Source organism: Nymphalis io, chromosome 17 (genome assembly GCF_905147045.1).
Source record: "Nymphalis io chromosome 17, ilAglIoxx1.1, whole genome shotgun sequence".
NCBI classification, from domain to species: domain Eukaryota; kingdom Metazoa; phylum Arthropoda; class Insecta; order Lepidoptera; family Nymphalidae; genus Nymphalis; species Nymphalis io.
In genome coordinates this window covers 608,661-720,862 of record NC_065904.1, presented here as the reverse complement: position 1 = coordinate 720,862, position 112,202 = coordinate 608,661, and the positions used below count along the sequence as shown (strand labels likewise).

The 112,202-nt window shown below is 35.8% G+C and overlaps 5 protein-coding genes across 6 annotated transcripts; 2 read left to right on the top strand and 3 right to left on the bottom strand.

Annotated features, from left to right (window-relative positions):
- The first annotated feature begins 1,819 nt into the window (after window positions 1-1,819).
- Window positions 1,820-13,773, top strand: LOC126774701 (nose resistant to fluoxetine protein 6-like). Its single transcript, XM_050496238.1, has 12 exons — window positions 1,820-1,951; window positions 7,345-7,494; window positions 8,040-8,196; window positions 8,738-8,855; window positions 9,170-9,257; window positions 10,084-10,250; window positions 10,678-10,863; window positions 11,247-11,426; window positions 11,735-11,885; window positions 12,441-12,624; window positions 12,944-13,086; window positions 13,234-13,773. The coding sequence occupies exons 1-12, from the start codon at window positions 1,820-1,822 to the stop codon at window positions 13,441-13,443; spliced, it is 1,866 nt and encodes a 621-aa protein (XP_050352195.1). The 3' UTR covers window positions 13,444-13,773.
- Window positions 13,774-15,121: 1,348 nt separating this feature from the next.
- On the bottom strand, window positions 15,122-24,270 carry LOC126774999 (uncharacterized). 2 transcript variants are annotated; one of them, XM_050496706.1, is made up of 4 exons: window positions 24,139-24,270; window positions 18,729-19,489; window positions 17,350-17,580; window positions 15,122-16,350 (listed from the first exon to the last, which is right to left on the bottom strand). In XM_050496706.1, the coding sequence occupies exons 2-4, from the start codon at window positions 19,479-19,481 to the stop codon at window positions 16,168-16,170; spliced, it is 1,167 nt and encodes a 388-aa protein (XP_050352663.1). In that variant the 5' UTR covers window positions 19,482-19,489; window positions 24,139-24,270; the 3' UTR covers window positions 15,122-16,167. The 2 variants fall into 2 exon arrangements, with proteins under 2 accessions (XP_050352663.1, XP_050352664.1); XM_050496707.1 differs by having other exon boundaries at window positions 15,122-15,875.
- A 4,242-nt stretch (window positions 24,271-28,512) lies between these two features.
- On the bottom strand, window positions 28,513-49,728 carry LOC126774972 (nose resistant to fluoxetine protein 6-like). The gene is made up of 13 exons (XM_050496662.1): window positions 49,512-49,728; window positions 42,169-42,308; window positions 41,743-42,061; window positions 41,317-41,434; window positions 41,147-41,231; window positions 40,699-40,862; window positions 40,030-40,108; window positions 39,232-39,335; window positions 38,507-38,680; window positions 36,954-37,104; window positions 36,220-36,406; window positions 30,323-30,465; window positions 28,513-28,993 (listed from the first exon to the last, which is right to left on the bottom strand). Exons 1-13 carry the CDS (start codon window positions 49,585-49,587, stop codon window positions 28,886-28,888), a joined length of 1,848 nt encoding a protein of 615 aa, XP_050352619.1. The 5' UTR covers window positions 49,588-49,728; the 3' UTR covers window positions 28,513-28,885.
- Window positions 49,729-50,458: 730 nt separating this feature from the next.
- On the bottom strand, window positions 50,459-67,178 carry LOC126774969 (nose resistant to fluoxetine protein 6-like). The gene is made up of 12 exons (XM_050496658.1): window positions 67,027-67,178; window positions 59,333-59,472; window positions 58,470-58,800; window positions 57,675-57,789; window positions 57,352-57,439; window positions 56,941-57,107; window positions 56,063-56,248; window positions 55,117-55,290; window positions 54,364-54,514; window positions 53,542-53,728; window positions 52,951-53,093; window positions 50,459-50,609 (listed from the first exon to the last, which is right to left on the bottom strand). Exons 1-12 carry the CDS (start codon window positions 67,103-67,105, stop codon window positions 50,493-50,495), a joined length of 1,878 nt encoding a protein of 625 aa, XP_050352615.1. The 5' UTR covers window positions 67,106-67,178; the 3' UTR covers window positions 50,459-50,492.
- Window positions 67,179-80,680: 13,502 nt separating this feature from the next.
- Window positions 80,681-111,448, top strand: LOC126774700 (nose resistant to fluoxetine protein 6-like). The gene is made up of 12 exons (XM_050496236.1): window positions 80,681-80,797; window positions 91,087-91,226; window positions 91,759-92,089; window positions 92,767-92,881; window positions 93,152-93,239; window positions 93,483-93,649; window positions 96,100-96,285; window positions 103,604-103,777; window positions 104,392-104,542; window positions 105,178-105,364; window positions 105,832-105,974; window positions 111,301-111,448. Exons 1-12 carry the CDS (start codon window positions 80,728-80,730, stop codon window positions 111,415-111,417), a joined length of 1,869 nt encoding a protein of 622 aa, XP_050352193.1. The 5' UTR covers window positions 80,681-80,727; the 3' UTR covers window positions 111,418-111,448.
- Window positions 111,449-112,202: the final 754 nt, after the last annotated feature.

Sequence of the window (112,202 nt, the reverse complement as noted above, 5' to 3'; positions counted from 1 at the left end):
TATAAAAGATATTCCGAAGATCATTACGGAAAATTTTGTAGATTCTATAAATGATAGATTAAATATAAATGATATAATAGTAGATTTTGTAGATTCTATAATTCTATAATTTTACTGGTGGTAGGGCTTTGTGCAAGCTCGTCTGGGTAGGTACCACCCACTCATCAGATATTCTACCGCAAAACAGCAATACTTGATATTGTTGTGTTCCGGTTTGAAGGGTGAGCGAGCCAGTGTAATTACAGGCACAAGGGACATAAAATCTTAGTTCCCAAGGTTGGTGGCGCATTGGCTATAAGCGATGGTTGACATTTCTTACAATGCCAATGTCTAAGGGCGTTTGGTGACCACTTATCATCAGGTGGCCCATATGCTCGTCCACCTTCCTATTCTATAAAAAAAATAAATGATTTTTTAGAATTTCACGGTAAACTGGATTGCAATATATAATATAGGTAACACCTGTATTATTATCATTATTGGTCTTTAGTCTTGTTTATCTATTAATTCACTATATACGTATTGATTACCACAGAGGTATACGGCATATACCGTACTCATACACAGCCTTTTGGTGTACGGTAATTATTATAAATATTCATTAAGGACATTAAGATTACCCCATAGAACATAGAATTTAAAACTTTTCATTGGTTTGACATATTCCTAACAATACCCACACTGGTAATCCTATTGTAGTTCATTTTTTTTTAAATAAAATCACATAAATTATAATATTATACATACAATAGAATTATTTTCCTCTATCCTGCTAAGGCATAGGCAGATAATATTTGACGGGTAAGTTTCTGCTTGATAAACAATACTTAAGTTTTTAATAAAAATACTTGATAATTATCTTTATAATATATATGATAATTTGATCTAAGCCGAGATGGCCTACCTAAGCCGAGATGGCCTAGTGGTAAGAACGCGTGAATCTTAACCGATGATCGTGGGTTCAAAACCCGGGCAAGCACCACTGAATTTTCATGTGCTTAATTTGTGATTATAATTCATCTCGTGCTTGACGGTGAAGGAAAACATCGTGAGGAAACCTGCATGTGTCTAATTACACTGAAATTCTGCCACATGTGTATTCCACCAACCCGCATTGGAGAAGCGTGGTGGAATAAGCTCCAAACCTTCTCCTCAAAAAGAGGTGCGGAGGCCTTTAGCCCAGCAGTGGGACATTCACAGGCTGTTACGGTACTTGATAATTATGCCTTGTAGAATTTTTTGTTATTCCTCTGAGGCACAGCCTTAAATCAGAACGATAATAAGTATTTGTTTTATAATTAAGTAATGCCATGTAATATTTGAAACTTGTACTTGTTTTAATTACATTCGCTACATTAAATTTATATTGCGTTAATCGAATAAACAGGCAGATTAAAAAGTATGCAAACATTCTTATGATTTCTAATGTAATTATTTTTAATGTGTCTGCTTTTTTTTCAACTTGAAACTAAACCTAGTAGGCACTGATTATTGTATTTACAATTATTGTCTACAAAATGCGTGAAAATCAACAGATTCATAAAAATATTAAAGAATTGTTCTATCATACTAGATGTTTAATTTACATAACAGGTTTTCGTTTTAACATTGACATAAATTCATTCATTACAGTACTTAGAAAACTTTACATAGATCATTTCATTCTTTTTAGTTTTATATTTTATATAATATAATATCATTAGCTTTTGGATTTATCCTAATCAGTCATATAAATAATTATGATTCGTTATACACGTTGTTTCGGGCATACATACATGACATTGAAATGAAATGTAATTTTCTATCGTTCACAGAAACAATGTATCTTGATATGCCGCCCCTGTATCACTTGGACGACTGGTTGCAATGTCAACGACCTAAGGACGTCTACTGCATAGTGGATGCAGCTTTGACATCGTCCAGCCCTTCGCCGTTATTTGACTATCTAAAGGTAATGTTATTCATTGTATTCTATTATCTTACTAGTTGCTCCATTAGGTTTCACCACGTAAAACTTTGACTTGCTGCTTCGTTTCCGTGGCCAGATAATATGTCCTTACTAATATTATAAATGTGAAAGCCAGTTTGTTTATTAGTTCGTTTGTTACGCTTTCGCGTGTTAACTGCTCAACCGATCATCATGAAATGTTGCACACACGTTGTCACGGGCGTTGTACAGAAAAGGGCGTAGAGTTTTAGACCTTCCTCCCGTGCGGGCGAAGCTGCAGCTGGAAATAAGTAGTCACATATTCACACGCGCACATAACAGAAAATTCAATTTTAATGTTTCTATTTTGATTGGTTGGGTTCTATATATTGAAGGTAGTGTCATTTTAATTTAAAAAGTAAAGTCAATTGCTTTTAAAACATTACTCATTGGGACAACCCTAGCATTGGGCTTAAAATTGCCTATACGTATTTAATACTCAAACTATTTACTTATTTACAGATAAAAAAAATATTTTAATTACGTAACAATATTATTAGATAGAAAATTAATTCGTTTCCAAGCAGCTTGCTTTCTGATTAGCGACATATCAAAATTAAATTTCTGTCGTCGCTCATAGGGGGGTTTTTGCCTTAGTCACCACGCTTGGCAGGCGGGTTGGTGACCGCAGTGGCTGGAAATCTTTCACTAATAGCGCTGCTGCCCGCTATCAGGATTTGCATTTTCGGATTCCAGCATTTGTGTGGTTATACCGCCACGATTTCGGTCGCCAGAGCCTCGTTCGTTGATTAGCAGGATGTACCACGAGCAGGTGAGGTTGACGGTAGAGAGCCTAGGTTGTTATAGGCTCCCCTTAAATCCCTATTAAAATAAGATCGGGATGATAATAAAATAAAATAATAAAATAAGATCTATTAAAATAAGATCGGGATGGTTGGCGAAGATCGGGATGGTTGGCGTTCTATGGGGGAGGCTTTCGTCCAGCAGTGGACGGCAAAAGGCTGAAAAAAAAAAAAAAATTAAATGATGTTTTGCAAGTAGAATTATGCGAATTAGGGTCAAAACACAAAATTGCAAATCGAGGCGAATACGCAACATGAAGAGCTGCGGCGTGAATTACCGCGATGTGATTTCGTGATTTCGGATAAACATATTTACATCACCTACGAATCAATTCGCAAGTTCTAACGATGTATCGCTCGCTAATTTCTTCGTCGCGACATCGCGGTCATAACGCATATTTGAGTTTCGGCACTAAGCCCCACTGTATCGTTTATAAGGCATATTGAATGTGAATTTTCCTGGCTACTCAGTTGTTACCCTTTATACTATACTAATCACAACAATATACAACAATAACAGCCTGTTAATGTCCCACTGCTGGACTAAGGCCTCCTCTCCCTTTTGAGGAGAAGGTTTGGTGCGCTGCTCCAATGCGGGTTGGTAGAATACACATGTGGCAGAATTTAAATGAAATTAGACACATGCAGGTTTCCTCACGATGTTTTCCTTCACCGTCAAACACGAGATGAATTAGAACCACAAATTAAGCACATAAAAATTGAACCCACGATTATCGGTTAAGATTCACGCGTTCTAACCACTAGGCCATCTCGGTTTATATACTAATATATACTAATCACAGTTCATGTTATATTATTGCTTAAAACTTATACTTTTTAATTTAGCCCTGTTAAGGTTAAGTTAAGGTTAGTTAAATAAACGCTTAGGTATTTCAAGTTTATTCGTGGAATATTCTGAATATAACTAATATAAAATATTCAACAACAGAATTAAAACTTAAGATAGTTTATTAGAAAAACCATACGAAATGTTAAATTAACTTTAAAAACAATTTAATTAAATTATTATATGACAAAAAAGTCTTGAATCTCGAAATATAAAATATTTTTTACATCTTTTTATTTTGTTTATGGATTTGCTTTCTGGAATTCCCATTAGTGGAAATGTAAAAGTGCTATTTACAGAATGTTTAATTTTGACTGCGAAAAATTTGAACTCACTGCAAGTGAGTCAGGGTCAGTAACATGTTGTTTGCAATACAAACGGGTTTTACGATACGCTAGATTTAGAAAGGAAAAAAATCACTTTCATAATTAAAAATATATTATAATTGTAAATTTATCGTAAACAGATCGTCTGCCTCATTAGCATAAGCGTCCTAAGGCTGGAGATATCAAGGACCGATACTTAGATGAGCCTGAACTCGATCCGGTCAAGTTAGACTGCCCTATGAGCACACTGCCATATGAGAATGATCACCTTGGCCGGAATTGAACAGATTGACGTCGTTTACTTCAATATAATTTTAGGGCTTTGTGCAAATATTGTTCGCGATCGCACTTTTCGATTTGTAGCTCCTACATAATATTATAAAGATAATCAGTCTTGTATATAGATACTGTTTATGTAAATTTTACTTATTATTGTAGCTTATATCATTGTTTTTAAAGCTAGGAATCTGTATAAGAAGTAGTATTGTCATATACAAAAATATAAATTTATACAGTTTTTTTTTAAATGAGTGTCATTCACAATTTTCTTTGCAGGATGCACAAATGACATACAATTTTAACAATTTATTATAATCGATAAGAAAAAGTAATATTATATAAACCACTGCGTGGTCTAACACCCGAGCGAAGCTGTAGGCGAAAACTAGTTAGTAATACACACGAATATACTTAGTTTCTAGGATTTAAACCCGCAATCTCCGATTAAGATTGTTTATAATCTACTCACTGCACTATCACGGCTCTTGTTAGCTTTATTTTTAATTTATTCTGTTAAATAATAATGCAAAGGGCTTGTCAGAATCTATCTTAAATAAAGCAGCATATTATAAGTGATGTTAGAGGTCGCAATATATCTGATGGTGAAATCGACACCATATAACCAAGTTCAAAAATCAGGGTTAACTGACTAAATAACTCATAGTATTATTATTAATTTAAGAACTTAAATTTTTGTGTCAATGTCAGTTATCGTCTTTATTATTTATACTTTATTATATAAAGGTATATAGTTTGTTTGTTTGAACGCGTTAATGTCAACGCGTCAGGATCTAATAGTACGATTTGAAAACACATTTTTCAATAAAAATTCGTTTATTGTGCCAGTTGTCGTTCATGAAGAATGGCTGGCCGGCCCATTTAATAAGAATGTACGGTTATATAGATTATTTATCATTACGTTATGACGGGCAAAACCACGCGGAGAAGCTGGTTATGTTAATATGTAGCTAATATTAAATATAGTAAATATTGAATATTGAAGCCATTAAATTACTTTGTTTGAAGCAATGTAAGGTCATGTTTTATAATGATATATATAAATAAGTTGAGAATTAACTTATTATTATTATCGACGCACCTACAGCGTCCTCGCTGTTTACGTAGTTTATGTTTAGTAACTATCAATAATGAATGGTGATTGATGTTTAATTTTTGTTAAACCTAGTGGCTAACTAGAACGGAAAATAAGCACATGCGTTATATTATTGTGCTCCATTCCTCTCTCATATCTAGTATCTAGCATATGGGCCACCTGATGGTAAATGGTCACCAACGCCCATAGACATTGGCATTGTTAGAAATGTTAACCATCGCTTACATCGTCAATGCGTCACCAACCTTGGGAACTAAGATGGTATGTCCCTTGTGCCAGTAATTACATTGGCTCACTCACCCTTCAAACCGGAACACAACAATATCAATTGCTGCTGTTTTGCGGTAGAATATCTGATGAGTGGTACTCATCCAGACGAGCTTACACAAAGCCCTACCACCAGTAAATGCGAGGGAAATTCATTACGTAGATAGCTTAGGAGCAATACCAACGTGTATATATTATAAAGTCTCCTGCGCTGATCCCTCTAGTTGACCGCCGTGGTCAATTTCGGTGACGCGGATTATTTCAAAATGTGTTTATTGAAATTAGGTTGCAAGACTAGCTAATGAGCCACCTGACAAACATTAACTATCCCTTACATTGCCATCGCGCCAGCAAGCTTGGTAATTACTACATGTTTTGTTCTTTGTGCCTGTTATACTGGCTTACCCTTCAAACTTAAACAATACAATATTAAGCTCTACCACCAAATGACGTCATCACATATATTACTTTAAAAAAATGTACAGACGAATTCAAATACATATTAAATTGATAAATATTGATTATAGGTCGAAACTTTACTTATCAACTACAACACATTCAACTTACCCTAGTTATAATGGAAAATGATGACATAGCACTCACATCATATTGGATTGGCTGGCCTTTCATAATGGAGTTGTTAGTCAGATTTAAATTTATGTTATGTTTATATGTACCTATTTAATTTATGTACGAATTCCGTAATATCATGGGAAGGTGAATGAAATAATACTAAGCTTATATAATCGGTTGCGCTATAAAGCAATAAAAATATATCGCGGCCACATGCTTAATGATGACACACTCATATGAACATAACCTTATTTACTATCGTGTTAAAATCAATAGTAATTTTGAGTGCTATTCTGTAAAAACTTCGCATCGCACATCGTAAAATGTGGTTAAATTGCGTACCACCGTAAGTCGACTTGTGGTGATACGCTATTTTGACTCTTGTAGAATACACGTTAAGTGTTATAATTATTTTATCAATGGCGAACCATCGTGTTCGGCGGTGACTTTCGAGACTGTTCGTTCAGAATTCTACTGATTCCACACATTATATTGTGTCCTTGTGTCTTGGTTTACTTTTAAATGGTAAATCGTATTTAAATGTCAGAATAAATTGTTCATTAAAACAAACATGAAATAATAGTACTGTACGAATAAACTCAAAACTCACCGCAGAAATCGATCGTGAAATGTCAGAAATTGATAAGCGAAATTAACCATGATAATTATAACAATTCAAGAATATATGCATCAAAATAGTATATCAGCATAAGTCGGTTGTCAAAATTTACAGAATGTAAGTACTCACTTCATTACTCACACTCTATCACTATTGCCGTAAATGAACTGAGTATAAATTAAAATATATCATTCTTATTTTTAAAGCAATAAAAAATTATAAATATTCACTTTTTAATATTTATATAAAGAGAGCAAAATTGTGATATAGCTACTTATCGTTTGCTTCGGAGAAAAAATAATAATGTAAAATATTTTTCTATAAAAAGTATTTCGTTCATGTTTATTTTTATAAAAATTGCAATAAAAATATTCCAAACTCGAAATCGATCTAAAAATATCTTTGAAAAATACCTATATACTATATAACTATTATCTGCTACTGTATATACTATATACTTGTAATAATAGGTTGCGTTAGCTTGCAGGAATTGTCAAGTTGCAATATAGCAATAATTTAATTTTTTTAGGCATATTCCTCAAAAACTCAAAAGCATTACAATCGGACGATGGTACATCGAGGCGTGTGCATCAGCAAGTGTGGTGCAGAGGGTCCGGAGACTTGGAATGATGCTGCTGAGCGCTGCCTTAACAACAGCTTGGCAGATTATGGATTACACGTATGGATTACCAGCTTATTACATAAAAATGAACAGGAAAACGGATAAGAGTTTATGTTGTACATTTTTTTTTATAAATTGATTAGGGATAATCGCCTTTTAAAAAAAAAAGTAAACTTGGGGCTTTTCTGTAGGACGTTATTTTACTTGCGTATAATAGAAAAGCCCTAGTGGTGAATGGACCGATTTACCCAAGGTCACTAGAATTGTGAGAAATATTAGCCAGCGAAAGGTATAACTGATACGGGACCATAGATAGTAGGTATCTCTGCAAGATATATCCCTCTTTACACTATGAATGTCCATCCACGGTATCATCATCGTATTATCATTTGAGATATTATGTTCTTATTCTCATAATTATACTGGTTCCCTTAAAACGGAAAATTAAATATTTTCAATTAGCAGTCAATTAGCTATTGACTTCAATAGATGCACAAATCCAACCACAAATAAAATCCGTTTCTTAATAGCCATTATTTCTGACAAAAAAATAATAATTTTGTTGTCTATTGTGTTATATTTTACTTTCTTTTCAATTTCAGGCTAAAGTATTGTCGATGCATTTTTGTAAAACTCCCGAAACGGTTTATAGAAGTCCGTCTACAAGAAGTTTTAACATCGTAGTTTTATCAGTGTTGGTGATAACGTTGTTGGCAACAGGAATACACATCTTTTGCGGACGCTGTGCACGGTTTGCGGGTATCTAGTAATGTTTATATTATTTAAAATATCAGTAATAGACCCTTATTTAAAAAAAAAACATAACAAACCTAGGACCTACCTAGGACCTAGGACTTCTCAGTTCTAAACTAGAAACAATGTAAAATATTTTCATTATATTTCTATTTCTCTCCTCTATTACGGCTGGGTGGAAATTATTGTGGCAGAATAACATCCGATACATCAATTTCCTCACGATGTTAACCTCCACAGGAGATTCTTAGCTAATTCTATGCGTGAAGCACTTGAAATAACTATCTCAGATTTAAATGTACGTGTTGCCATTTCGGTTCATTATATAAATATACAAGAACGTAAAATTAACGTTTGTCACGTCAATAGTCCAAATTTAAAAAGGACGGAATTTCGGAATGACGGAAGGAAGGATATTTATTTATATTGATTTAGTAGTGTTTTCAGTTAGTCTTTACAAAAAAAACTTTTTCGTTTCATTTATTGTATTTTGTACTTATGGAAACAACCAACAAGCTACTCAATTATTTAATGTAATTATTTTCAGAGAACAAATTTCTACTCGCTTTTTCATTGAAACAAAATTGGCAAATTTTAAAACGCATTAGGTCCGAAACGCAAACTGACGATCGAACAAAAGAACTCGCTTGTTTGGAAGGGCTCAGGTATTGTTTCATATCACGAATTTGTTTTCGTTATTATTTTAATTGTATATTTGTATATATTTTAAATAAATATTCTATTAACATAAGAATTATTTACATTAAAGCCTCAAATATTTTTAAATAAAAAAAAATAACTCCTACAATCGTGACCGCGTGGAATGGTGGCAAGAATGCTAGCAGCATTTCTCCTTTGGATCGCAATTCCGATCCTCTGGGCGATGAATATACCAGATCTCCAGTCACCAGAGGCAATAAGACGAGGTGTATGATTGTTTTTTTTTTATAAGTTTTATTAATGTTTGCAAATGTTACAGGTTTTTGGGAACGATCGGCGTTATATTCACACATGTTACCCTCATCTATGTGTTTTCGTACATTGACAATCCAGAATTCATTGAACATGTTAGTATAATTTATCGTGTTATTATATTATAAGTAATACTGTGTAAATTTCGGATTTCTGGGCTAATTCCTTGTCCTTTTGATAAGGTTTGGAACTTTTTACACCACGCTGTTCTAATGCAAGTTGGTGAAAACACGTGGCAGATTTGATCAGACACATGCAGGTTTCCTCATGATATTTTCTTTTACAGCCGAGTACGGGATAAGAATCGAGAATTTGACTTTGACAACAAGACTGTTTTTTAATGATTAATTGGAAGCCTAAAATCATATATATACCCCATACCAATAGAAGGAGTAGAGATAAACAAACCTTATATTTAAATATTCCATACGATTTTCTAATGCTATATTGTGCATTACAAACATTTCTTGTTGAATATATCTGTATTAACTATATTAATTACATTATATAACTACTTGTATTCACATTAATTTGAGTTCTATAGTTCCGATAACCATACAAGCGACGTTAAAAGAAATTCCGCGAATTCATTATAAATATGTACCACAGATTATTAATAGTAATAGTAATCGCATCAATTGAATGTCAAATTGTTTATTTGTGGGCCCCAACTATGCTTGAAATAGGCTATCGATAATACTGAATATTTAATATAGCATCGGTTTTATTTTAGCATATAAGAAATAAAACCTCTCTTTATATCAAAATAAATTAAAAACATCCGCGTAGTGATACAAAAGTAAAGAAAAAGACCCACAGACATTTTCGAATAAGATGAAATACAATATTTGTAAAGCAAGGCGCGGCTTAGAGTCCTTCCATGTTAACTTTGAATTTAATGAAAATATATCGTTTTTCCAGATGTTTGAACAACTCGGCGGTAAGGCGGCGTTTAACACTCCGCTGTGGATGCAGGTCTTCTTCTCCATCTCCGGCTTCCTCACAACATATTTTGTGCTGATTTCTTCAGAGTCCGGCTCGTTCACGCTTATCAAATGCCTGCTGTCATTTGTTAATCGTTATATAAGGTAATTTTAAATGAAAACATATATAGCCCTAGCTAATTGGCGACAAGCGTCGCGATGCCATTATGTTTATGTATCATCACCTGGTCCAACTCACGCACTGTCTGTAGGTATGGCAATGGAACTATGACATTATAACATATTGGGTTTTCTATTGAGAAATTCTTAATAACAGCCCGGAGTCTGGAAGTGATATCGTTGGTAATGCGTCTGACTCTTTCCGGTCGTGTTGGATCCCAGTGCATTTGTGTAACTACACATAACCTGTGCAGTCGGCTAGTGCCTCTTGGGAAAACCACCGTGGCCACAATCAGCATATCACGAGAACAACAAATTCTTAGACTTTTCTCCTTAATAAAATAAATTGTAGCTAAATAACATAGTATCTGTATAGGACATAGGTATTGAAGTTCTTTTATAATATCTCTAGGTTAACACCAGTTGCATTGTTTGCCCTGTGGTTCACCATTACGTGGTACCCGCATCTGGGATCGGGCCCCCAGTGGACGTGGCTCATCGAGCGCGAGGCGCAGGACTGCTCTGAGCGCTGGTGGTACCACGCTCTCTACATACACAACTACATACCGCTCGGCAAGTACTGCATGGGACACACCTGGTGAGTTTGCTTGCTAGTGTGGTAGTAGCCATAATATGTATTTTTTTCATTAAAAGCATTGCAACTAATACAAAAACAATATAAATAATTACGAAGGGATAAAAGTATTTCATTTTATTGATAATAGATTATCCCAAATCCCAATGTTGGACTAAGGTCACCTCTCCTCTCTAAGTTTAGAGCTTGATACACGAATGCTGGTTGATGGATATACTTGTCGTCGGTGGACAAGGAAATTATCGTCACGATAGTTTCCTTGTCCACCAAGTTCGTGATGATTTATAAATACAGATTAGACACAGGAAACCTCAGTAACTTTTCCCCTGGTTCGGGATCATTGGGCCATATATTAGGTGTAATATTCTCTAAATATTATATTTCAGGTACTTGGCAGCGGATATGCAGCTTCATGTCATCGGTTTATTGTTGCTTTTCGTCTTCGTTAAATGCAGACGCGCAGTAAAACCAGTTGTGTTCGTACTGATTGTTGGTTCCATCATTGCGACTGGTTTTACGGCTTACTTCTTAAATTTGACACCCATTATAACGGCGCAGTCACCCGAGTAAGTATTATCAAATTTATTCTATATATAAAAAATATCATAAATCAAAATATTTTATTTAAAAAAAAAAAAACAAATTTTCAAAAAGTTAAAATTCCAAAAAGAGTAAAAGTAACAGGCTCCCAATTTGCATTCGCGGGAATTCACATTGTTTCACTTCTCTACAGTGCTTTGTTCAACCCCTTGAAAAACTTACAGAATCGTTCTTCGATATCATATCCATAACCTGATCCTAAAAATAAGCGATAGGCAGCCTGTTTTCACATTTATATGTGTGCAATGAAGCATATTTGTATTTATATTTTCAGGATCGTCAGTATGATGTTTAAAGGTTCACGGATAATGAAGATATTATACTTACCCGTTTGGATGAATCTCTCCGGATATTTATTCGGTTTAGCAACGGCCTTCATTTATTACCATAACCAAACCATCGGTTACAAGCTCAGTGAAGCGAAGGTATTTTTTATTATTCATTATAAGTAGCCAAAAGATTGTTAGATGAATTGCAATGTCTATGTTTACTAGACTATGCCCACCTGGGTAGATGTCACTCATTATTACTATTAATATCTTAGTTCCCAAAGTTGGTGGCGCATTAATGATATAAGGAATGGTTACAATATCTGTCAATGGGTGGCGATGACCTCAGATGTCAAAGTCAAAAATATTTATTCAATATAGAAGCGTTACACTTGCTTATTGATTGTCATAAATCTACCACCGGTCCGGAAATAAGCATCTCAGACCTGAAAAGAACCGGCGAAAGAAACTCAGTGGGTTTTTTGGCTGGCTTTTTCGGATGGCTCGTCCGCCTACCTATATTATATAAAAAAGGGTCTTATATAAAATTCCCCTATTTTCACTGTATTATATTTCGTTTATTAGAAGTCGTAAAACTACCGAAAAGTAAACGTCCATTTTGATTTACCTAGGCTCGTATACGTCACTTGTGTATTCCATTTTCAAATCATCCATTACTCGTTACCTATGTTTATCATCTCTCTCTTTCAGTGGTTCAAGGTGTTGTTTCACGCATCGCTGTCGGTGGCGGGTGCGATGTCACTGGCGGGCGTAGTGTTCCTGGGAGAGACCGCAATCCCCAAATGGTTCGCCGCTCTATACAGCTCCCTCGACCGCGTGATCATCGCACTCTGTTTCAATGTCTTCCTGCTGGGATGTCTCAGTAATTGCAAATGTAAGTTATTCTTTTAATATTATAATAAAGGATATATATACCTGCGAAATTTAATTTCTGAAATATAGGAACTACAGAGTATCTTCTCAGTTTTTCTCTATATAACGTTCATTCCGAACTGGTAGTAGCTTTAAATTTATTTTATTCTTGTAAAATTACGACGTAAAAGTGGTTAAAAGAGCATACTTGAATAAATTATTTATTAAATTCAAATTAGTATTTTTATAAAATGATTGCTCGGAAATTGGAAAAAAATAATTATCCAGATTTAGTCCCAACTGATAATGAAGTTGATTTAATTTACGTTTTTGTGTTTTAGCTATTCTGAGAGATGCCCTTTCTTGGCGTGGTTTCCAAGTCGTGGGTCGTTTGACCTACGCCGTGTTCATCGTCCACTTCATCATCATGAGGGTTACTGTGGCCTGCAATACGCAGATTGGACACGTCTCCGTCTACTCCATGGTAATTAAGCTATTGTTTTACTCTTTCTTAATATTTGGCGAGTCGTGCAAAGTAAAACGTCGTTTTTATTATATTATGAGCTGAATGGAATGGCTGCTTAGTGACGTAAGACTTTTGTATTTATTTCAAATTATTTTGTTGTTACAGATCTCCTTATTTATAGTGGGAACAGTTCTATCTTACATAGTAGCCATACCGGTTTATCTTTTTATAGAATTACCCTTAATACAGCTCTGGAAGGCGCTCATTGGTTTGAATAGTGCCAAGAAGGCCGAACCTGAACCCAACCAAACAGCACCGTCTAAAATTGATTTAGTATCAAATATACAAAGAAATAGCACGCAAAGGTTTGCTTAAGTTTAAGAATGTTGAGTTAGGATTGACTAATTTATTTATAAAAGGACAAAGTTACAATTTATCTTGTGATTTTCGTTAAAGTTTAGTTAAGTAGTGTGTATCAAAATTTGCGTGTATACGAATGTGTGATAGGCGATTGATTAAGCCGCAGTGAATGTCCGAATTATTTTTTACGGTTAGAAACAACTGTATCTAACCTGGATATGGCCGTTAGTTTATTTGATATATTTTAAGACAGTAACAATGATGATATAATATTAGTAATAACGTGATTACGGCATCATCAAATTTCACCATTCATCATGTTTTTATCCATCCATCTTTAAATCTGTTACGATCATATTATGTATTTGCAAATTTAATTTATCTAGTCTTTAATACGATTAAACTATTACGCGCATAAATGAGTTTACTTAGGGCATAATTTATTTGAGTATACTAGCAATATTTGTGATAATTTTGTCACGATTATTTTTAAGTATATATTTGTGCGTGTCTTTGCTTATTCGTCGTTATTGTTAATTGTTTTCTTATATTCTGTATTATTTGCACCATAATATATTCTGTGTTTCATTTAGGATGGACTGAAAGAGAATGCCTTTTTGCATTATGGTTGACATAATTTGTGTGAATAAATAAATGAATATTGAATATTATGAATCACTTGTGCATATCCGTTCATAATCAGCTTTCTGCATATCCGTTTTTATATTAAGAAATTATTAATTATTCAGTAATGAGTTTGGACGTATTAATATTTCCGTGTCTCGGAAGGCACGTCAAGTCGTTAATCGTGCGCATGAATTCTCCCGTCGTGCCGGATTGCCAACCCATCGGATTATGAGTAAAATCCAGTACAGTACTATATATCCTGGGTATTGAATGGCTATAGAATGGCTATAGAATGGCCGCAGCTATAATATGAAATATATATTCGTGAGCGTAATCAATACAATGTATTGTATGTAATTTATGTTTTAAGCATAAGATATATTTTAATTTGTAATAATAAAATAAGTACAAACTTATAAAAACAACTGTCTATCTTTTATTTATTGGTGCACCTGATAGTGGTTTCTTTCGACCATAGACACTGGTACTAAAGCTCAAATGTTCAAATGCTCTTTACACCAATTAAAGCGTCGACAACCATTGGATCTAAGATGTTTTGTTACTTGTGCCTAACCTTGAGAGGCGGCTTGCGCATTGACGTTGAAAAGATCGTTAATATGTGTCTATTGGCGGTTGTAATAGATGATCCATTTATCAATCTGCATATCTATTTCAAATAATAAAAATATTTCACTGGCTTTGTACTAAGTATTGACGTTTAGCAATAGAATAACTGATCACCAGATGGCTCGTGATGATGGTGATAAAAATACAACAAAGATGAGTTACTGCTGAACAACGGCCTTCTGTCCACTTGAGTATAAGATTTGAGGCTTATTATTTTTAATTAGGCCACGCTGCTTCAATACGGGTGAACTTTCATTTGACAGAATTTTACCTGATACATGAATGAATTATAAAAACAACTAAGGCACATAAATACTCAGTAGTGCTGGTCCGTATTCGAACCCGAAATCTTCGTTTACGATTCACGTGTTTTATCTGCTGGGTAATCTCACTACTAACTCTTAATGAAGAAGGTGAGGGGTAATGAAAATAACAAACAAATGTTATACATATGTATATTAGCCTATATTAAAAATATTCATTAATTATTATTAATGATATTTTAAAATAATACAAGTTTATATATGTATATAAGTTGACCGGTAGGCGTGGATGGTAGATACTTAGACCAGGTCAACGCTCAGCATACGTTGGAGGCGTGCCCCGCGTGGAGTGCGGAGAGGGAGATCCTGGTCCGTGAAGTCGGACAAGACCTGTCCCTGCGAGCAATCGTGTCAGCGATGCTTCGCGAGGAATCGATGTGGAGGGCCGTAGCCTCCTTCTGTGAGACCGTCATGGTCCAGAAGGAGACGTCGGAGCGGGAACGAAACAGGGCTGATCTTGCTCGACGGAGACGACGACGGCGTCGTCTCGGCCGTCCCACAGCCCAGGTGCCGGGGGCTTAAAAGATAGGGCGTAAAACCCTGGGGCCATGGCTGTGTGAGGTAGGGGCCTCGCGTATCCTATTTCAGACGGCCCTGAGAAGGACGGAAGCCGGGATGGCCTCCGCTGCGGTACGCACTAGCGAGGAGTGTGGGGGGTTGAAATTACCTTCGCCCCCTGAGGAGAGCTCCTCCGCCAAGTCACGAGCGGAGCAAATAACGGGAGAGACCGCGGATGCGTTATATCAACACGATCCCGCAGCCTCTCCGATCCGTGCTGAAGACGGCCATCGCTGTGGTATTAGTGGGTAAGAATCCCACATAACCCGGTTCCACCCCCATGAGACCCGGGTACCTTTCTGAAGGTTTTCACTGCGAGAAAAAAAAGAATGGTAATAAAAATAATACTTGAAAAACACAATAAAAGTAAAGTACAGGTAATTTGAATGCATCCATTTTTTGTATTAATTTTGCAATTACGTCAATAAATCACATTTTTAACAGAAAATACATTAGAGCAGAGAAGAATAAAAGGATTTCCCTTCACAAAATACTTTAAGAAGTTACTGATGATTTTTCAAACACTATTTTATTATAATTTCTTGAGATTAATCTATATTTAAAATTAGATGTTTTGTAAAAGTGTAAATATTTTTAGACTATTTTAAAGCAATCCCATATCAATATAATCGTCAATGATGTCATTAAGCCTCTCTCTGTAGAGATCGTTCGGGCTGACGACGAAGTCGTTTATCTCAATGTCCTTGTTAACCTTGGGAGCATCCTCCTCTTGTACTGTTATGATAAGAAGACAGAACACACTAATCAGAAGACCGAAGGGCATCACCTAGAAAATAATCGCTATTTAGTTATTTGTAATTTTCAATTCTTTTAAAATAGATAATCTCCTAGTTTTATGCAAGAACAACTGACCGAGACATTTTTAAAAATATTTTACCTACGTGATATTCTTGGGCTAAGTAAATTCTGAATAATCACGGCTTTATTTTAGGGCTTTATGCACTCTAATCGATTATTATACTATTTATATAGTAATCACCTTATTATACTCGTTGGTATCGCATTTATATATAAATATATACAATTGATTCAGCATGTCGTAGTAAAGCGGTAAGGATTTTCCATATACAAAATGCTTTAACCGAAAAAGTTTAAAGAATTTTAAAAAATGAATTTTCATCGTATCTTAGAGTGCACGTGGTCGAGTAGGTGTGTAAATTGGCTGGATTGAACCTTTTTCGGAGGTTGTTATTGATTTTGTTGTTAATATTTTTATTTCAAAACGTCTGATAATTATGCACTAACTTATGTTAATACATTGTTCAATATTTAAATTAAGAAGTCGTTAATATTCAACTGCATACTGTGGACGCCTTCTGCGTAACAATGATTTACTATTTAAATATGTAGTACTATGCTATTACCATATATCTAATGTTGCAAAAGTGAAGGCATTATTGAAATATAATTATACTTGTCGTATTATTTTGTGTAGTAGGCTCCCAAGATAATGTGTAGTACTAGGCTCTAGGCTCGGCTGGTAACCTTCCATTACTATTATTACATTACTCATGGAAAACCGAACGAATTAGATTGCAATACATATGACGTGTAATAATAATTATTATTAAATATTACTGAAATATCAAGAGTTTGTTAGTTTCTTTGTTTGAACGCGCTATCTCTGAAACTACCAGTTGGATTGTATAAAATATATACTTGTATTTGCTAGCCCAATTCTTAAAAGGCTATTTAACATAATGCTACGGCTCTGATAGTATACCGCGCGTAACAGCTAGTGATAGATATATGTATATACAAATACCTTTTGTAATTCATAATCGAAGTCGTCCCTCGAGTAGATATCATCAGGAGTTAAATTGAGTCTCTCGAGAGCGGCGCGCAGTTCCGTATAGTAATGTTCTATGGTGTCTTTCAAGTGATGTTTCCTGAAGTTCTTGTCGGAACCGGTGTAAATGAAATACATCAAGTCTATGATGGGACTGCTCATCTGTAAGGTCTGGTAATCCACGGATATGACGTCGACTTCGCCATCCTGTTAAATCATTATTTATTTTATTTATTCATATGGGCATGTACTTATGTCGAAAGAATTTCAACCGAGACATGTTATGGTGGTTTCTGGTGGTGGTTTATTTAGAGATTCAGATATAATTGTCTGGAATTGATTCAATATAATTTTTTCTTCGGTTTTTTAAATTGTATTTAAAAAATAATAACAATATATTTTTAGCATTGTCTATGTCATTTCAAAGTTAAGAGTTTGAAAAAGGTGGCGATCTATTAGAATCATAGTTTATAATTAAATTAAGAAACAAAGATGGCGGATAGCCCTAACGAATAATAATAAAATTACGTGTAATAAGGTATACAAAAACAATTATTATTACTTTCGAGATCACCGTGAAGTTGAAATTGCATGTTTCTAATCAGTTTCATTATCCAGCGACGAACATGGAACAAGACGGATTCATTTGTTCTTTACATGCACTATGTTTGTTATAATTGAAATTAATTAATATTTGCAAGTAAGATTAACGTTTGACAGACTGATGCGCAATATAATGTATACATAATTACAACGTTGCTTATGGCTACTTCACCATATAAAGCATCAATCACGCAGTCCAATAACGTTTTTGAGATTTAAATTAATCGATACAGTCAGATATATATGTGGTACTAGCTACCCATCACCACTTAACACGGGTAAAATTTAATGTTCTATTATTTTATAACCAATGAGATATAAATCTATAATCATTCACCATCCGATGTATTCATTTGCACTTTGCTCAATAATTTAATCCTACACGCGTATTTTGTCACGCGTTTGAATATATACTGGTGGTAGAGCTTTTTGCCCACTCATCAGATATTCTACCGCAAAACAGCAGTACTTGGTATTGTTGTGTTCCGGTTTGAAGGGTGAGTGAGCCTGTGTAATTACAGGCACAAGGGACATATCATCTTAGTTCCCAAGGTTGGTGGCGCATTGACCACTTACCATCAGGTGGCCCATATGCTCGACCGCTTTCCTATTCTATATAAAAAAAAAAACTTTGTTAACATCCGAATAAACCGAAGAACATTTCAAAATAGAATCTCAAAACGCTAGTTAAAAAAAAATCTAAACATTTACTACTTTTCTAAAAACTTTACCACTTTAAGTTAAATACTCACATCATTTACCCTATGTAACAAGTTACTTGGCCTGTAGTCACCATGGGCCAGCACTGAACATCGTATAGGATTATAGAAATTTGCAAATTCATTCGGTACAGTCATTTTCTCTAAAAATTTCGACATTCGATCTTTGTTATCTGGTTTTGTCACTTCCAGAGCGCTGGTCGTTACGTTCTTTAAAAATTCTAAAATTATCTCGATATTGTTTTCAGACTTAAGACCCGCTGTCTTCTGGAACTCTTCTGGGTCATCTATCGACCATGCGATAGATAACGCGTGTAGTTTAGCCAAGTTCTCAACGCTTTTGAAAGCATACTTCTTATCTATTGACTTAAATCTGTCAAAGGCTTGAAAGCCTTTTGAAGTCATGTCTTCTAAAACTAGCGCTTCTTTGTAACATTCGTCGTTGCTCGCATAAAACTTTGGCGTGACAAGTCTGTGTTCTGCAGGGACCATTTGTCGTTCCTCCAATTCCTGGTAGGTTTTAAGCAAACTATTGTAAAAGAAACTTTCGATTTCGAATATTCTCATAGGTGCAAATGATCTCATCTTCTCGCCCATGGCTGCGACTTTCACAAAAAGTTTTAGATCTTCTTTTCCTGGTGCCGAGACCGTGGCAAGGTGCAGATAGCTGGTGTAGTTGGCCCCACCGCTAGATATGGATTTCACAGATATTTCACCGTCTTCATATTGATGTTCCTTAGCAACTTTGTCCAAGATTATGTTTAGTATTTCTCTATAATCGTCCATATTTAACTCTGTAAAAGAAGTTATGTTGACAGATTAGTTGTTTAATATTTACTGATTTTATATGAAGATGCAGTTCGTCGGCTATTTCCTTATTGAAAATATGTCTTAGAATACAAAGTATTTGAAACACAAAAACATAGCATATAGTGTTAAGTTTAATATCAATATACTACTACCATAGATGTTTATCATAAGAAATAAAAGTGTAAATAACCAAAATATAGTAATAAATCAGTATCAATGTTAAATTTTTCTAGCCGCGTTTGCTGCCGAGTAGAGTGTACGGGTAAGGGAAGATAAATGAAAAAAAATAATCGAAGTTTGATTTATTATATTAGCTCGACTTCCATTTTCCTTTTCACCTGAGCCTATTATTTTTTACCAAACAATTCTAATTATATACATATACTCAGTATTATATTAAATCAAACAAAACAATCACAAATCGTTTATTAGAAGTATTTATTACAATTATGGAATCTTGCTGAGTTTTTGACTTTGGTGAAGGCGGAAGTCCCTCCCGTGCCTCGGAAAGCATGTAAAGCCGTTGGTCTTGCGCCTGAACTATTTTCGGTCATGTCGAATTGCCACCCGATCGGATTATGAGAGTATGGAAATAGAGAGTGCACATGTGTACACACTTATGCACTTTAACATATCGTACGCATCTGCAAATTAGCTAATCTCTCTTGAGAGTGGCCGCCGTGGCCGAAACCGATTAGAAGAAGATCATTATTATTATAACGTCACAGGAACACCTAACGTATAAATAAATTCAAGCTTTTACAAGAGAGAACATCAGCATAATATATTATGCCAAAATAAATAGAGCTATAATCCCGTGGCATAGTATAAATACTACGTAGTTATGCTACAATATGATTGTTTTATTGTTTTTCATTTATCGAACAAATATTTAAATATGTCATTATCTTACTTACAAGATAACGCAGTTAAAATATGCATTGGCAAATTAAACACAGATTATATTTGATTCTGGGTAAGTGCTTATATATTTTTTGTTCAAGTGTGTGTCTACTGTTATATCGGAAGTTTATGTGTTGCAACGTTATCTAGCGACGATAGAATGGTTAAAAAGCTCTTTATTTGGTGGTTTTGTGCACACAGGAGAGACCACACTCATCTAATACTCGACCGAACTTAACAATACTTAGTATACTTAGTATCGTTGAGTTCGATTGTTCCGACTACATAGACAAGGGAAATAACGTCTTCGGACTGGGACACCTGGGTGTCATACGCTGGAGACGTACCCTACGTGGAGCGTGGAGAGGATGATCCTGGTCCGCGAGGTCGGACCTTTCCGTGCGAGCAATCGTGTCAGCGATGTTCTGCAGGGAATCAGTATGGAGTGTCGTAGTCTCCTTCTATGAGACCGTTATGGTCTAGAAGGAGATGGCAGAACGGAAAAGATAAAGGACCGATCCTGCTCGGCGGAGACGACGTAGGCGTCGTCTCAGCCCTCCCAACGGCAGGCGGGATAGCCTCGCGCTGCCGTACGCATTAGCGAGGAGTGCGAGATGCGACCCCTGAGGAGAGCTCCGCAGAGCCACTGGCTTATACTGCGTTAAAAAAATAAAAAAAGGAAAATAACATCTTAATTGCATAACTACATAAAGATGCCAGCTTTCACAGTGATCAAACTGTAAGCCGAGATGGCCCAGTGGTAAGAACGCGTGAATCTTAACCGATGATCGTGGGTTCAAGCCCGGGCAAGCACCACTGAATTTTCATGTGCTTAATTTGTGATTATAATTCATCTCGTGCTATACGAAGGAAAACATTGTGAGGAAATCTGCATGTGTCTAATTTCACTGAAATTCTGCTATACCAACCCGCACTAGAGCGTGGTGGAATAAGCTCCAAACCTCCTCCTCAAAAAAGGGAGAGGAAGCCTTTAGCCCAGCAGTGGGACATTCACAGGCTGTTACGGTACGGTACGGAAATTGTATCGAATTTATTAATTTCGAACAGATATACAAACACCCATTTTGATATATAAGGTACAATATTCACAACAATTAAATTGCCCTTTTCCTTATATCGGGGCCACTATACAAGTAATAGGCCAATTTAATCATTATTCAATGAACCGTTTTATATTTTTACCTTTCAGGGTCGGAAAAATAACGGATTTATATGCCTTATCTAACGTCGAGGATTCTATAAAAATACAATACTGTACTGTGGTGTGTAATTAGTGGACGTTGATTATAATGTATAAGATATACAAAGTCTGTATAACTTACTATATATATATATATAGATATAGTTGCTAGTAGAACTTTGTACAAGTTCGCCTTGGTGGGTACCACCCACTCAACCTATATTCTACCGCCAAGCAGAAATACTTAGTATTGTTGTGCTCTGGTGTGAAGATTAAGAGCGCCAGGGTAACTCGGCGTAACAGGGTAACTTTAGTAGGTTGCGCATTGGATGGCCAACGCAACCAGGTAAGGCATGGTTAATATTTCTTGAAATACTAATGTCTGTAGGTGCTGATGTACTTAACATCAGGCCCACTTATGAGTTCGAACTCCAGGTCTGGCTGATAATAACGTCTAACCAGGTACTAATTTTTTTGTTTGTTATTATTTTAAAATGAACATTTCAAACCTATGGTTACCTATTCATTTCGACGTACTTGCAGTTATAGTCTATTTGGTGATATATATTTTATCCACAAATATGATATATTTTATCCATAGAAATGACACGAGTCTGACTGATTGTTTGCATTAATAACATAGTTGAGTTGAGTTATATATATTTTATCACATATAAATAAATACAAATATTAGATGTCAGAAAGAGAGAACCATATTTATATTAAATAGAGATATAATTTAAGATAAAATCATTTCCTATTTGTAAATGGTTATTATCAACTAAACAACACACTAGACCTTTAATTGAGCAAGTTTATACTGAAAAAATCGTCTGTTTAATAATATTGAAAATACTTGAATACATTTCCTTATTAAATACAGATTATGATACATAAAATTAATAAATTTTATAAAAAAAAATCAAGATGGCTCAGTTGTAATAATAAAAGTCCTCCAGACCGATTTCGGCCAAGCCAATCTCAAGAGAGATTAGCCAATTGCGCAGGACATATTACAGTGCACAAGTGTTTGCGCAAACACAGGTGCACTCTTTATTCCCTAAATCTCATAACAGAGTTCAGGTGTAGGACCAACGAGACTGCTACTGAGAATTTTCGACCGAAAAATTCAATACTTTTTATTGGCCTGACCTGGGATTTGAACCCAGGACCGCCGAGTCCGCATTCATACATGTACGCTAGACCAACGAGGCAGTCGTAGTAATAATACGTGTTTTTTAACCGAAGATTGTGTATTTAAGACCAGGCAAGTACCCCCGCACCGAGTTTACATCTGGTTAATTTGTGGAAAATCATGATTGAGCCTGCTCGTGTCGAATTTCACTAAAATTCTGCCACATATTTATCCACCATCCCGCGTTGAAGCAATCAAAACACACTTGTTGGTTTCGCATACATAAACACACAACCAGTCTAAGCATTGCGAATATCCCGACATACAGGTTTTATAAAGCTTTATCCAGGAATCAATCTTATGCATTGAGTAGTAATAGTGACTGAAAGCTAAGAGTTTCCAATGAGGCAAACACTCAACAGCCTACTTAAGCTTAATAATAATGTCCTGAGACATTATTCACACATGGCCATATGATCCCAAATTAAGAAGAGCTTGTGCTATGGAAACCAGACAACTGATATACTACATATACTACTTTTCTTTTATAAATACATACTTATATAGATAATTACACCCAGACTCACGATATAATAATTAAATTATACTGTAATTAACTGAACTAGTCCCATTCATTTATTTAACGCTTTATTTTACGTCACATCACATAATTTAACAATAAGCCAATAGAAAGAAATACGTATGCACAGAAACAGTAGAAAAGGCGGCACTTATTGTTGTGTTCTGGTTTGAAGAGTGAGTGAGCCAGTGTAATTACAAACACAAGGGACATAACATTTTAGTCCCCAAGGTTGGTGGCGCATTGGCGAGGTTTTTCTTGTCTCGGATATTTTTCTATTGTCGTAATTAAGTTTAAGTTTATCTATATTTAGTGTTACATGAATTTTCTGTCGCTACTTTTTTCTTTTTATGTTTAATTACAAGCGGTGTTTACCTATAATTAGTTGTTACGCTATTCTATATATATATATATATATTTAAATGTATTAAGTATTATATTCAGTGTATACAACTCTTGATAAAGCTAAATAAATATATAAACGATGGTTAACATTTCTTACTATGTAAATGTCTATGGGCGTTGGTGACCACTTAACATCAGGTGGCCCATGTGCTCGTTCTATATTATAAAAATAAAAAACATACTAGTAATTTCTTCCGGACAACCTTTTATGATGGGTGATCTATTTATTTATGCCTACACATACGTACTAATATCTACATAATACTTAAACATTACACATATTATTTTAGAAAATATGATAAATACGGTAGAATATAATAATTTATTAATTATAAAATTATTATCGCAAAATTGAGTATTTAAGTGAATGGATGTTTGTAAAAGGAAATATGAAAATAATAATACTTACAAGATTAGAATCACAAAATCTTCTAATTATTTTGCAAGCGATGAAACGACTGCATGTGGCATCTAGCAGCCTTGAACTAAGTCTACACGTAGCGTTATTTAGATGATAGATACTCAATACACAGTATGTCTGTCTGATGTTTTACATAGCTTGCCGGTTTTATAAAGGACAATTCAATCGCGTTACAAATCTAAGCGTACAACAATTGAATCTAAGCGTACATTTTCTTTAAGGAATAGGTTATTTATTAACACGGTAACTTATTGTATGTTTTGATAACACCTGCGTATGTTTTAACATGCATTACTTGTTTCATAAGGATAGAGAAACAAAATTCATTGCCAGCATTCAATGGACATGGAATAGACATATAACATTTTAAAACAGTGAAATTTTCGTGAGCAAACAACGAATTACTTATCTAAAACGGGAAAATTAAAAGTATAACCTATGATAATGTATTATGAACATCATTATATAATTATAATATAAAGCATTACTTTATATAAAACTTTTGTCCGCAGCCGACTGGAGTACTGCAGCGTTGTATGGAATCCCTTCTATGATGTTTATTCCAAAAGATTAGAAAGTGTTCAGAAACGTATCTTGTGGCATCTATGTTATAAAAACGGGTTGGCTAAAAAAATACCAAACTATAAAGATAGGTTACATTTTAAAATGAAATCGCTTGCTGATCGAAAATGCTTGCTGGATAGCCTTTTTATGTGCAAGCTCGTCTGGGTAGGTACCACCCACTCATCAGATATTATATACTTCACAATTCTATGTAGTGAATGCTGGGGTCCCCCAGGGATCTGTGCTATCTTCCACACTCTTTCTTTTGCATATCAATGATATGCTCTCCCTTGGAACATACATTGCTATGCAGATGATAGTACAGTGCATGGTGGATACCACGGACGCGCAGTGGCTGGGCGGGCGGAAACTGAGGAGAGGCGGGAGAATCTTGTCATTGAACTCGATAGGACGTTAGAGCTCATCGCCAAATGGGGCTCTGATAATCTTGTTGAGTTTAATTCCAAGAAAACACAGGTATGCGCTCTCACGGCGAAAAAGTCAGCATTTTCCCCTCTTCCCTCCCTCTGTGGTACTCCGCTGGTGATGCAAAGCAAAATCGCTATGCTGGGGATTGACGTTCGCTGCGACCTTAGTCCAAGGGATTACATCGAGGCTGTTATAAAAACAGCTTCACGGAAACTCGGAGTTCTGAACAAGGTGCGGCGCTTTTTCACGCCACAACAACTGTGCCTGCTGTACAAAACACAGGTACGGTCTTGCGTGGAATATTGCTCGCTCCTTTGGGATGGCTCCGCTAAGTACCTACATGAGGCCTTGGACCGGTTGCAGCGACGTGCCGTACGCATTATTGGCGACGTTAAGGTCGCAAACACCCTTGAACCTTTACAATTGCGTCGTGAGATAGCAGCACTGAGCGCTTTCTATCGACTGTATCACGGCGAGTGCTCTGAGGAATTATTCTCTCTAATTCCTGCTTCCCCCTTCCTTCTTAAGTCCACGCGAGCTGGTTCTCGATGTCACCGCCTAACTGTGACATCAATTCCATCGCGAACAAAGAAATTTGGCAACTCCTTTCTTTGTCGCACTTCCAAAAAATGGAATTCCATACCAGCTCACGTGTTCCCCTCCTCTTACAACCCGGGTTCCTTCAAACGAGGCGTGAAGAGGCATCTTGCGGGCCGGCAAGGCGAAGGCGGCTAGTGCAGAACGTTTTTCCCGTCTGTACTGGCCGTCGTCGCGTTTGGACTCTACTACCACTTACCATCAGGTGGAGTAGAGTCATTTGCCCTCCCGGCGAATATAAAAAAAAAAAAAAAGAAAAAAAAAAAAAATTATACCGCAAAACAGCAGTATTTGGTATTGTTGTGTTCCGGTTTGAAGGGTGAGTGAGCCAGTGTAATTACAAGCACAAGGGACATAACATCTTAGTTCCCAAGATTGGTGGCGCATTGGTGATGTGGGCGATGGTTGACATTTCTTACAATGCCAATGCCTAAGGGCGTTTGGTGACCACTTACCATCAGGTGGCCCATATGCTCGTCCGCCTTCCTATTCTATAAAAAAAAACTCATTAATGGCATTTTGGACTGTCCAAAACTACTGTCACTTATTTGTATTTGCCGCCCACAAAATGCCGCCCACAAAATGCTTACGCTTGAACAGGCGTAAATTGTTTAAAACTAAAGCTTCAAAATCGTACATAGTTCACCTATAGAATTATAAAGACCTATAATTGCGTAGACATGGGCAACGATGTAAACATCTTTACCAACAATAAACTTAAATTTAGAAGGTCCATAATGCCATTGATAAGTAATACTTAATTATCCATATTAGTTTTCATTATTATTATTATTTTAGTTTATTAATTTTTTATTCATTGTTTTTTTTTGTGTTGTAACTTGAAATTTTGATTTGTCTTTTATTTGTTTTTTTTTTTGTGCTATAATGTATATGTTGCTTTATTGTTCATGCAGTTATCACTTATAATTGAGGTACCACTTCTTTTATTTTTTATTTAATGAACTGTCTATCATGTATCTGTGTGTACTTTGTTGGTGATCTAATAAATAAATATTATAATACTTTATAACATTTATTAAATTTCAAACACAAATAATAAAGGAGAGGAGGCCATAGCCCAGCAGTGGGATGTTCACATGCTGCTGGTAACAATTACAGAAAAAATCGTTTAAGAGTATAATGAAAGATATATTTCATAAATAAAAATGAAGGCCTCCTTGGTGCATTCTTGTTCAATATGCTGATGTCAGTAAAAAAATCTTGTGTTAGAAAGCTTAGGTGCAAAAAGTGAATATTTATGCAAACGAAAAGCATTTTATTTCTTTCTTTCTCTACTTTAACTGTTTCCAAAATATTTTGAAACTAAAAGAAACTGCTTTTGATGATGTTAATTATCATAATATACTATAGTCCGCATCAGCAGTGTAGCGTCAGTCAGAACTAACGATGTTATAAATACCTTTTTTTTAAATGGGTAGTTGTGTGGGGCTCGCCGGTGTCCAAGGCGCCGAGTGCGCCTCGAACATCGGAATACCCACTAAAAAACCAGCGGTACCCTTTCAGTCTTAACGAGGAGCGCCACGGGATCACTTGCGCATGCTACCATACGTTGCGCATCCTACGCTCTGACGATGAATGTACATCCTAAACAACGTACAATGCTAAAAATTAATGATCGTTCGAAACACGTAGCTATTAAATAATTGGTTTTAATTTTATGAATGTCATCGTATTTATTCATCAGGACAAAAATGACTAAAATATATAATTTTTAAATAGTAAGTAGTTATTTTACCTTTGACCTACTTTATAGAACAATAAGATAGATCATAGAAAAAATACAGGTATTACATACGTACAGCATGTAAATACGTCAGTAGCTGTAAATGTCCCACTTCTGGGTCTTCGCAGATCGCTTTGACATTATCATCGTCAACACCATTTGTGTTTAAGTTATTAGTTTAATATTTAACAAACCTTGTGTTCGGTGAAGTAAACCGGTATCATGTGTCGGTTCTGCTATTTGTGCCTGAAATGAAAGTAATACCTTTTTTTCTTCGACGTGACACTCTTGTCAGAGTGGTCGTGGTCGCCATGTAGTATTACGAACTGTTCGGCACAGGTGTTATTCGCCTCACGAACGTTCGCCATATATAACCTAATAGTAATATGAATATTACAGAAATAACGAAAATGTCTCTTGACCTATTTTGGCACCACCAGAGACGTGTCAACTACGCAAAATATATTATTATAGGTCTGACGTGTGTACAAGCAGTTTTGCTTTTTTAGATGTGCGCCTCGTATTATAAACTTAGCAAAGTTTTACAGGTCTATCTTTGCCTATCTATATATATTGATCTATATTTGCCTTAAAATTCAATTCTGACATTGGCAACACTTATATTTGACGCTATAATCGATCTATTATAAAACAAAAGAAACGGTGACGATGTTCAACTATTATGTATAAGTAAAATTAGAAATGTCACAACTTCAAACATACAAAATACTTAGACTTTCTCATAGATTTATTAATTAACGTTGCAAACGAGCAGTGCTACGGTGGGCTGCGGCTAAACCTATCTAAGTACGAATACTAGCGGGAATGAATAAAAAAGGGTGGTGTTAAAATGGTGTTCAAGGTGAATGATCTCTACTTGTTAATTTATTGCTTATTAATTTACCTAAATCATTTTTTTTTTCTTTTTTTTCTACAAACAGATTTCTACAGACAGAAAGTAAATAAAACCAGTTTATGGTATTTAATTATTTAATTACTATTATATCATAATATATTAAATTCAGCTAAATTATTTTACTTTACGTTTATTTATATAAACTAAAATATCCCTTGTGCCTTTAATCTTATTAGCTCACTCACCCTTCATACCGGAACAGCAACAGCGTTGATGTTTAACAGTAAAATATGTGATGCATGGTACACAAAAACAAGCAGCAGATGTTATTCAAAAAATCCATAGTATGTCTTTTTTCATGCTTATCCCACTCTTCTTAAATGTCACCTTATTAATGAAGCAAAGCTACATCAATAAAAGTAACTTAATGATGACACTGCGCCTTTATAAGGACTACAATGTACACACGGCTGAGCTTTTTATAAATTAGTGATTTCACTTTCATTGTCCTTACAGCCTTTGACGATCATAACGTCTTTTTTTGGTTATTCTTTTACCAGTTTCGTGAGTCCCGTAAAAGGTGCTTCTACAAGTAGAAACAGCGGAACCGCTGTTATGAGAGAAGCGAGGGTGATGCAGATGGATAGAACGAACTGAAATTAAATAAATATATATATATATAATAAATATATATATATATATTTATTTATTAAATATAAATTATATTTGATAGGAAAAAGAAATGAGGTTTTAAAAGAAAAAGCCGGGATGGCCCATTTGGTTAGAACGCGTGAATCTTAACCGATGATCGTGGGTTCAAACCCGGGCAAGCACCACTGAATTTTCATGTGCTTAATTTGTGTTTATAATTCATCTCATGCTTGAAGGTGAAGGAAAACATCGTGGAAACCTGCATGTGCCTAATTTCATTGAAATTCTGCCACATGTGTATTCTACCAACCCCCATTGGAGCAGCGTGGTGGAATAAGCTCCAAACCTTCTCCTCAAAAGGTAGAGGAGGCCTTAGCCCAGTAGTGGGACATTAACATGCTGTTACTGTTAGGATAGCTCGTCTATGGGAAACCCGATGTAACCACGCCCATTGATATTGGCATTGTAAGAAATATTTTAACTAAGTATAAGAAAAGGAACTAAGACACTACGTTCCTACGTTCCTTGTGTTACTTAAAAAAGTAAAATTGGGCTGGTTGGTGTTGGGCAAAGACCCACTCTCCTCTTCAGGAGAAGTTTTGAAGCTTATCCCACCACGCTGAAAAGACATTGAGCGGTGACACCCACAATGCTTGTTCTACCAATTAAAATATTTTCGTCACTACTTAAATATTATAATTCAAGAACATGAAATTCAGACTTATCACATCAATAATCTAAATTTAAAGAGAGCGAAAGTACGAAAAGCTTTTATTATTTATTTTTTCTGTAACTTTCAATTTTCGTAATACGTTAAACATGTAAATGTACTAAGCTGTATAATGTAAGCTCCTTATTAACTCCTTTTTCATTGCATATTCTCCTTAATAGATAATACATCTAGTTTCAAGCTACAAGTTGTTTTTGTTTTTTTTTTAATGTTGTATTGATGTAATTACTCTAGGAGTAATTAATGCTTCTATAGAGAAGCATAATAAATAAATAAACGCGTTGTACACTGAAACGTTCTCCGAAACGCGCAGCGCGTTCTGATATAGGTTTTATGTTTATTGATTTTTATTACAAAATAAACGTCTCCTCATTTATTAGTATAGACGTCACTGGATAATAGTAGGCAATGTGCCTAACGAATGAAAATAGCGCCATCTCGTGACAGTAATTCAAATTCCATACAGATGACAGTTAACGTAAGGTCTGTAGAATAACTAAGAAAACTCGCTAGGCACTCAGTTTTTATTATAAATCTAGTTATCGACTTTACAAATTAATGTAACTTTCTTTAAAACCTTAAGTAACTTGGATGTACTCACCATGTTAAATGTCGTCAGGTGTATTAGACTGGTCTGCATATTGGTGTATATTATAAGGTAGAAGTAGTGTAATAAATATACACAATACGTCAATTGACTTGGTATCGTCCAGATATTACATTCGAAAAATTTGCGATATACACCTGAAATAAAATATATATATATATATAATAATATTTGAAACCTTACACGCATATAGCTTATGATAAAAATTATTTTATTATAGTAAATATAAATACTTCGCAGTATATCTGTAAAGTAAAAAGTAACAGCCAGTTAATGTCCTACTGCTGGGTTAAGGCCTCCTCTCCCTTTTTGAGGAGGTTTGGAGCTTATTCCACCACGCTGATCCAATGCGGGTTGGTGGAATACACATTTGGCATAATTTCAATGAAATTAGACACATGCAGGTTTCCTCACGATGTTTTAAGCACATGAAAATTTAGTGGTGCTTGCCCGGGTTTGAACCGTGGGTTCAATCATCTGTTAAGATTCACGCGTTCTAACCACTGGGCCATCTCGGCTATATACTGTATATATTGTAAGAAATTATTATTTTTATTTATTTATTATTTATTTAATCGATACACCACAGTATTTGAAATATGGCACTTAAAACAAGAATACGATAAAATGACAGATACAATTTCAAACACTTAATAGGTATATACAGCATTAATAGTTACGTTAGCCTCCAATAACAATTTTTTAACAATACTCTATTTAATAAATACTACAGACTGCAATATAACACGCTTATTAATTATTTGACATTCAAACAATTAGCAAAAAAATAAAAAAAAATGAAGTAAAAAAATAAAAATAACTAACAATAATTACAAACAATGATAATATAAGATTTTTAGAGATAATACTGTAATTTACAAAGTTCTAATATTAAGTAGAATATAACAAACTAAATATAACAGTAAAGATATCACAATCACAATAAAGCTCCCAGCGTTAATTTTTTGCGAAAAAGAGGTAGTGAGTCGTGAAAAATGTCAATGCCATCACTGTTGACTTTATTATATAAGTTTATGAGGTGGTTGAGTGGAGAGTATTTACCTATATTTGATTTGGAAGTTCGAGAGGAGAAAATTTTTTTAGAGGTTGTCTAGGTGCAGTACGTGGCACTGCTATGTTAATATTTTGTAGTAGATCTGTTGCATCCAAGTGGTTATTCAATAATTTATAGAAAGTAATTAGAGAGGCAATTTCGCGGCGTTTTTCTAGAGTGCACAGTCCAAAATATTTTAAACGTGATTCATAGTCGGCCTTATAAGGGCAACTGTTACTTCCACTAGCCAGTAATTTTGTAAATTTGTGTTGTATGCGTTCTAACCTTTCAATGTAAATCTTATAATGCGGATTCCATACTACAACCGCATATTCTAAAGCGCTACGTATAAACGAATTGTACAAAGTTATGATAGTTGCCGGTCTCTTAAAATCATTGCAGTTACGTCTGACAAAACCGAAGCTTTTCCAGGCCTTCGTGGCAATATGATTTATGTGAGTGTTAAATTTAAGTTTGGCGTCGATCATAACACCTAAATCACGAACAACCGAAACTTCCCCGAGCGGTTTGCCCTGTAAGCTATACTGATGTCTTATTATGTTTTTATTTCGCGTAAACTTAATAAACTGGCACTTATCGACATTTAGTTCCATTCCATTCAAATCACACCATTTTTGTATGGAGTTTAGATCGTCTTGGAGCAATTTGCAATCATTCATGGACGTTATAGAGCGGTAAATTTTTAAATCATCAGCAAAGATAGAACATTTGCTGTTCTTGATACAGTGTGCAATGTCATTGATAAAGATGATAAATAATATTGGGCCTAGGTGTGATCCCTGTGGAACACCAGAGGTCGCAATAAACTCGTGAGATTTGTAATCACCGAGTGTAACTCTCTGTACTCGATCAGATAAGTACGATCGGAACCAAGATAGCAGGGGGTCATGAATGCCGTATAACCTAAGCTTGTAGATTAAGATTTTATGATTAACTTTGTCGAACGCGCTACTGAAGTCGGTATAGATCGAGTCAACCTGTTGTTTATTGTCTATGCACCCAGAAATGTAATGTATGTAAGTTGTGAGATTTGTAGTGGTTGACTTACGCTGGCAAAATCCATGCTGATCACTTGTAATCATGGTATTGATATATTGGGACAAAATTGGGGTAATTATACTTTCAAAGGTTTTGGATAATACGTTTAACATTGAAATCGGTCGGTAGTTTCTTACATCGCTCTTTGATTTCTTTTTATGAATTGGTAAAATATTAGCTTCCTTCCACTTCGTAGGAAAAGTTGAAGTCTGAAGAGATGTGTTATAAATAATTTTTAATGGGAGTGCGAGTAATTTACACGTTTTTCTGAAAAAAAGAGGAGGAATGCCATCAGGACCAGCTGACTTGCTTGGATTTATTGAACGTAATGCTTTCGATATAGTACGTTCATTTAGTGTGACGTGAGCGAGAGACATTTGAGAATAAAAGTCCGGACTTTCCTCTACGAATTCTACACAAGGCTGCAAAGAAGAATATGAGGACGCAAAGTTCTGTGCGAAAAGATTACAAATCGCTTGACCAGAATGGGCTGTGGTGTTACCTAGTGACATTTCAGATGGGACCTCGGATTTAGCTCCACGCCGTTTTTTAACAAAACGCCAAAATTTTAAGGGATCGCGAAAGATTGAATCCTCGACTCCGGAAATGTAACGGCCGTAACATAATTCAAGTAGATTCTCGACGCGCCTACGGCTTCTTGCTAACTCTAATATATCTCTAGGATTCTTATAACGTTTGCACAGTTTCCTAACTTTCTCCTTTTCGTTAATTAATTTTATCAGGGAAGATGTGAACCAGACAGGATATTTAAATGCTTTTGGCTTGATTTTTGGAACACGAGAATCAATTATAGCGTACAAGATATTATACAATTTTTCTACCATAGCATCGACATTCCCGCAACTCCCTAATTCGGAGTACCAATCAAACTCTCCTAAACATCTGTTTACCGCGTCGTAGTCTGCCTTTCTAAATAAATATGTAGCAAATATTTTATTGTATAAAAATTTATCGGCATTAATTCGCAAAGATATTTCTAGTGCTGGATGGTGAGGATCAACATTACTTAATAATTCGCAAGCTTCAATTACTGTTAAATTGTTAAAATTATTCATGACCAAATCTAGTATACGTTGATTGTGATTCTTAATTTTGTTGTATTGTGTTAGTGAATTGAGTGACAAAAAATCCCAAAATATTATCGGTATGGTCGGGTTTTAACAGATCCTCGATTTCGTCCAGCCGCCAATTTAAAGAACCCAAATTAAAATCCCTCAAAACTACAACTTTACCAGGGTTAGATTGCATTACAACACTTATATTGTCCAAAATGAGGTTTAAACTTTCCAACGAGACAGGCGGAGGAATATACACTGCGCAAAATAAAATGTTCGTAGAAACTCCATTTTCGGATACTTTTACAGAAATCCATAGATCTTCACCGTTACTTTCCAAATGTTCAATTCGTCTAGATTCTATAGATTTAGATACTGCAATAAGTACTCCACCACCAGTCTTGCGTTGAGAGGAGGTTGACTGACGATCTCTTCTGTAGATGGTGTATTTATCCGTGAACAATTCCCCGTCCGCAACAGTGTCATCCAGCCATGTTTCGGTTGCAACAATCATCTCATAGGTAGTTAGTAATGTTGCCATTTGTATTTTATGCAATTTAGTTTTCATTCCACGAAAATTCTGATAGTAAACCTTGAATTTTGTTAATTATCTACGGACTAATAGTAAATAAGAGATTCTCATTTTAAAGATTGTTCAAAGAATTGTAGCTTTTGATTTGTTTAGCAGGTGACTGATCATTTTTCCTAACGAATATCCGACCATTGCGAATCCATACGTATCTTATTCCTTTTTCTTTTGCAACGATCCTGGTGCGTGCATGTAATGCTTTGTAAAAGGGGGAAAGATGTTCAGAGACATATATATTCGACTTGTTACCGCCGTACCCCAGATCGCCTGAATTCAATCTTTCGGTTTGTCTCTTCTTATTGAACTTGGATACTGCAGCGATGATACTGTCTCTGACTTTTGTATTATGCAGTTTGACAATTACCGACCGGGGTCTGTTATTGGTTTCATCCATTTTCCGTACCCTTGTGAGACGGTATTTCCGAGTTGATTAATAACTGAGTATAAATTTTCAGATCGATTCTCTGGAATACCGCTGATTTCCAGGTTGTTTTCACGCGAATGTTGTTCAATAAGATTTAGTCGAGCAGATAAAGATTCAACAGTTTGATTTAGGGTACTGTTGTCTTTTGCAAGAAACTTAATTTTTTCCTCGGAAACTGCCAAATCGGCCTTAACTCGGTCGTATTCGAAACTCAGATACTCTACAGATTCTTTTAGTTCATTTAGTCTTTTCAGTTCATTTTTTATAAGCTCGAATTCTTTGGAAAAGAAAGTGGAAACAGCTGATTCAACAGACTCTTTTACTGTATTTTGGATGATGCGTTTAATTTGTAACATGTCTGGGTACTCCTTAGTTGGAGAATTCGATTGTAATAAAGTATCTTTACTTTTTTTTCGCATTGTGACGTTATTACTCTGTTCATTGTCTGTTTCCTTGTTGTCTTCGAAGTGAATGTTTGATGATTGTGGTACCGAACCCGTTGGTCGAATAGGTGTATTTGTGTTGTCACTTTTAGGTTGTTTACAACGACATCCGTGGCACATACAGGAGCTCTTGTTTTCTTTTGACATTGAAGTAAATTTGTGATCGGATACGTTAGCACACAGTAAGTCGAAGTATTGCTTGCACTTTGAGCAAACGAGGTAATCTCGACCTTTGATATTGTTGGGACAAGCTGCGCAGATGATAGTATTTTTATTATTTGACATTTTGGATCCGAAGTTTACTTTCTTAAAAACTTAGTTAAAAATTATTTGAATATTTTATTTCAGTTTTAGCGAGGTTCGAACTCAGAACTACCAGTGATTTTGCATTTGTTTCTTCCAGTGTATCCACTAGACCAAATGTTCAATTAACTATGCAGGTGAAAATAAGGTACCATACTTTAGTGGTAGAAATCGTTGATACAATTTGAATTTGTTGTGGTAGCTTATTGTCACATTAAAGGTTATAAAAATTTAGCACTTAAAACGTGTTGTTTTCCGTGTATATAATAAGTTTCACTTGATTCCTTTGTAAATGTAATATAACACTGTGTTTTTTAATACGATTTTACGTTGTATTTAATGAATTAAAGCGATTATTAACACTGATTATTTTTGTTCCAATAACTGTAAATTCACTTAGTTATTTCAGTGTATAACACTTGTACTTAGTTATTGACTTATAACACACAGTTCACCGCGGTTTATATACGGGATTAATAACAAATACTTTTTTAAGAAATAAATTGTTACGGAGACTATGTTTACTGTTTGGCTGACATCTGTCATCTCATAAAAATAATAATTTCCTTTTCATCGATTTAATTAGTCCAGGAAATTAACTTTAGCAACTTAATTAAAGTGAACAAGTACTGCGCAAGCACAAGTGCACATTCCTTTAATTTTATTATTTTATTGAACCGCAAACGGTCCAAAGGTTTTACAGGCGTTTCGTTCGGGAATATAAATACAGTCAACTCTGACTATGGACTTTGTTACTGAGAGTTTTTCGATTGACAAGCCTAAATCGAACTGGTAACTTTACATTTGATATAATTCTCTTATATGACGTTTCGAAAGTGCTTGTATAAAGTTTATATAAGTAGTTATTTCAAGATTAACGAGGCGAATTATAAATAAGTACATTATAGTTTTATTAGGAGTTATAAAGCAGTCAAAAACTTACTCTCCAACTTAAAGATCATTCCAGCGATCAGTATTGCAGCGAATATTGCGATCGTTGGTTTAGCTAATGCGGCGTAAATCACTCTTATATACAGGGGTTCCTTCTCAGCCTGTCTGTAGAAAACAGCGCCAGACATAACTAAAGCAATGATCAATGGACCCATGGTCCAGTAAATATATCTAAAGTTCTGAAAAAAAAGTATACAATTTTATGATGAATTATTTTTAGATGTTTCCAGTATTATCCAAATATTTAAGAATGTTTTTTTATTTCTACACGGCTATTACGAGTATTAATATTAGTAATTATTCTTATTTTGTTCCAACTTACAGACTCCGGGCTCATATTGAGAATCTTTGACAGAAAAACTCGATTACTTTTAATGGCCTGACTTGGCATTTGAGCCCAGAACCTCGGGATTGCGGCCTTTGAGCCACTAGACCAACGAGGCAGTCATTACTCTCACAACCCAATGGCACGGTAATTCGACACAACCGAAGAGAATTTAGGCGTCACCAAATGTGCTACTACCCTCTTTTACGGGGTACGGAAGTACATTTTGCCATTGCCAATATTTAAATTCCAGCTACTTTTAAAACTTGCCCGATTGAAAAAATATACTCTTTGTCTAACCAGGGATTTGGAACTATCCAATAAATCTCGAATTTTAAAGTGCTTTATATAAAATATTTAACAAGCCATGAAAATAAATACTGGTATTATTTATTTCTTACCGCATATTTCTTTGTATCTATTTCCTTGTTTTGCCACCAGTATACGAAGTAACCAAGTGATATTCCTGTGACGTAGCTAGCAACATTACTATGACTCATTTTATAAGTCTCATTAAAAGTAGGGTCCGTCTTAAAAAATAAACTGGCGTCGCTGTAATAAAAAAATTAATGTTACGAATATTTCAAATCTATAAAAAGTACTAAGCTGTCTATGGTCTCTTCTCAATATCGTTAGAGAATTAGAATGGTCCTTGTTTATATTGTCCCTATTTGCCACAAGGCTACGTGTGAGTAAAGTGTAAATCAGTAACAATTTACGTGTAAATAGTGTATAGTTAAACTGTATTATTATTTAATTGGTCTTTAGTCTTTGTTTATTTACTTATGTATATACATATATTATTAAAATCCACACATTGCACGCAACCTCACATACAACAGACATATACAGACATACTCTACACACACACACACACACACACACACACGAGCTCACATAAAATTAAATAAGATATTTTAATACATAACTTTCATTGGTAATTATTAAAAAATAGTGTCTTTTTGTTTTTTTTTTTTTGTTTTGTAACGAACAATTATAGTAACTAAAGTCTGGGAAGGAACTGACTTCTAAAACACAGCGAAAGCTAGTTTTGAATTCAGGGCTTGTATTAGAATTGTAAGCAAAAGATAATAATAATAATATCCTGAGACATTTTTCACACATGGCCATCTGATCCCAAATTAAGCTTGTACAAAGCTTGTGTTATGGAAACCAGACAACTGATATACTACATACATACTACTTTTCTTTTGTAAATACATACTTATATAGATAATTACACCCAGACTCAGGACAAACAGACATGTTCATGCACACAAATGTCTGTCCTGGGTGGGAATCGAACCCACAACCTTCGGCGTGAAAAGGCAAGTATCTACCAACCACGCCAACCGGCTCGTCGAATAATAATATAAATAAATATAATATGTAATTAGCACTTTTATTAAAACGGTATTGACTAATTGTGTCGAAATGCAATCTCAATCATTAATTGATGGATTAAGCAATTGCTTATGCAAATTATATTTTATCAAGCAAATGCTAAATTTAGTATGACATAAAAGTATGACCAAATATGTAATAAACGTAAAGAAAAATTAAAAAATTAAATAGTGTATTTGCCGGATAAATATAACAACAGTAACAGTAACAGCCTGTAAATGTCCCACTGCTGGGCTAAGGCCTCCTCTCCCTTTTTGAGGAGAAGGTTTGGAGCTTATTCCACCACGCTGCTCCAGTGCGGGTTGGTGGTAATATAACAAAATACCATAAAATAGGTATACGTTGAGTTTTTTATTCAGTCTGATTTTGAAGAGTTATAGTTAGACCTGATTACTTTCTATTGTTCAAAAGAATATTACAAAATCTATCACTTATATTCAGCCCAAATGGAACAGCCCAGCGGATAGAACACGACAATCTTAATCGAAGTTTGTAGATTCAATTCCTGAGCGCTAAAGATAATATGCAATATTTGTGTTGGATAAATAACCTTGGCCAAATAATGACGATGGGATAGAGATCCTGAATATAGGTGTGAACAGCAGGCATCATAATACCAATAAGAAATAGAGACGTCAATATTTTCCACCTCAGTCTGTTGTTTTTGAGTAGCACGCATAGGAAGAAGCCAAAGCAGCATAATTGCATATCTGCAGCGAGATACCTGCAAAGAAATAATTATGATTACAGGCACAATGGACATAACATCTTAGTTCCCAAGGTTGGTGGCGCATGGGTGATGTAAGCGATGGTTAATATTTCTTACAATGCCAATGTCTATGGGTGTTGGTTACCACTTACCATCTGGTGGCCATATGGGCCTCGTCCGCCTTCCTATTCTATATATATATATATGTCTACTTATAGGCTTCAATTATAATATGTATTTGAAATTATTTATATTATGTTATTAAAATCTATTAATCTAGGATTAGGAGCTAGTAGTTCGAGTTTCTTTATATAATATTACTTAATGACTCAAAATTCAAACGACCACCAATTCGGAAAAGAAAACGTATAAGAAATCCTCAAAGGAACGGGGCACATAAACATTTACAAGTTTCAATATAACTTATCCATTTTATTCCTAAGCTTTTGTGGGTTTTACATTTTCTACCATCGGGTATAGTTCAAATATCTGAGGTTCTCTTTTTGACGTAATTCAAATCCAAAATTTGAGTGGAATTTTATAAAATATAAAATGATTTAAAATACCAAGAGTGCAGCAAACACTGGGCGTTGTACACGTAGTTGTTCATATATAGAAGATTTAACCACCAACGTTTTCTACAATCTGATATCATGATGTTTCCTGTAACCTGAAAGAGTCCGATAAGAGAACATAATAAAGAGAACACATATCAGTAGTAAGTAAGGTAATAAAGGAGTAAGTGTAGGTAAAAATGTAGCAGTCTCTAAAAGCGTCACTACCAATACTACTGAACAAAGACCACGTATTATCCTAATCGGTCTTAGTCTTAGTTCAACCATTGTTTACCTTTTTTATAGTTCCTATGTTTTCTATTGAGTACCACTATGTAACATTTATTTTATGATTTGTTTTTAAGTTCTGTTTAGTCATTATTTGTTTTCTTGCTGTGAAGCTCCTTTAATTGAAGGAGCACACATATTTTAAAATACTAATTCTCGATGTTATGTACTCGTAAGTGTGTATTCTCTGTTGGAGATTCTTAATAAATAAATAAATAACTGGAAGTTAGTGGATACACACGTGGCAGAATTACATTCGACAAGGCCAGGTATCTTCACAATGGTTTCTTACACTGTGGAGTACGAGATTAATTAAAAACGCAAAAAGCACGTGAATAACCAGAAGGTCGTGCCTAAATGTGAACCGGATGCCTTCGGTTGAGATCTACAAAATCTTTCGCACAACTGGGCTCTTATATAACTCTTGTTCTTTTAATTAAAATTATCTTAACTAGTACAATATTTTTTTTACTAACAAATGTTATTGTTGTTGCTTACACATTATTTATTAGTAAATATTACCTCCCATAGCGGTGCAGGTCCTAGAAATTTAAACCATGTTGCCGTCAGAAGTATAATCAAAGCATATACTGGCGTTAATCTGAAAATATTGAGTAAAGTGTTTTATTGGTGTTATCAGTTTGAACGACGAGAAATAGACGAGATTTTAATCTTTGACCAGCAATAAAGCTGGTTAATTTACTGGTGGTAGGGCTTTGTGCAAGCCCGTCTGGGTAGGTACCACCCACTCATCAGATATTCTACCGCAAAACAGCAATACTTGATATTGTTGTGTTCCGGTTTGAAGGGTGAGTGAGCCAGTGTAATTACAGGCACAAGGGACATAAAATCTTAGTTCCCAAGGTTGGTGGCACATTGGCTATAAGCGATGGTTGACATTTCTTACAATGCCAATGTCTAAGGGCGTTTGGTGACCACTTACCATCAGGTGGCCCATATGCTCGTCCACCTTCCTATTCCTATTCTATAAAAGCAAGTTCACTAGCAAGACTAAGGTGAAGGGTTGTTCGGTTAATTTTTTTTTACAGAATAGTTAGGGGGACGGGTAAATGAGCCATAATGATGGTCACAAAAAAAATTAATCAAATCATCAGGTCTTGTTAAAACTGCAAATTGGCATCGTAGGTGCTTAGAAAGTATAGGTACCTAGATTTTCTAGTAAATATTTACCTGACATATCTGATGAATATTCCTTTAGGAATCATTCTCCAGTTCAACGGTTTCCCTTCACTTATTTCAATTTTATAAGCCAGAAAGAATCCAGAAATAATAAAGAAGATTTGAATCATAAGTGTTGCATTAAATAATACATGTAGAGATGGTTTGGAGTATGACTGAAAGTTAAAGCGAAAAACTATTTAGTTGAGCTTTATCCAGTATTACAATCAATTAACATACAGATTATACATCTTGTCTTATATTTTATTTATTTATTTGATAAGGCAACAGACAAAAATATGTAAATATATTGCACAAACAGACGACTCGATGCTAAAAAACTGTCTGCAAATCAACTAAAACAATTACAGGAAATAATATTACAAAAATCGTTTACTCTTACGTATACAAATATATGTAAATGTATTATATTAAGATTTAATTTTAATAAAACAATTACCAATTCCAAGTCATGTACGTTTCCAACAGCGATAAGGTACGGGAATAAACAATGAACTATTATCACTCCATATGCCGAAACACACCTACACATGTAGAGAAAAGGATTAAAAGAAATTATCGCAAAATATGTTATATAAATAAACGATTCATACTTCAAATATAGCTTACCTCACCCCGTTCAAACTTTTAAGTCTTTGCAAACGCGGATCCGAAAAGCGTCTCGTTGATGTTAGACTTTTCCAATTGCGTTGTATTGAGAATGATAAAAGAAAAGATGTAAACATACCTTAAAAAATAAAGTACATAAAAGATTATTTACATTAAACTGTTAGCCGTGATCGTTGCTCGCTCGCTTAGTTTGTGCTTACAATTCATCTCGTGGTCAGTGCCGAAATAAAACATCGTGAGGAATTTGGTGGATGAAAATCTGTTACGTGTATCCACAGACCAGCATTAAAGAAGCGTGATGGAGAAAGCCGTCTCCTCAAAGAAGAGAGTCCTTAGAGTCATTAGCAGCAATGGGATTTACAGGCTGTTATTTTTAATCATTAGTTTTATGTATGTGTTACTTATAATAAATGAGGATTTATTTACCTTTATCTTTATTCGTATCGTAGATATCGTATAGGCTTCCGATTACATTTAACAATATAACGCCTAATATTATAAATCCTGTTAAGATATCAGCGCCATCTATCTCGACATGTTTATCGGATAAATTGTGGCAGGAATAGTGTTCTATTTTTGTTTTTAATTGGTATTCATTCCAAAAAGTTTGATTGAGGCATCCCTCAAGGGTTTGGTCTGAGACAGATGCCTTATTATCTATGTAACTTTGGCATTTTTTCGTCGCACACACACCATGTCTCAGATTTGTGTGATTGTAATGTGACTGTGCATATTCTGAATATTCCTAATAAATATAGATAATATTAAAACAATATTTTAATTATAAAATATATATTAAAATTTATTTATAAATGAAGAGTTATTTGAAAGCAAAAGATGTGAAAGAAAAACCTCAATAATGCGGAGGAGTTCATTCGGCTCATCCGACACCAATTGGAAATTCAATAAACAGTACACGTCACTAGGTTTTTGAAGACAAGAGTCATAATCATCTAGTTTGTATAGCGGTGGCATGCGGTCATATTCACTTGCTGTAATATAAAAATAATATTATACAATTTTTTATTACTAGTTATAAATGCGAGCGTGAGTTTTTACATTACGTGTTCACGTCTTAAGTCCTTGTAGCTAAAGGCCGTGTAATTAATATTTGTGTATGTATTTAAAATCTAGTTTTATTATATATTTGTAATGTTATTGTTCGAGTTGAAATATTATTTTTATTAGTTTATTTTAAATTCTTTGTAAATATTTTAAGCAGATAGTTTAGCAGGCCCGCGGTTTCACCCGCGTATAATTGAAAAAAATCACTAAGAGTAGACTTATAATATTTCAGTATATACTTACAACATATTTAGTTTTATTTTCGTGGGATATTAGTATTTATTCGGTTTTTGTCGCACCCGGATCTAGATGGAGCAACATACAATTGGAATAATACACGAGAAAAACATCATTCCCATAAATCTATTCCGACATACTTTAATGTTTTTCCCTGTGCTTTATTTATTGTGACTGCAAACGATACCTTCCCGGGAAATTTTATCCTTTTAAAATTAAAACGTAAATCTGTTTTTTTAATAAGTACTTATTATCAACTAACCGAATAACTGGTTCATTTTTCGGACTTGTGATTTAAAGGGGAAGTGCTGCTAGCATTCTTGCCTCCATTCCACGCGGTCACGATTTTACTATTTTTAATTTTTATTTGTATTTATTTAAGGCTTTACTTCACTTGTCAAACTAACCGACTAAGTATAAATTTAACAAAACCATGAAAGAAATATATATGCGGCAACGAAATGAAATACCTACCTAACCTATAAACTTTAACTTACAAATATATTTGAATACAATAAATAAATACATATTTATGTATGAGTATTTTCAAACCACCTACTCAATTATCACCCTACGGGTGAATAATATGTCGAAACTATAAAAAGTACTAAAAACTGTCTGTCTATTTTCGATCTTATCTCGATATTAAATATTTTATTCATTTATGGACAATAAACTAAAGGTTATACGATTGAAATTTATTTTTTATTGATAACATAAATATAGATATATAATATAATATATAATATATCCTGGGACATTTTTCACACACGGCCATCTGATCCCAAATTAAGCTTGTACAAAGCTTGTGCTATGGAAACCAGACAACTGATATACTACATATACTACTTTTTTTTTTTTTGTAAATACATACTTATACAGATAATTACACCCAGACTCAGGACAAACAGACATGTTCATGCACACAAATGTCTGTCCTGGGTGAGAATCGAACCCACAACCTTCAGCGTGAAAGGCAAGTGTTCTACCAACCACGCCAACCGGCTCGTCAAATCTTATATCTTTCATAAGAATTAATATTTTATAAAAACGACTGCAAATAATGCATTATTTTAGAACGAACCACACAAAAGATTATAGTCAACCTTAAAAGATAAACAACAACCAGCATGATGAACCCTATTTATTTTGATTGATCGTATAGATCTGAGCTCAACTTACATTGGAAGAACAGTTATTTTACAGCAATTGTATCGAATAAATGTTCGACGTGATTCCTTAAATTGACACAACTTGATTATTATTTATAAACCGATTGAAATAAAATAACTAAATTTTAAGTGAAATTAGCCATGTACATTAGTGAAAACCGCACTCAAATCCGTTAAGCCGTTTTTAAGATTAGCATGCACAAACGCACAGAAAAACAGATAAACGTACAAAAATTCTAACAATCATTGTTTTGGGTTCTATTGCGTTGATAAAGGCTAAAAAGTAGAAGTTTTACTGAGATATCTTCTATGTACAGACAGCGATCAGTTACAGATTTATTATTATTATCCGTGCAGTGAAGGAGAAAGAATACATTTCACTGCCCCTCTCTTTCCCATGGGTGTCGTAAGAGGCGACTAAGGGATATCTGAGCGACCATCTGCTCATCTGGTGGTAGGATGCTAACATCCGCCTGGCTTGTTACCACCGTACGCATGGTAAAAACTCGTGAAGTGGCTTGCAGCCGCGTTTCGAGGTCAGCCAGCGTACAGCCAGTGCCCGAGCGAGTATTGCCGCGATGGGTGTTGGTCCAGTGGAGACGGCTGTTGAACCAATGCCGGGGGAAACTGTATTGACATGCCGGACAGGGAGACCTGAAGAAACGGCTGTTCCGCTGGCCGCCCGTGGCAAAGTACAGGGGCCCGAGCGTGCCTAACCAGCTCGCGAGGCTGCCCCACCAGGCCACGCATAATCTCGGGGTGGACCGTCGTGCCGGTTGGTGACCGGAAGGTGGGGTCCCGGCGGCCACTTCCGGGGGCGTTCGGGGGCCCTTCCGTCCGGCGGATCAGTATATTTTCCCTTTTGGCAACCATTTGGGAAAACACGCCTCCATACTTTGTCCATCCCTATCGTGGCAATACGTCGCTCGCTTCACGTCTCTTTTCCTTATTTTTCCAAATGGTATGGCAAATAAGAAATAACGGTCGTTCAGCGGTGCACACCCCCACCATACCCACGCTGTTTGAGGTCGAGTTCTCTAACATCCGAGGACTCCACGCTAACCTCAACGCTGTCCACCACCATCTCGAGACAGCACGGCCAGCAATGTTGTTTCTCACGGAGACGCAAATACTCCGCCCTGCCGACACCAGCTACCTTAACTATCCCGGCTACATGCTTGAAGAATCTTTTAAAGCGAAAGCCGGAGTATGCTTGTTCGTCAGAGCGGATGTTTGTTGTCACCGATTGCGCTGCTTGGAGGACCCCTCCTTTTCCATGTTGGTGGTACGTGTGGACCTGTTTCGTCAGAGTCGAGTCTACGTGTGCCTCTACAGATCCCACAATGGTGACTTGGAGACAAGCCGATTATTTGACCATCTTAGTCGGGTGGCAGATGCTGCGCAAGAGCAGTTTCCTAACGCGGAATTGGTATTTTTGGGAGATTTTAATGCTCACCATAAATCATGGTTGAAATCCTTCAAAACTGACCATGCTGGAAGAACTGCTCATGCTTTTGCTCTCACACACGACTTGAACCAACTGGTTGATCAGCCCACCAGGATCCCAGACATTGATGGGCATGCGCCTTCTCTACTGGATCTTCTGCTGACTTCTCACCCGGTGGAATATCAGGTTGTGGTTCAAGCTCCACTTGGTTCTTCGGATCACGGCCTTATATCTACCAAAGTGCCACAGGCCAAGCTGCCGCCATCAGCGGTATGCAAACGTCGCGTTTGGCACTATAAGTCGGCAGATTGGGACGGTATGCGCGATTACTATGCGTCAGTCCCTTGGAAAGAACGTTGCTTCAGTGGGAATGACCCGACAGCTAGTGCCGCTGCTGTTGCTGATGAGATGGATTTGTTTGGAATGGAATACTACATTCCTAGCTCAGATCTCATCAATAGAGGTACGCGTAACCGTTGGTTCACTCGTGAATGTGCCGACGCTGTATCATCTAAGCAGGCGGCATATCGCGCGTGAATCAATGGCTGCATTAGCGGGGCATCTAACATTGACTCACAGAAAGCAAACTACAATAAAAAATCCAAGTCCTGTAGGAAGGCATATACGAGAGCGGATGCACAGCGCATTGTACAGATTGTTCATGACCTTATTTCGCATCCTAGGGGCTCCCGTAGCTTCTGGCGTCTGACCAAGTCTGTGCAAAACAATTTCTGCCAACCTTCGCTGCCACCGCTCAGAAATCCGGACGGATCGCTAGCTCACAGTCCGCAGTAGAAAGCCGACCTCCTGGCTAAACTCTTTGCCAACAACTCTGTGATCGATGATTGTAGTGCGCAGCCACCAACAATACCTTCATGGGGCCACACGATGCCTGACATCAAAATCAGGCAACGTGATGTGCGTGCGGAGCTGCAATCACTTGATATACGGAAAGCTAGTGGTCCCGATGGAATACCAGCCATAGTGCTGAAGAAGCTGTCTCCTGTGTTAACGCGCCTGTTCCAACTTTCTCTCTCTTCGGGATGTGTGCCCGGAGGCTTGGAGAAGAGCTAATGTGCAAGCGGTTCCCAAAAAAGGGGAAAGGTCTGACCCGGCAAATTATCGGCCAATAGCTATCACCTCAATACTTTGTAAGTTGATGGAACGGATTTTAAACAACCAACTGATCCATTACCTAGAAGATCACTGTCTAATTAATGATCGTCAGTACGGGTTTCGACCAAAACGGTCCACAGGTGATCTTCTAGCGTACGTAACACACCTCTGGGGTGAAGCTATCGACAAACATGGAGAATCGTTGGCTGTCAGCCTCGATATCTCCAAGGCTTTCGACAGGGTCTGGCACAGAAGTCTTCTCTCCAAGCTACCGGCATATGGTTTGCCTGCTCAGCTATTCACCTAGATTGTCAGCTTCCTACACAAGCGTAGCCTTCGTGTTTTAGTAGATGGTTGCGCTTCACAATTCTATGTAGTGAATGCTGGGGTCCCCCAGGGATCTGTGCTATCTCCCACACTCTTTCTTTTGCATATCAATGATATGCTCTCTCTTGGGAACATACATTGCTATGCAGATGATAGTACAGTGCATGGTGGATACCACGGACGCGCAGTGACTGGGCGGGCGGAAACTAAGGAGAGGCGGGAGAATCTTGTCATTGAACTCGATAGGACGTTAGAGCTCATCGCCAAATGGGGTTCTGATAATCTTGTTGAGTTTAATGCCAAGAAAACACAGGTATGCGCTCTCACAGCGAAAAAGTCACCATTTTCCCCTCTTCCCTCCCTCTGTGGCACACCGCTGATGATACAAAGCAAAATCGCCATGCTGGGGATGGACGTTCGCTGCGACCTTAGTCCAAGGGATTACATCGAGGCTATTATAAAAACTGCTTCACGCAAACTCGGAGTTCTGAACAAGGTGCGGCGTTTTTGGCGCCACAACAACTGTGCCTTTTATACAAAACACAGGTACGGTCTTGCGTTGAATATTGCTCGCACCTTTGGGATGGCTCCGCTAAGTACCTACTGGAGGCCTTGGACCGGTTGCAGCGACGTGCAGTACGCATTATTGGCGACGTAAAGGTCACAAACACCCTTGAACCTTTACAATTGCGTCGCGAGATAGCAGCACTGAGCGCTTTCTATCGACTGTATCACGGCGAGTGCTCTGAGGAATTATTCTCTCTAATTCCTGCTTCTCCCTTCCTTCTTAAGTCCACGCGAGCTGGTTCTCGATGGCACCGCCTAACTGTGACATCAATTCCATCGCGCACAAAGAAATTTGGCAACTCCTTTCTTTGTCGCACTACCAAAAAATGGAATTCCTTACCAGCTCACTTGTTCCCCTCCTCTTACAAGCCGGGTTCCTTAAAACGAGACGTGAAGAGGCATCTTGCGGGCCGGCAAGGCGGGGACGGCTAGTACAGAACATTCTTCCCGACTGTACTGGCCGTCGTCGCGTTTGGACTCTACTACCACTTACCATCAGGTGGAGTAGAGTCATTTGCCATCCCGGGGCATATAAAAAAAATATATTATATGTATTTAATAGTTTTATTGGCTGATATTATGTTACTGTTGTAATTTTACTAAATATTATAAGTGCGTACTTTATACGGAATATTATTTGATACTTTACGTAAAGCCCCTAGTAATCGTATAGATTTCTTATAAAGTCCATTTGTAAAATTCCAAGTAAGTTTTTCATCTACTTACAGACCTAAATATTTCTATCGATTTGAGGGCTGTATTATAGAATTATTAAAAGCTAAAGGTGAGTAGTATTATTGTTTATATATAGTAGCAGAGCAATAGTTTTAGATGCATTCATTGTTAATAAATTATATTGTAACCATTTGTGAAGTTTATTAAGATCTTTCTGTGCATCAGCTATTAAGAGATGTGCCAAATTACTCCACATATAATATACAGAATATATATAATCCGATAAGATGGCCGCCTTAACTTTTGAAACGAGGTTCTTTTACGCGGCTTACTGTGGAGTGAAATGGCAGAAAATAAATAATAATAATTGGCGTTAAATAGCGTTGCCTACTAATGCCTACCTCTAAAATGCTACGAAATGCGGTAGTCGTTCGAATTCAGCACTGTGCACTCTGTGTACTCTGTGAGTAAATGTGTTCTGTGGTACTGCGCGAGCGCTTCTGGAGCCAAACCACGCTAAACGATAGACCGTACTATACAGGTCACCTGTATAGTACGCCTACCTATTGTAGATCTTTTTTTTAAATATAATTTTGTTTTGTTTATAATATATTTCATCGGTCGATTAAATAATTTAAAAATATATTCTTATGGCTCAAAATTCAATTTAACCAATCACACTCACACAAACACACGTGCATTCAATACTTACACACATACAATCGCTTATACAAAAACACAAATAACAGTGTAACTGCGCTGGCACACACACACAAAATAGTCTGTCGCCTAATTGAATATTACTGTTTTATTTAATTTCGTTTTTTATTCTTATTTTTTATCTTATAACTCATTATTATTCTGTTACATTTACATTTCATTTGTCAAACCTGTGTGTTGCTACTTCTGTTAACTATTATTAGGTTTGCATAATTCAATGGTAAACATTAGTTATCTATTGTCTGTGTATCGTATTTTTTACATTAAATAAATACTATAATGATATATACGAGGGAAGCCGCGTGACTGTGACAGTATTCAAAATGAAATCCATCACAATTTATATCATTATTCTGAATCAAATTTAATTCTTTGTCTTCTTAAATGCAATAAGTACTTCGATCACTCATAAAAACTTACTTATTAGTGATAGAAGAATAAGTAGTTGAATTCTGCTAGAAGCGCCTCATGGGAAGCGTGGACAGAGTTAAAATAATGTTTGCTTATATCGATTGTTATATTACGGTTCTCAGTTGTTATTTTTTGTATATAACTTACAATTCGCTATTTTATGTTTAAATTTGAATAAAATACTATTTTCCTAAAAAAATGTCAATTGAATTTTATAAATTGAAATTGTTTCTTAATCTTTGATTAGAGAGAGTTGAATAAAGGAGGTTGAGGCGCTTTTTAGTGTGGCAAAAGTACTGTAATGTAATCAAATTAAATCTACATTTTTAAAAATGTTTTTTGCATAGTGTGTTTTAATTTTAACTTCTTTATTTGATTAATATTTTATAACGTTGCGTCTCAATTTGTTTTCTTATTATTATTATTCTTAATATTAAAAAAATATATTATTTACTTACCATTTAAGTAATATATCACACCGTAAGTTTCATGTAATAATAAAACAAAAAATAAAATTCGATAAGTTAAATTCATCCTTTTAAGATTTTGTTGATAACAAAAATTAAAACGGAAGTTTACAAAACAAATATGTTACATTTGTACCAATTTAATACATTAACAAAAGTACATGAACAAATTTCCGTTGCAATATTTGACGCACACATAAACGCGCATACAGCTTTGCTATCAACACTTGAATGTGTCAAGTTCGTCGACATCGTAATATATAAGCTTTTTCAAAGACAAAAAAAGGTTTTTCCATATTTAATTTAATGCTTATATAATGCTAACGTATTAAGATTAAAAAAAATACAAGGGTAATTTTACCTAAGTATATATTGTTGTTTTTTTTTAATGTAGAAAGGCACGAATAAACGGAGACCATATTAAATTAATTGACATTGACAATAAATTTAAAGCACTTGTACAATAAATGTATTGCTCTCTATGATTAGTCAAAGTCAAAATATACTTAATTCAAGTAGGCTTGTGAGAAAGCACATTTGAATCATTAATTTTACAATTCTTATTTTAATATAAAGCTACCACCACGGCTTGGAATGTAGATTCTCTTGAGAAGAACCGGCAAGAAACGCAGTAGTTAATACTATTCTACTACTATACTTGTAGTTCTACTCTTTGTAACAATAAAAAAATACATATAATAATCATATTATATATTTTATGCAAGAGGGGCAAACGGGTAGGAGGCACACCATCAGGTGAGACTACTACCGCCCATGGACACCTGCAACACCGCAGGGCTTACAGGTGTGTTGCCTGTCTTTAAGGAATGAGTAATGTTTTCTTGAAATTTCTATACCGTACGGTTCGGAATAGTTGCCAGCGGAAGCTGGTTCTGGCTCAATATAAATAATTCTCATGTTATTAAAAATAAAATAAATAAATAAGAAAAATACTTTATTTTTATTTAGTTTTCATTTGTTATTGCCAAGTAAAACGCGCGACAGAGTCGCGAAGGGCGCCTCCGCCAACAGCCACAACCCCGCCCCGCACAGGAATGAGAGAAATATAGATGCGCATAAGATTATCACCTGAAAGAAAGAAAAAACTTTCAGAAGTTACACTAACAAAAATCACGAGAACGTGAGCACCGTCAGCTTTCAAGCTTGTGTGTTGGTATTTCGGTATATAAATGAAATGAAATCGATTTGATTCAATAAATCAAATTCCCATGTCACTGCGTCGCCTCCTCGTTTGTATTTGGATCATTCCAAATTATATAATTAATTTCCATTTAAATGAAGAATATTCATAATATAAGGGATAAATTACATAAGCAATCAACAAATAACGGGATTAAACTTTTTATTTATAAGTCATTTATTTAAATTGATGTCAATCATGCCAATAAAATTGTTTTAATAAATACAGGGTTGGTGGTTAAGGCTATAAAAAGCAGTTAATTTAACCGAAAAACCGAAGTCACGTGTCATTTGTTGAACGTTTAACGATATTTGAATCACCGTTCATTTCAGGCGAGACTTGCCAAAAAAGCTATAGAAGATTGATTGCAAAAAAAGTGGAGAAAACCTTCAGTCAATCTTAGAAGACCCTCTGAGAGTCATTTGTTTTACATAATATCAAACTACTAAAATTTGTAGATGGACCAGCATTTGTAACAGGTCACCATCGCATTGACATTGGCGCTGTAAGAAATATTGGTCAATATCCATCGCCAATGCGTCACCAACCTTGGGAACTAAGGTGTTATTTCCCTTGTTCCTGTAATTACCCTGATTATTTTCACACCGGATCACAAAAATACTAACATAATATTAGATAGATATTCTAATAATATTAGAAGTTTGGAATTCTCTTACGTTTTAACCTGAACCAACACAATATAATAATAAAAAATCTGTTTTATAATGAAAAAAATTATTATTCAACGACATTAATTACATTAACTGTTTCGAGAGACAATGTAATTAATGTCGTAGAAAAATAATTTTATAATATTTTTTATTTTTATATATATGTCAATTTCATCATGACAAGAATTATTTCTATTAATATGTAAATATTCTATTGTTTATCGTGTTTGTTTTTATTTTTTGTTTTTCATTCTTATATTAATTGTGTTAGGAATATTAATACTTAGACTTTAATTTAATACCTACATGAATACTAAAATAAAAAATATATGCTCGTCAGTTCCTTAACCAATATTCTTTTTTAAAAGTTACTTTTTTTTAAATAAAGTACACTACCTAAATATTCAGAATATAAATTAGATTATATTTTAATCCAACAATAAATCGAGATAATAATAAGTTTTAAAAACCTTGTCTTCTTTCGTTGGTGCGCTAACAGCAGATTACGAGTTCAAATCCGGTCACCACTGAGTTTTAATGACCTTAACTTATGTTTATAATTTATTGGCGGCGGTAAAGTCATGACGAATGACGAAACCTGCATGTGTCAACTCCTCAAAAGGAGAGAAGGTCTATGGCCAGCAGTGGGACATTTACTTTCCTTTCTTTAAAGAAAACTTACATATTTGATCAAACATCAATGTGACGTGTCGTACTCTTTTGGTTTGGACAAAATTAAGAAGCATAACATTATTTGCAAATAAATACTTTTTATACATACATGCGTATATATATACCTATGTAATCTAATACGTGTAATGTAACTAGTCTTCGCGGACGAATCTACATTACGAAACGATTTTAAGGAAAATATTTAAATATCGATTTTGAAAAACCAATTTTTATACAAATGTTCGGAAATGTCTAAATTATACCAAAATAATAACTGTACCGAACCGTAATAAACATCTAATTAATTTTTTATCAGAATTTATACAAATTCAATTTTTAATTTTTGTTACAATATATAAGCAATACAATCTTTAGAAACAAGATTTATTTAGTTGAATGAGTTTGAGTATTTTCTTCATTCATAATAGAGGAAATCGAATACAATCGTTCATATTGTTAGACGCGCGACTAGAGCGCCACATGCGTTGAACTATTCTCATCTCATCGATGTCCGACCTGGCCGGTCGATATTTTATGCGCTCTCTTAAAAAACTGTAATCTGTGTTCTCTGTGATATCTGTAATATAAGTGTGGGCGTCAATCCCTGGTTCCTTCAGCAACTGGTAACCTATGAAGGACGTATAAATAGGAGGACCAAAGACACGTACTAGGCCCAGTCTACGTAAGCTAGGTAGGCTTAGGCTCAAGTGTACGTTACAATACCTAATTATTGAAAATCTGAGGAAAACATTTGAATTTGCATGTTTCGAACATTCTTTTTTACTCTTTTTTCTCATTTTATAGGAAATCCATCTAATTTTATACCAATATCCGTATTGTTGTTATTACAAATAATTTAATTGTTATCAGATGTATTTATACTTACCACGTAATAGTCACTCAGGTACAGCAGTTCAGTGAGAGATCCAACGAATGACCTTTGAAACATTGTGTGTAGAAGGAAAGCGCTGTAAGAAACCCGACCGGCCCAGGTAAAACCACGCCACTCCACTATACCACGGTATACGGCTTCATATGAAATAGAAGTTATTATTAATAAATATAAAAATATAGGTTAAATATCTGCTAAGGGGTAAGTTTTTTATATATAAACCACCTATTGGCACGCCTTTGTGATAAGACCGACTCATACGCCGTTACGGCAAACGAGTGTGAGGCCCGACTAACCAAGCCCTTGTGGGTAGGTGCCACTTACTCATAATTTATTCCTACCGCCAAATCGCAAAGCTTTGTGCTACTCCATTCGGGTTTGAAGATGGAGTGAGCCACTGTAACTACATGAACAAGGGACAGGTTACTTTCATTCCCATGATTTCCATGGTAGCGCATATTTTTACAGTGGTTAGATTTACCATTAGATGGCCCTTCCAAGTATAAAAGTGGTATACTCCTGAGTACCACATTAGAAGAGCAAAAATTAATTACTTAATTTAATAAATTAATTAAACGTCCTTACATTCGAATTTAAAAATGGTTCCAATCATGAATATCACCATGATAATCTGAAAGACGGGCTTGTAAAATGTAGCGTATGCTACTCTTACGAAAGTGGAAGGCGTGAATCCATCTATGTAGAAAAAGCCCCCGGATAGTATAACAGAAACTGCCATGGGAAACAGCGCCCAGAATGCCCAACGATATTTCTGAAAAAGAAAATCAAAGATATTTTTAAAATTGTCGTGTTCGAAAACGTTTTACTACTATTTCTAAAACTTATCAATATCATTTATTTATTTATGCAATTTTCGTCGTTTGGTCTAATTGGTCAAGAATGTCAGCTGAATGGCAATTGATCTCTTCTTAAGGAAAAAGCTAAGAGCACAAGATTAATAAAATTAAAAACTAATAAGGGATATGGTAACACGAACAACTGACTTAGCACTTATTTTAATCAGAATAAGATAAAGTTTTTTTTTTTTTTTTTCTTGTGTTTGTATCTCTACAGATGTATTGTGCGTGCCTTTAGTATGTCATGTACTTATATTCAATTTACATTAATGTTATTTTAATGTGTTTGTCATGTTTACTTCGAGGTAGCCCAACAATCTACGTGCCAGGTTTAAAGAAATTGATTGAGATATGGCATTCATTTGCAATATAAATATTTGTTTACATTTGACGTCGTAGAGTCCAGATGACTTTTTCGTTGACTCGGAATTTGTGCCAGTTCACTTATTACATTATTAACGAAAAACATATCAACGCTAGATCATATTGTTTCAAATAAGTTATAAGCCTAAGAACTTTTTCATGTTATCTTACTTAAAATAAAGCTCACCTTATATAGAGAGAAATCTTTTTCACTTTTCTGCCAATGGTAAGTCAGAAGACCTCCTGCGAGACCCAGGATATAAGTGGAGATGTTAGTATGACCTCTTATGTACACAAGCCTAAACGTTTCGTCGCTGACGTAGATAGTGCGATAGGATCTAAAAGAATATTGGAACACATATACATCTTACTAGTTTTCACCCGAGTTTTGGCCCGCGTGTGAGGGGGGATGGGGTGTGATAGGTACCCTATGTCTTTTCTGTACACCTGACAACGTGTTTATAAAATTTCACGATGCCGATCATCATGAAATTTTATATACGGATATATATTGAGTAGTTAAGACGAGAAAGCGTATATTAGCAATCATTTTGTTATTATAATCAGTTACTTATTTACTCTATTATATATATTTAACTGAAGGAACACCCGAGAAGGGATGAGATTCAGTCTAACCAAACCCGAGGTTGTATCGCAATTAGTTATAAACCCTTATATGCAATTTCATATAATATTTTATTATGTGTCTGTAAAATTAATTACTTTCATACTACGGGTTCAAATCTGGGCAATCACAAGCTTCCATGTTGTTCTATAATTAATCTCATTTATCGTATGATATTCTTCTAAAACCACCAAATCCGCTTTGGAACAGCTTGATGGAAAAGGCTATAAAGCAGAGAAGGGCGAGACCCTTTCTCAGCATTAAATATTTACGGGCTATTTAAATAAAAATTTTATTGAATAAAACAGGACTTACTCAGGCGACTGTATAACGACAGCTTCTAAGTCTTGAAAGTATGTGTGTGCTGCGGTGATGACAAGTGACACCAGGAATAATATCAAGAGTGCTATTTTCCTGTGGCAAGGTCTTTGGATGATAACCAGAAAAATCAAACCAAGGCAGAATAGCTGTGTATCAGCTGCCAAATACCTATAAAGATATACGACACAGTATTTATTTTGAATTAAGAGAATAAACAGAAAAAATATTGGACGAACACAGAAACGGATGAATAACATTTTTCTCGTACGACCAAACAACTAAAAAATAACTAAAAATAATTATTATGCGTAGGAGCATGGTTATACAATGAATTTAAGTAGCATTAAGGACACTCAGTCTTGGACACCGGCGAGCCCCACATACCCCCCCCCCAATGTTCCCGTGGGTGAAACGCGTAACGTGTTTTTCCAGCAGAAAAAATAGGACGTTTAACGCGGGCGCAATCACCCGAAGCAGGTCCTGTATATGCTACTAGTTAATACACGCATGCTTGTGCATCATTATTTAAGTACTAATTTCTGCTCGTGACTTCGTCTGCGTGTGCGGAGGGAAGGTACGCCATGTCATTTTCTATGGAATACACAACATGTACATACATAATTCCGTATGCGTCTAATGCGTACAAACAAATGAATAAACAAATTCACTCTAGCGTTTATAAATTATTTAATATTAGTAAAGATTAAGTTTCAGTGTGTGTTTTAATTTCTACCAAAATGCTTGGGCCTATAAAATGAAGTAGCTTAGCTCAAAATTCTTCAATACAAGTGGTATTGAAGAATTTTGAGTTAATAATTATAATTGAAGCAAATATATTTTATAAAAATACTATCAAATTATTGAATCAAATACAAGCCGAAGTTTTTTTTCGTTTTCAGCCTTATTCAACTACATCACATTTTAACCAAGTGAAACTTACCATCCTTGGGGAAAGCATAAGTCATCGCTGTATATGTAATTGTTTAAGTAGAATATGTTGGCCCACCAATACTGGCGACAATAGTTGGCCTCGCTAGTGACAATCATTTGCCAGAGGGGTCCATCGCCTATGTGCCGCATCCATGTGCTTATAGTGGCTATCGCAAGGGCGTAAACTGGGGTTAGTCTGAAAATAAAAACATCGCATTTGTATTTAAAGGCTCTTGCCACACATGTGTAATTAATACTTGCTTATTATATAACAAAGCTAGTGGTAAATATGAGGAACAAGCAGTTGCTATGTCTCTGCATACTGCAACTGATGCATACAACACATACAAATTAATGATAATGTTTTTATAATTCCAGTTGTATAGTCAGTCTATTTCAATTAAAGAAGAAGTATATAAAAAGCTATGTTATATAATGCACTGCAATAACTTCTTGATTAATATATATATTTAATACAACACTTCTATATAACTGTAATCCATAATGAATATCATAGATTATTTAAGATCTTAACAAAAGATATCTCGTGAATTTAATGCCAAAGCTGTACATTTGTTCTCTTCCTGTATTTTGAATAGGCTATAAATGCTTTACTTGGTGGTTGGGCATTATAAAAGCTCAAAGCCAACCGGATATTCTACCGCAAAACAACAGCACTTAGTATCGTTGTGTTCCAGTTTGAAAGGTAAGCCAGTCTACAGAGACAAGGGATATAACATCTTAGAAAGCTTGTAAAGGTTAGCGGCGCATTGGGATATAAAGGATGGTTAATATTGCTTATAATACTGATATCTATACGCAGAGATGACCACTTATTAACATTTGCCCGTCAGCTTAATAACATCTTTAAAAGTTAAAACATCGCACCTGAGCCAACGTAATACGATTGCCATTGGAATTTTAGTCCATTTTATTTCTTGCTTCTCAGCGTGTATTTGCAAATTGTAAGCCAGTAGAAAACTTGACATTACAAAAAATGTGTGAGTAACGAGGGTTCCGTTGAAAATTAATTGTTTTAGCGGATCTTCGTACGCCTGAAAATAACCATGAATGGTAAATTTTAAATTATATAATCTATTAATTTTTTTGAATTTTCTGACAGTAATTTTTATAATAAATATCATATGTATATCCTTTTGTGATATTTCACGACTGTGTTCTGCGGTTTTAAATTCATTGTTACTATATTTATGATTTCAGAAAACTTTTGGTCGAGTTAAAAAACTGGACCTTTGTTCTTTTAAATTAATTAAAAATATGTTATTTCCAAAAGTTTACCTTTTCCAAATAAAACGGGTTTTTGATGTAAGTAAATGACATTAACAGTGCTGTGTGGGAAAATATAACACACACCATTGTCATAGCTCTGAAAAAATATGAAGTACATGTTAACAAGTATTATGCTTAAAAATATTTAAATGTGTTGGTCTTTTTAGCTATTCATCGCTATAAGCTATTATATATTTTGAAATTATCCCAAAACAGTCTAATCGATTATTAACATTTTATTCCCAAAAGAATAGATAAAATCAAGTATCGATTTTTCTAGAAGCTTATTCTTTATTCTTAGTATTTTTCTCTCACGTGGAGAATCAGTTCACCTAATTCCATTAAATAACTTCAGTCTCTCCAATCTCGGTTCCGGTCCCCTGCCGCCTGGAGCGATAAGCTTAGCCCAGTTTCTTCGTAACGAAAACGCTAACAAATACTGATTTCCTATAATGAAAAATAAAAATACATACATACAGTTCCCTTATACAAATACAAATTGTTTTTTTTTTTTATGAAATATGTAGACGGAAAGGCGAATGACAAGTAGTCACCACCGCCCATGAACATTGACACTGTAAGAAATATTAACCTTTGCTTAAATTGCCAATGCGCTGTCAACCTTGGGAATTGTGTCTGTAATTAAACTGACTTAATCACTCTTCAAATTAAAAACTCGATTCCTGATCTAATATTATATACCTAGTAGCAGTAAATATGCTATTACAGTTTATGTGCCCTATGTGAATATAATTATGACATATTATTAGTGTTGGAATCCATCCATACGATCCCATTAATAATTTATTTAAATATTGCACACCAAGACATAAAATAAATTAACATAAGGATTTGCAAAAGTTGCATTAAGTTCAATAGGTGGTCTGAGATTCGTTCACCTGGCATTCAAGTGGCATTTCTTATATTGAATAAAATATATTGATTTGATTATAAAAAATATGTGGAGAACATTCTGATACTCTGCCAAGGATCTAACAATAATGTATTAACTAAAAATACTGTAATGACAGCGTTCACAACTCGTTGCTGAATCGATTATATTCAAACAATAAAACCTCATCTTTGCCCTTTAACGCTAAACATGTACAAATAAATAACTTTATTACCCTTCTTAGCATCTTCATCGCATAAAATTATATCGTAAAAGCTTCCAATCACGTTCAACATTATTATTACGATATAAATGACTGCTACAATATAATCACTTGTATCCAAAACAACTTTATCATCGTGTCTTTTACAATAGTGTAATTCGGCCAACTTGGCTTGTATTTCATACTTCCTCCATATTGTTTCGTTGATGCATCCTGCAAGGGTCGTTTCTGGATCCATTGTTGTATTTGATGCATCGATATAATGTTTACAAGAACTTGTTAGACAAACCGCCCTGTGTATACGGGTGTGGTTAAAATGTTTTACGTCGTAAGTTGAGTATTCCTGTTGACAAAGAATTAATAATAACAAATCTTGTATACGGAAACAACTATTTTAACCTAAAACTTTGTACATATTATCTTATTTCAAGCATATTATTGATACACACGGACGGGCCGGTTGGCGTGGTTGGTAGATACTTGCCTTTCACGCCGAAGGTTGAGGGACAGACATTTGTGTGCATGAACATGTCTGTTTGTCCTGAGTCTGGGTGTAATTATCTATATAAGTATGTATTTACAAAAGAAAAGTAATATGTGTAGTATATCAAGTTTATAGTTTCCCAGAATCTTATTATTATTATTACATATTTTTAATTAAATATGTCTTGAAATCTTATTACTTCATAGTGGATCTTTTGCATAACGCCTCGTAGACAATTCTGCCATAAGCAAAGCGTATCTTTTCTCTAATACTAATTAAAATAATGTATTTAATTAAAAGTTACTTTTTGTTATGAAATACTACTAAGTAACGCTTAGTAACCTTTGTCGAGGTCATTCTATTGTCACTACTTAATGACGATCGCACTCACCCGTATAAAATGCATAAGACTGGAATTAACTTCACTATAGAGATCAAACGAAGAAACACAATACGTGCCCCCCAACTGCAGCATACAGTCACCGTAGTTGTCCATCTCATACAGTGGAGGCATCTTGCGATATTCACTTTCTGGAAACAAAGACATTGTCATTTAAATAATTTATAATAATAATGGTGTTAACAATCTATAAAGTTTTTTTTTAAAGCAATTGACAGAATAAATCATAAATTATTATAGCGGAAATTTTCGACCATTAGAAAGAATGGAAATCGTGAAATTATTTCTATCTAATAAACGCGATCTCGTCAAAAGTGTCGCAACCGCATTAAGGTCCTCTGTTTTTTATTCTTTTTAATAATAACCTTATAATACTAATAAACTATATATTTATTTAGTCAAAAAAAATCTCTTTTTCTTTTTGTTTACTTTTATTAATGTTTGTATTTGTCTATTTAGTAACTGTAACCTTTCTTACACATCTCTCATCATCATCATCTGGATGTAATTTTTTCCAGTTTGCATTTTTAAATAGCAACACATCTACTTATTTTTGGTGAATACGAGCATATATATTCATTTTCGTATTTTACTGGTGAAACTAATAAAAAAAAAAACAAAAGCGTTTCAGCTTTCTATGTAACCTGCTGGGCTAAAGGCCTCCTATTCTTTTTTTGAGGAGGTTTGGAGCTTATTCCACCATGCTGCACAATGCGGTTTGGTGGAATACATATGTGGCAGAATATCAGTGAAATTAGACACATACAGGTTTCCTCACGATGTTTTCTTTTACCTTAAAGAACGAGATGAATTATAATCACAAATTAAGCACATGAAAATTCAGTGGTGCTTGCCCGGTTTTAAACCTTGATAAGCCGGTTAGCGTGGTTGGTAAATACTTGCCTTTTACGCCGAAGGTTGTGGGTTCGATTCCCACCCAGGTCAGACATTTGTGTGCATGAACATGTCTGTCATAATTACACCCAGACTCATGAACTTGTCCTGAGTCTGGGTGTAATTATCTATATAAGTATGTATTTACAAAAGAAAAGTAGTGTATGTAGTATATCAGTTGTCTGGTTTCCATAGCACAACTTTATACAAGCTTAATTTGGGATCAGATGACCATGTGTGAAAATGTCAAAAAAAAAACCCACGATCATCGGTTAAGATTCACGCGTTCTTACCACTGGGCCATCTCGGCTCTTCTATGTCTTTCTATGTAAAAAAAAGAAAAGATTACATTAAGCCGCTAAGCGTCTCTCGAAAAATGATGTCATTGACTCTCATCATCATTCGATTGCCTTTATATCATTTGTGTAAGTTTGGCGTTTGTGGTTTTTCATGATAATTATAATAAGTAAGTATTATCCCATTTACGAAATATGAGTAATCAATTAATAATAAAAAATACCTTACCTACGTCTAAAACCCGACTACGGAAACATTCGTGGTCTTTTTCTGTCCGTATTTTAGTGTTAAACTTATTTTTTTATTTACATAACACGGACGACCTCTATTATGCATCAAAATACCAGATGTAGAGGAAGTACTTACAGTCACAAATGCTTACGAAGCTGCGATACCAAATATAGCTTAAATGACCGGAAAACATTATGCAAAGATCGAACGTTTCGTTTGGACGTTAGTTAGGGACCTTTGATAAATACAGTGTAATAAACGTCTGCTTTTAAGCCTTACATACTGTAACATTGTCTGCTTAAAAATATATGTACGTCTTGAATCTTCAAATCTTATTTTTTTTTAAATAATTCAAACATGCAGACATACAAGCGGACATTGAGCGACAAATGCCTTTTTATTGTCAATGCTTCACGTTGTGCATGCGTTTCGTTGTCCCTTATGTTGTTATGCGCCACCAACCTTGGAGACTAAGATGTTATGTCCTCTATGACAATATTGTTAAATAAATAATTACTGCGGTAGAATAACTGATGGTACCTATTACCTACCCAGCCGGGCTTGCGCAAGGCCTACCTGTGAATCCTATGTTACCTATCATATTGTGAAATGACAGTTTGATATCAATCGGATTAGTAGTCTTTGCATAAATCCGAAACCAATAATAAATAAAAATCACCTGTTTATAATCATTGCACAACGTACATTATTCGCATGTCCACAGAGTTTTTTTACAACTTGTAAGGACACAGCAGTTATAATGTTTTAAAAGTTTTCACACGTTTCCTTCAAAAAGGCCGTTTATATTCATTTCGCGGATATTAACCTTTGATAAGATTTGTTTTTATCCTTGTCACACTACAATGAGATGCCAGATAGCAGTAGATGGAATAGTTAAATGCTTAAACACACTATAATTCATTCAAGAGATTGTTAAATGTTACATACAATACATACATACGTAAGTATTTATTCTTTATACTCTGGAGCGCAGCTACCTTGGTATATATTAAAACCTTCCCCGAACTGCGAAGGTAAGTTTTATATTTGATTCATAGTTTTCCAATTATTACAAAAAAGTCTCCTCATTTATAGATAGATAGATAATGGTTAATAAAATACAGATATTGTGTTTATAGGCTACATGTGTAAAGGCTTTGACTGCCTCGTTAGTCAAGTGGCTTGATGAAAGGCCGCAGACCCGGAGGTCCTGGGTTCAATTCCCAGGTTGGGCCACAAAAAGTTATTGGGTTTTTCTGTCAGAAAAAGCAGTTCTCAGTAGCAGCCTGGAGTCTGGAAGTTGGAAGTGTGTACAATCCCGTGCCTCGGAAAGCACGTAAAGTGGTTGATCCTGTGCCTGAACTCTTTCCGATCGTGTCGGATTGCCATCCCATCGGTTTATGAGAGTGAGGGAAGAGAGAGTGTACCTGTGTTTGCGCACACACTTGTGCACTATAATATCTCCTGCGCAGTTGGCTAATCTCTCTTGAGTTTGGCCGCCGTTGCCGAAATCGGTCTTGAGGACATTATTAGTATTAATATAGGCTACATATATTAAAATTACATAATTGCAAGCTTCTTAAATATGTACATATCGGAGAATAATACGGTGTATGCTAATCCTAATTTAAAATATTTTGATACGCATATTATTACACTACGAAGGAGATTTTGGACTATAAACTTAGAATGGTGATGAAACTAGAGAAACCGCATGGACATTCAGAACACCATCCAGACCAGTATAGGAATTCAGAATCTGACTAAGATCAAATAAAGTATTTAAATTAAGGTTATAAAAAATATGTTTATTTTATTTTTAGTAACTCGTATATTAACTTAAAAATAGGCAGTTATTTCAAAATCACAGAGGTATTTCAATTTTATTTCTTTGTAGATATAATACAACAATTCATGTTGTTTGTTATATTTTTTTAAATATTTTGAACTAATGATAGTTTTAGTTTTTTATAATTGTTTAAATAATATATTTAAAATAAAATGTTACCATAATAGGATGACTTGCCCGTGTTGCGAAATTGATGGTGATTGAAAGGATTTATAATTAAAGAGAACCAATTAAGAAATAAATATGGAGATTCTTAAATTAACAGATTTTCTTTAACGCTCACATGACGATATTCTTATCGCTCTCTTGAGCGTCATGCCGTTTGCAGTCACGGCATACGTGTCAGTCTTGCCCCCAAGACGGGCTAATATATGTTTCATATGTTTTTGGCCTTGTGAGAGTGTACTTGATACAAATCAAATCATAGAAGCATTACACTAACTTATTGATAGTGAAATTAGAAACTACCATCGGTTCAGAAAGAAACACCCAGCCCTGAGAAGAACCGTCAAAAGAAAATCAGCGGATTTTTTACAAATTCTTTTTACAAGGTCCTGTTTACAAATTTTCAGTATAAAAAAATAGCGGAGGCGATTGTATATCCCAAGGTGTACTATATCCATAAACTATTCATATATAAAGCTATATATATATCACTATTCATATATAAAGCTATATATATATCACTGGTGGTAGGGCTTTGTGCAAGCTCGTCTGGGTAGGTACCACCCACTCATCAGATATTCTACCGCAAAACAGCAATACTTGGTATTGTTGTGTTCCGGTTTGAAGGGTGAGTGAGCCAGTGTAATTACAGGCACAAGGGACATAAAATCTTAGTTCCCAAGGTTGGTGGCGCATTGGATATGTAAGCGATGGTTGACATTTCTTACAATGCTAATGTCTAAGAGCGTTGGTGACCACTTACCATCAGGTGGCCCATATGCTCGTCCGCCTTCCTATTCTATAAAAAAAAAAAAAAAGCTATATTTAATGCATTTTCTGCCTTTCACAAAATGAAACACACCATTCACAAGATTTCTAATTATATAGAACTGTTTCCTCAATTCTTTCAACAATCAACATTAAACTTGAACTCCAGTTCATTGTAAACGTCCGCAGTCCACGGAACCGTAATAAAATAGCAGACTAACAACAATGGTGACAACTGGACACCTGAGATGATGCAACCACATTATGCCTCGGTGGTCTAGTGGCTATTTATAAAAACGCAGCTCCCGAGGTCCTAGATTCCAATTTCGGGCCGTGTCAGTACAAAGATATTGTGTTTTTTTGTCGAGGATTTATGAAAAGTGTAAAGCAGTTGGTGCTGCGCCTGAACTCTTTTCAATCGGGTCCGCTGTCCCATCGAATTGTGAGAATGAAAGTGCAAACTAGCCCACTATAATATGGACTATATAAGTAGGTAGTCTTATTTAAGAACGTCCCGCTGTTGGTCAAGAGGACTTCACACCCGGAATCCCTAAAATGAAACCTTCGGGGCAACGCACAACGTGTGAACTATAATGTGCTCCGTGTAAGCTGGTCTCGTTTGAGAATGACCGACGTGACCATAACCGATCAGGAGCACTTCATACCAGGAAGCGCTAAAATCGGCGGCGGTGTTTCATTTGCATTACACATACGCAAACTGATATAGGTAATTACGATAGTTATTAAACAGTATTTAATGCAATTATGAGCTAATAATATGTAATATACGTTAGTATATAATATACATATTATTAGCTAACTAAATTTCATTAGCAATGATTACGTAGTGGTGCCCCAAAAGATCAACAGGTATACCTAATACAAATAGGACACTCAAAACGACATTAAACAAAAATCATGCAAATTTTCCTGTTCACAAAATCTACGGTGCCCTAATGTGATATAATCAAAAATATTATGTACACTCCCGTGCCTCGGAAAGCATGTAAAGCCTTTGCTCCTGCGCTTAAACTCTTTCTGGTCGTATCGGATTGCCGTCGCATCGGATTATGAGAGTTAGGGAATAGAGAGTGCACCTGTTTTTGCACACACACACTTGTGCACTATAATATGTCCTGCGCAGTTGGCTAATCTCTCTTGAGATTGGCCGTGACCGAAATCGGTCTGGAGGATTATTATTATTTACAAAATCGTTTAGAAATTGAGTATAATTGAATTGACGCCAATGTTACAAACATTTATAAAAATGACTGTTTTCTTAAGTTTATAAAAATATAATTCTGTGTCCTGGTGTTAAGAGTGCCAATATCAGTAACCCTACTTTTGGTAATCAGAATAGAAACAATGATAGATAATGGTTGTTTTATATAACATTAGAAGTTAGGTTTATGCCGTTTTAGAACATTTGAATTTATTACTTTTTAAATGATTTGGCTAATTTCTCTACTCATGGATTCCTGTCGGATTTTGAGAACAGTATTATATCTCCGGCTAAATACTCACAGTACGTGACAATAATTGCGGTAAAGGTAATTAAACATGCAACAAATGTGTACGACTAATAAGTCCGTGAAGTAAAATATAACCGTACTGTGTTATTATTATAATAAGTCTCATTTACCGGCCCTTGATGAAGTTCAGAAGTCAAATAGGACTTATTCCATGTAAACACAGGTTGATTGCAGTGTAATTAAAATAATGTCTAAACGTACATGTTTCTTGCAGATTTTATTGTATAATATTATATATTTTATATATTTGTATAAAATTCTTGTTTTATTCTGATTAATACCATTTGTCTATATTTTTTAACCTAGCAAAAAAGGTATTCAATGCTGTACTCTACTGGTTGATGCATGCTTTAGATATTAATTTTGACAAGTAACTATTTACTTAAAAAGCTGCTTAGCGACTGTTTAGTTAATGATTGATTTTTGACTTTCGGTCATCGTTGATTTGACATTCGAAAGAAGAAGACACAACTTTTAACGAATGATGAACTCGGTAAAAGTTTGTAAGAAGGCCAATAGTTTTGCTAAAAATCTGCGACGTACTCAATGTGCGATGAATAAACCATTTTAACATTAATATGTATGATAATACTAGTACATAGAGAGTCGAATTATATTAATATAAAATTCGACGATATATGCGCCATCATTGATTTAGACTATTAATCTTGAGACGAGAGTGATACGACGTAAAGTTATGAGACGTAAAGAGGACAACGATATATCGAGGGATCGGGAATACGCCGATTTATATACAAACTTTTAATCAAGACTAGTCCGATGAGCTCAAACACGATACCTCTGCTGTAAATTTGTGACGAGTTGAGTTTGATTCGAGATGATACAGCAGCTTCAGAAAAGGATTACCATGTTATTGTAATATGATTGATCAGACAAATAGAATTGCTCATATCATCATCTGTAGTCTTCTCCAACTATTAATACTATTAGAATACTGAATATTTTAATTAATCAATTTATCGCCTTGGTGAATATTTAATAATATACAAAGCAGGAGGTGAAAGAAGTTAGCACAATCTCAGTACAAAACGATCATACTTAATTCAAAATTAAATTAATTGCACTTGCTTTTTATATTTGTTACTATTTCAAATTTTAGTTGTTTTCGCTTTTTTTTATATATTCGCCGGGACGGCAAATGACTCTACTCCACCTGATGGTAAGTGGTAGTAGAGTCCAAACGCGACGACGGCCAGTACAGACGGGAAAAACGTTCTGCACTAGCCGCCTTCGTCTTGTCGACCCGCAAGATGCCTCTTCACGCCTCTTTTGAAGGAACCCGGGTTGTAAGAGGAGGGGAACACGTGAGTTGGTTATCGCTTGCAGCAATATTAAATTTTAGGCTTACGCCATTGTCATGTTCAATGTAGTTGTCACTAATTCACTTTGTCTTTATCTTATAACTGTTTTTATTCTTGTGATACTTTGTTAGTGTTAAAATTAATAAAACTTTCTATTTTTGTTGATTGATAACAATTAAAATAGTTATAGCTTAACCCAAAAGTAATATACCGTAAGACAGTAATATGATAATAATCTTATAACATCTCTCCTACTAGACTGATAAGGATAATAATGAAGGCAATTTATTGACACCGTAGTATCAATGTAAAGTCAATTACAATAAGATCACTAATGACAAATTTCAGATTAATTTTTTGTATTTATTATATCATATGAAGTAAAAACTACACATTTTGTTTCATGACATAATTAACTATTCATAGGATATTATCAAAGTTCTAAGAAAACGCATTTTGTATTTTTTTTAAGTTATTAATTTATATTGAACAGTATAACGATACACTAGCAATTTTTTATGTAAAAACAGATTATAATTAGAATTTAAGACAAAAAGAAAGAAGATTATTTTTATTCAAATTAAAAAAAAATTATATAAAATAATGTCAATATTAAAAAATACTTACCATTAACACTATAAATAACAGCCAAGCCTTCTTTTAAAAACAAAACTAATAAAACGATCATAGGGATCATTTTCACCATCTCTATAGAATTTCATAAATGTATTTAAAAAAAAAAAGTATATTATTAAGACCAGTTCAAACACGTCTTGTGTTCCGCGTGCACTATGAGTGTTGTAATTCAGATATATAAAACTATTATCCTTATTTTAATGGATACATTTCACAGCAAAGACCTTAACGTTAATGTTACCATGTTTTAGGAAAATTTTAGACTCTTTTGTCAATAAATTTCGCATACGTGTGATAAAATTGTATGTATTTTTAGTTACGAAAATAATATAGGAGATTTTGATATTTATTTTACTCATAGTATAGTAATAGTATAGTAACAGCCTGTAAATGTCCCACTGCTGGGCTAAGGCCTCCTCTCCCTATTTGAGGAGAAGGTTTGGAGCTTATTCCACCACGCTGCTCCAATGCGGGTTGGTGGAATACACATGTGGCAGAATTTCGATGAAATTAGACACATGCAGGTTTCCTCACGATGTTTTCCTTCACCGAAAAGCACGAGATGAATTATAAACAGAAATTAAGCACATGAACGTTCAGAGGTGCTTGCCCGGGTTTGAACCCACGATCATCGGTTAAGAATCACGCGTTCTTACCACTGGGCCATCTCGACTTTATGCTTTAAGCATTCTTACAAACAAACTTTATCACAAGAAAACATAAGTAAGGAATCTGTTTAGAGTAAATGATATACATATGTATTACACTTGAGCACATTAGATTTATAAGTAACTACCCACTATAGTATAAAACCAGTTTTAATAGTTTTTAATATATTTTGTACGTTATGCCCAATGTAAAGTCGTTAAAAATCAATGCAAGATATAAAGTTATATTTATAGATAAATCTACTGCTAATGTAATTTTTATATATTAAAAACCTCGACCCATCGTGTACATACGTTGACAATGTTAATTCAAACACCTACAAGTATATGTATATTACCATAAACACATAAAAAAGTTACACAACAAGTAGCAACGTAACAAATATTAAGAAACAGACTAGACAACTAGAAATTCTCGATCGACATATCCTGAAAGGTGACGAAGAATATGGCGACACTAATTAGCGTCAACGTCTACGTAAAGGATGTTTTACGGTAAATTAATTGCAACGTATAAAGTTTAATCAGATGAAAAATTCGCAATTTAAATCACTAACAAAACATTTCTATGAAGCTGATCTCCTTACTGATATTGTAAATACGAAAGTGGGTTTGTTTATTTGTTACGCTTTCACGTATTAACTACTGAAACAATCATCAAGATTGTTTCCAAGCACATTGTCAGGGGTGCGGAAAGGAGGGGTGCATGTCAGTCACCTCCACGTGGTGCACCCTGGGCAACGAGGTCGACCAGCAATCCGATGTTTTTTCCGGATTGCTTGTCGATCGCGGCTGAGACTGACGCGGCGGAAGTGTCGCGGGCCGCTCTTGGTACTTCTCTGTTGTTCAGAGTAGACCAGCGAGCTTCGTGGCAAGTAGGAGGACTCTGGGGTCCTTTTGGGCCGCCGGAGAGAGGAGGAGTTGGTCTCCGGAGTCCTTTCGGGCTGCCGGAGACAGGAGGAAGGAGTAGAGGAGGAGGGAAAGGCGGGTTCGCCCAGTTTCGATGTCGATGCTGGGTGGACAGACTTCGGTCACCGCCTTCTCAAACTCGTTTCCCCATCCAGGCGCCAGCCTGTGGTGGGACCGAGGGCCTTGCCTTCACCGGCCGGGCCAAGAGGAGAAAACCTCAATAAAAAACAAGCGGTGGGTCGCTCACCCAAAGCGACGGCCGCAGGTAGAGTCGCGGTGGTGTGCTAACGCGTTCCCGTAACCCCGCCACCATGCGGTTAGACGGAAACGAGGAGGTTTTAGTGGGTAGGACGGTGGCCTTCTGCCCCGTGAGTCCCACATACCCGTCCCGGTCGTGTCCGGGCGGGAGGCGTAAATGCCTTTCCTCCTCGAAAAAAAAAGGGGTGCAGAAAGGAGCTAAGGGTACCTTAAACCGGCCCCTAACGCGTGGGCGTAGCCGCAGGTGCGTGGTTATTATAAACGAAAAGACTAAATTGTTAGATATAAACTTAAAATTTGGATGAGACCTTTTTTCCGTAATGTCCTCTACATTACGCATTATGACAGATATTAAGATCCTCGATTTTCAATTTTATCCAACTATGAAAGATCAATTATAAACATTACTTAAGAACATGAAAACACATTATGTACATACTAGCTTGGTTTTAAACCCATATCTGAGTCATTTCGGCTCGGTAAATATGTATCTTGTATATATTGATTATTTATTAATTAATTGTATAGTGATCTCTTTGTAAAGTAAATAATCAGAAAAAGCAATGGCAAAGCCGGTTTGTATCACAGGAAATAAATATAATTCGGAGCTTTCATATTAATTATTGCGTATAAATTTTTCATACTTCGTGTTTCACTCACAAAGTAAAGTGTAAAGGCTTTCAGCACGTTACAGCTCTAGCGTATAGCAAAGCGTTCGGGCTTTCAGCATTGATCAGAATCTGCACTTGGAACACATAGCAAAGCATTACAGCTTTCAGTATCAACGTTGGGTCAAGACACATTTGAGGCCAGCCTCACTGCAAAGCGTGGTACCTTTCAGCAGATCATCAGGATAAAGCGGTAAGTCTGAACAATCCATCCTTCGACAAAGCGTGACAGCTTCCATCGAACCACTAGGACAAAGCGATAATGCTTTCAGTCCATTCTTCAACAAAGTGTTACAGCTTTCAGTTTAAATAAAACATTTAATCAATCAATGACGAACATAAGTATTTTTATTAACACACGATTACGTTTAACAAAACAACAGAACTCTCGTTTCAATTGAAAAAAATGGTCGTTCAATTCTAGACAGTGATTCAATTCAAATTACTAATCAGCACACCAAATCTATACTTATAATAAATCTGCAACCGTTCGTCGGCTGTACATGTAAGACATATGAGTAAATGAACAATAAAATCCAAAACAATGATTGCTAGAATTTTATCCGTTTATCTGTTTGTCTGTGCGTTTGTGCACGACAATCCCAGATACGGCTTAAATAATGATTCGATTTAAAATCCATTCATTATTGTGTCGGTTGAGCAAATAACACCTGCAGCTATCTCTGAAGTGCTTTGTGATGGATCCGCTTCCACAATAGCCTTTAATTCTTTATTTTCCACTTTGGTCTCCGGCCGTCCACGGGGTTGGTTCTGAAGGTCGAAATTTCCAGAACGAAAACGTTGAAATCAAAAACGTACCGTGCTTTCTTTTGCGACACCAGCGCTATACACATCATTTATCCTTCGAGCTGTTTCTGCAGCACTGTTGCCACGGTAGAACTCGTACTCGTAAATATACCGATATTTCATGTTTTCCATTGTGAGGTAATAAGCGACGGCAAAGAAAAAAATAATGAGAAAAAAAATAATTAATGACTGTTTTTAAAACTTAAATATACCAGCTAAATGAATTTATAAATTTGAATTTGGAATTCTTAACCAAAGAGGAGATTTTTCTGATCAAAGTGGTCAGTACGACAAAACGCTAATTTCATATGTAAGGACCTAATATTAATAGATCGTATCGCATCAATGATACCGGTTACATAATCACCATGTTTCGTGGCAGCACTCACGGAACACCCTGGCGAAGACAACGCTGCAGAGTCCCGATGCTCCACCATAGTCACAATCACTATCCACTTTCACGGCAACATCCTTCGTGGAGGTAAACGGTTTATTCCTCCAACGACGTTAATCGATTTCTAGAACGTGAGTCACGCGAGTATTCATTTCTTTTACCTTTTCTTTTTTTGCAAGATCAGGGTTAACTAATAATCCAAAAATCAGGGTAGGTGAATAAATAAATTATCGCAATGTAGGTACAAGCTGACTTGTGAAATTACTAAGAAACTTATAAAGTACGACACACAGTAAGACACAGTGTCTATCGCTTTTAAACAAATTGGAACGTACTCACCAGATCTATTTCATCTCAAATACGTTACCATACATTATCTGCATTCGCAAAATTATAATATTTTCGTAGGGTAGCAAAATAAATGGTAACTTCTTCTTCTTCGAGTGCCACTCCGACTAGCAAGGATTGGCAGTCAGTTTTGAATACTCCTTATTGTTCGTAAACAATCGTAATAAAAAAAATCGTAACTGCTTTGATTTAATTTCAATATCCAACGGGTGCAATTCAGATTCAGATACACCATTATATTTTATATTTCCATTATTCGGCTGTACAATAAAATAGGCACCTGTCTTATATTTTCACAACTTGACGTCTCCCAACCCATAAGATCTCAATCACCTTATGTGGTATTGCTATTCTAATAAAATAAGTGACGTCGTATACCCGCTTAAATATATATTAAATATATATATAAATATATATATTAAAAGGCGGCGGGTATATATATATATATATTAAAAGGCACGTTAGAATATGACTACAATTGAAAATTTAAAACAAACTAAAAGATAAATATTATATTATATTTATACCTTATTTATTTTACCTTATTTACATTATATTTTTACCTTATTATTTATTTTATATCGAATTATCAACAAAAGCTACAATAATACAACAACCAATATAAAACTTAGGCTAAGTGAGATTAATTGCACTTTTAATTATAGGTAAATACCGCATGCTTTTTATTATTTTGTATTAACTGAGTGACCAATATATTACATTAATTGCATTTTCTAGTAGTACAGCATGTAAATGTCCCACTGCTGGGCTAAGGGCTTCTCTCCTTTATTTGAGGAAAAGGTTTTAGAGCTTATTCCACCACGCTGCTCCAATGCGGGTTGGTGGAATACAATGCATGTGACAGAATTTCAGGGAAATTAGACACATGCAGGTTTCCTCATGATGTTTTCCTTAATCGTCAAGCACGAGATGAATTATAATATAAATTAAGCACATGAAAATTCAGTAGTGCTTGCCCGGGTTGTATATTCTTTTAAATAACTAAGAAAAAGTCGTACGTTATGCAATTTAAATTATGACATTTTAAAATTACGTCTTGGTCCTTCCATTTTTTTTTTTCAGCCTTTTGCCGTCCACTGCTGAACGAAAGCCTCCCCCATAGAACGCCATCTATCCCGATCTTGGGCAGTCCGCATCCATCCCGAACCTGCCACCTTTTTTAAATCGTCGGCCCATCTTCGTCGGTCCTTCCATGCTTGTATTAAATTAATACATAACAGTTATTGCAAAAATGTATATTCAATAAAGTAATAAAAAATAAACCAAACCATGAAAATGATTTTAAATAATTTAATGGTCAAATTGTGTTGCGCGGCCATCAATTCACCTTGCAGTTTTTTATCATTGAACACAAAACAAGTACCTATTATTCAAAACTATATGTGTTTATTTTGAGTGGCTAGAACCCCACCGTCTTCGATTAAGATTCAACTTAATTGAAGACGGAGGGTTCAAACCTGTGCAAACACCGGTGAATTTTCATCTGCATAATTTCATCTCGTACTAGGAAGGAAAACATCGTGAGATGTTTGTGATGATGTGATGATGAACCTGCATAATAAAAATCTGTGTAATAAAAATCTTCCAAATGTGGATCCACCAACGCTTTCCGTGGCAGTAAGGTAAATCCTTCTATTCAAAACGGAGAGGAGGCCTTAGCCCAGCAGTGGGACATTTACAGGCTTTTACTTACTTAAATACAAGTAACTATTGTTTAAACTGTTTTGTTTTTACATTAAAAGTGATCGCTTGTACAATTGCAGATAAAAAAACAATTTATGTTGATATTGTTTGTAGTCAGTCGGTCTTGGCACGCGGCAAGCGCACACTTGCAAGATAATATTGGAACCTCATGATAATTGTTAATATCCTAGATACTAGTGTTTCAATAGACACTTGCACTGTCAATTCCTTCACAAATACAATGGGGCGATAATCCGACACGATTAAAAGGTTACAGGCACAAGACTAACGGTTTTATATGCCTGCCGAGGTATAGAATTAACAGGGAAACTAACAGGGAATTCCATGCTGCTACTAATAATATATTAACTGAAAAACCTGGTTACTTTTTATAGGCCCGAAAAAGCGCCTTGGAATCTGCATTTTATAAGCTATCCTCGAGAACGAGGCAACCCGTGAAATTATTCACGCTTCATATAAATCTAAGTTAACAATTTTACGTTTGAATTATGTACTATTTTTGACGGTAGAATATAAAATGATATACTTGTGTTACACCTTCCACTATTGTATTTAGATGGCTTAGAATTTATTACATATATATTATGTCAAGAGAAGCATACGTTAATAAGCAAAGTAAAAACGATATTTGCATTGATAGCAAGTTAGTAAACTCGTATCTATGATTGATCTTATAAATGTTCTAGAAGTTTCCGGTACCACATAATCTATATCAACATTTTAAAGGTAGAGATGAGAAAGGTTGCAATATTTTTTAACACCTAAATCATTTGAATTAAGCAACTTCTTGTGACCACGGACACTGCAGTGTTTGAAACGTCAGGAATTTATGAAAAAATTTTAAAATATACGTGATAAATCCGTTCATAGTTATTTAATTTGTAACAATCCGGAAACCTAAGAAATCATTACCTAAATATTTTTGTTTGTGGCCCCTATAAAGAAAAGGTTGAGTATCGCTTAGCTAGAGGGTGACATTTGAAGGAATGGTTTTTCATCTAACTAAACTGTACAAGTTGGCAGACCTAACACCTGTGTGCCAAGCCGAGCGGAAACTAATTTCATGTTTTTGAAACAGATATGCGTAATCCAAATTTGAAACAAGTGCGAATTACATTATACAATTAATATTTTTGATCATGTATTTTATAACAGTCATTCTAACTTGCTAATTTTTCATATCTAGTGATACGATCATTATAAAAAAATGCAACAATGAAGCGGATACACTAAACATTAATTTCGATAATAAACTTTATCTTATATTTTATCTTTATGTATGGTTGTGTTCTAGCTTGAAAGTTGAGTGCAATTACAAGAACAAGGGACATAACATCTTAGTTCCCAAGGTTGGTGGAGCATTGTCGATGTAAGCGGTGGGTATTATTTCCTTCCGTCTTAACGAAGAGCGCCACGGGATCGCTTTCGCATGTTATCGTGGATAATGATACACCTGCGAACATATCGATGGTGGTAAAATGCCAGTTCGATTTCGAAATTCTGTCGGTGTTTTAGGTAAGTGTCAAGATGGGTGGACAATTTAACTTTGAACAAATTAAAGTGCTTTGGGATTGCCCATTTGCTCGTCTGCTTACCACTAAAAAAATTAAAAGATACTCGTAAAAACGGTAAAGAAAATGATGATTGATAAAATAACCCATTCCTGTATCCAAATTATATTTTAAGTTTTATACAAGTTAATTTTTATAAATTGGTATTTCTTACGTCATAATAGCATAGATTTTTGGTATTTAAATGTTTGCATGTAGATCGATATCATTTCCAAGATACCTTATATTAAAATTGTGTGTTCTTGGTATTGTTGTGTTCCGGTTTGAAGGGTGAGTGAGCCAGTTGGTGGCGCATTGGTGATGTAAGCAATGGTTGACATTTCTTACAATGCCAATGTCTATGGGCGATGGTGATCACTCCACACCTTCAGGTGGCCCATTTGCTCGTCCGCCTACCTATTCTACAAAAAAAGCTGATGACGTAATAAGCTACCAATAGACGTAAGTCATTTTTAGTTACTACTGAATTTAGCCCGGTGAGAAGCCAGTTTGAAACTTAAGAATTTAGACTATTTTAAAGCAATCCCATATCAATATAATCGTCAACGATGTCATTAAGCCTCGTAGAGATCGTTCGGGCTGACGACAAAATCATTTATCTCAATGTCCTTGTTAACCTTAGGAGCATCCTCCTCTTGTACTGTTATGATAAGAAGACAGAACACGCTGATTATCGTGTTCTGTCTTCTTATCGAGAAGACCGAAGGGCATCACCTAGAAAATAATCGCTATTTAGTTATTTGTAATTTTCAATTCTTTTAAAATAGATGATCTCCTAGTTTTATGCAAGAACAACTGACCGAGACATTTTTAAAAATATTTTACCTACGTGATATTCTTGGGCTAAGTAAATTCTGAATAATCACGGCTTATTCTTTACTCGTTGGTATCATATCATATATATACAATCGATAAGCGGTAAGGATTTTCCATATACAAACTGCTTTAACCGAAAAAGTTTGTTATAAAATGAAGAATGGTAAAGAGTTTTAGAAAATGAATTTTCATCGTATCTTAGAGTGCACGTCGTCGAGTAGGTGTGGAAATTGGCTGGATGAGCACTGAACGAAATCGAATCCGAAACCTTTTTCAGAGGTCGTTGTAACAAAAAAATAATTTGAAATAAATACAAAAATCTTGTGGTGTAAATAACGTCAATAAGCAGCCATTTCATTCAGCTCATAACATAATAAAAACAATAAAACAAGAGTAAAACAATAGCTTAATTACCATGGAGACGGAGACGTGTCCAATCTGCGTGTTGCAGGCCACAGTAACCCTCATGATGATGAAGTGGACGATGAACACGGCGTAGGTCAAACGACCCACGCCAAGTAATCTCTCAGAATAGCTAAAACACAAAAACGTAATTTAAATCATCTTCATTATTTGTGCGGCTAGTTATGGCTAAATCTGGATAATTATTTTTTTCCAATTTCAGATCAATCATTTTATCAAAATACTAATTTGAATTTAATATACAATTTGTTCAAGTATGCTCTTTTAACCACTTTTACGTCGTAATTTTACAAGAATAAAATAAATTTAAAGCTACTACCAGTTCGGAATGAAGATTAAGGTATATCCTTTATTATAATATTAAAAGAATAACTTGAATTTGGAATTACTGCGACAACCTAGCAAGAAGACATTGAAACAGAGAGCGATGATCACCACACAGATAAATGTGACCAAAAGGCTGCCTTATCGCTTATTTTTAGAATCAGGTTATCGATATGATAGAAGAGAACAGTTCTGTAAATTTTTCAAGGTTTTGGACAAAGCACTGTAAATATAGCAGGAGCAGTGAAATAATGTGAATTCCTGCGAAGGCAAGTTGGGAGCCTATTACTTTTACTCTTTTTAGAATTAACTTTTTGAATATTTCTTCTTTTTTTTTTAAATTAGAATATTTTGATTTATGATATTTTTATGCCAAGTACCTGAAATATAATATTTAGAGAATATTACACCATTAATATATGGCCTAATTATCCCGAACCAGGGGAATAGTTGCTGAGGTTTCCTGTGTCTAATCTGTATTTATAAATCATCACGAGCTTGGTGGACAAGGAAATTATCGTGACGAAATGTGCATGAACCGGAAAAAATACTGCCCCAAGTATATCCATCAACCAGCATTCGTGTATCAAGCTCTAAACTTAGAGAGGAGTCACCTAGCTAAGGTCACCTAGCCCAACATTGGGATTTGTGATAATCTATTATCAATAAAATGAAATACTTTTATCCCTTCGTAATTATTTATTTTGTTTTTGTATTAGTAGCAATGCTTTTAATGAAAAAATACATATTATGGCAACTACCACACTAGTAAGCAAACTCACCAGGTGTGTCCTATGCAGTACTTGTCAATATGTTATAATGATATAGTTCCATTGACGTACCTACAGACAGTGCGTGAGTTGGACCAGGTGATTTGATACATAAACATAATGACATCGCGACGCTTGTCGCCAACTAGCTAGTGCTGTATATGTTCTCATTTGAAATTATCCTATATAATGATTAATAAACGACAGCAGGCATTTGATAAGCGTGAACGAGCCGAACTCTGAATATATCAGCACAAAATATGTTGTGAGGAAGCCGGAGATGGACCTGCATCCACAACGGAGTGTTAAACGCCGTCTTACCGCCGAGTTGTTCAAAAATCTGTAAAAACGATATAATAATAAAAATAATATAAACATGAAAGGACTCTAATTATACTATAATATAATTTACAAATATTGCATTTCTTCTTTTCGAAAATGTCTGTGGGTCTTTTTCTTTACTTTTGTAACACTACGCGGTTGTTTTTAATTTATTTTGATATAGAGAGGTTTTATTTCTTATATAATAAAATAAAAACGAAGCTATATTAAATATTCAGTATTTGTCGATAGCCTATTTCAAGCATAGTTATGAACAAATAAACAATTTGTCATTCAATTGATGCGATTACTATAACTATTAATAATCTGTGGTACATATTTATAATGAATTCGCGGAGTTTCTTTTAACGTCGCTTGTATGGTTATCGGAACTATAGAACTCAAATTAATGTGAATACAAGTAGTTATATAATGTAATTAATATAGTTAATACAGATATATTCAACAAGAAATGTTTGTAATGCACAATATAGCATTAGAAAATCGTATGGAATATTTAAATATAAGGTTTGTTTATCTTTACTCCTTTTATTGGTATGGGGTATTTATATGATTTTTGCTTCAAATTAATCATTAAAAACAGTCTTGTAATCAAAGTCAAATTCTCGATTCTTGTCGTACTCGGCAGTAAAAGAAAATATCATGAGGAAACCTGCATGTGTCTGATCAAATCTGCCACGTGTGTTTTCACCAACTTGTATTAGAACTTATTACACCACGCTGTTCTAATACACCTTATCAAAAAGACAAGGCCTTAGCCCAGAAATTCGAAATGTACACAGTTTTATTCGTAATATATCAACACGATAATTTATACTAACATGTTTAATAAATTCTGGATTGTCAATGTACGTAAACACATAGATGAGGGTAACATGTGTGAATATAACGCCGATCGTTCCCAAAAACCTGTAACATTTGCAAACATTAATAAAACTTATAAAAAAAACAATCATACACCTCGTCTTATTGCCTCTGGTGACTGGAGATCTGGTATATTCATCGCCCAGAGGATCGGAATTACGATCCAAAGCATTCTTGCCACCATTCCACGCGATCACGATTGTAGGAGTTATTTTTTTTTTATTTAAAAATATTTGAGGCTTTAATATAAAAAATTCTTATGTTAATAGAATATTTATTTAAAATATATACAAATATACAATCAAAATAATAACGAAAACAAATTCGTGATATGAAACAATACCTGAGCCCTTCCAAACAAGCGAGTTCTTTTGTTCGATCGTCAGTTTGCGTTTCGGACCTAATGCGTTTTACAATTTGCCAATTTTGTTTCAATGAAAAAGCGAGCAGAAATTTGTTCTCTGAAAATAATTAGATTATAGAATTAAGTAACTTGTTTCCATAAGTACAAAATACAATAATGAAACGAAAAAGTTTTATAAAGTCCAACTGAACACACTACAAAATCAAAATAAATAAAACTAACACTAGAATATGCATTTCGGAGAAGGTTTTAGTGTATAATATAGTATATGATATGCGCTTCGCAGTCTCGTCCACTTTAAATTTACACAATTGACGTGACAAGCGTTAATTTCATGTTTTTATACATTTATATAATAAACCGAAATGGCAACACGTATATTTAAATCTGAGATAGTTATTTCAAGTGCTTTACGCATAGTATTAGCAAAGAATTGATGTATCTTATGTTATTCTGCCTCAACAATTTCCACCAAGCCACAATTGAGGAGAGAAATAGAAATATAATGAAACAATGTAAAATACATTGTTTCTAGTTTAGAACAGAAAAGTCCTAGGTCCAGGGTAGGTCCTAGGTTTGTTATGTTTTTTTAAATAAAGGTTTTTTATTACTGCTATTTTAAATAATATAATCATTATTAGATACCCGCAAGCGTGCGACTCTGTGCAGAGTCCGCAAAAGATGTGTATTCCTGTTGCCAACAACATTATCACCAACACTGATAAAACTACGATGTTAAAACGTCTTGTAGACGGACTTCTATAAACCGTTTCGGGAGTTTTACAAAAATGCATCGACAACACTTTAGCCTGAAATTGAAAAGAAAGTGAGATATAACAGAATAGACATCAAAAATATTATTTTTTATCAGAAATAATAGCTTTTAAGAAACGGATTTTATTTATGGTTGGATTTGCTCTATTGAAGTCAATAGCTAATTGACAATATTTAATATTCCGTTTTAAGGGAACCAGTATAGTTATAAGAATAAGAACATAATATCTCAGATGATAATATGATGATGATAACGTGGTTGCACATTCATAGTGTAAAGAGGGATATATCTTGCAGAGATATTGCCGAACAATCATCGATTCATGGCAGGATACCATAAAAACGACTAAACATGGTAACGTATAATGGACACCCGATAAGGCTGGACCATCATCTCGCCGAATTAGAAGTAGAGTTAAGTCACATAAACTGGCATATACTGGGGTTATCTGGAGTCCGAAGACAGGGGGAGGACACGATAACTTACTCTACTTAAGCGAAGGTGATAACCTATTCCAGGAAGATGTCGGTTTTCTAGTCAAAAAGTATCTCATTAACAGCATTCTAGAAATAAGTAGTGTATCGAACCGGGTGGCGTACCTTGTCCTAAAACTTTCCAACGGGTAATCCCTAAAGATTGTACAGGTATATCCGCCAACTTCGGCATACTCTGATGATGTGGTAGAAGCGATATACGAAGACATCACAAAATTCCTTAACAACACCTCGAAGGCCCACTACAATGTTGTTATGGGAGACTTTAATGCTAAAGTGGGAGTACAAGATAGCGGTGAATCGAGAGTCGGACCTTACGGCTTGGGCTGCAGAAATAACAGGGGGCAAATGCTGGTAAACTTTCTCGAAGCGCAGGGGCTCTTTTTGATGAATTCTTTCTTTCAAAAGAAGCCTCAGAGGAGGTGGACCTGGCAAAGCCCCGATAACGTGACAAGGAACGAGGTACACTTTATCATTTCGAATAAAAGGCACATATTTAGATAGATCGATGTTTCAGTGATCAACAGGTTTAATACCGGAAGTGATCACCACTTGGTTCGAGGCACTCTAAATATCGACTTCAAAGCCGAAAGATCGAAAATGATGAGGTCTACTCTCCGACCTACCATGCTCCAAGCTGCTCAAGGCTCCGAAAAGTTCCAAATGGAACTTCAAAATCAATTCACCGTATTGGAAACCGTACGCAGCATTGATGAGAAAACCGATACGCTGCTCAAAATACTGCAAAACACATCCCGCAAGTGTAGTAAAAAGCGGGACTAGTCCACAAATTCAAAGGCTGTTGATTGATTGATCAAATTCCTTACTAATATGTTAAATACCTATATTCCTTACTAATATGTGTTTGTTTATTTGTTACGAATAAAATAAATATCAAAATCTCCTATATTATTTTCGTAACTAAAAATATATACAATTTTATCACATGTAAGCGAAATTTATGAACAAAAGAGTCTAAAATTTTCCTAAAACATAGTAACATTGAAGTTAAGGTCTTTGCTGTAAAATGTATTTATTAAAATAAAGATAATAGTTTTATATATCTGAGTTACAACACTCCGTGCTCGCGGAACATAAGACGTATTTGAACTAGTATAAATAATATACTATTTTTTTAAATACATTTATAAAAATCTATAGAGCTGGTGAAAATGATCCCTATAATAGTTTTATTAGTTTTGTTTTTAAAAGAAGGCTTGGCTGTTATTTATAGTGTTAATGGTAAGTATTTTTTAATATTGACATTATAATTTTTTTGTAAATTTCAATAAAAATAATCTTCTTTCTCTTTGTCTTAAATTCCTATTGTAATCTGTTTCTATATAAAAGAATTACTAATGTATCGTAATATATAATACAATTAAAAAAAAATACAAAATGCGTTTTCTTAGAACTTTGATAATATCCTATGAATAGTTATAATAATCTCAAGAGAGATTAGCCAACTACGCAGGAGATATTATAGTGCACAAGTGTGGGCGCAAACACAGGTGCAAGGGCAGGTGCAGGCCTTGGATCGGTTGCAGCGACGTGCGGTTCGCATTATTGGCGACGTAAAGGTCACAAGCACCCTCGATCCTTTACAATCGCGTCGAGAGATAGCAGCGCTGAGCGCTTTCTATCGACTGTATTACGGCGAGTGCTCTGAGGAATTATTCACTCTAATTCCTGCTTCCCCCTTCTTTCATAAGTCTACGCGTGCTGGCTCTCGAAGTCACCGCCTAACTGTGACATCAATTCCATCGCGCACAAAGAAATTTGGCAACTCCTTTCTTTGTCGCACTTCATAAAAAATTGAATTCCTTACCAGCTCACTTGTTCCCCTCCTCTTACAACCCGGGTTCCTTCAAACGAGGCATAAAGAGATGTCTTGCGGGCCGGCAAGGCGGGGGCGGCTAGTGCAGAACATTCTTCCCGACTGTACTGGCATTCGTCGTTTGGACTCTACCACCACTTACTATTATATTAACTTAATTTTGTATTAAGTATGATCGTTTTGTACTGAGACTGTGCTTACTTATTTTACCTCCTGTTTTGTATGTTGTTAAATATTCACCAAGGTAAATTGGTTAATTAAAATATATCATCTGGAATCAATAAGACACTCAACCCCTCACAAACTTATACCTATACAAACATACATATACATATATGTGTATATATATACTAGCTGACCCGGCAAACGTTCTGCCATATAAATTATATCTACTGAATATTTTGGTTTTTAAATAAAAAATTAAGTATTTATTGTGTGTGGGATCTATGTCAGAAAAAGGAAAGGAGCGCTGTAGACGATAACCGCCGATAAAAAAAAAATACTAACCTTTCATTTTCTCAATTCAATGTATTAAAGTAAATGATTAAAGTAAAGGACATATTCATTGTTTGATTAAAAGTTAAATGTAAAGTGAAAAAAGTAATACATTTTTATCCTAAAGTAGTTAATTATTTTCGAAGAACAATTGAGTGTGCGATATTTTTTGTCAGTCTGTCTTTAGCCAACACCAATAAGCTCGATGGTTTGCCCACCCAAGAACATGCCACGTATACTTGTCCTTGTGATAAACATGGTGTGCCCGAATCTAAGCCACAAACGGAAATCGTTTGGCCTTGCATCTTATTGATTGTTATTATACATATATGCATAAAGCACCACCCTGCGAATTTTTTCATGCGTTTATTTATTTATTTATTTTTTTCATTTATTATGTCTACGGGTTTTGTGTGTGAGTGGTGGCTTATCGTACATTCGTCACACAGTATGAGACAGAACTTTTGAAAAAGGTGGCCGTTATTTGTTTTCTTTATAATATTGGTAAATGGTCACCCCCACCTATATATATATATATATATATATATATATATATATATATATATATATAGGTTTATAGTGCCAATAACCCCCACCTATATATATATACAGGTGGGGGTTATTGGCACTATAAAAATATTAACCATTCCTTTCATCACGAATGCCACCAACCTTGGGAATTAAATTGTCCCTTCTTCCTGTAGATACACTGGCTCCATCGCCCTTTAAGCCGGAACACAACAATACTAAATATTACTGTTTGGCGGTAAAATATCGGATAAACATAGTACATACGAATGTAACATAATCTTTGCGCTGGCTATTTTGCTGTCGCATCGTTGGCCATCACCATAATTTTTCGTCTTGCGCGAGAATTTTAATTTACCGTGACTCCTAAGATATTAATTTAAATTAATCCTTTTATAATTCCACTGAGGAAACCGCTTCTTTTTATTGCCTTTCAATCGATTCAATTATTAGCAACTAACAGTTTCTATTAAAACAGACAGATTAAATTACTGCTTAATATTTTTTGAGATATAGTTTAATATTTTACACAACTCGATATGATTTATTTCACACAAACTATATAAACATAGTCTGTTCATAGGTGGCGCTGCTAACAGAATTCCAATGGAATAAAGTTTTAATTATTGCATTAAATAATTAAATTTGATTCAGATTAATGATATTATTTCTAAAGGATTTTATTTTGAATATTGTCAAAGTAATTTAAACCCTTAAACTATAAATTAAATATTATTATAATTGCTTGATAAATAATGGTCATTGATTTTCTTTTTTTTTTCTTTCGATAGTTTTTTTGATGCTGTGCATATTATTATACTATCATTTCTCTGATTATACTGTCAATAGTAAACACTCGAATCATGTGTATATTGAATATATGTAATGTATGTATTAATTTACCTGATTTGTTAACTTATGTTTCAAGATTGCATTAATTACACTTGCTACAATTTTGGTTTCTTGACTTTCCTCCATAAAATTGCGATGAAGACACAATATAAGTCCCGTGTAAATTAAAACAATAACAAAAAAATGTACGGTTGGGAAAGAAGAGACCCGGGGAGGAACGAAGTCCTTTGATAGTGAAATAGCCTCCCTATCGTCAGAATTTTTACAATTGCAGGCCTCGTATACTCAACTTCATTAGACAACGACCATCTCAAAAGTGACTTACATTCGCTGCAACAGCGTGTCAGTTCGTCTGAGGAATAAGTCTTTAATCTACGTACCCAGTTAAGCAGGCAGCAGCAGCAGGCAAGAATTAATAATCTAGAGGTCGTAGGAGTGCCTCAAACCTCGAATGAATCGCCAGTAGATCAGGTATTGAAAATAGCTGAGTACGCTGGGTTCGAACTCAAACATAATGACATAGAATTTGCGCAACGAGTTCAACCACAAAAGACCATTGCTGAGAGATAGGATGAACAAAGATAAACTACTTTCTGGTTTAAAAAGGAAAAAAGGCATCTGCACGAAAGACGTGGGCATCGAAGGCATGGCGAAAAAAATCTTCGTCAATCCCACAAAAACCCCAGAGAACAAGCATCTTCTGAGATTAAAAACTTTCGCAAGCGAGAAAGCCTTTAAATTCGTCTGGGTTAGAAACTGCAACATTTTTTTAAGGAAGAAACGAGGAATCGCCAGCCATAAATATACGTACCGAAAAGGATTTAGCCAAAATAAAATTATGTTAAGCGTTACTATTTTTAGCAATATTTTCATAACAGCATTTCACATTAATGTCGAGAACTATACAGAGCAGTATTCAAGCATTCTTCTTGATCTTTCACAGCAGAATCACTTCTACCCGAGTACGCAACGAACCAAACCACACATACAGTCTTCTCTTATAACTTACACTACACAACGTATTTTAATTATACGCCTAACGTACAATAGCCTTATAAATAACCATCTTTATTGTAATAACAATAATTATTTTCGAAACCCTACCCTACTAACTGTCGCCTATCAAGATTATCAAAAGTCACACACATTATCTGTAATTAATATCTTGCATCTTACATTTTGGTACTATTTTCACCACAACAGGCAATAATCCTATAGAAATACTGTACCAAAATTTACGTGGTTTGCGTACGAAAACAGGAGAGTTTCGATTAAATATTCTAAACCATGACTATGACTCAATCTTGATTACAGAATCATGGTTATCAGAGGATATGTATGACCGCGAAATCTGCGATGATAGAAACGATGTCTTAAGATGCGATTGAAACCCCGAGACATCATCCAAGAAAAGTGGCGGCGGAGTTCTATTATGCGCATTGAAGGAATTACATATACAACATCAACATGACTTTATTTATACTGGCGTCGAATCACTGTGGGTGACTATACCACCTCAATCTCTTAAAGCAAAGGGCAATCGAAGTATCCACATAGGATTAATTTATGCGCCGCCAGATACCCTTGACCTATTCGTCTCAAGTCTATCTGCTCTTGTCTTGCGGAACTAGTATCAAAGTACCCTAACGATTATTTTATTCTAGCCGGTGATTTCAACTTACCTAACGTTACATGGTCAGATTACGGACCAAGCGTTCAAACAGGTGGAGGAATCGAATTACACGATGCTTTAGTAAATTTTCTAGATATATGTAATCTCTCAGGTCTGAAGCAACAAAATACTATAACAAACTGTAAACAAAATACATTAGATCTTTTGTTTAGTAACATTGACTTCAGTGTAAGTCAATGCTCTAGTCCTCTTACCTCCTTGGACCATGGATGATATACGTCCTCTGGGACGTATATCATCCATATCTTCAATTTAACCTTTCTAGCCTACTAATCCGTAATAACCGTAACAAACCTAGTATCAGCGAAGTCTAAATCTAATTTTCCTGTCTTGTTTCTGAAACACAAACAATGAAAACAACACAAAAATTCTCGTGACTATGATGAGTTCGCTATATTAAGAACAAAGCAAAAAATAATTCAAAGAAAGCGACGACGACTCTTATAACCAACGCATACAGACTTATTTCCTAAATGATTCTAAACTTCTATTGTCTCTTACAAAATCTCTAAGAAATAATAAAAACGGATCATTAGGTAACATAACTTATGCGGATGAAGCTGCTGCATGTAATGGCTTTAGTGAATTCTTTAAAAGTGTCTATGTTAAACCAACAAACTCTTACGACTTGGAAAGTTTCCCAGCTCAATTTCATAAACGTTTAATTAGTAAAATCGTTTTAGATGAGGATGTCATCTTAAAATTGCTCAAAGCGTTAAAACTCAACAAAGGAGCGGGAAATGACGGCATTCCACCTATAGTTTTAAGCAAATGTGCTGCAAATTTAGCTAAGCCACTAACTATCAGTTTCAACCTCTCCATAAATAAGTTCTGTAGTTTTCCAGATATCTGGAAAAAAGCTCTTATAGTACCCATACACAAAAGTGGCTCCAAAACACAAATTGAAAATTATCGACCCATTTCAAGATTAAATGTGATAAGTAAGCTATTTGAATCAGCTGTTTACACTCACCTAAGCCCTATAATTTCAAGATCTATCTTCTGTTGAACGATTTTTCATAAAATTCAACCGTAACAAATCTAGCTGTTTTACTGGCTATGTGCTACGAAGCATGGATGACAGATGCCAAGTTGACGTGATCTACACGGATTTTTAAAAAGCTTTCGACCGCGTGGATCCCGTAATCCTGCTACACAAACTAAGTGTTTTGGGTGTACACGGCAACTTGCTTCGATGGCTGACATCGTATATTAAGAACCGTATGCAGGCTGTAGTAACGAAAAGTAAAGGAAAGCGCCAGAAGTGATTTTATAATTATACCATCAGGGGTACCTCAAGGTTCCATTCTAGGTCCCCTTTTATACAATGCATATCTATTTGACATTGGTAACTGCTTTAAACACGCGCAACATCTGATGTTCGCTGATGACAAGAAAGTTTTCCTTAAAATACTTTCTATTGAAGACTGTTTCAAGGTACAGAAAGACCTAAATTCCTTGACAGAATATTACAGCGGAAATAGAATCATTGTTAATGTTAAAAAATGTCATTACTTAATGTTGAGTCGTAAAAAACTCTTACAAAAAACGTAATAAACTTCAATTATAAAATAAACAATGTAAATATTTCTAGAGTTAACAACGTCAGGGACCTGGGAATTAAGATTGATGCTAAGCTATCAATGAACGATCACGTTGAGATCGTGGCAGGAAAGGCATACAAACAGTTAGGCTTTATTAAGCGTATTACACATACCTTCAATAATATTGACTGTATTAAAATCCTGTACTTTGTATACGTTCGAAGTATACTTGAGTACGCTTGTAATATTTGGACACCCCATTATGTTATACATGCTCAGAGACTCGAATCCATTCAAAAGCATTTAATCAAATACCTAGCTTCTAAGGATTACAAAAAATTTAGCAGCTATGAAGAACGTTGTGCTTACTATAATATGGACACACTTGAACACAGAAGACAACAGAATGATATGCTGTTACTTCAAGCAATATTGGTAGGCAAAATTGACTATCCGGACCTGTTATCAGCCTTTCGTTAAACGCATCTTAATTTAGATCCCGTAAACCCAACCATTTTTGTAACGCTGTTGATTACAAGTAAAAATAAATAAATAAATCGTTAAATATTTTGCAAATTTTTAAATGTCAAAATAACGCGACGCTTCTCGTGAATGACGTAGACGAAAGTTCGATGAGGTTCACTATGAGTAATTATTTTGATATTGTTCATACAAAATACTAAAATCGTGATTACAAAATGGGATGATGGGTTAGGAAGGTGAAAAATTTTCGGTTATATATATATATATATTTTGTAGCTAAATCAAAATAAAATACAAAAAAAAGTAATGTCTAAAAAATAGAAAAAAAAATCTGGATAGGGTCACCCTTTTTAGCTAGCGGTATGAAATATACTTTACGACCTATTCTCATACATCCCAAATATACATAACAAATTTCATAAATATGTATGTTTATATAATGCACTCGCCCGTTATGTCCTGCAAGTATCTTAATGCAGGTTTGTCTGGAAGAGATCATTACTTAAGTGATAAAACCGCCACTTGCATGCATCATATAACAGACCGCAGTTATGTTTATATAGCATTACTATTCTTAAGCTTTTTTTTCTTTCTAACTTATATTTGTCTTTTTTTGCCGTGAGAATATGCAAAAAAGGTATTTAATAATAATAATATGACTGTCCGTTTTACGTTCCGTAACAGCCTGTGAATGTCCCACTGCTGGGCTAAAGGCCTCCTCTCCTCTTTCTGAGAAGGTTTGGAGCTTATTCCACCACGCTGCTCCAATGCGGGTTGGTGGATTTTACGTTCCGCCACAGTGATATAGCAACAAAAAGTCTAACAGAGGTTTTTAATTTAAGTTTTCTATATAATTATGTTAATATAATTCAACTTCCTATATACTAGTATTATCATACATATTAACGTTAAAATGTTTAAATTTGATCATCGCACATTGAGTACGTCGCAGATTTTTAGCCTTCTTATAAATTTTATTTATCGAGTTCAACATTCACTAATTAATATTTAACAATTCTATTACAATTTTTATTGGAATTCCTGCAATTACCTTGGCAACCATCGATCTAGTCAATCTTTCCGTGTTTTTTTTTCTTTTTTTTTTTATATATCGCGTAGTTTTATTTGCTCAATAATTTCCAACCAGTGTTATTTAAGTTAAAAATATTACCATTATTTTCTAAAAATCCCAAAATAATTATTAAAAATCAGTAAACCTTTACACTCGACCATCCTGATAATGTGTATGACCCCATACACGTTTCAGGTGACAACCTTACACTCGGTAAATTGACTTATCAATAGCATGAAAATTAATAAATTAAAAACAAATTAAAACCACAACTATCGTAGTTCATATTACCTACATATACAAAAAAATACAATACAAAACTTTCAGGATTTGAACTTTAGACAATTACATTACATCAAAACCTACCCTAAACTATACCCTAAACCCTATCACAATATAAACAAAAATTCATTAGATTTACTAAACATTTGTCAACTATTATCCGTAAATAACTCAATTTCATAATTTTTCTTTAACCCTTAATACTAAATTATTATCAACAATTTTAGCCACCGACCATAAAACAACCAACTTTTTCAACATTTTTAATCCTTAAAATTAGGTATGTACATGACGAAGACAATACAAAGGAAAGTCGTGAACCCATCCATTCTCACGCTTTACACTTGTATTACGCTTTACTCTTGAAAGAAAAAAATAAATAAAGTTGTTCTAAAAAAAGTCCGCGATACATCTATCTTTTAAGGTTAACTTACTATAACCTTGTCTATAGTAATCAAATTTGTTTTAAAATAATACATTATTTGCGAAGTAATTTTTATAAACATTGCATTAATTCTTATGAAATATACTGCGGTAAAATTATAGACAGTTTTTATTACTTTTGTAGTTTTGAAATATTTCAACAGCTGGTTAAGTAAGTTGTTTTAAAATACAAATTTAAATGAAATAATATATTAAACTTCGTAAATGAGTTCACAGTCATGGTCGATGTACAGAATGGAGTAAACCTTTGCTAGTTTTAACTTCTACTCAAGTCTTAACATATTCCTTTATGAAATGGGACATTTTTAGAAACCAAAAAAAATTTAAAAACGATCTTACGTCTTATCGCTAACTTAACCTAATCCACATATTCGATATAATCGTGATTCATTTACACACACGCTACATCACGCCTTTAGGAAATACCCATAAAAAAATTATGAGTAATTTACAAGGACAAGATCCTTGCATAAATTATTGCTTAAAAAATCACGGATTCTTTCTAATTCAGTAAGCAGCCAGTTATCGTTAATAATTAATAATTAATCGTTAACGTTAATAATGGCCAAGATACTAGAAGTCTGTGCTGAGATTAATTTTACCGTGTCTGTTATCATTTCCATTTTCTGTTGGACCTCTGTCTTTTATTGCGATTGACTCAACCAAAACTGCAGTAACTTGGAGGTTCTATGAATCGTAATAGCCTTACCCGCTTAACCTTGCAATCCTATCAGTTAGACCATGAAGTCAACGGCTCGTTTTCCGGTAATTTAACATTGATGAAGAAGAGCAAGCTTTTCATATAAATAGTTTTCTATTGGTTCGTGAAACTCGGTTATACGTTTCAGCATCCAAGGAATGACCATAATCTTGTTCACAAGGGAAAACTTTAAGAAGTCTATCTTGCCACTCTGACCACGAAAATGCAGTCAAGCTTTGATACCAAGTTTTAGCCAGTCCTTGTAGTTTCTGCATTGAAAAATGGATGGTTATTTTATCATCCCAGTCGTAGACAGAAGTTCATTCGTCAACTTTTCTAAGCCACACACACACATCAGTGCGTTGATTCTACACCGTAGGATCTAACTCCGGCAAAATGTTTTTGTAATCAAGTTTATTGTTACTAGAATGTGCACTATGTTCTTTAGTTTGACGAAATCCTGGTATTAAATAAGTGAATTGTCTTAAAAATGACTTTTAAAGAAAACGTACGACTACATGACCTTGAACGACGCCCAAAGCTGAAGTCGCGTTTCTAATGTCCATCTGGTTTCTCACCGACCAGGCAGCGATCCCGTTGCGCGCTGTCCCGGTACTGACGATGACTGCATTGCTCACTGCCCCGGCGCTGACGGTGATTGCATTGCTCGCTGCTCCGGCGCCGGCGGTCGTGTCGTTCGCTATCCAGGTGGTGTCCGCATTGCTCGCTATCCAGGCGGCGTCCGCGTTGCTTGCTGTCCAGACGGCGTCCGCGCTGCTCGCTGTCTAGGCGGCGTCCGCGCTGCTCGTTGTCCTGGCGGCGTCCGCACTGCTCGCAGTCCAGGCGGCGTCCGCGTTTCTCACATCATACTCAGCTTGGAGCACCCGTTCCAGGCACCGAAGCCGTTCATACTCTCGCTCCAGTTCCTCTTCGTGTATGCACCTGCTGTGACGGCCGCGTGATCGACTCCGTCTAGCAGCACCCTCTTCACGTCGGGGAATATTGTCCGTTCGGAACGTAGATTCTAGCGAGGGAAAAGCAAGAAACTCGGATAAGGTTTTACATAGAAAGCTGAAACACTTTTGTTTTTTATTTGATACACCATTGAAATACGAAAATGAATTTATATGCACGATGGTCTACACGCTCGTATTCACCAAGAACAAGTAGATGTGCTGCTATATAAAAATGCAAACTGGAAAAAATTATATCCAGATATGTGTGTAAATAAACAATTACAAACATTCATAAAAGTAAAGAAAGAGATATTTTTTGACTGAATAAATATATAGTGCTTTACTGCACCACATGCGTACAATACAATAATTATTTGATTTTATTATAAGGTTATTATTAAAAAGAATAAAAACCAGACAAAGACAAACACAGATACAGATAAAAAAAAAACGATGATTGCGACACTCGACGAAATCGCGATTATTAGATGAAAATAATTTCACGATTCCATTCTTTCTAATGGTCAAAATTTTCGGCTATAATAAGTTATGATTTATAGTGTAAAATGCTTTTAAAAATTTTTTACAGATTGTTAACACCATTATTATTATAAATTATTTAAATGACAATGTCTTTGTTTCCAGAAAGTGAATATCGCAAGATGCCTCCACTGTATGAGATGGACAACTACGGTGACTGTATGCTGCAGTTGGGGGGCACGTATTGTGTTTCTTCGTTTGATCTCTATAGTGAAGTTAATTCCAGTCTTATGCATTTTATACGGGTGAGTGCGATCGTCATTAAGTAGTGACAATAGAATGACCTCGACAAAGGTTACTAAGCGTTACTTAGTAGTATTTCATAACAAAAAGTAACTTTTAATTAAATACATTATTTTAATTAGTATTAGAGAAAAGATACGCTTTGCTTATGGCAGAGTTGTCTACGAGGCGTTATGCAAAAGATCCACTATGAAGTAATAAGATTTCAAGTCATATTTAATTAAAAATATGTAATAATAATAATAAGATTCTGGGAAACTATAAACTTGATATACTACACATATTACTTTTCTTTTGTAAATACATACTTATATAGATAATTACACCCAGACTCAGGACAAACAGACATGTTCATGCACACAAATGTCTGTCCCTCAACCTTCGGCGTGAAAGGCAAGTATCTACCAACCACGCCAACCGGCCCGTCCGTGTGTATCAATAATATGCTTAGAATAAGATAATATGTACAAAGTTTTAGGTTAAAATAGTTGTTTCCGTATACAAAATTTGTTATTATTAATTCTTTTTCAACAGGAATACTCAGCTTACGACGTAAAACATTTTAACCACACCCGTATACACAGGGCGGTTTGTCTAACAAGTTCTTGTAAACATTATATCGATGCATCAAATACAACAATGGATCCAGAAACGACCCTTGCAGGATGCATCAACGAAACAATATGGAGGAAGTATGAAATACAAGCCAAGTTGGCCGAATTACACTATTGTAAAAGACACGATGATAAAGTTGTTTTGGATACAAGTGATTATATTGTAGCAGTCATTTATATCGTAATAATAATGTTGAACGTGATTGGAAGCTTTTACGATATAATTTTATGCGATGAAGATGCTAAGAAGGGTAATAAAGTTATTTATTAGTACATGTTTAGCGATAAAGGGCAAAGATGAGGTTTTATTGTTTGAATATAATCGATTCAGCAACGAGTTGTGAACGCTGTCATTACAGTATTTTTAGTTAATACTTTATTGTTAGATCCTTGCCAGAGTATCAGAATGTTCTCCACATATTTTTTATAATCAAATCAATATATTTTATTCAATATAAGAAATGCCACTTGAATGCCAGGTGAACGAATCTCAGACCACCTATTGAACTTAATGCAACTTTTGCAAATCCTTATGTTAATTTATTTTATGTCTTGGTGTGCAATATTTAAATAAATTATTAATGGGATCGTATGGATGGATTCCAACACTAATAATATGTCATAATTATATTCACATAGGGCACATAAACTGTAATAGCATATTTACTGCTACTAGGTATATAATATTAGATCAGGAATCGAGTTTTTAATTTGAAGAGTGATTAAGTCAGTTTAATTACAGACACAATTCCCAAGGTTGACAGCGCATTGGCAATTTAAGCAAAGGTTAATATTTCTTACAGTGTCAATGTTCATGGGCGGTGGTGACTACTTGTCATTCGCCTTTCCGTCTACATATTTCATAAAAAAGAACAATTTGTATTTATCTAAGGGAACTGTATGTATGTATTTTTATTTTTCTTTATAGGAAACCAGTATGTGTTAGCGTTTTCGTTACGAAGAAACTGGGCTAAGCTTATCGCTCCAGGCGGCAGAGGACTGGAACCGAGATTGGAAAGACTGAAGTTATTTAATGGAATTAGGTATACTGAGTCAGTAGGAAAAATAGATAAAGAATTTAAGTCGGACAAGATATTGATCTATTCGTACTAAGAATAAAGAATAAACTTCTAGAAAAATCGACACTTGATTTTATCTATTCTCTTGGGAATAAATGTTAACAATCGACTAGATTATTTTGGGATAATTTCGAAATATGTAAATAAGTTATAGTAAAAGGCTACAAAGACCAACACATTTAAATATTTTTTTAAAACATAATACTTGTTAATTTGTACTTCATATTTTTTCAGAGCTATGACAATGGCTTGTGTTATATATTCCCACACAGCACTGTCAATGGCATTTACTTACACCAAAAACCCGTTTTATTTGGAAAAGGTAAACTTTTGGAAATAACATATTTTTAATTAATTTAAAAGAACAAAGGTCCAGTTTTTAAATCAACCGAAAGTTTTCTGAAATTATAAATATAGTAACAAAGAATTTGAAACCGCAGAACACAATCGTGAAATATCACAAAAGGATATACACATGATATTGACTATAAAAATTACTGTCAGAAAATTCATAAAATTTAATAGAATATATAATTTAAAATTTACCATTTATGTTAATTTTCAGGCGTACGACAATCCGCTAAATCAAATAATTTTCAACGGAACCCTCATTACCCACACATTTTTTGTAATGTCAAGTTTTCTACTGGCTTACAATTTGCAAATACACGCTGAGAAGCAAGAAATAAAATGGACTAAAATTCCAATGGCAATCGTATTACGTTGGCTCAGGTGCGATGTTTTAACTTTAAAAGATGTTGTTAAGCGGACAGGCAAATGTTAATAAGTGGTCATCTCTGCGTATAGATATCAGTATTATAAGCAATATTAACCATCCTTTATATCCCAATGCGCCGCTAACCTGTACAACCTGTACTGTTCGGGTTTCGACCAAAACGGTCCACAGGTGATCTTCTAGCGTACGTAACACACCTCTGGGGTGAAGCTATCGACAAGCATGGAGAATCGTTGGCTGTCAGCCTCGATATCTCCAAGGCTTTCGACAGGGTCTGGCACAGAAGTCTTCTCTCCAAGCTACCGGCATATGGTCTGCCTGCTCAGCTATGCACCTGGATTGCCAGCTTCCTACACAAGCGTAGCCTTCGTGTTTTAGTAGATGGTTGCGCTGCACAATTCTATGTAGTGAATGCTGGGGTCCCCCAGGGATCTGTGCTATCTCCCACACTCTTTCTTTTGCATATCAATGATATGCTCTCCCTTGGGAACATACATTGCTATGCAGATGATAGTACAGTGCATGGTGGATACCACGGACGCGCAGTGGCTGGGCGGGCGGAAACTGAGGAGAGGCGGGAGAATCTTGTCATTGAACTCGATAGGACGTTAGATCTCATCGCCAAATGGGGCTCTCATAATCTTGTTGAGTTTAATGCCAAGAAAACACAGGTATGCGCTCTCACGGCGAAAAAGTCAACATTTTCCCCTCTTCCCTCCCTCTGTGGTACTCCGCTGGTGATGCAAAGCAAAATCGCCATGCTGGGGATTGACGTTCGCTGCGACCTTAGTCCAAGGGATTACATCGAGGCTGTTATAAAAACAGCTTCACGGAAACTCGGAGTTCTGAACAAGGTGCGGCGCTTTTTCACGCCACAACAACTGTGCCTGCTGTACAAAACACAGGTACGGTCTTGCGTGGAATATTGCTCGCACCTTTGGGATGGCTCCGCTAAGTACCTACTTGAGGCCTTGGACCGGTTGCAGCGACGTGCCGTACGCATTATTGGCGACGTAAAGGTCACAAACACCCTTGAACCTTTACAATTGCGTCGTGAGATAGCAGCACTGAGCGCTTTCTATCGACTGTATCACGGCGAGTGCTCTGAGGAATTATTCTCTCTAATTCCTGCTTCCCCCTTCCTTCTTAAGTCCACGCGAGCTGGTTCTCGATGTCACCGCCTAACTGTGACATCAATTCCATCGCGAACAAAGAAATTTGGCAACTCCTTTCTTTGTCGCACTTCCAAAAAATGGAATTCCTTACCAGCTCACGTATTCCCCTCCTCTTACAACCCGGGTTCCTTCAAACGAGGCGTGAAGAGGCATCTTGCGGGCCGGCAAGGCGAAGGCGGCTAGTGCAGAACGTTTTTCCCGTCTGTACTGGCCGTCGTCGCGTTTGGACTCTACTACCACTTACCATCAGGTGGAGTAGAGTCATTTGCCCTCCCGGCGATATAAAAAAAAAAAAAAAAAAAAAAAAAAAACAAGCTTTCTAAGATGTTATATCCCTTGTCTCTGTAGACTGGCTTACCTTTCAAACTGGAACACAACGATACTAAGTGCTGTTGTTTTGCGGTAGAATATCCGGTTGGCTTTGAGCTTTTATAATGCCCAACCACCAAGTAAAGCATTTATAGCCTATTCAAAATACAGGAAGAGAACAAATGTACAGCTTTGGCATTAAATTCACGAGATATCTTTTGTTAAGATCTTAAATAATCTATGATATTCATTATGGATTACAGTTATATAGAAGTGTTGTATTAAATATATATATTAATCAAGAAGTTATTGCAGTGCATTATATAACATAGCTATTACCAAATAGCATGAAATACGTAAATCTTAGTACTATTTATATATACTTCTTCTTTAATTGAAATAGACTATATACAATTGGAATTATAAAAACATTATCATTAATTTGTATGTGTTGCATGCATCAATTTCGATCAGTTTGTAATAATGTCCGCCAGACCGATTTCGGGCACGGCGGCCAATCTCAAGAGAGATTAGCCAAACCAGGAGATTTTATAGTGCACAAGTGTGTGCGCAAACACAGGTGCACTCTCTATTCCCTAACTCTCATAATCCGATGGAACGGCAATTCGACATGACTGGAAAGAGTTCAGGCGCAGGACCAACGGCTTTACGTGTTTTCCGAGGCAGTGTACACACTTCCAGCTTCCAGACTCCGGGCTGCTACTGAGAATTTCCTAACAGAAAAACCCAATACATTTTCATTGGCCCGACCTGGGAATTGAATCCAGGACCTCCGGGTCCTTCCGGGTCCGGATCCGACCTTACAATAAGCTACTAGACCAACGAGGCTGTTAAGTTTGTAATATACCTATATGAGACATAGCAACTGCTTGTTTGTTATATTTACCACTAGCTTCGTTGTACAATATACAAGTATGTAAATGTGATGTTTATATTTTCAGACTAACCCCAGCTTACGCCCTTGCGATAGCCACTATAAGCACATGGATGCGGCACCTAGGCGATGGACCCCTCTGGCAAATGATTGTCACTAGCGAGGCCAACTATTGTCGCCAGTATTGGTGGGCCAACATATTCTACTTAAACAATTACATATACAGCGACGACTTATGCTTACCCCATGGATGGTAAGTTTGACTTAGTTGAATTTAATTGTAATGTGGATATATGTGGTGATGTGGCTGAAAACGAAAAAAAAAACTTTTGGCAAGTCTTTGATTTGACAACAATTTGATAGTATCTTTATAAAATATTTTCTGCCTCAATTATAATTATTAACTTAAAATTCGTCAACACAAGTGCCTAATTTACTTCATTTTATAGGCACAAGAAATTTTTTGGTAGAAATTAATGCTCTAGAAAATTCTATATGTTTAATTTGATTAAACACATAATCAACTTAATGTTCGTTAAGTCGGGTGACAGTCGTAATCTTAATCGTATCTTAGTCGTAATCGTTTTGCATTATTTACTGTTTTATTTTTATATCATTTTTAAGTCAAACTTTAAGCAACTTTTAGCGAGTCCAATAAAACAGTAGATAATGCAAAATGAACAAACCTAATACTACAATTTATTTATTTATTTACAATAAATTATTTCCTTTAAGATATAAGCAATAAACTGTAAACAGCAAAACTCGCACACGCAAATATTAAAACACACTGAAACTTAATCTTTACTACTATAAAATAATTTATAAACGCGAGAGTGAATTTGTTTATTAATTTTGCGCGTTACGTGTTTCCCCCGCGGGAGCGGTGTCCAAGGCGCCGAGTGCGCCCCGAACATCGCAATACCCACTAAAAAGCAAGCAGTACCCTTTCCGTCTTAACGAGGAGCGCCACGGGATCGCTTTCGCATGCTACCGTGACGCTCTGACTCGTTAAACGTCCCTGCTCCACTGTCATGGGGTTGGCGTTATGTCAAACATACCTCGAGAATTAGGTTATGAAGTGCAAAATTGAAGAAAATATTTTTTCTAATCCAATTAATAATTTCAGATACTAGCGCGTTCAAACAAAAATACAATATTTTCAGCTTGATGAGCTAGTAATATTTTACTAATTTGCAGTTGTTATTTACTATAATAATTATGATATTTCAAGTACACGCATCAAAATAGTATATTATATTAGCATTAGTCGGTTGTCAACCTTTCATGGGTGAGCAGTAAAGTGAGTTCTTACAGAATGTACTGCGGGGTATAATATTAAAACGTCATGACCTGGATCTTCTTGTGTATATAAATACAACGTTTGTTACAATGTCCTTTGACATTACAAAGATTTAATTAAAATTTATACATTTTTTATTTATATTTACATGTATGTTTTGTAATTGTTAATGTTTTGATCAGATTTTGTTATTAATTTTTGAGAAACGAAGCTATTTATAATGAAGGATTGTGAGTTATAACTTTTAAAAGTGAAATCTTTATTTTTTCATGTATAACGCATATGTGAAAACAAGATTACCATACTTAAATATTATATATATAACGGGGTGGTATTGATCACGTGGGGCAGTTCGTTGTCAGAGCCGTTATCAGACATGTTGTAGGCGCAATGTAAAAGTTCAGTCTCGTACAACTGTTGTTTATTTGTTCGCTTACAATCGATAATCACAAAATAACAATTAACCGCGCCGATTAAAGTGGTTCGAAATGCAGCAAGTTCGATACAAGAAGACGACCGTTCGCACCGGAGTTCCTTTCCCAAGTGCCCTGCACGAGAGCGTTCAGCAAACCTCATGTGACCGATGTCAACCCATTAACAACTCATTATTCATTAACTGTCAAGTGGGCACTCTGAATTCCTGTATCGACCTTACTCAAGCGTACTACTTGACGTTTCCTAGAACCGTTTATAGATGGCATTGTACTTAAATTATGGCTTCTTATTTTTGATTCTGCGACATATACAACACACGGGCGGTCCACAAAACTAAATGACAAGAACATTTAACTCTTTACTGAAAATAATGTGGGTAGGTGGGTCTGTGTTATAGTAATTAGATGGCAATTAACATTATCGTCTTTAGCTAATTAACAAATTATAATTAATAAAAATAATACAGTGCAATAATATATATTAATAATATACAGTGGAATAAGCTCCAAACCTTCTCCTCAAAAAGAGGAGAGGAGGCCTTTAGCCCAGCAGTGGGACATTCACAGGCTGTTACGGTACGGTAATATACATTAATCAAATAAAAATTTACAATAACAGTCACTAATATAATTAAATTAAACTCTTTTAAGATGAAGGTATGATGCTACAATGTTTTTTGTATAAAGTAAAAGACTGAGTGTCCCTAATGCTGTTTGAATTCATTGTATAACCGCATCCTCCTACGCATAGTAATATTTTTTACCGTAGTTGGTTTGGTCGTACGAGACGAATGTTATTCATCCGTTTAGTTATCCGTTTCTTTGTTCGTCCAATATTATGTGCCTTGTAGAAAACACAGCATCGCATTATGAAGAAGCAGTGTCGACTCACCTTTATTGTTGTACTTACTCTCGTGTGTCTTAAACCGAATCCATAGCTGTTCATCCTCTACCTTATTTGAAATATCTATGGTCTGTCACCGCAAGGCGGGAACCGACCTGTCAAAGTCATTGCGTGTGTTACTCGCCGCCAAGTTGTATACGATTTGAAATTTTCAATAAGTTTTAAGTTATAGAATGAACGAAAACGAGCCGAACGTAGTGATTACTAACGAAGACGGGTCGGACTCAGATTCGTCTGCAAGTTCTTCTCTGACGGAGAGTGAAAGGCCCTCTTTAAAAAGAAGAGATTGTAAAGAGGACCCTCGCTTGGAAGCGCTTATCAATCAGGTAGGATTTTTATCTAACATCTATATGTCTCGGCGGCTCTCATAATAACCAATCACAACAATTACAAGTGTCAAATAATCAGTGTTCAAACGAGTCATTTTTAATTCTTCCTCAGGCTACGGACACATTTCTTAATTTAGGCCAGGTAGCGATTGATATTGATGCAACGAAGTTAATAAAACCAGCTCTTCCGGAGAGACTTGACAAAATAAAGCTAGTACAAAATTTTGGCTTACCAACCTGGTGTAATGTTAGATACTCTAAGTCATTACAATCTTTTGCTGTTACATTTGGCTTTACTAGCTTAGCAATAAATGATGAATTGTGCCACCTCAGTAAAACTAAGGATTATTTAGTAGGCACTGAGAATGTTATGGTTGCCTTATCAAATGCAATGTTTTAGAGTAATGATTTACTTCGTAGTGGTTTGCAGTCAGTAGTTGACTGGGCTTTTAAATCCCCAGAAGAATTAAAAGCATCAACCCTTTTAGAGAAGATTGTCTCTGCAGTTAGTAAAGGAACATCATTTTTTAAAAACTCTGAGGACATATTACAAATTGTATGTGGTAAGCGGGCTGAGTGTATAGAAACTAGAAGGGAGAGGCTAATTAAAGAGTTACTTAACAAGTGCATACAGCTTGCACTTAGAAATATTCCTCCTTCAGAAACTTGTTTATTTGATCAAGTTAGATTAAATACCTTAATTCAGAATTTTGGTGGCCCGCAGCAATGGTTAAATTCTTTTGTGTTAACAGAAAAAAATTCAACAACATCATTTAAGAGAAAAAACCCTTCTCACTCAGCCCCAAACTCATTTCCTAGCTCTGTCCTCCTTTCGTACCTTTGATCAATCGAGACAGTGCGCCAAGCAGGGGTTCCGTGGGACGCAATTAAGAGATTTCAGGAAAAAGTGGGAGGAGCTCGGAGCATCACCTTTTATTCTGAAAGTAATATCGGGGTCTCGGACACCCTTTGTTCAAAGACCTCCCTTAGTATACCCTACAACAGTAGTAGCACAAAGTTATGCTACAAAACCGTCTGTACAAATGACTTTACAAATCGAGGAGTTAAAGAGTCTTGGAATTTTAAAAAGACCAGTTTCTTTGACTCCCGGTTTCTTCTCCCGGGTATTTCTAGTAAAGAAAAGCGATGGTGACTTCAGACCCATCTTCGACCTACGCCAGCTAAACAGATTTGTGAAAACAAAACATTTTCAACTTATCAGCCATGCCACCATACCAGAATTCCTTCAACCAGGCGATTGGTTGGTAAAAGCCGACATATCACAGGCTTACTTCCATCAACCTATTACTGCCTCCCACGGACCATTTCTGCGCCTGTTTTACAAACAGGAAATGCTTCAAATGACCTCACTGCCATTCGGCCTAGCATCAGCACCCCGGCTTTTCTCAGCAGTCACTTGCTGGGTCGCGGAGACTCTACGCAAGAGAAGGATGCGAGTGGTGGTGTACCTAGACGATTTTCTCTTGGTACACCAGGACCCTTCCAAGTTGGTATCACAGGCCGCGGAGGTTCTGGAGCTTTTGGAGTCCCTAGGATGGAAAATCAATTACACGAAGTCAACGTTGACTCCAATGAGGTCCCTGGACTTTCTAGGCATAAATTGGGATACAGAGCGGAATATCATGTCTCTTCCGACCAAGAAGCAGACATCAATTTCTACTACCTTAAGAAACCTGTTAACCAAGAAAGCTTGCAATCTACGGCAACTACAATGCCTGCTAGGGCAGTTGAACTTTGCATGCTTCGTGATACCGAGGGGGAGACTTCACTGTCTGCACCTACAGATCTTTTTAAGACAATTCCCTCGCAATCTGCCAAAAACAAAGTTATTCTTCCCGCGGAGGGCGATGACGGATTTACAGTGGTGGCTCGGAGCCGTTTATCTAACAACCCCCATTCACTCGATACCCGTATCCCATTTTTTGACTACCGACGCTTCACACATCGGTTGGGGTGCGGTCCTGGACAGGATGACAATGTCAGGTTCCTGGGTACCTCAGCAGAGACTGTGGCATTGCAACAAAAAAGAGATGTTCGCAGTACTGTCTGCAGTGAGAGGTCACTCGAAGAGTCTCAGAGACTCGCATGTTCTTTTACAAACGGACAACAAAACGATCATTGCATACATTCGCAAGGAAGGAGGGACTCACTCGATAGGTCTCCTGTCTCTAACATTTCAACTCTTGACTCTTCTAGACAAATGGAACATAGTTCTGTCAGCTTTGTCATTTTCCAGGCAGGTACAATTCCATAGCAGACAGACTGTCAAGGAGACGTCCAGTACCGGAGTGGCACCTACTCTCTAGCTACCTCAAAGATTTTCAGAAGATGGGGCAGACCTGACGTAGACATTTTTGCTTCAAAAAGGTCGGCTATAGTACCAGATTACGTAACTCTCGATTCACAAGACTGTTCCGCGATGTTCGCAGACGCTTTTTCAAGAGACTGGGATTATCGGATGGGATGGTTATTTCCTCCCCCAAATCTAATACCAAGGGTACTTTCTCATCTGAACAGGGCGAAAGGCACCTACCTACTAGTAGCCCCGGTTTGGGACCAACCCTTTTGGAAGGCAGATCTTCAGGCACGAGCTCTGGACGAGCCCATGACAGTGCCCAACTTACACAAGATTTTGGTGGACCTGACAACAGGGCGTCCACCTCCACAGATAGACCAGCTAGTTCTGAAGGTTTGGAAAATTGGGGGTGGGTGGACAAGTTAGCCACATGGTCTCAGGCCGAAAAAGACCTCATTAAAAGGAGCTGGCGTCGATCTACTCTTGACACATATGAACCAGCTATTAAGAGATGGTTAGCTTGGTGTAATGCTAGTAGATTAGACCCCAAATCACCCAGACCAGAAGACGTAGCTCAATTTCTTGCAGATACTTTTTTAAAGGAAGGTTTAGCATATGGTACTATGTTGGTTCATAAATCAGCAGTGGCAACATTTTGTGGGCAAAGTAGTACTATATCTTCTGACTTTATGGTGAAACAAGTTTTGAAAGCCATCAACAATTCTAAGCCACCATCATTTAAACCACCAATTTGGGATGCTAGACAAGTGATAGAATGGTTAAAAAATGACCCCAAGGCTGACTCATTATTCGATATTGCAAGAAAAACAGCAACAATTTTACTTTTAACATCAGGGCGTAGATTACATGATTTGACATTATTAAGATTATCTAAACATCACTTCATCGACAAGGGGCAAGAGATTTGTTTTTGGCCTGTATTCGGAGCTAATAGATAATGGATCCAGACGCCAGTCTGGTTGGAGACTTCTACCTAATCAGGACATTAATTTATGTCAAGTTCGATGGATACGTCTCTTAATTCAAGCAAATGAAAGTAGACGGACAGAAGATATAGATCATCTGTTTATATAAGAGGTATTCCAAAACCAGCTTCTAGGACTGTGATAGGAGGATAGGTGCGTTCTGTTCTAAGGGATGCAGGAATTGATGCCTCATCTGGTTCATGTCGATCAGCAGTAGCTTCTCTAGCTTGTCTAGAAAATAGACCTGTAGAAGAAATTGAGGTAACTGGAAAGCTATTGATACCCTAAGAAAGCATTATTGCCGAGAGATTGATACACAAGAACGCATATTTGACTATAATTTATTTGATAACTTTAAAATAATTTAATGTGATGACTTCATTGTGATTATATTGATCTCAAAAATACTATATATTAAGAGAATAGGATTAGTTTGTTAATAATTAATATTTATATATTTTTTTCAATTATTTAAGAGTTTATTAAGTTTTTTTGTTATTTTGTTTATATTGTGCCTCGAAGGCCTATTTTGTTATAATTTATACTTCTGTGTTTTATTTATAATTGCAGTATAATACTCATTTGTTTTATTATTTTCTGTTGCATTTTATTAAGCCCATTCTGGTTTAAATATAGTGTATAAAATATTTTCTTTTATATATCTCAAATTGCAGAATAATAGGTATATAAATAAGAACTTTTCTGTTTGGTCAATTTAATTTCAATTGCAGGAGAATGACAATTAATTTTTCATTTTTATAATAGAAGCTATTTTTACAGAATAAAAAATTTTAGACTTATCTTAAGATTTTTAAATTTTTTATTCTTAGGTCTAAGGTTTAAACATATTAGTAGTTTAATGTTTAAAGTCTAATTCAACATTGCGTGTGTTTGTTTGTCACCAGCAGATAATGTGATGCTGTGTTTTCTACAAGGCACATAATATAAACGTTTTACATAACAATAAAACGGTTATTATGTGCCGAAAGAAAACACAGCATCGCAGGAATGCTCTTCCTGGTGAATACTCCAATGACTTTGACAGGTCGGTTCCCGCCTTGCGGTGACAGACCATAGATATTTCAAATAAGGTAGAGGATGAACATCTATGGATTCGGCTTAAGACACACAAGATTAAGTACAACAATAATGGTTGAGTCGACACTGCTTCTTCATAATGCGATGCTGTGTTTTCTTTCGGCACATAATAACCGTTGTATTGTTATGTAAAACGTTTATATTTTTTCTGTTTATTTTCTTAATTCAAAATAAATATACTGTGTGGTATATCTTTATAGGTATTTGGCAGCTGATACACAGCTATTCTGCCTTGGATTGATTTTTCTGGTTATCATCCAAAGACCATGCCACAGGAAAATAGCACTCTTGATATTATTCCTGGTGTCACTTGTCATCACCGCAGCACACACATACTTTCAAGACTTGGAAGCTGTCGTTATACAGTCGCCTGAGTAAGTCCTGTTTTATTCAATTAAATTATTATTTAAATAGCCCGTAAATATTTAATGCTGAGAAAGGGTCTCGCCCTTCTCTGCTTTATAGCCTTTTCCATCAAGCTGTTCCAAAGCGGATTGGTGGATTTAGAAGAATATCATACGATAAATGAGATTAATTATAGAACAACATGGAAGCTTGTGATTGCCCAGATTTGAACCCGTAGTATGAAAGTAATTAATTTTACAGACACATAATAAAAGATTATATGAAATTGCATATAAGGGTTTATAACTAATTGCGATACAACCTCGGGTGTGGTTAGACTGAATCTCAACCCTTCTCGGGTGTTCCTTCAGTTAAATATATATAATAGAGTAAATAAGTAACTGATTATAATAACAAAATGATTGCTAATATACGCTTTCTCGTCTTAACTACTCAATATATATCCGTATATAAAATTTCATGATGATCGGCATCGTGAAATTTTATATACACGTTGTCAGGGGTACTGAAAAGACATAGGGTACCTATCACACCCCATCCCCCCGGGATGGACCCCATCACATGCGGGCCAAAACTCGGGTGAAAACTAGTAAGATGTATATGTGTTCCAATATTCTTTTAGATCCTATCGCACTCTCTACGTCAGCGACGAAACGTTTAGGCTTGTGTACATAAGAGGTCATACTAACATCTCCACTTATATCCTGGGTCTCGCAGGAGGTCTTCTGACTTACCATTGGCAGAAAAGTGAAAAAGATTTTTCTCTATATAAGGTAAGCTTTATTTTAAGTAAGATAACATGAAAAAGTTCTTAGGCTTATAACATATTTGAAACAATATGATCTAGCGTTGATATGTTTTTCGTTAATAATGTAATAAGTGAACTGGCACAAATTCCGAGTCAACGAAAAAGTCATCTGGACTCTACGACGTCAAATGTAAACAAATATTTATATCGCAAATGAATGCCATATCTCGATCAATTTCTTTAAACCTGGCACGTAGATTGTTGAGCTACCTCGAAATAAACATGACTAATACATTAAAATAACATTAATGTAAATTGAATATAAGTACATGACATACTAAAGGCACGCACAGTACATCTGTAGAGATACAAACACAAGAAAAAAAAATATAAAAACTTTATCTTTTTCTGATTAAAATAAGTGCTAAGTCAGTTGTTTGTGTTACCATATCCCTTATTAGTTTTTAATTTTATTAATCTTGTGCTCTAAGCTTTTTCCTTAAAAAGAGATGAATTGCCATTCAGCTGACATTCTTGACCAATTAAACCAAATGACGAAAATTGCATAAACAAATAAATGATATTGATAAGTTTTAGAAATAGTAGTAAAACGTTTTCGATCATGACAATTTTAAAAATATCTTTGATTTTCTTTTTCAGAAATATCGTTGGGCATTCTGGGCGCTGTTTCCCATGGCAGTTTCTGTTATACTATCCGGGGGCTTTTTCTACATAGATGGATTCACGCCTTCCACTTTCGTAAGAGTAGCATACGCTACATTTTACAAGCCAGTCTTTCAGATTATCATAGTGATATTCATGATTGGAACCATTTTTAAATTCGAATGTAAGGAAGTTTAATTAATTTATTAAATTAAGTAATTAATGTTTGCTCTTCTAATGTGGTACTCAGGAGTATATAAATTGTATACTTGAATCCATCCAATGGTAAACTTTAAACACTGTACAAATATGCGCTAACATGGAAATCATGGGAGTTAAAGTAACCTTTCCCTTGTGATAGTACTTACACTGGCTCACCCCATCTTTTTCCGATTCCGATTTGGCGTTAGGAATAAATGATGAGTAAGTGGTACCTACCCAGAAGGGTTTGTTTGGTTTCGCACCTCATACACACAAGGGAGACAGAGAGAGGGCATGACGAGATAAGAGAGTATCATGTCGTTTGCCGTAACAGCGTACGAGTTGGTCTTTCTTATCACAAATACGCGTCGATAGGTGGTTTATATATAAAAAAATATTTAACATATATTTTAATATTTATTAATAATGTAACTTCTATTTCATATGAAGCCGTATACCGTGGTATATTGGAGTGGCGTGGTTTTACCTGGGCCGGTCGGGTTTCTTACAGCGCTTTCCTTCTACACTCAATGTTTCTAAGATCATTCGCTGGATCTCTCACTGAACTGCTGTACCTGAGTGACTATTACGTGGTAAGTATAAATACATGTGATAACAATTAAATTATTTTGTAATAATAACAATACGGATTTTGATACAAAATTAGATGGATCTCCTATAAAATGAGAAAAAAGATCCCATAAGAATGTTCGAAACATGCAAATTCAGATGTTTTCCTCAGATTTTCTATAATTAGGTATTGTAACGTACACTTGAGCCTAAGCCTACCTTTAACAGAACCAACTAGCTTACGTAGACTGGGCCCGTGTCTTCGGTCCTCCTATTTACACGTACGTTATATTATTGGGGGTCAAAGTTGCTCACATCCGTAGGTCTCACCAAAGTCAGGTTTCATCCCTCATTACCCTACACGTGACCCCTGGGTGGTGCTAATTGATAAAAACAGAATGAAGAAAGATTTACAGCGGCTGCACCAACTCTCTTTTTAGTGCATCTCTCAAATATACGAGGTTTGCACTCCAATCTCTTTGCGGTCCACCACCACCTTGAAACCGCCAAGCCGCACTTGCTCTTTCTCACGGAGACACAAATTACCAGTCCAGCAGATGTAGCGTACTTACAGTATCCCGGATATTCACTCGAACACAACTTCAAACCTCGTGCTGGGGTCTGTATGTACTCTCGTAATGACGTCTGCTGCCGGCACCAAAGCTCCGGACATTGCAACTAAGAAGAGCCTTTAACTCTGCTGCCAAGTCCTACAAGAAGGTCCTCAAGAAGGTTCGTTTCAACCGAACTAGACGTCTTGGAGCCAAATTAGCTTCCTATCCCCGTGGTAGTAAAGAATTCTGGTCCCGTTCCAAGTCGGTTGAGACGAACTTCTGACGTCCATCGCTCCACTGCTGAAGCCTGACGGATCCCTGGCCTTTACGGCAACAGAAAAGGCTAACCTATTAGCGGCTCTGTTTGCCGAAAATTCACGTCTCGATGCGGGAAGTGCCTCACCACCAAATATACCACCTTGCGACTCAATCATGCCAGAGATACGAATTCGCCAAAGAGAGGTTCTAAAAATTCTGCACAGCTTGAATGTGAATAAGGCCAGTGGCCCTGATGGTATTCCAGCAATAGTCTTGAGGAATTGTGCATCTGAGTTGTCCCCTATTCTAACACGCTTGTACCGCCTCTCTCTTAAATCCGCTCAAGTCCCTAAGGCTTGGAAGATTGCAAACGTACAACCAATACCTAAGAAGAATAGCCGTGCCGACCCGGCAATTACAGACCCATAGCAATCACCTCCATACTTTGCAAAGGTATGGAGCGTGTATTGAATAACAAACTCCAGGCGTACCTCGAAGAAAACGATCTCCTATCGGACCAGCAGTACGGCTTTCGTCGGAATCGATCAACAGGAGATCTCTTAGTGTACGCTACTCACATCTGGGGCGAGGCGATGGACAAGTACGGTGAAGCGTTAGCCGTTTCACTTGACGTGTCCAAGGCTTTCGACCGGGTCTGGTATAAGGGGTTTCTGAGCAAGCTTCTTAGCTACGGGATACCTGTTGGCCTTTGCAACTGGATATCAGATTTATTGAGTGGACGATCATTTCGAGTTGTCCTACATGGCTTCTCGTCTGATCTAATGGCGATTAATGCCGGTGTTCCTCAGGGATCAATTCTCTCCGCTACACTCTTCCTGCTGCATATAAACGATCTACTGAAACCCGGTATCTTTGGGTACGCAGACGACAGCACCGTAACGAAGAGATACATATCCGGTCCCCGAGCTAAAGCAGCAGAAACTCGTGAGCACAGGGAGGCCTTGGTAGAACAACATCAATTTGACATTGGAAGAGGTATCGAATTGGGGCGATGATAACCAAGTCAAATTTAATCCTACCAAGTTTCAAGCGTGTTTGTTCACCGCCAAGAGGAGTCCATTCCACCTCCGACTTTCCGAGGTGTATCTGTATCCATCACCGACAGTATAGAGCTTCTAGGAGTTACATTAACATCCAAACTCAACTTTGGACAATATGAGGATGCCAAGTTTTTTGCCAGCAGTTTTAGCTTTTCAGTGGATCGTCGTGCTAGAAGGCTCATTGGCGACCAGTCACTGGTCACAAAACTCAAGATCTTAGAACATCGTCGTAAGGTTGCCTGTCTGTCGGTATTCTACAAGATATATTTCGGATAGTGTTCTCAGGAACTATTTAATTTGGTTCCCCCGTCACCTTTTTACCATAGAACTGCGAGGCATCGAAAAGATCTGCATCCGTACGTAGTTGACGTATTTAAGACACGTACGAAACGATTTGCTTCCTCGTTTCTGATACGCACCGCCAAGGTCTGGAATACCCGACCTCCGTTTTCCCCACCACCTACAATGTGGGTATTTTCAAGTATAGAGTGAATCAAGTATAGAGGCATCTTCTAGGCAAGCGCGCTCCATCTTAGACTGTATCTCACTTTCCATCAGGTGTGATAACAGTCAAGCGCTAGCATATACATTTAAAAAAAAACGTCCTTCATAGGTTACCAATTGCTGAAGAAACCAGGGATTGACATCCACACTTATATTACAGATATCACAGAGAACACAGATTACAGTTTTTATGAGAGCGCGTAAAATATCAACCGGTTAGTTCAGACATCGATGAGAAACTATTCTCATAGTTCAACGCATGTGGCGCTCTAGTCGCGCGTCTAACAATATGAACGATTGTATTCAGTTTTTGCTATTATGAATGAAGAAAGTACTCAAATTAATTCCCAAAAAAAACTAGATTAACCTTGTGTTGTTTTATAAATTGTAACAAAAATTAAAAATTAAATTTGTTGTATAAATTCTGATAAAAATTAATATGAAGTTTATTTCTATATTTAATTAGAAGAATGGTTCCGAACATTTGTATAAAAATTGGTTTTTCAAAATCGATATTTAAATATTCTCTTTTCAAATCGTTTTCTAATCGTAGACTAGTTACATTACACTAATGAGATTACATAGGTATGTACGCATATATGTATAGAAAGTATTAACTGGCAAATAATGTTACGCTACTTAATTTTGTCCAAACCACTTTTAGTTTAGTTTAGTACGACGCGTCACGGTGATGTTTGATCAAATATGTATGATTTCTTTAAAGAAAGGAAAGCAAATGTCCCATTGCTGCTGCTGGGCTAAGGCATTCTCTCCTTTTGAGGAGCTGACACATGCAAACTTCGTCACGATGTTTAACTTCACCGCCGTCAATGAATTATAAACATAAATTAAGATCATGAAACCTCAGTGGTGCCCAGATTTGAATTCATAATCTTCGGTTAAAAATTAAGATTCACAAGTTTTAACCTCTTTGCTCCCATAGGGGGGGAGAAACTGGGTTAAGTGGGATTCTTACCCACTAAAACCACTGCGATGGCAGTCCTCGGCATGGATCGGAGAGGCTGCGGGATCGTGTTGATATAACGCATCCGCGGCCTCTCCCGTGCTTTGCACCGCTCGTGGCTCGGCGGAGCTCTCTGCAGGGGGCAAAGGTAATCTCGCCCCCCCCCGCACTCCTCGCTAGTGAGTAAGGCAGCGCGAGGCCATCCCGGCCGCCGTCTTCCTCAGGGCCGTCTGAAATAAGACACGCGAGGTCCCCACCTCACGCATTCACGGCCCCAGGGTTACGCCCTATCTATTAAGCCCTGGGTGTCACGGCTGTGGGAGGGCTGGAAAGACGCCGCCTCCGCCGAGCAGGATCGGCCCGTTCCCGCTCCACTGTATCCTTCTAGACCATGACGGTTTCACAGAAGAAGGCTACGATCCTCCACGTCGTTTCCCTGCGGAGCATCGCTGATACGATTGCTCGCAGGGACCGGTCTTGTCCGACTTCGCGGACCAAGTTCTCCCTCTCCACATTCCAAGCGGGGCACGCCTCCAGCGTATGCTGAGCGGTGTCCCGGTCCGCACCGCAATGGTGGCACATCGCCGACGATTCGCGTCCGATCTTACACAGGTATTCTCCGAAACAACCGTGACCGGTCATTACCTGCGTCTGCCGCCTCGTAGGATATCGTGCGATATCCCCGCACTATGCGAATGGCCACTCTCGGCTGCGAACTTTGGATCTTAGTCCTGCAGCGGTGGACGCAAGATAGTCTGAGACACCAAACAGGTGCCCCATAGAGTGCCATCGGTCGCACACCGACACCGGCATAGAGACGTCAGTCTGGGTGCCATGCAAAGTCTTTGCATTGGAACCCGCTACCTTCTTGATCCGGGGGGCTAAGCGCTCGAAGTGCTATTCGAAGCCCCAGCGACCGACCAGGGTGAGGCTCAGGTATTTCGTCTACATAGCCACTTGGACGTTTGAGTCACCAACACGGATTTGCGAGACGGGCGGTTCCCTGCTCCTTAGCAGTTTATAGAACCATACCGCCTCCGTCTTATGGGACACTATCCGAAGGCCCAACTCGTAGATCTTATCGACGACGATGTTCACCCCGAGCTTGGCGAGTTCCTTGGTTCTCTCAAAATTCTTCCCCGACGCCAGCGCCAACGTGTCGTCTGCATAGCAAACGATGCTGACACCTTCAGTGAGAGGGACACGGAGGAATACCAAACTTCTAATATTACTAGAATATCTATCTAATATTATGTTAGTATTTTTGTGATCCGGTGTGAAAATAATCAGGGTAATTACACGAACAAGGGAAATAATACCTTAGTTCCCAAGGTTGGTGACGCATTGGCGATGCATATTAACGAATATTTCTTACAGCGCCAATGTCAATGCGATGGTGACCTCTTACAAAAAGGTACCATTTGCTCGTCCACCAACAAATTTTAGTAGTTTGATATTATGTAAAACAAATGACTCTCAGAGGGTCTTCTAAGATTGACTGAAGGCTATCTCCACATTTTTGTGCAATCAATCTTCCATAGCTTTTTGGCAAGTTTCGTCTGAAATTAACGGTGATTCAATATCGTTAAACGTTCAACAAATGACACGTGACTTTTTCGGTTAAATTAACTGCTTTTTATAGCCTTAACCACAAACCCTGTATTTATTAACTCAATTTTATTGGCATGATTGACATCAATTTAGATAAATGACTAATAAATTAAAAGTTTAATCCCGTAATTTGTTGATTGCTTACGTAATTTATCCCTTGTATTATGAATATTCTTCATTTAAATGGAAAATTATATAATTTGGAATGATCCAAATACAAACGAGGAGGCGACGCAGTGACATGGGAATTTGATTTATTGAATCAAATCGATTTCATTTCATTTATATACCGAAATACCAACACACAAACTTGAAAGCTGGCGGTGCTTACGCTCTCGTGATACTCGTGAATGCATTTATGTTAGCGGAATTTCTAAAAGGTTTTTCTTTCTTTCAGGTGATAATCTTATGCGCATCTATATTTCTCTCATTCCTGTGCGGGGCGGGGTTGTGGCTGTTGGCGGAGGCGCCCTTCACGAATCTGTCGCGCGTTTTACTTGGCAATAACAAATGAAAACTAAATAAAAATAAAATATTTTTACTAACATGAGAATTTTTTATATTGAGCCAGAACCAGCTTGCGCCAGCAACTATTCCGAACTGTACGGTATAGAAATTTCAAGAAAAGAGTTTTCTCATTCCTTAAAGACAAGCAACACACCTGTAAGCCCTGCGGTGTTGCAGGTGGCCATGGGCGGTAGTAGTCTCACCTGATGGTGTGCCCTTTGCCTGTTTGCCCCTCTTGCATAAAAATATATAATATGATTATTACATGTATTTTTTTATTGTTACAAAGAGTAGAACTGCTAGTATAGTAGTAAAATAGTATTAACTACTGCGGTTCTTCTCAGGAGAATCTACATTCCAAACTTTAGTGGTAGCTTTATATTAAAATTAGAATTGTAAAATTAATGATTCAAAAGTGCTTTCTCACAAGCCTACTTGAATTAAGTATATTTTGACTTTGACTAATCATAGCGAGCAATACATTTAGTACAAGTGCTTTAAATTTATTGTCAATGTCAACGTGGCCTCCGTTTATTTGTATGTCTTTCTACATTAAAAAAACAATAACAAAACAACAAAGCTATTTTTACTCAATATAAATATATTACATTGACTAAATATAGTTATAAAAAATATATACTTAGGTAAAATTACCCTTGTATTTTTTTAATCTTAATTTAGCATTATATAAAAATTAAATCAAATATGGAAATAATGTTTTTTGTCTTTGCAAAGGTTATATATTATATATTACGATGACGACGAACTTGACACATTCAAGTGTTGATAGCA

Bases quoted from the DNA above. Each gene is read 5' to 3' on its own strand.
- LOC126774999 (XM_050496706.1), bottom strand. From the start codon at position 19,481: ATGGACGATTATAGAGAAATACTAAACATAATCTTGGACAAAGTTGCT. The intron at 17,581-18,728 runs GTGAGTATTTAA...ATGATTTAACAG, and splicing joins TGTTACATAGGGTAAATGAT to GATGGCGAAGTCGACGTCAT. The intron at 16,351-17,349 runs GTATTTGTATAT...ATTATTTTCTAG, and splicing joins TCGATTATGAATTACAAAAG to GTGATGCCCTTCGGTCTTCT.
- LOC126774700 (XM_050496236.1), top strand. From the start codon at position 80,728: ATGATCCCTATAATAGTTTTATTAGTTTTGTTTTTAAAAGAAGGCTTG. The intron at 93,650-96,099 runs GTGCGATGTTTT...TTATATTTTCAG, and splicing joins ATCGTATTACGTTGGCTCAG to ACTAACCCCAGCTTACGCCC. The intron at 105,365-105,831 runs GTAAGGAAGTTT...TTTCATATGAAG, and splicing joins AACCATTTTTAAATTCGAAT to CCGTATACCGTGGTATATTG.
- LOC126774701 (XM_050496238.1), top strand. From the start codon at position 1,820: ATGTATCTTGATATGCCGCCCCTGTATCACTTGGACGACTGGTTGCAA. The intron at 7,495-8,039 runs GTATGGATTACC...TTTCAATTTCAG, and splicing joins TGGCAGATTATGGATTACAC to GCTAAAGTATTGTCGATGCA. The intron at 13,087-13,233 runs GTAATTAAGCTA...TTGTTGTTACAG, and splicing joins ACGTCTCCGTCTACTCCATG to ATCTCCTTATTTATAGTGGG.
- LOC126774972 (XM_050496662.1), bottom strand. From the start codon at position 49,587: ATGAATTTAACTTATCGAATTTTATTTTTTGTTTTATTATTACATGAA. The intron at 40,863-41,146 runs GTAATTGTTTTA...TTTAACTTTCAG, and splicing joins ACGTACATGACTTGGAATTG to TCATACTCCAAACCATCTCT. The intron at 30,466-36,219 runs GTAAGTTTTTGA...ATTTTATTTCAG, and splicing joins AATGATCTTTAAGTTGGAGA to GTGTATATCGCAAATTTTTC.
- LOC126774969 (XM_050496658.1), bottom strand. From the start codon at position 67,105: ATGGTGAAAATGATCCCTATGATCGTTTTATTAGTTTTGTTTTTAAAA. The intron at 59,473-67,026 runs GTAAGTATTTTT...CTTTGTTTCCAG, and splicing joins TGTTATTTATAGTGTTAATG to AAAGTGAATATCGCAAGATG. The intron at 56,249-56,940 runs GTGCGATGTTTT...TTTTATTTTCAG, and splicing joins ATCGTATTACGTTGGCTCAG to ACTAACCCCAGTTTACGCCC.